This window comes from Gymnoscopelus microlampas (genome assembly GCF_963454915.1).
Source record: "Gymnoscopelus microlampas genome assembly, chromosome: 1".
NCBI classification, from domain to species: Eukaryota; Metazoa; Chordata; class Actinopteri; order Myctophiformes; family Myctophidae; genus Gymnoscopelus; species Gymnoscopelus microlampas.
Genome location: NC_139962.1, coordinates 3,908,794 through 4,052,972, shown reverse-complemented (window position 1 = coordinate 4,052,972; position 144,179 = coordinate 3,908,794). Strand labels below are relative to the sequence as shown.

The window sequence follows — 144,179 nt, the reverse complement described above, 5'->3', positions numbered from 1 at the left end:
AAATATAAACTGTTTACCTAAAAGCCACGGATGTAACAAGTTAAAGCGCCCAGGTCTAAGCTAAGTACCCGTATCTACCGTATTGTTCAATAAAAAGCGTTTTAATCCAATTAATGGCTATTTTTTGAATTTTCTCCGTAAGCTTTCATCAAAGCGCCCCTATCGGTTCGAAGGTATATTGCAATCAGATACATTATAAAAAATAAAATGAAAATAGCCGCCAATCAGATTAAAATGCTTTTTATTGAACAATACGGTAGATACGGGTACTTAGACCCAGACGCTTTAACTTGTTACATCCATGGCCGTGGGGTCAGGACTTTATATTTGAAATGTGAACGTTTATGTAGATGTACGGGTTGTAAATGTAAAATATTCTCAAACCAGGAACAAGTGGTTCCATGACGCTTGTGACAGACGAGCGTCATGTGAACCATGGTCACTTCAGAGAGAGAAATAAAACAATAAAATAAATATATTTTAAAATATGCAATTATTTAAAAAAAAAATACAGGCCTAAATTCAAGCCAAAAAAATAATAATAATAAAGAAGGAAAAGTAAGCCAAAGAAACAAACAAACAAAACAAACTGAAGCAGTTCTTATGAAACTGTCCTTTAGGCACAGTGTATACATAATGATCGGTGATCTGTTGTTCATGGCTGCTGGGAAAAGTTTGGCCAGAGGCTCCAGTGATCGGCCATTGATTTCACCCACACACACACACACACACACACACACACACACACACACACACACAGAGGACTCAGTCACTCATGTAAACAACACGATCAACTCTCTCTCTGTGTCTTCTCTCTGCTCAACCGGTCTGGGTGGGTGGGTGTGGGTCACAGACAGTGGGTGTGGGTGTGGGTCACAGTGGGTGGGTGGGGGTCCTCTGGGAGGGAGTGGTGGTCCCTGATCGTCCTCTTCAGCGACACATGACAGTGACAGCTGGGTGTTGGTGGCACACACACACACACACACACACACACACTCTGCTGTGTGCCGATAAGAGAGGCTGTCTAACTGATAAAACATGACAATAACGGTCACTAACGGTCCAGAAAACCCGACCATGTAGACAGAGATCGGGGGGACTCGAACCATTGAAGCTGTGGAGACAAGGACACACTGGAGACTCTGAGCTGATGGCGACATGTTTGGGACTTTATCTTGGCTTGTGAGTCGTGGTGGGTTTGGATCGGATATTATTCGGATTGGACTGTTTCGGCGAATGTAACAGTTTTTTGAGTTTCGAATAGTCGTTTGTTTGGTAGAAGAAGCAGCGAGAAGATGAGACTGTTGGTGTATCTGTCGAGCTGTAGGAGGATGGAGCTGTTTGGAGGACGTCTGCACAGGTAAGACTGTTAACCTGGAGATTATATCAGCGGTTATCGATTACTGTTCATTAAAGGTGCTGTAAGTGTCATTATTCGCTCTATATGTAACTGTCTGATAGTAATAGTTACTATGTTCATTCAGTAATAGGTCTCTCCTTACCTAGCCTTGGATCTAGCTAGCTGTAGAATACAACTCTCGTAGACGTATTTATGATTCTGACGTTTTCAATCTACGAGAGTTGTAGGTTCCCCCCCCCCCCCCCCATGGACACAGGGACTTTATACACTATACCCCGTATAGACACTCCAAACATGTACAAATTGAAAAAAAAACGGTGCTTACCGCCACGCCCCAAATGTTAACTCTCGCTACGGGGTAGTAGTTTAATGTAATAATCCATATCTTTCAATAAAGAAGTGTTTTAATGCCATTTGTGGCCGAACGCCATTTTTTCACCCTCGTTTACTTCCTGTTTACATTGAGTGTAATTCCGGGTTTCACCGGATGCGCCCCTTCACTACCTGTCAATACAGAATCGGCCACAGACGGCATTAAAACACTTCTTTATTGAAAGATATGGATTATTAAATTAAACTACTACCCCGTAGCGATAGTTAACATTTGGGCGTGGGGTTAAGCACCTTTATTTTCAATTTGTACATGTTTGGAGTGTCTACGGGGCATAGTGCGGAAAGTTCTTGTCTCCATGGGGGGTGGACCCTACAACTGTCGTGGTTCCATGACAAACGTCATGGAACCACTTGTTCCTGGTTTGCGATTTTTTTACATTCACAACTGCTACATCTACATAAACGTTCAGATTTCAAATTTAAAGTGCTGACCCCCATGGCCACGGATGTAACAAGTTCAGCCGCCCGCAAAAGGTCTATGTACTTGTATCTCCGTATTGTTCAATAAAAAGCTTTTTAATCTGATTGCCGGCCATTTTCTCCGAATTTTCTCCAATGCTTTCAACTACGCGACACTACCGGTATGGAGGTGTATTGCACTCTGATACATTACCAAAAAAATAATAGAATAATAGATAATGGCCGGTGATCGGATTAAAATGCTTTTTATTGAACATTACGGGAGATACGGGTACTTATCGTGGAACGGATCAACTTGTAACATCCGTGGCTCAGGGGACAGCACTTTATATTTGAAATCTGAACGTATATGTACATGTGACTGATGTGAGAGTTGTAAATATTTAAAAAAAAATCGAAAACCAGTCGTGTATGACAGTCGTGTTTCAGGGCTACCTTGGATCAAGACTATCTTTTATAAGACACTATTATAAAATGTCAAAATCGACAAAATACATCTATGATAGTCTTGATCCAAGGCTATAGGTCTGTCCTCATCTCTCCAGCTCTTTAATAGTATAACAGGAAATACATTTTCAGGTGTGTTGACAATTTCATCCAATCAGGAGAGAGAGAACCCATTTATCAGCTTGATTTTTTAAATAAGTATTCAGTTGTATCTTATTTATTTTTATGTTTCATCTCTTCTAATTTCACTTGTTTCTCTCCTGATTGGATGGAATTGGTAGCCCAACCTGAACATATATGTTCTGTTTACTAAAGAGAACAAACTCTCTAGTAGTCTGACATCAATGATTATTATCAGAATATAGAGCTATTTAAATGACAAGGGGTGTGTGTGTGTGTGTGTGTGTGTGTGTGTGTGTGTGTGTGTGTGTGTGTGTGTGTGTGTGTGTGTGTGTGTGTGTGTGTGTGTGTGTGTGTGTGTGTGTGTGTGTGTGTGTGTGTGTGTGTGTGCGCTGATCAGCAAGCTCTGTGTGCACCATGATGCCAAAAGGTTGTGAGCCTCTAGATTGGCTAGATCAAACCGGGGAAAGCGTGTTTTAGATTTTAGCGTTGGACGTTCAAAAATAGCAGATATACAAGTGAGCAGCTTTCAAAAATCTTGAAAGTAGTGTACGATTTAGAATGCATTTGTAGAATCGGCCTCACCTTAATGCGTTAAATCAGTGGTGATGTAACTTTGATGATGGAGAGGGCCACTATATTTCCACACTCACTCCAGAGGGCCACATTGCATGTACTGTCTCTCCGTATTTTACCTTTTTTCGCCATTCTATGTCCCACAAAAGTAGCAAAATTAGCCGTTCTACAAGCTCAAAACGCGTCGCAGTGCGACATGTTTTGAGCTTGTAGATCTGTTTTTTTTTGTATTTTTTTGTTGGAATTCAGAATTCGTTTTTGCTATTTTTGAATTGGAATCCTGAAAAGTAACTGTTTTATTTAATTTCAAATGCATTTTGTTATACTTATGTTAACTTTGAACTTAAATACAAATGCATTGGACATAAAACGGACAATAACATTTTAATACTAGTCATTAAGCTACTAATATAGACTGAAGTAATTAAAGCGGGTCATGTTTGCATGTTTGGAATTGTAAACAGCTGAAATCAATAATATATCACTTTTCTGATATTAACCTGCGGGCCGCATTAAGTGAAGGTGGGGGCCGCATGTGGCCCCCAGGCCGTCAGTTGCCCATGTATGTCGATAAGTCTGATTAACTAGCCCCCCCCCCCCCCCCTCTGCCCCCTTACTCGCAGGTTCTCCTCATGCTTTGAGAAGAACCACCAGAGGACTGACGATGGAGACGCTCCACAGGTGGCTAAACCCTCAGCCGCCGTCGTCCTCCTCCAGAACGCTGTGGTCCTGAGAAGCTGTCTGCTCCACACACACAACCATCATCATGTCTGGTCCAGGAGACATCACCACCACCCGCCGTCATGGAGGACCCTCACACACACACCTGTGTCCATGTACAGTTCTTCTTCTTCTCCTACCGCGGACTCTGAAGGAACGTCCGTGAAGAAGAAGACGCCGCCGCAGCAGGCCACGGCTCAGGTGGAGGACGGTGAACATCAGACCCCGAACTCCGTTCCGATCGGCGACGTCCGGCGGATTCTGCAACTCGCTCAGCCTGAGAGATGGAGACTAGCTGGTGTGTATTATCTATAGAAGTTGGTTCTCAAACATTTTCACGTCAAGGACCCCCCAAAATGATAAGTATTTGGCTGCGGACCCCCCTCTCAAAAATATTTTGTGCCGGGGATTTAAAAAAAAAATAGCAGATCTACAAGCTCATAGCGCGGCACTCGGTGCCGCGCTATGAGCTTGTATATCTGCTGTTTTTGAATAGCAAAAGTATAAAAGGTTAAAGTGGTTAAAATTATTGTTATAGAGTACATAAGTCCTGACGTCACTCGTTCATCCCCTGGTTCGTAAAGTCATTTCTCTATGGAGAATAACATTGGGTCATCTTAGAATCGTCTCATATAAGAATTGTGGTCCAAACATAAACAAACTGTCTCGGCGATATTGTCAAGGAGGAGGTTCTGTATCGTTTATGATAGTCAGTCACTTTACTTATATTTGATACAGTCTGTTTCTGGTGAAAATGTAACTAATTCGGCGGAAGTAACATTATCGTTTTCTCACCGTCAGTTGATGCTTCATATCCATAAGAGTCAAACCGCCGGGATATAAGATTTCTTATTTGACGTGATATTAAACACGTCTATGGGGATTCAGAACGGGGGTGGAAAACCGCAAACCAGGTAGGATGTGTAAATTACGTCAGACTTCGGTGCTCTATATATAGCATTTTGCTCTCCCCCCCCAAAGGACCCCTGGGGGTCCCCAGACCCCACTTTGAGAACCAATCTATCTATAGAGCTGGGGTAATAGGGACAAAATATCACGAATATCGAATATCACAATGTGTTTGACCAAATACCTCCATATCGACATTGTGACGATAATATCGTATATTGACACGTAAATAGAAAAACAACGTTTTTCAAAATTGGCCAAAAATATAGCATTGTGACCTTGTAGATCTGCTACGTTTTGACCATTTCTGAATTAGATTATTAAAAGTATTAAAAGCTTTGCAACAAAAAGAAACACGAAAAGTTGAACTATGGAGATAGGAGGTTTCTGGCTGCCCGACAGCAACGATAATATCATAAGCAGTTATTCTGAATGGTGTGGCCATGTCACCTCAGGTCACCTCGCTCAGGGCTGCTGTAATCATTACAGCGTAATGTAACAGAAGGCTGGCCCCTCCCCCTTCTCACTGACAGGAAGCAGTGGGGGAAACCGACTGACTGAACTACAGTACATATCGTTGTTGTTGTCGGGCAGAAACCTCTTGTCTTCATATTCAAACTCTTTGTTTTTTTTTCCGTCCTACTTGATCATACTACAGCGTCACACAAAAGCATCAAAAGTAGCAGATCTACAAGCTCCCAACGCGTCGCTATGCGACACGTTGTCATTTTCAAACATTTTAGTACTTTTACTTTTGGTATTTTAAGTACATCTTGATACCAATACTTTTTTGTACTTTGAAATTTCGAATTCCAGACTTTTACTTGTAACAGAGTACTTATTGATACTTTGTTTTACTAAAAAAAATTGAGTACTTTTTCCACCACTGGTCCTAGGTGTGAGGCCAAGTAGTAACCTGATCAGTTTGTTTTGAGAGATCTGAAGTTTTGCTTTTAATGCCTTTGAGGTTCTAGAGTACCATGAGGTGCATGTATAGTCAAAACGGCATTGGATGAGTACCTTTTAAATAATGGTACTTGTGGGGGCACGGTGGCGCAGTCGGTAGTGCTGTCACCTCACAGCTAGAAGGTCCTGGCTTCGATTGTGGGGACGCTGTGGGCACTGGGGGCGTGTCTTCTTCTCCGCGTCATCAGCGCCCATACCCTAGGTGGGGTTGGCGAAAGGGCCTTTCTATGTGGAGTTTGCATGTTCTACCTGTGTCTCCTAGGGTATTTAATACCCTCACAAAAACATGCAGTAATCCAGTGGTCTCTGTACTGCCTCCCCCTGGTCAGCCGGGGCGCCTGATGGAGGGGAAAGGAACTGGTTGGAATAACGTGTTCCTTCCACGCGCTACGTCCTACTGGGGAAACACCCCTCCGTCGGGTGATAAGAAGGCTTGTTAGCCCTCATGCATTGAAGGAGGCATGAGGTCAGCTCCGGGTTCTCCCTAGGTTGGCAGAGGGAGTGTAGTGCCCAGGATTACTTAGACAAATGGCACTGGGTGAAAAAATTGGGTTAGGGACAGGTAGATTTTTAAAGAAGGGTACCCCTGGAGAAAATGTATGTGCCCTGATCTAAAATGCCATGACCCTCCCTTTGACAAAAACAAAAATCAATGACCCTCCCCAAGTGATTACAAAAAAAAGATTAACCCTCCCCACCTATAGGAGTGTCACGATATATTGTCCCACGATATAGCCTATCATAGTATTGCATGTGGTCCCTGACCATGCATTTAGTAATGTAGGAAAGTGAAGATTTGTAATATATTTTATTTTATCGATGGTGGATACTGTTAATGTGCGTGACAACAGAAAGGAAATTCAACTCAAGGATGACAGTTTTACACACGCACACAGCATAGTGTGTATTTAAGGGAGGTTTTAGTACATCAAGGTAAATACAGGCTTTTATTTGATGTATGATGACGCATCAATGTTGTCAGTTACTTGGAAGTCGGACATCCGAGTCAGACATCCGACTTCCAAGTAACTGACAACATTGATGCGTCATCATACATCAAATAAAAGCCTGTATTTACTTTGATGTACTAAAACCTTCCTTAATACTTCCACAGAAATGGGAGTTAGAATTTCAAGGGAAACTGTACCGGTTTACCTGGTTGAGTCATCATTAGTAGGAAATTCGAAAATGGCCCCTGTCTAAGTCTTAACAATTAGGTTATCAATTATGGCCTGATGATTCTGGTTTTACTTGTGGAACTAGGCTGGCATCTATGCACAACTGTCCATATAGATCCAAATTAATCACATGCACAGAATTACTTCAAATGATTATGAATATCCAGTTATAAATTGGTTATTGTAACCTACCTGGTGTATGTCATTCTATGAGCAACAAAAACACACTTAAAAGAGGATATCTCTGTGTTGGAAATTGGGATAAAGCATCTCTCTAATATGCCTAACACCTGTTGAAGTGTTGCTTAATTGTTCAACCACCATCGTTAAGACGCTGAATAGATTTGACTGGGTCGTTCACACTTGCTGTGGTTGATGGCTTGTTAACGACCGTCATTGATTCTAAACAGACCAAGGTGTTACTGAATTTGAATCCTTTGTATCCTTTGAAATAGAGAGGGGTCATTGAACACTGTTCTGCTGTACTAAAAATGTATATAAAAATGGACTATTTTATCAATTCAAAATTGCATGACCCTCCCTTGGATTCAAAGTAAAATTAGCTGACCCTCCCTTGTACTAAAATTAGAAAGGCATGACCCTCCCCTATTTTCCTCCAGGGGCCCCCTTCTGTACATTTCGACTGGTCCCTTACAAAAATCACGGGATAAAAAAATGTAGAAAAATAAATGAATAACGGTACTTGTACCTAACCGTGGTGTGTGTGTGTGTGTGTGTGTGTGTGTGTGTGTGTGTGTGTGTGTGTGTGTCTCCTCATCTCAGCCGCGGTGGGTTTCCTGGTGGTGTCCAGCGGAGTGACCATGTCGGCGCCGTTCTTCCTGGGCAGAGTGATCGACACCATCTACACGGCGGGGGCCGACACGGAGAGCATGACCGCTTCACTCACGTCCCTCTGCATCATGCTGACCGGGGTCTTCCTGTGTGGAGGGGCCGCCAACGCCGCCAGGGTCTACCTCATGCAGACCTCAGGTGAGACACACACAGCGCCCAAAACCAGCGTGATTAGAATCAGAATACGTCTAGATGACATGTCATATGACAGATATAGAATCAGCTACAGATACAGAACGCGTCTAATAATGACTCGGCCTGGGAAAATCTGGATGGTCTTGAGTTTTTACAACTGCTTAAAACCCTATACTTAGTTGACCGGGGTCCCCCTGGGGCCTGCACTTGGTCCCCTCCTTTTTTAGCGGTGCCAACCGCTCTATATCTGACTTTGTCCGTGAGTCCGTGTGTCCGTCCGTATGCCCGTATGTCCGTATGTCCGTCCGTCCGTATGTATTCCCCTCTGTATTCTTATTGGCTGGGCTATAAACAAATATTGATGACAACACAAACTCCCCACCAGAAGTGCGTATGTATGTTTGAGCACGGGGCTCATCAAAGGCCACCGCTTCCTTCACACAGGGTGTGATTTTTTTAAAACAATTAGCATTTTACAATTTAACAATTGAGGCATTTAGTAGACTCTCTCACCCCATTAAGGCCTGAGGCCGATTCTACCAACGTCTTCTAAATCCTAACAGTTTTCTGAAAAACGTATGACGTTGCCTATGTCAGGGGTTCTCAAACTTTTTCATGTCAAGGACCCCCATAATTATATGTATTTGGCCGCGGACCCCCATCTCAAAATATCTTATATCATCTCTGTCGGGTGGAAACTGTAACTTTTCAGGATTTAAAAAAAAAATCAAATACAAGTAGCAGATCTACACGCTCAAAACGTGTTGCTTCATTTGGAGCTTTGCAGATCTGCTACTTTTGATATCTTTGTGTGACGCTGCTGTTGTAAGATCAAGTAGGACGTTCATTTAGGGGGGAATTTTTTTTTGCTGTCTGCCCGAGAGCAACCATATGTTTTGCTGCCGTGTCAGATGTACAAAAGAAGCAGAAGGCACACATACATACATTATATACACGTCTATGTTTGTGTTCTTTTGTTGTTGTTGTTATTTGACCATGTGTCCTTATTCAGGGCTCTCTCTCTGAGCCTTTATCCCCAGGCTGGGAGACACCTCCAGTGTTATTACAAACAGTGGGTTTCTAGGATGATGTTTGTCCTTCCGTAACCCATTAAGACCGGGAACGCATCTGTGTCATTGTAAGATTTCTTTGGGCTTTTCAAAAAATAACAGATCTACAAGCTCATAGCGCGGCACCGAGTGCCGCGCTATGAGCTTGTAGATCTGTTATTTTTTGAAAGATCGTGGATCGATTTTGTTAACCGCTTGTACAAATCTTTGAGGATATTCATTTTTAAAGCGAACATGTTACTCAAATCTTTGCGAACATTTTACAAATGTTCGCTTTACAAAATATGTATTCAGAGATTTGCAAAAGAAATCATGATATTTTGAAACTAGCAGATCTACAAGCTCATAGCGCGTTAGAGCTGTTATTTCTGAATAGCCAAAGAAATCTAAAATGACACAGATGCGTTCCCGGATTGATTGGGTTAATTATTTTTGCCCTGTTATAACACCTGCTGTTCGTATACATCAGTGTGTGTCCTGCAGGGACGAAAGAGAGCTCCCTGTGGTGACCTTAGCTACCCTCACCACCTCCCACAGTGTCTCATAGTCCTTTAGGAAGAGCAGGGGTGTTCAACAGGGGGTCCCGACGGGGACCCCTAGGGGGTCCTCAGAGATGCAACAGAGGGGCCATTAAAAAAAAAAATTACATTACGCATTTTATTTCTGGCTGTGTTTGCCCACTGCCAGCGATTTAGTGTTTTTTATAACTTTAAAAATAAAAAAATAAAAATTTCATTATGATCGCAAGTCCAATCGTTTCTAAACACACCCACGATACGTGCACGCCGCTCAGACAACAAACATTCCGATCGGGGAGGTTTCGCCATGTGAACGTCACGGCTCACTTACTTTTTCCACCTCGCCACAGACCTCGCTAAATCCCTTATGATGGCGTGTTCAGCTGTTTGTAGACACACAGGGTAGCTGTGTGAGTGGCCCAGAGAAGACATTTTCAATCGGCGACATTCCATTTTGCTGTAGTAGCGGTTTCTAAACAGCGTTTCTGATGCACCACGGCGGAGAAAAACAAAGCCGAGATAATGGCGATTTAGTGGAAGGTTTAGAGCAGCGGCAGGCGGAAACTGAAAGTGGTAGTGGCAGATTTCGTAATTGGGAAAAAAAATGTTTTTACGTCAGTGGCAGTGAATGAGTTAACCACTTATTCTGAGGGGAACATTAGCCGGAAATACTGTAGCAGATCTGCAAGCTCACAACGCCTCACGCTGTGAGTTTGGTGAAGAGGGGGGGAAAAGAGCAGACCAAGTACAGAGCTAAGCTAACGGTCAAGTATGCTAACTGTGATGAACGGTCTGAAAATACACATTAACAATGAATCCAACATATTAATAATAAAGATAAGTCAACAAACCAACATGGATTGACACAACACCGACTATAATGAAGCTATCTATGAAGTCTAGGAAAAAGTTTAATCTGCAACACAATAGAGTACAGAAGTCCTGACGTCACTCGTTCATCCCCAGGTTCGTAAAGTCATTTCTCTATGGAGAATAACATTGGGTCATCATAGAATCGTCTCATATAAGAATTGTGGTCCTAAAATAAACAAACTGTCTCAGCGATATTGTCAGGGAGGAGGTTCTGTGTCGTTTATGATAGTCAGTCACTCATATTTGATACAGGTGGAAAACCGCGAACCAGGTAGGATGCGTAAATTACGTCAGACTTCGGTGCTCTATGTTATACTGTAGTGGGGGGTAGTGCTGCACAATTAATCGAAAAAATATCGTGATCTCGATTCAGACACCTATGCAATCTCGATTTTTAATTATGGCGATATTTATTTATTTTTTGCTTAATATTTAGAGAATATAAAGAGAATCGTGTGAGAAATTTGATCTCAATTCTTATGGAGGAAAATCGTGATTCACATTTGAGCAAGAATCGTGCAGCACTAGGGGGGGTCCCTGCTTCATCTCTCTCTTAGCTAAGGGGTCCTTGGCCTGAAAAACACTGGTTAACTTAGCTGTATTTCTCTTGTCTCTCTCTCTCTCTCTCTCTCTCTCTCTGTCTCTGTCTCTGTCTCTGTCTCTGTCTCTGTCTCTGTCTCTGTCTCTCTCTCTCTCTCTCTCTCTCTCTCTCTCTCTCTCTCTCTCTCTCTCTCTCTCTCTCTCTCTGTCTCCCTCTCCCTCTCTCTCTCTCTCTCTGTCTCTCTCTCTCTCTCTCTCTCTCTCTCTCTCTCTCTCTCACTCTCTCACTCTCTCTCTCTCACTCTCTCTCTCTCTCTCTCTCTCTCTCTCTCTCTCTCTCTCTCTCTCTCTCTCTCTCTCTCTAACCGTGTGATGTCATGCTCCTCCTCAGGTCAGGAGATCATTAGGAACCTCCGGGTCAACCTCTTCTCCTCCATCCTGACGCAGGAGGTGGCGTTCTTCGACCGGACTCGAACCGGCGAGCTCATCAACCGCCTCTCCTCTGACACGGCGCTGGTCGGCCGCTCCATCACCGACAACCTGTCTGACGGCCTGAGGGCCGTCGCCCAGGCAACCGCCGGGGTCAGCATGATGGTAGGAACAACGGCTGCTATTGGTTCACAATGATCACATGACATTTTATCTTAACCCATTAAGACCTGGAACTCATCTGTGTGTCATTTTTTTATTTGAGCTAAAAAGCATTATTTTACACTTTGGCAATTCAAAAATAGCAGATCTAAAAGCTCACAGCGCGGTGCCGCGCTGTGAGCTTTTAGATCTGCTATTTTTGAAAAAACGTGAAAATGTGTGCAAATCTTTGAATATATATATATATATATATATATATATATATATATATATATATATATATATATTCCTTTTAAAGCAAACATTTTTTTACTCAAATCTTTGCTTCTGGGGGGGTCCCTGGAACAAAATATTTTGAGATGGGGGTCCACGGCCAAATAAATATCGGGGGACCTTGACATGAAAAAGTTAGAGCACCACTGATGTAGAAACATAGTTTTTTCAGAATACTGTTGGGATTAAGAAGACATTTGTAGAATCGGCTTCAAGTCTTAGTGTTAAAACGGTGATTCTCACATGTTTTCATTTCAAGGACCCCCATAATGTTTTTGTCTTTGAGACCCAAATCTACACTGTAAAATCCTACGTGTTACTTGAACTCTGAGAGTTTACAAATGGAACCGATGGGTCCATTTGAACGCTCTCCTTTCTCTGGCTATAGTTTCAGTCTGTGTTTGAATGTCTCTCACATGCAAACATAAAATGCAATTGAGATGATTTGTCGGTTATTGTAATTGAATGCGACTTCACGGCCCAAGTTATTACCGGCGTCTCCTCCAATATTCACCACAGGGTTAGAAGAAGAAGCAGAGCTCCATTGTTAGCCTGGTAAACCCTCCCTCCGGAAATCTCATTTCCATTTGTTTTCAGGAGTGAGTCTGGCCTGATCGCCCATTCTGCAATATTGGCTGTGTTGTACACCAAACGGACGAGCCTATCAGCGTCGTCGCACATCGTTCTGTGATTGACAGCGACAGTTGGCCAATCAGGTGGCGAGTTCGAGTGAGCCCGAATGGCACCGAGTGCAGCCTGAATGCAGCCGACAAAACACGAACGGCAGCCATCTTTTCTGTCCGCTATTTTCTCCACTGTTTTTTTTACTTCAAAAAGCTCTCAAACTTCTATTTTGAGGCACGGAATTTACTTTTAAGATATCGTTTGGATAGAATTTAGTTGTTTAACTTCATATATGTGGTCAATTAATCATGACGGAGCCTATTTAAAAATAAAAATTCAGAGAACCGGCCGGGGCGGGCAGTGACACATGTATCCGAATAAGGCAACCATTTTGGGCATGGCCGTCTCAAAAGTCCCGTTGCGTCACATTAGTCTGGTGAACTGCTGATTGGCTGAAGGGGAACAACGATCATTGGCTGAAGGGGTTGTCAGTCAACGGTATTACTCCCGCCCAACTCCAGCCCACAGCCAATATTGCAGAATGGGCGATCGTGCCAGACTCACTCCTGAAATCAAATGGAAATGAGATTTCCGGAGGGAGGGTTTACCAGGCTACTCCATTGTAGCCACTAAGACACAAAAGCAAATAAAAGAAGCTATGCTGTACAGAGAGATCACATTTGTGAGATCTAATTGAATTGATGCTAGTGTTTAGCCAGGGTTTCCGCTGTTAGGTATTTGTTTGGTTTGCCAACGTGGTCGATAAGATTCTTCATTTACTGGCCAAATGCTATCATTTCCGGCCATTATGTAATACAGTGCTTATCAAACCTTTTCATGAACCCCCAAATTGACACTTATTATCCCGCGGACCCCCATTTGAAAAGATATTCCAGGGACCCCCATAAGAGAAGATTTTTTTACGGCTCTATAGCAGTGATTCTCAACCATTTTGATTTCAAGGACCCCCAGTTTGACATGCATTAGGGCTACGGACCCCCATTTAATGGCATTTCTCGTGTCGCGAAGCGTTGTGAGCTTGTAGATCAGCTATTTTCAAGAATCTCTTTCTCATATTATTTGACAATTTGGCCAGTGTTTTTTTAGAATAGTTTGTTGATTACCTTTGATGCAGTAATGGTCTTTTTTCCCAACTTAAATTGTCACTTAACTGTCATCTGGGGACCCCCCCCCCCACCCAAGAAAAATCACCCACAGGTTGAGAACCACTGGATTAATGAGCAAGATTATGTCCGTTGTTGGTTCTAAAATGTCGGTTTCGATACATTTTCGGTTAATTGCACAGCCCTAGTATCTACCAGATTTCCAAATCCTTTAAGACATGTAAAACGTGCTGTAATCTGAGCGTCCAGTTCCAGTTAAGTGTGTAAAGGTCTTGTGTGGTGTGTGCTGTGGTTCTGTTATGAGGAAGTGTGGTTGCTTCCTTCTTATCTTATCTTGCTCTGGGTTCCTGCCAGTCAGTCACTATTCCTAGACTACAGGCTTTGTTGACCAACTGGTTCTAATCAACATTTCATTAAAGGACGACTCCACCCATTTTTCAACCTGTCTTCATATAGTTGGTCATGTTAATAAAACATCAACTGATGCAAATCTACCGCCTACCAGTGACATCATCGGTGGGCAGGGTTTTTCTTTCTTTTCTTTGTATTAACGCGAGAACAATGGCTTCCATTATAGCACGCTAACTTTCTAGGAATAGAAAACCTGCCGTTTCTATTAGCTTGGATTCCCCCATCAATGATGTCACAGCCCTCCTCTGACACACAGAGTGAGGAGACACTAGGGCTGTCAACTCAAGATATTCGAATATTGGTCTTAAATATTTACAGATATTCAAATATATTTGAATATTATTATTATTATTTAAAAAAAAAGTTTTTTCTTCAAAAAAAAATGTTTCGATTTTTTTGTTGTTGACAGAAACAGTACAAAAAACAATGTATCGAGTGCTCGGATCCATTAAACATATCTTTTGTTTGTTTTTATAACTTGATACATTGTTTTTTGTATTGTCCCTGTCAAATATTTTTTTTTTTTTTGTTTTAATCAAAAATGTATATATATATTTGAATATTAATTTTCATATTCGAATATACATATTTTCCCAATAGTTGAATAATATTCGAATATGGAATATTCGTTTGACAGCTCTAGTAGACACAATCACAAATGGTGCCATCTGATAATGAGCAATAGGTGTAACCTATTATACGCTAGCTTCTACCTAGCTTCTATCATCCAAAAGAAGTATCATTCACTTCTTTTGTTTATTTTGTATTATTCCCGAGGGGGGGTTGACCAACAGGTTTTCCTGTCACTACCAAACATTTCTACTTCCTCCTGGCTTATTATGTACAAGGAAGTACAGTCATTTCTCGGTTGCGTAAACGTGTAACAGAAATGACGTCATTTCTGCTATGCCGTCAGGTAAACGGCTACACTAACACATTATGTTGCTGTTATGGTAGGTTGCCGTGGTAGCGTTCCACGGTCGCTGAAACCATTTCATTTAAAACATGTTTGTTTGCATTGTGTAGTTCAGTTGATGATGGAGAGGGCCGCTATATTTCCACACTCACTCCAGGCGGGCAGAAACCTATTTTTTTTACTTTTTTTGTAAATTAACCTGTGGGCCGCATTAAGTGAAGGTGAGGGCCGCATGTGGCCCCCGGGCCGCCAGTTACCCATGTATGGTGTAGTTAGTTATCAGTGTTACTTGTGTTATTTTATGCTACAGTTTGTACATTTGCTACATTTAAAAAGGTAAATTTCTGGCTTCATGAATGCCAGAATGTGGGATGGGCTGATTTCTAGATGCAATGCATTGTGGGACTTGTAGTTGACTTAAGTCTATGCAAACCTTGTGTTTACTGTGAGCTTACTGCTCACAGTAAACACACTTATTATTACTTATTATTTATTCCTTCATCTTTTTTTGTTTTGTTTCATCTATTCTGAAATGTAATATTTGAAGTTTGTGTTAGTTCATTTTCTTTTGTTTGCGCTTACGTTTTCTTTAAGCTACTATGATAATTTATTTTAAAAGATAATAAGGTGGGCAAAATAAGCTTCGGCTTCAGCCCATACCTTTTCGGCCAAATAGTCATCATGTTGACTAAGATGTACTGTATGTTTCAAATGTTTTGTTGTAAAAAGAAATCATGACCGAAATAAATAAACTAACTAACTAACTACTGTAAATCACTCTGGATTTAGAGCGTCTGCTAAATGCCTAAATTGTAAGCTACACTTATAACTCACTCACCCATCCTCTCTCTGTCTCTCTTTCTTCCTCTCCTCCTCCTCCAGTTCTATGTCTCTCCCACGCTGGCGGGCTTCGTCTTGCTGGTGGTCCCTCCGGTAGCGCTGCTGGCCGTGTTCTACGGCCGTTTCCTGCGCTCCATCTCCAAACGCACGCAGGACGCGCTGGCACAGGCCACGCAGGTACTGACACATGTAGCAAACGTCTCACACAGCCTAACATACAGTACTAGAGCCTGAACAAAACTTTCAGAACGGTTTCAAAAACTGCACATCTACAAGATGTGATGAACCTTGTAGATTATTAGCTATTTTTAACTTTTCAATAGGGCTTAAGTGGTTAAATAAATCAAAAGTTCAGTTTATGTTTGTATTTTATATTTACTTGTATGTTCATTGTATTCAAGTTAAATGTTCTATTCATATATTGAAGTGTAAAATATTGTTGCTGTCCTCCTAACTCCACTTGAGCTGTATTTGGGTAAAGTGATGATAATATAAGGACACATTCAACTATCTGACCATGTATAAAGTCATCAAACCAACTTTGATGAGGCAGTATTGTGTTGTTCAAAAAACATGTTATTTTTTTACATTTCCTGAAAAGTATATATTGTGGACAGACAGTAGCTGGTTTCTGCCCGACAGCAGAGATTTACTGTAATTTCCGGGACTATAAGCCGCTACTTTCTTCCCATGCTTTGAACCCTGAGGCCTATACAACGGTGCGGCTAATCTATGGATTTTTACAGCTAACGGCCACTAGGGGACGTTCTAAATCTATGGATTTTACACCTGCGGCTTATAGTCCAGTGCGGCTTGTATATGTACACGTTTGTTTTTTTCCCTAAATGTAGTTGGTGCGGCTTTTATTCAGGTGCGCTTTATAGTCCGGGAATTACGGTATACTATAACTTAAATGTTCTTAAATAGAAATTTTAATCAAATCTTGAGATCTATCTGAAACACGGGTAATCAGTGTTCTATGGACTCCAAAATCAACTTCGGCAATGGGACGGGCTCTACCACATACACACCACACTACTGTGGTCTACTGTGCTAACGATATGACCTCTGTTAAAAATAAAAGCCATTGTGTGTGTGTTTTCCTTCCCAGCTGGCAGAGGAGCGTATCAGTAACATGCGGACGGTCAGGGCGTTCGGTAAGGAGCTGTCAGAGGTCAACACGTACACACAGAAGGCTGACCTGGTCCTCGGCCTGGCCAGGAAAGAAGCCTGGATGAGGGCCGGCTTCTTCGGAGCGGTAAGTGTGTGTAGTTTGTGTATGACAGTGGTTCTCAACCCCATGAAATAATCATATTTAAACTAGGGACCCCCCAAAATAATCATATTTAAACTGGGGACCCCCCAAAATAATCATATTTAAACTAGGGACCCCCCAAAATAATATTTAAACTGGGGACCCCCCAAAATAATCATATTTAAACTGGGGACCCCCGCAAAATAATTATATTTTAACTAGGGACCCCCCCACCCTGACAAGAACTTGGAGTTGAGGCATTACATTTAGTGTGACTCGGTTCCACAGATAAATATAATTTTTTTTTTGCTGTATTAAAAAGGTCTTAAAAGTCCTTAAATTGTAACTTTAGAAACGTGCAGATACCCTGTATACTTATTCTGTATGTTAGATCGTTTACTGTTGAGTGAGAAAACAATGTTGCACATTAAGGTTATCATCTGGGGACCCCCAAAATAATTTGGGGACCCCCACTTTGAGAACCAATGCATTAGGCCCATAGAGCTGTCAGCCCGGCTGATTTTCAGTCTTAAAAAAGATTTGTATACAATTATTATTCTATTTTGCTTAGAAAATGATCCCTAGGCTGGGTTACACATTGATAGATCTAGTTGAATGTTGTCAGAGATTAAATGGAGCCTGCCGGTACATTAATCCTGCAAGTGTTTTAACACATCGGGTGCCAGAGGTTTATTAAAATAGGGTACATCCAGTGCCAGTATATCTTCCATCCACTTACGCTGATACGTATGTTTCGTGCTGTAGAAGCCTTGACGAGGACGCGCATGTAAACAAAGCGTGCGTTCGAGACGGCGGAGGGTCCCGACTAATGCCTGGAACAATAATATTTCTAACGCGATCCTCCATTGCAGAGTGATCGGCGATCGAAAACGGCTCATTTCCACCACGTTAAAAAGAAATGGAGATATTAAGCTTTTAGTCAAGGAGTTAACATTGGAGCGGACGACCGGAAGCATTTTTTACATGGATCCACATCCGGCCTCTCTAAAAAAATGTAGATCTTCAAACTCATAGTGCGCTATATCTGCTGTTTTGGAATAGCCCAAAGTATAAGATAATGGTTATTATAGCTAAAAATCTAAAATTACACAGTTTGCGTTCTCGGATTGAATGGGTTAAATATGTGTGGGAACTCTGTGTATAACAAAAGCACCACACTCCAGCTAGCTCCCGTTTGAAGAGCTGTCAGTGCTGCAGTGACATTTTCAGATTTCGAAACGTCACCGCAACAATATAAGTCCTTCAAACGGGAGCTATAGTTGGTGCGTGGACCTTTTTGTTTGACTTTGTAAGTCAACAGGTGCTGGACTGACAGCACCTGTTGTTTGTTTTCTTACCTGTTTTCATAGGTGTGTTTCATTGTTGATAATGGGTGCGTTCGGAAATACAGCACTGAGCGCACTGGCCAATACAAACTAATAGGCGAGTGCGCTCCGGTGCGCAATTTTCCGAACGCACCCAATATCTACATGAGAGGATGTGCTTTTTACCGTGATTATTGGCACGACAGTGATGAGGTCGGGAAAGAGGCGGAGCTGAGTTCCGCGAGCGCTGCTTTAGGTTCTCAAAGTGGGTTTCCTGGGAAGCTATGAGCTTGTCAATTTTTTGTCATTGTCAAACTGAATAAAGCAGGAGTTCCCAGACTTTTTAGCTCAAGACCCAAAAAGGAAATTAGATGTTTGTCCGGGACCCAAACTAGTGAAAATAGCAGATCTACAAGCTCACAAGCTGTGCGAGCTTGTAGATCTGCAATTTTCACAGATATTTTGATTTTATTTATGCAATACTTTTGATTTATATATATGTGTGTGTGTGTGTGTGTGTGTGTGTGTGTGTGTGTGTGTGTGTGTGTGTGTGTGTGTGTGTGTGTGTGTGTGTGTGTGTGTGTGTGTGTGTGTGTGTGTGTGCCCGTGCCTGTGTGTGTGTGTGTGTGTGTGTGTGTGTGCCTCATCAGACGGGGCTCAGCGGTAACATCATGATCCTGGCAGTGCTGTATAAAGGAGGTCTCCTGATGGCCAATCAACACATGACCGTAGGAGAGCTGTCTGCCTTCCTCATGTACGCCTTCTGGGTGGGCGTCAGTGTGGCAGGTAACACACACACACACACACACACACACACACACACACACACACACACACACACACACACACACACACACACACACACACACACACACACACACACACACACACACGCTCACTGTTGTTGTTGTTTCAAATTCTATGATGCACTCTGCAATCACCAAGCAACGTCAGGCAAGTTACAACGACTGCATGAATAAAGTTCTCAGTCACCAACAGTGGTGGAAAGTAACACATGTTTTATTTCAATTTTTCTATAACATTTATATAGCGCTTTTATGCAAAGCGCTTTACATAGATTGTGCATTACATTCACACACACACACACACATACACACACACACACATTCACACACACATTCACACACACATTCATACACCGATGGAGGAGGAAACCATACAAGGCACCAACCTGCTCATCAGGAGCATTTAGGGGTTCAGTGTCTTGCTCGAGGACACTTTGACACTAACTCTCTGGGGGAGCCCGGGATCGAACTGGGAACCTTGCGGTTGCCCTTCGGCCACTCTACCGCTGAGCCACTGCCGCCCCCTGAATTATTTTGCCGATTTATATATATATCTAAAATTCAAATAACCTAAAACACAAATCATGAGTCATAAATCACAAATCATAATGGCTGATGTATCTGCCAGACCGATACAGTACGTATATGGTAGTGGTTCTCAAACGTTTTTCATATCAAGGACCCCTCAATTGATATGTATTTGGCCACAGACCCCCATCTGAAAAGGTTTTGTGCCAGGGACCTCCAGAACAGAAGTTTATTGTTAAAAAATGGCAAATATGTCAAAAAATATATATTATTATTATCATATTTTTTTCAAAAATAGCAGTTGTACATGGTAAAATGGATAAAGTGGTTAAAATGATTTTGGTGCTGTATTAACACATTTTGCTGGGGACCCCACTTTGAGCTCCACTGGTACATGAGTCTGTCTCTGTTGACCGTCTCTGTGTTTGATGTGTCAGGTATGAGTTCCTTCTACTCTGAGCTGATGAAGGGCTTTGGAGCAGGAATCAGGCTGTGGCAACTACTGGACCGAAAACCTCAGTTTCCTTTGAATGGTAAACACACACACACACACACACACACACACACACACACACACACACACACACACACACACGCACGCACGCACACACACACTCTCTCACACAAACACACAAACACACAAACACACAAACACACACACAAACACTCACACTCACACTCACACTGTACTCGCACTCGCACACACACACACACACACACACACACACACACACACACACACACACACACACACACACACACACACACACACACACACACACACACACACACACACACAGACACACACACACACACACACACTGTCGTTACCTCACACACTGTTACTACACCTTTTTAACCTCACACTGACTTCCTGTTGCTTCTTGTCCACTTCCTGAAAACACATTCATGGTGTAACTGCATTTCATACGTTCACTACATCAGTTGTTCACAAACAACTGATTTTTATGGACCCCCACATTTGTATCTATTTTGCCACGGATCCTCATCTAAAAAGATGTTGTGCCAGGGACCCCCATAAGAGAACATTACATTTTGTGCAAAAAAAAAAAGTACTCAAATTGTTGAGTCCTCAAAATGTTGCGAAAATAGCCGATCTACAAGCACACAACGCTGTTTTTGAATAGCTGACATAATAAAATAGGGTTGCAATTCGTTAATCCGATTTTTATGCTATATTGAACCCTTTAACACCTGGAGAAGCATCTGTGTCATTTTAGATTTCTTTGGCTATTCAAAAATAGCAGATATACAAGCTCATAGCGCGGCACCGAGTGCCACGCTATGAGCTGAGCAAATGGAACCAAATGGACCCGTTAGGGTTCATTTGGTTCCATTTGTACACCGTCTGAGTTACAGAACCATAAGGGTTCATTTGGTTCCTAACCATCTATCATTTAGCTGTGGACCCCCTGGAACTCCCTCAAGGACCCCTGGGGGTCCCCGGACCCCACTTTGAGACCCCACTGCTGTGAATAACTGAAAATGTCTGTCTCTCTGTCCCTCCGTCCGTCTCCTCTCTCTCTCGCTCTCCAGAGGGACTGGTCCTTCCTGAGGAGCAGATGAAGGGCAGGCTGGAGTTCTGTGACGTGTCCTTCTCCTACCCGGCCCGCTCCGAGGCGCCCATCTTCCAGAACCTCAGCCTGCTGGTGCCGGCCGGCTCCGTCATGGCCGTGGTGGGCTCCAGCGGCTCCGGGAAGTCCACCCTGGTGTCCCTGCTGCTCCGGCTCTACGACCCCGATGCTGGTGAGTTAGTGGTGGGAAGTAGCTGAGTACATTTACTCAAAGAATTGAGGTATTTTTACTTTACTGGAGTGTTCAAATTGTCGATACTTTTACTTCTACTCCACTACATCTCGGAGGCAAATATTGTACTTTTACTCCACTACAATTATTTGAAAACTTTAGTTACTTGTTACTTTTCAGATATAAATGATTACATTATAAAACATACATTAACCACTTTAGCCCTATTTTATACCTAGGCTATTTGAAAATAGCAGATCTACAAGCTCACAACGCTTCCCCCCCCCCTCTCCCCCACTGCAGGTGTCATCACTATAGATGGGAGGGACGTGCGAGATCTAAATCCTTATTGGCTGAGAAGTCACATTGGAACCGTCAGTCAGGTAAAAAAAAATAGATGCTGTTTGCTTATAATGTGTCTATTGGTAAAATACCGTATAACAGGATTTAATTCTTCTGGGTTTAAAGGAGTAGTTCACCAAAAAAAATAGTTTTTTTTCTAGCAATTACACGATTCCCCATGAAGCCTTGAACTCATGGAGATTTTTTAGTTCTTGTCGCCAATAATTTGATGACCGGCGGAGTTTTCGGTACTCAAAGAGTCTCCATTGGGTGAACTACTCCTTTAAAACTGTACGAAATACAGTATTGCTACAGAAACAAACGGAACCATTCTGGCTTATTCTCTCCCATGTTCATGGTCCATAACTTTTTTGTGTGTGAATAAAAGTTTTTTTTTATCATTCTGTACGGTAGAATATGTTTAATACTATAACTAACACAACTGTAGTGGTTGTATTACTACAGTCTACTGTGGGGTTTATGTGAAGCTGTTTGAGTTGGCTGGTTGTTGAAATGCACTGCTATGCAAATACTGTACACTTGCCTAAAGTAGGTCTTGTGGTGTGGTAGGACATCTACTGGTTGAAAAGAGGTACTGCATGAAGCTCAAAGCACAACTTTCCTCTGTCTGGCCAAACAGGTCTTTCTGTTCTGGATGTCATCTCCATGTCCAAAACTGTTACTTTTCAAGATTCAGATTAGATCTGCTACTTTTTAAACATGTGTGTGACGCTGTTCACTGTAGTATGATCAAGTAGGGCGTTAATTTACAAAAGCAAACACAAAAAGTTAGAATTTGGAGAGAGATTTCTGCCCGACAGCAACAATATATATTGTAAACAAAGTATCTAGGGCTTAAATCTGCAGTGTCCTACATGGGATAGGACATTGCAGGTTTAAGCCCTAAATACTTGGCTGTACAACAAATTGCAAAAATAGTCGCTCTACAAGCTCACAATGCGACGCGACGCGACACGTTGTGAGCTTGTTGATTATTATACACTATTTTCCACAATGTTTTAATTAAATTGTGTTTTGGACAGTTTTGGAAAACTTTTTTTAATCACCGAAAAGTACCCCAAATACCCCAACTAACTTTCGGGTAGTTTTGGTTTACTTTAGTTCTGGAATATTTGGGATTTGGGCGCTTGTTTTAACAGGTTACATATGACGCTGTTAACCCATTGAAACCGGGAAAGCATGTTATTTTAGATTATATATATATATATATATATATATATATATATATAATAGAGAACAGTGGTTCTCAAAAATAACAGATGTACAAGCTCACAGCGCGTCACTTTGTGCCACGCTGCAAGCTTTGTGCATCTGCTATTTTTGAAAAATCATCTTCTGGGGGTCCCTGGCAAAAAAAAAACATTTTCAGATGAGGGTCCGCGGACAAATACAGTATATATCATTTTGGGAGTCCTTGGCACAGAAAAAGTACTGATTTAGAATGAGCCTCAGGTAGAAATCCATTCTAGTCCTGCATTAACCAACCAGGACTAGACACCCACCATTCCTTCATTCTGGTCTCTCTCCTCCTCCTCCTGTATGAGCCTGTGTTGTTCTCCTGCTCCATCAGAGAGAACATCATTCTAACACTCTGGTCTCTCCTCCTCCTCCTCCTGTAGGAGCCTGTGTTGTTCTCCTGCTCCATCAGAGAGAACATCATTCTAACACTCTGGTCTCTCTCCTCCTCCTCCTCCTCCTCTAGGAGCCTGTGTTGTTCTCCTGCTCCATCAGAGAGAACATCATTCTAACACTCTGGTCTCTCCTCCTCCTCCTCCTCCAGGAGCCTGTGTTGTTCTCCTGCTCCATCAGAGAGAACATAGCGTACGGAGCGGTGGATCCGGACAGCGTCCGCTCAGAGGACGTGTACCGGGCGGCCCGGGACGCCAACGCCTACGACTTCATCCAGGCCTTCCCCCACGGCTTTGATACGGTGGTGGGAGAGAAGGGAGTTCTGCTGTCAGGTACCAGAGGGTTCATTTTGTAAACTAAAACTAAAACTATGACCAAAAATGTTTTGTCGACTACCTTTTTTCACTGACAAAAAATAAGCTATGATGACTAAAACTAAGAGGGATCTAGTGGAGAAGAGATCCAGTAGAACTAAAAGACAAGTCATTTTATGTTTGTTTGCTTTCGGGTGTTGCGCTCTGAAAATAGCAGATCTACAAGCTCACAACACGTCCTCTACCTTTTTTCAGTCATTTGATGTTTGGTTGCGCTCGGCAGTGCTATGCGTTGTGAGCTTGTAGATCGGCTATTTTCAGCATGCAACCAAGTGTGAAATCAGCTAATATGACGCCATCAAGGCACCGCCAACATACATTTTAGTCGACTAAGTCAACTTTAGATTTTAAAACTTTTCAGATGACTAATATTATATGACTAAAACTAAGTGACATTTTATATGACTGTATGACTAAACTAAATCAAAATTTACTGTCAAAATGAACACTGGTCAGATGAGGGATCGTGGTGAAGCACCGGGCCTCTTCATCACATCTATAGCAGTGGTTCTCGACCTTATTCAGGTCAAGGACCACCCAAAATAATATGTATTTGGCTTAATTCATGAAACAATATGGAGATACTAAGAGGTTTCTGCCCGACAGCAAACGGTATAATATGTTCTTGTTGTGTGGTTGCAGGTGGTCAGAAACAGAGAATAGCCATCGCCAGAGCGCTGCTCAAGGTAACCATGACAACTCATTGTTTACTAACCATGACCTCCTTTGACCTCTGTGACCCTGTCAGTGGTGGACAGTAACAAAGTACATTTACTTGAGTACATTTTCAACCCATTAAGACCTGAGACCCATTCTACACATGCCTTCTAAACCAGTAGTTCTCAAACCTTTTCATGTCAAGGACCCCCAAATTGATATGTTTTTTGTATTTGTCCCGCAAAAGAGAAGATTTTTGTTTAAAAAAAAACACTTTCAAGATTTTTGTACAAGCTTGCAACATGGCACAACGTGACACAAGTGATGCAAGCTTGTACATCTGCTATTTTTGAATAGCCAACATTTAACATATGCTTAAAGTGTTTAAAATGATTGTGACACTATATTAACTCATTTTGCTCGGGACCCCTCAAGGACCCCTGGGTGTCCCCGGACCCCATTTTGAGAGCCAATGCTTTAATTGAGTATTTCTTTTTTGAAAATTCTTACTTTCACTCCACTACATTTGAAAGACAATTATTGTACTTTTAACTATCTAGGAAAGGGACCCAAACGTACAAAAATGCATTATGAATTAACCACTTAAGCCCTATTTCAAAAATAGTGAAAATAGCCAATCTACAAGTACTTTAATTCAAGTAAAAATGTGACTGAGCAACTCTCACTTGTAGTTGAGTAATATTTGACAAGTCACAAACATTATCTCACCTGCGTTTCTCAGAGTAGAGGTTCCAGTTGTGAGCAAAAACATGCATTACTGTAAAATACATGCATGCTCAGTCAACCTACCCTGTATAAATAAAGCTAAATAATATATTATTAAATAATAAAAGCAGTTCCAGCGTTCCCTGTTTTCCCACTGATGAGGCATGACGAGCTCTGTCAATCATTTATTTTTATGATAAACATGTTCTGATTACATCTGTTCAGTTCCAAACACAGACGTCTCATTCTAGGGTTTATAAACAGTGAATAATGTGTCTCTCTCTTCTCAGAATCCTAAGATCTTGCTGTTGGATGAGGCTACCAGGTGAGAAACTGGAGACTTTTTTTTTGATTGATTGAATACTTTATTAGTCAGTAATGTAAACAGCACGAGGTACAGTCAGACGTTAAAGCTAAAAGGATAACACATAAAAACGTCCTGGGGACAGTATAGGTCAGTAGGTCTGGGGACAGAATAGGTCAGTTGGTCTGGGGACAGTATAGGTCAGTAGGTCTGGGGACAGTATAGGTCAGTAGGTCTGGGGACAGTATAGGTCAGTAGGTCTGGGGACAGTATAGGTCAGTAGGTCTGGGGACAGTATAGGTCAGTTGGTCCAGTTGTTGATGACCGTTCTAATCCTGTGTCCTCAGTGCCTTGGATGCAGAGAATGAGTTCCTGGTTCAGGAGGCCTTGGAACGCCTGATGGAAGGTTTGATACTCTCTCTCTCTCTCTCTCTCTCTCTTAAGCTTATATTTAACCAAGAAGTGAATGGAGCAGCAAATCTTCGGATCACGATATCTTGGGTTCTGTGAGAAAAACGTGGGGGGAAAAAAAAATCGTTTTTTACGTCAGTGGCAATGAATGAGTTAAGATATGAAGATAAGAGGTTTCTGACCGACGGCGTGGATACGATATGACACTAACACTGCTCCTCTTCTGTCCTCCGAAAGGCAGGACAGTCGTGATCATCGCCCACCGCCTCTCCACCATCCAGAACGCCGACGCCGTGGCCGTCCTGGACCAGCGGCGCGTGGCCGAGGTGGGCCGGCACGCCGAGCTGCTGGCCGACCAACACGGACTGTTCCACAAGCTGATGGAGAGACAGGCCTTTCTGCAGCAGGGACACCAGCAGGCTCTGAGCTGAGAGAGGAGACGGAGACGCCAGAGAGAGACTAGAGGGGAGACGGAGACACCAGAGAGAGACTAGCGGAGAGAGAGAGAGGGACGCAAAGCATGACGCCAACCAGGACTGAAAGGGAGACGGCAGGGAGACAGGGGAAGGGGGTGGAGAGGTGGGGGTTTGGGAGGGACTCGGTGGTGGAGAAAGTACTGGTGGTAAAAGTATCAAGACTGCAATGTACTCTGCTACTCAAGTAAAAGTCTGGTAATCAAAATTTACTTGAGTAAAAGTGCAAAAGTATTGGCATCAAAATATACTTATAAAGTACCAAAAGTAAAAGTGCTCGTTATGCAGAATGTCCCGTTTCACAAGTTATCATGTCTAAAATGTATTGAAAATAGCAGATCTACAAGCTCACAACGCATCGCGTTGTGAGCTTGTAGCTCTGCTATTTTCAAATGGCCAAATTTTAAATAGGGCTGAAGTTGTAAATGTATGTTTTGTAATGATAATCGAAATCTACAAAGTAACTAGTAACTAAAGTTCTCAAATAATTGTAGTGGAGTAAAAGTACAATATTTGCCTCTGAGATGTAGTGGAGTAAAAGTATTGAAATTTGGAAATACTCCAGAAAAGTAAAAGTACTTAAATGTTTTACTTAAGTACAGTACTTGAGTAAATGTACTTAGCTACTTTAAACCACTGGAGAATACACAGCCTTGTTGTGAAGTCATGTCAAAAGTCATGTATTTGTTATTTAAAATAATTCCCCTTTATTTCAATACATTGAAACGTTATGCTAGCTAAGTAACACTAGCTAGCTGCATCATGTCAAAAGAGACAGAGCGCGCCTGCCTTCTTGTAGCGTGCACCGCTACGTCCTGATAAACCACACCCATCCAGGTGAAACACCTGGTTTTTAGGGAGTCCCAGGTGGGGTTGAAAAGAGGAGAGAAGGGTGAAGCGACGACAAAGTAACAAAAACAGACGTTGGACAATGTTGTTGTTGTTGCACGCTGAAAATAGCGCCCACGACCCATCGCGGTGCGACGCACTGTGGGCTTGTAGATCGGCTATTTTGGACACGCGGCGACGGCATACGACATCGTATAATACATCAGGCTGTACACTACGAGGTGGAGCTGATGGAGAAACATTCTATTCTCTCCACAAGCAGTTTCTTTTTTGCTATTTATGACTTGAACCATGGATCAGTGAAGTCACATGATGTGGAAATTGCTAAATCATGCACTGAAGGAGTGAAAAAGGAGACGGAATGAATGAAAGAGGAGTCTTTCTTTAGGCTAGAATCACGCAATGATAAAACAATGTGTGTTTTTTTAAAGGGCAGTTTATCCAAAATACAATCTGAAAACCCTTTCAGTTAAAAACAAATATATGTTTAACCTCTGGGGGCAAGCTTGTTGCAATTACTGAATAACTGGATATAAATCAGGCCTGGCTACACCCGTTTATGCTAATTTTCAACTTGCTTCCTAGGTTCTGCCCCCATGAGCTTCTATCCATCCAGCTAGCTAGCGCAGTGGTTCTCACCCTCAGTGGTTCTCACCCCTGGGGGTCCGGGGACCCCCAGGGGTCCTTGTGGGTGTTCCAGGGGGTCCCCAGCAAAATGTGGCTGTTCAAAAATAGCAGATATACAAGCTCACAGCGCGTCTCTTTGTGCCGCCCTGCGAGCTTGTACATCTGCTATTTTTGAATATCATCTTTTTGTATCTTGAAAGTATCGGACAATGTTGCAGTACAATTGAACATTTTAACACAAATCTTCTCTTCTGGGAGTCCCTGGCACAAAACATTTTCAGATGGGGGGGGGGGGGGGTCCACAGCCAAATATATATCAATCTAGCGATCATGCTGACAGATTTTCATTGCAAATAAAAAATTTGCCTTGAGAGATTTACCCAAACTTCAAAGGAAGTGAATACTGGCTGCCTATTCTTAGCTTTGTATTCCTTTGTAGAGAGTTGGTTGGTGGTCGCACTTCAGTGAACTGTTGATCACAACCAGATCTGTGGATTATCATGAAGAACCGTGTCATGATGTCTGGAATCATATGAGATGCTGTTTAGTTGTTTTTTTTTTTCTTCTTCAAATGTAATTTTCATGTGTCTCTGTGTGTTATCTTTGTGTGTCCAAGAGTTAATCTCACAAACTGCTGGACTGATCAGCGCCATACATTTATTTGACACATTATGTTATGTATTTTGGTTTTGAAATATTTAATAATGGGAGTCACTGGGGCTCTGACTGGGCTTAAACCGTGCCCAAATATGGAGTCATACGTATGTCATAGATCAGTGGTTCTCAACCTGTGGGAGGTGACCCCCAGGGGGAGGGGGGGGGTCCCCACATGATTTTTGGGGGTCCCCAGATGACAGTGAAATGACAATTTAAGGACTTTAAACAAAATGTAATGCCTACATTCCAAGTGCTTGTCAGGGTAGGGGGTCCACAGTTCAAATATGATTATTGGGGGGGGGGGGGGGGGTTGCGCCTTGAAAAGGTTGAGGACCACTGAGTTAGATGACTGATGTCACAGACTGGACATATGAAGTCTGAGATCCACTTTGGAGCCACGCTGTTCCAATATGGATCCTGAGATCCACGCGATTCCACTTTTTTTCTTTTTCTTTGGTGCTCTAAGTGCCACAAACCAAATGCCATTAAGAAATCAATAACAGCAGCAATCTGCAAATGAATCTCTGCAAATCACACCGACACTTTCTGGACGAATACAGGGGAGGGGAAATTATTTATTTTGGGTGAACTGTCTCTGTTTTCACTGACGAATCTATAGCCTCATGCCTAATTTATACTTCATAATACTTAAGATAACAAATACAAGCGACGTGTTGTGAACTTGTCGATCTGCTATTCTGTGACACCGTCGTACCGCAAAGTATAAATTTGACCTTTAGCTCCATTACCTGGGTAATTGGGTCAGCTGACACATTTGACTTCCTGTACTCCAGTCTCACGTTGTGTTTAAGTAATGAAACCAAAAACTGTCCATTATGGCATATAGTACGTAACACTGCTGAATATATTTCTTTATATATCTCTATATATATATTTGTTTGATTTAAAAAAACGTGTATATTTGTTGGATTTTAAAACTTGAAGCTTACATGTTAAGCCTTTTATGATGATTTATACGTGTAAAACATGGGGTTTAATTATTGCTCAATGATAAAGAAAATGAATGGAAACATGTTTGTTGACCTTTCTTCAAAGTCAGCAGAGATGAGCCTTTGCTGTTTATTTTCTGAACGCCTTTGTCATGCGAGGGGCGAACCCTATACCAGGAGTCTACAACGCTTTTCAGCTCAAGGTTAGCTTAGAGCAATCTGGGAACCCATCGCCAAATGAAAAAGGAAAAACAGCGCCCTCTGCTGTTTTTTACTCTTTCACTTAGCTTTGGGGGGAGCTAAATGGAGCACCCGTGCGCAAGGAAACCGGGGTTTTGGTCTGCCTTCAGCCTTTCACTTCCGGTGGTGCGACTATGTTTTCATTCCCACTAACAATATTTCTACACGGAACACTAACACCACTTCTCCCAGAGAATATGGATCGTTTTGGTTATAAGCCCACTTGTTTCTATGATGAAAGAGCAAGTTAAAATGTGAATATCTTTCTGTGGTTTTGTCTGCTCCGAGGACGCTATTGTTAAATGAGTTTCGGTTTGTTTCTAGTGGGGAAGGATCGGCACACACGTAAGGTCAGTGCAACACTTGTAGGTCAGTGCGTACGCGATATGACGAACCCCCCCGACAGCTTCAAGCGGAGAGCAGAATCTGTTCTTGAGAGATTAGCTTAGAGAGAGAGAGGAGAAGCACGGACCCGCCACTACATATTGTTTTAAAATTGTGTTGCAGATTAGACTTTTTCTTAGATTTCATAGATAGCTTCATAGACCTGTTTGACAGACACTATCATCAGTGTTGTGTCAATTCATGTTTTTCTTTATTTTACACGCCATCTTTTCTATTAATTATGTTGGATTCATGTTAATGTGTATTTTCATCTTCATGTAACCACTTAAACCCTCAATACTTACCTTTGGCTCTGTGCTCTTTTTCTTTCCACACCAAACCTCTTTAGCCGAAAACAGCTGATCTACAAGCTCGGGGTAGGATTAGGGATGCTACAGGGTTGAAGTAGTTCATGTAAAAAATAAAAAAAAAGTTCCCATCACACAAAGATTTGGCGACCCCCCCTGTAGTAACTTGTGAGGACCCCCTAGTGGTCCCGGACCCCCTGTTGAGGACCCCCTGCCCTATACTGTAAGTGCACATACAGTAAATGTATCTGTACCCATTCAGTATATTGAAATGTCTAAACCGGCCCACTGGTGGGCCCCAAATAATTGCCAAAAAAAACGTATATTAACCCATTAAGACCTGAGGCCGATTCTATAAATGCCTTCTAAATCAGTTAGATCTCAAACTCTGTCGTGGCAAGGACCCCCAAAATGATATGCCAGGGACCCCCAGAAGAGAAGATTTGTGTTAAAAAAAAGTAAAAGATTTCAAACACTTTGAAGATTTTTCAAAAAATAGTAGATGTACAAGCTCACAGCGTGGCACGAAGTGACACGCTGTGAGCTTGAACATCTGCTATTTTTGAGAACCACTGTTCTAAAGTATTCTGAGAATGTTATGTTGTATGGTTAAAATCTAAAATGAACACATGCTTTCCCAGTTTTAATGGGTTACAGGGATATTTCACTTTCAAACATGTTTGAGGTCATTTTAACGTCTATTCAGACTTTTGTGAACACTCCAGACAGTTTTAACCCATTAAGACCGGGAACGCATCTGTGTCATTTTTTGAGTGGTGCCAACCACTCCTATATCTGACTTTGTCTGTGTGTCTGTCCAATAAACAAACATTGATGACAACATCAATACGGGGCTCATCAAAGGCACCACTCTCTTCACACAGGGTGTGATTTTTTTTTTCTTTGGCTATTCAAAAAAAATCAGATATACAAGCTTGAGTGCCACGCTACGAGCTTCTAATCTAGATCTGCAATTTTTTTGATACATTTTGATTTGTGCAAATCTTTGAATATATATATTTATTTTTTTTAAGCGAACATTTTTAACTCAAATTGAACTACTGATTTAGAAACATATGTTAAAAGAAAAATACATATATAGGATTTAGAAGACATTTGTAGAATCTTCCAGAAGCAAAGATTTGAGTTACACATGTTCGCTTTAAAAGATATAAATATTCAAAGATTTGCACACATTTTCACAATTGTTAAAAAATAGCCAAAGTATTAAATATTGGTTAAAGTGGTTAAAATCTAAAATGACAGATGATTTTCCCGGTCTTAATGGATTAAGTTGATTCAGTATTTAGATATTTGATATTCATTTTAACAGACACGCCCCCTTTCTATACCCATTGTAACTTCAAACTCCATTTGAACCCTGTTAGATTCATTGCAAACACCCGTCCTTGGGTCTGGTGACTGATGCTGTCCTTCTAATCTCACCTCATTTCCTTCTTGAGGAAACCACATTTATGTGTTTGTTATTTTCTGTCATTTATACGGTGCACTGACCAGGGCTTGGTACTTTTTTTCCCCTTCCAGCATGCCAGCCCGCCCTACACTGACTACCAGTGTGGTAGGTCACAGCACTGCGAGGCGCTGCGAGCTTGTAGATCGGCTATTTTCACAATATTTCATATTTAAACACTCCATGTATTGTCAATAACATCATAGATAGATACTGTAGACATTTATTTCCACTTGCGAACAGCAGTACAGGAGTAAGTACAGACAACAGGAGATACGGACGGGTATAGAGGGGGTAAGAACTGGGTAGAAATGCAAAAGGTACACAAAGGGTCAGCAGGTAGGGTAGCAACATACACCAGGTTACGACAGAACAAAAACTAGCCTGGCCCTCCACACATGGACTATATATGCATGTACAGTAGAACAGACTAGTATCAATACGGTATCAGTACAATATAAATAATCAAAAATCACAAGAATAAAACAGAGATCCAGCATCAGTACAATATCGTCATAAAAATGGACATTAGGACCAACTAATACAAGGGCAAAGACAGTATCAATACAGTATCAGCACAATAAACAGTATCGGTACAATATTGTCATAATCATCAATCCATCCCCATCATCACCATCGTGATGTTACTCCAGAGTTACATTGAACTTCATTGGTAGTATCTTCTTCAGTGTAAAAGCAGGGAAGGAGTGTGCCAGTGTCAGTGAAAGTAGTAATAACTAGAAAAAGTGCTCCTCGGAGCACAAGTCTCCGCCAGCAGACTTGTGTTGGGAATGTTGGGAATGTTCTAATTCTTATGTTCTAATTCTTACAAAAAAATAGAACATGTTACTGTGTCATAGTAACATGACACAAGCATAGGCGGCGGGTAATGAAGGCTAGGGTAGGCTAAGCCTTCCCAAATGTTATCCTGGAAATGTTTTGAAATTGAGCAAATTATATATAATAAATGTGCGCAGCATTATTTAGGCTACTATATATTGTGTGTGCTGTCGCTGGTCAATATCTAACCCTAACCCTAACCCTAAAACCGAAATAAAGTAACCAAAAAGTAACTTGATCCGCGCTAAACCCGGAAAAAATCGCGCGCGCACGGGAGGGGGACACATGCACGCGCGCTGCGCGCGCGTGCATGTGTCCCGTATCAGCCTTCTCAAATGTCGGGCTCACCCGCCGCCTATGGACACAAGTGTCCTATCCGTCTGTATAACTGTCCTATCCATCCTGTCTGTATAAGTGTCCTATCCGTGTCCTATCCGTATAAGTGTCCTATCCGTCCTGTCTGTATAAGTGTCCTATCCGTCCTGTCTGTATAAGTGTCCTATCCGTCCTGTCTATGTAAGTGTCCTATCCGTCCTGTCTGTGTAAGTGTCCTATCTGTCCTGTCTGTGTAAGTGTCCTATCCAATTGTTACAGTATCCGCCATTTCTCAGCCATTTAGTGATTATTCCTGTCTTACCTCACTTTGAAAGAGGCAAAGACTCTTTCAAAGTGACACATGTATTTATAGCCCGTTATATGTCACTAGCCAATCAGATCACACTATTTCACCGTATTGTCAAGTGTCACGTGAGGCTCGACCAATGTTTGCTTGGCTGACGGAAAGTGAAAACAAACTCTCCTGGCGGAGACAATAAAAATGCAAATGGTAAAAAAATAAAACATCACACCCAGTGTGAAGTGGGCGGTGTGGTCATAGTGGTCATCACAGTGATGGAAGTTGACTTGATTCACTTAAAAAAAACATAAATGTGTTTTTTTTAAGCGCATAGTCCTATTTATAGGGCTATGCACATGTGTCATGTGTTTCACTATAGCCAATCACAGTCCTGAATAGAGTCAACCAGTGTACAATGGTGGCCAATCACGGTGCAGGGTTAGGGGGGTACAATGGTGGCCAATCACAGCGCAAGAGAGAGAGAGAGAGAGAGAGAGAGAGAGAGAGAGAGAGAGAGAGAGAGAGAGAGAGAGAGAGAGAGAGAGAGAGAGAGAGAGAGAGAGAGAGAGAGAGAGAGAGAGAGAGAGAGAGAGAGAGAGAGAGAGAGAGAGAGAGAGAGAGAGAGAGAGAGAGACACATTTAGTGGGTGTTTTTTGTTTTGCCATAACGCACCTCAACCAAAATGGTAAAGATGGCCCAATCACGTTGAGTTAAGTTCAGCATTGCTTTCAATAATTTCAATAATAATAAATAAGAAATCGTGACTTAAAATGTGCTCTACCGATTGGTCGACCAGACAGTTAAAGGGTAGACTGTCATCAGTGGATGTAGGTTGAATTTAGTCCAAATTGAGTGTCTTAACAAAAAGTCAGTAAATATTAATTTCAATATTCCCCAGAGTGGATCCACTCCACTGTACAGACTCAGAACGACCAGGTCATCAGCGTACATTAGGTGATTGTTACCTATTAGACAGCCTGTGTTGCTTATATAATTCACTAGATAGGTCATCCATCTTGTAAATGTTGAATGAAATAAGAGACAGGATCCCACCTTTCCTAACACCATTGCTAACTGAAAAATGGACAGATGTAACATTACCCCATTTAACATGCATTTTCTGATTTGCGTACCAACAACAGCATATGCACATTGTCCTTAGGTATGCCTCTATCAAGCAGCTTCTGAAACAGTTTGGAATGGTTAATCCTGTCAAAAGCTCTCATCAATAAACATAGGAAGACAGTGGAATTACGGCTATGTAGCTGGAAATCATTTCTTTAAGTGCAAAGGCCATGACCCCCCAAAATAATCATATTTGAACTGGGGACCCCCCAAAATAATCATATTTGATCTGGAGACCCTCAACCCTGACAAGCACTTGGAATTGTAGGAGTTGAGGCAACTCTGAGGCGGTTCCACAGATAAATATTGTGAAAATAGCCGATCCACAAGCTCACAGCGCCTCGCAATGCGACTATTTTCACAATATTTGCCTCTTTCCCATAGGTAATATTTGACCATTTGGCCAATGTTTGACAATTGTTTATATAGTTTGTTGGTTACTTTTGACATAGTAATGGTCTATTGTTTTATTTTATTTCAAATGTATTAAAAATGTCTTAAAAGTCTTAAAATTGTCACTTTATAAATGTGCAGATACCCTGTATACACTTATACTGTATGTTGGTTTGTTTACTGTTGAGTGACAAAACTATATTGCACATTAAGCTAATCATCTGGAGTCAGTTGCATCACCTCACACTAAGTTCAAACTTAGCCTAGTTATAGCTTAACCCATTCAATCCGGGGACGCATCTCTGTCATTTTAGATTTATTTGGCTATTCAAAAATAGCAGATCTACAAGCTCATAGCGCGGCACCGAGTGCCGCGCTATGAGCTTGTAGATCTGCTATTTTTGAAAAATCGTGAAAATGTGTGCAAATCTTATATATACTGTATATAACTCTTTGCTTCTGGGGGTCATCCCTGGAACAAAAATATGTTACAAATGTACACATTTTCACGATTTTCTAAAAATAGCAGATCTACAAGCTCATATAGCGTGGCACTCGAAAGAAATCTAAAAATGACACAGATACTTTCCTGGTCTAAATGTTTTTTTTTAAAGCCATTTAAGCTATAACTAGGCTAAGTTTGAACTTAGTCTGAGGTGGTGCAACTGGCCCCTGGGGACCCCCCCCCCCCCCCCCCAAATCGTTTGGGGCCCCCCCCTGTAGGTCGATCCCGACCCCCGGTTTGGGAACCATTGCTGTGCACACTGTGTGTGAATGGATGTGACTGTAGAATACAGTGTGTTTTGCTCCATTTGATTGAGACTCTGGTAGGTGGAGTCTAACTCTAAGCCAGCTGGAGGCCATCTGAGGAGGTAAACAATGGTGGAAAGTAACTAAGTACATGTACTCAAGTACTGTACTTAAGTAAAATGTTCAGGCATTTTTACTTGAGTATTTCCTTTTTTTTTGAGCGGTGTAGCCGCTCCTATAAGTGGGTTTGGGAAAGTTTTCATACCTTGAATTTTGTACAGCGAAAGACAAATTCCTTTCGCTGTACAAAATTCAAGGTATGAAAACTTTCCCAAAGTTTACTGTGATTGGCTAGCGAGACGCATGATGAAATGAATAACTATAAATAGCAATGCAATGTAATCCAATACAAGTAGACCACTGGCCTTTAGTGGCAGCGGTGGCCTAGTGGTTAGAGGGGCGGCCTTGATACCGGAAGGTCCCTAGTTCGATTCCCCAATTCATCACATCAATCATGAATCACCGCTGAATAGCCCTTGAGCAAGGCTTCCATGCAGGGTCCGGCTGGAAACAAGTTTCGTACTTAGTCCGACACCCTGGGTAAACAACAAACTTTGCTTTGCTTTGCTTTGCCTACAGAGCCTTGGTACTGCTGGTACCAGTTCACTCCCTTAGGTTTTAATTCAACCTGCAATAATATAGCCTTTGCCTGTGCTAAACTCAAACTGAACAGTGCAGCAAATACAAATGTTACTTGAATAATAATAATAATAATAATAATAATAATAATAATAATAATAATAATAATAATAATAATAATAATAATAATAATAATAATAATAAAATAAAATGAAACATTTGCTTGCGTTTGTGTCAAAAGTGCCAGTATTTGCCCTCAAAGGATGTAACTACTATAGGTAGCTGCCGTCAAATATTTTTTGTTGGGGTGTTTGCAAAGTGCACACACCTGGAATTCATCAAATGCATTTAACCCACTTTGACAATAATCCAGGAGGAGCTTGTAGATCGGCTATTTTCGTTGAATACATTTTTGCCAAACGTTCACATGTTAACCCATGGCCAAAATAGGGACACTAACTATAGGGTTTAAGTGGCTAAAGGTCTTCTGTGTGGACTAGGTCTAGGTGAGACATGACCTTTGACACCATCTAAATGTCTCAATAGAAGAGCAGGGAGACAAAATACAACCACCCCAATTGTATAAGTTATATTGTATTAACATGTAATAACCATACAGATTGGACACAATTACATTTTATTCATTAAAAAAGCTGCTTTAAACAAAACATATTATGTGCATTAAGGTAACTCACCTCCAGACGCTCTCCTTGTCTTTCGTCTGTACATGAGCAGTACACACACCAACAACACAACTACAGACACACTCACACACACAACAACTACCACCACAACAAGGACAGGGACCTTCTGGACTTCTTCTGAGAGAGAGAATGATGATGGGATACAGAAACACTTTATTTATAAGAATGGTTTACAAACTTTATGGGAATGAGGGTACAAAGTTCTGCCAGAATGTTCAAATGGACAAGAAACTAAGATGACAAGAGCTGAGCCCAAGTCGCAGCAATGAATTATTGGGTGAGTACACGACCACACAGCGCTACAAGTTAGAATGCCAGCCGACATGGCTCCCTAACCAGGAGGGCATGGGTTCTATGGCTGTATACAGTACTGTATATACATGAAATGTATGTAATAATATCACAACCATTCTAGGGTTAATGCAGTGGTGTGTTCTACCGTCAGATGCTGTGTACGGCGTATACCTTGAGATTTTTTTTCGTCGCTACCGTATACCTTCAAAAACTGTTTCATCCATTGAAAACGCGAGAGCGTATACCCACGACCACGCGTATCGTATCGAAGCGTATACCTTCCGAAAAAAACTAGAACACAACACTGGGTTAATGGTATCCTACCTAGAACAGTGAGGCTGGTGGTTCCTTCCAGAGTACCATAGGGATAGGTTGTTAAAGTGCATGTGAACTCCCCTTCATCATCCATTGTCACAGCCTTTACAATCAAGGAGAAATCATCTTTGGATGAGTTTGCAAGTAACACTCTCTCCTTCAGAGGACTGTCAGGAATACTTGAAAAACAATAATGATTTCTTCTCTCTCTTCTCCGATTGGCGTCCGTGTCCACTGCATCTGAGTGACAACATGGCTGGAGCTTTCACTGATGAACCAGCATGGCAGTGTAACATCCTGGCCCAGGTATCCTGTCACTTCTTTCTGGACTCTGAGTCCCTGTGCCTCAACGACTGCAAATACGAGGCACGGTGGAGTTTCAGGATCAAACAGACAATTGGAAAGAGAACATAAAATCAGCAGGGATCATCAAATGGCACATTTTTTATTTTGGTTAAAATGTGTCTAAGTATCTAAGTCCATGACTACACCAAGGTTTTTGACTTGGCTAGAGGTGTTTAACATAACCGATTGGTCGACTGGAGCTGGGCACTGACTTTCAATCTATCTTCCTTGGCTACATAAACTATTATTTCAGTTTTGCCTTTGTTTAATTGAAGAACAAATCAACAATTGGATGTGCCTTGACAAGGCACATCCAATTGTTGATTTGTTCAATGTATTTACTCAGTGTTTGTATTGGACCATAGTCCTCTAGTGATAATAGTTATGTAGATTTGTGTATCGTTTGCAGACACTTTCTGACAAACCACAAATTATTTGACTAGAGCTTTCCAGCAGACAGAGAACTGAGAAAAATAAATAAGGAACTGAAATCTAAGCCACATGTATTGGTGTACCATACATATGTCTATGTCCATGACTACTCAAAGGCTTTTGACTTGGCTTGAGGTGTTTAACATTACCGATTGGAGTTGGGCGCTGACTTTTAATCTATCTTCCTTGGTTGCATAAGCTATTATTTCAGTCTTGCGTTTGTTTAATTGAAGAAAATTATGGCACCTCCAATTGTTGATTTGTTCAATGTATTTACTCAGTGTTTGTTTTGGACCATATCCTCTAGTGATAATAGTTATGCATATTTGTGTATCGTCTGCATAACTATGGTAGCTTATTTTGTTGTTTTCCATAATCTGAGCAACCGGATGGTGAAGAAAGGGAACTTGAAAAAAAAAAAGACACTTGCGGACAAACCATTTGACTAAACATTTCCAGCAGACAGGGAACTGAGAAAAATAAACAAACTTAGGAACTGAAATTAAAAATTTTAAAATCTATACAAAAAGATCAAGTCAAGCTGCAATCATCAGGATTTTAAATATTTTTTTAATTATTGTTACACTTTTTTCATAATTTATCTTTTTTCATTCATATTAAACTATTGACTTATTCTCTTTGCATTATTTGAATTAGTGATCTATATATATATGTATATATATAAATATAGATCTCATGCCCAAAATTAGACTACCGGTATAGACACTAAGGCACATTAGGAGTAATATTGATAAAAATGTCCATCACCAGTTAGTTGGCATGGTGATGACCACTGAAAATCAGTAAAAGTATGGTATTTAAAATTTACTTGAGTAAAAGTACAAAATTATTTGCATCAAAATACCAAAAGTAAAAGTACTCATTATGCCGAATGTCCCATTTCAGGTTCAATATGTATACAAATATTTTTGGCATCACAAGGCATCGCAACGCGTGTATATATAAGGCTAAAGTTAATGTATGTTTTGTAATGATCCCCAAAATTCATGGATTTCAAATAATTGTAGTGGAGTAAAAGCACAATATTTGCCTCTGAGATGTAGTGGAGTAGAAGTAAAAGTATTGAAAATTGGAAATACTCCAGCATAGTACAAAATACTTAAAAAATGACAGTACTTGGTACTTCTCACCACTGCATAGAATACATAATGGATGTCATGTCACGTACACATGTATGTGCTTGTGCATTTATGTCACAAGTTCACAACTAAAGTATAAAACACAATTTTTTGTAAAGTGCAATCACAACAGAGATTAAAACATAAAAGCAAGTTGAAATTGCTTGCAATTAATATTATGATAGGCGACAAAACAAAATACACATTATTGAGAGCAAGCTGCACAAAAAGGTAGTTTCCACAAATTCCAGTGGAAAGACAGATTAGTTGTCCCAGAAAAAACCTATAGAATTAATAATCAGTGAATAAGCATCAGCAATAAATTATGTTTGTCTTACCTGTGACTGAACCAATGTAAATAAACATCAACAGTATGGGAGGCAACTGACAGCAAGTCACCATTTTGAAAACAGAGCAGCTATCCTCACTGTCTAAAAAACAAGACTGTTTCCTGGAACAAGTGGTGAGCTGGAAGGACAGTGATCTTTTATGACATACTGTATGTGTGCATAGAGTAGACTTTGGTCTGGAGTTATAAACACAACATGAAACATTATGTTATTGTGTTATTGCAGAAGGAGAAGAATGAAGTGAATATAAAACATAACTTTCTGTAACTTTGATCATCAACATCAAGTGAGATGTGTGCATGTCTGACTGTACATAGAGCTAGAGTTTTCGGTTTGGCTGACCAGTTATTGCTTGTAGAGGTGTGTGTGTGTGTGTGTGTACAGCTAGACATAAAACCAGAGGTGACCGAGCCTTTACGACAGCTGTCCACAGGCTCTGGAACGGCTGACCCACAATATATTTATTCTGCCCAGTTCCCTAGAGGTTTTTACATCTTTATTAAAGACTTACTTTTTTTCTCCCTGTGCTTTCAATCCTAGTTGCTGTGGTACTAGTAGGGGTCATTCCACAGCTTGGGAGCCAGGACTTCAAGAGTCTAGGACGCTTGGAGCTTTCGCCTGTGTTTAGCTGATCTAAGTGAGAGGTAATGGCAGTAGGGGTGGATCATGTCCTGAAGGTATGGATATGTAGTCACGGTACTTGATTTGCTGGCATACAGAAAGACGACTGCAACATGAAAAGTGAAAAGCTGGCAAGGCCAATTTCTTGTCCTCGTGGCTTCTCACGATCATGACGCTACTCTTTTTTTGCATTGTAAATTACTGGTATGTCATGATCATTGCCATAATTTGAGCACACTTTGAATAGCTGCTGTAACCCTCCACTGTATGGACCAGGTCATCCACGTACATAAGGTGATTGATGATAGAGTTACCTATTAGACAGATGGTGCATTTTCTGATTTGCGTACCAAAACACCAGTATATGCACATTGTGCTTCGGTATGCCTCTATCAAGCAGCTTCTGAAACAGTTTAGAATGGCTAATCCTGTCAAAATCTCTAGTTTGATTGATTGATTGATGTACTTTATTTAGTAAGACATGAGAACAACAGTATATGGAAGTACAAATTCACAATACAGGGTGGATCTACTAAACTGGAAGACTCATAAAGCACTAAGCTTGTTTAAAATGAAATTCCCATGCACACAAATCATGATGACATATGAGACAGACAGATATACACACTACTATACAGAACGTCATACAATCAGCTTACAGGTTACTGGTATGAAGAGTGAAAAAGGGCAGTGTTTCGAATTGCAGCCTCCTGAAGGTGATTCTTTAGGGCAGTTTTGAAAGTGAGTAGGGTTTTACACTCCTTTACTCCTTTGGGTAGGGCATTCCACATTTGTGTTGAATAGCATGAGAACGAGTTCATTCCCTTTGTTGAGCCAAATCTGGGTTGAACATGATTCGTGGAGCTTCCTCTGGTGTTATGATCGTGGACTTGACCCATTGTAAGTTGCTGTGCTCTGTCCTCAACCCTAAGCCATCCAATCCTAGCAAAATGAGCAGGGGTTAGATGGGTTTTGTGATTGAGGCCAAGAAGTAGCCTTACTAGTTTGTTTTGGGATGTTTGGAGCCTTGTTTTTAAGGCCTTGGTGGTGTTGTGATACCATGAGGGGGATGCATAATCGTAATAACCTTGTATGAGGGCCCCTGCAAAAATCTTCAGAGTATTCTTACTGACTAGACGGCCAATCCTATACAAAAAGCATGTTCTTTGGTTGAGCTTTTTGATCAATCTTTCGGCCATTTTGTCACTGAGAAAAATCTAATTTACAAATTCCAATCTGATTTCAGAAAAAAACACTCCACTGACACATGCCTTCTCTATTTGAAAGACTCTATCAAACAAGATGTCGACAATGGCAAATATTGCGGCATGGTTATTCTGGACCTTCAGAAGGCCTTTGACACCGTTAATTACCCAATTATGATCGATAAGCTTATAACGATAAGCAATATAATATTGTGAAAATAGCCGATCTACAAGCTCACAGCGCCTCGCAATGCGACTATTTTCACAATATTTGCCTCTTTCCCATAGGTAATATTTGACCATTTGGCCAATGTTTGACAATTGTTTATATAATTTGTTGGTTACTTTTGACGTAGTACTGGTCTTATTGTTTTATTTTATTTCAAAGGTATTAAAAATGTCTTAAAAGTCTTAAAATTGTCACTTTATAAATGTGCAGATACCCTGTATACACTTATACTGTATGTTGGTTTGTTTACTGTTGAGTGACAAAACTATATTGCACATTAAGCTAATCATCTGGAGTCAGTTGCATCACCTCACACTAAGTTCAAACTTAGCCTAGTTATAGCTTAACCCATTCAATCCGGGGACGCATCTCTGTCATTTTAGATTTATTTGGCTATTTTTGAAAAAACGTGAAAATGTGTGCAAATCTTTGGATATATACTGTATATAACTCTTTGCTTCTGGGGGTCCCTGGAACAAAAAAATGTAAATATATAAAGATTTGCACAAATGTTCACAATTTTCTAAAAATAGCAGATCTACAAGCTCCTATAGCGTGGCACTCGGTGCCGCGCTATGAGCTTGTAGATCTGCTATTTTTGAATAGCCAAATAAATCTAAAAATGACACAGATACTTTCCTGGTCTAAATGCTTTTTTTAAAAGCCATTTAAGCTATAACTAGGCTAAGTTTGAACTTAGTGTGAGGTGGTGCAACTGGCTCCTGGGGACCCCCCAAAATCGTTTTGGGGGGTCCCCAGGACCCCGGTTTGGGAACCATTGCTGTGCACACTGTGAATGGGTGTGACTGTAGAATACAGTGTATTTCACACTATGTGTGAATGGGTGTGACTGTAGAATACAGTGCGTTTTGGTCCATGGTGGCTGGATTGAGAGTCTGGTAGGTGGAATCTAACTCTGATCTGGAGCCAGCTGGAGGACAGTTCTCATAGGTGGCCATCTGAGGAGGTAAACAACAGTGGTGGAAAGTAACTAAGTACATGTACTCAAAGTACTGTACTTAAGTAGAATATTCAGGTATTTTTTACTTTAGTATTTCCAATTGTCAATGATTTTTACTTCTACTCCACTACATCACAAAAGGCATATTGTACTTTTACTCCACTACAACTATTTGAAAACTGTAGTTACAAGTTACTTTGTAGATTTTGATTATTATTACAAAACCACTTCAGACCTATATATAATTTAGCATTTGAAAATAGCAGATCCACAAGCTCACAAGTTGTTGTGAGCTTGTGGATCTGCTATTTTCAATCATCGCCTCTTCGGGATTAATGGACTATGACGTCAAAGTAGAAGAAAGAGATAAATGTTTGACCTGCACGGAATCTAATGTCTTCTTCTCTTCTGGTGCTGGAACCTGTGGAACACACACATAAACATATAAAGTCATTCTTGCCAAAGTTAAACTGCATTTGATATTTGTTATAGCTCAAACCTTTTGTAGTAACTACTCTACCAATTACTCTTTTGTTATAAACCACTGTACTAAATCCTAACAGTTGTCTGAAAAAAACGTACGTCAGTTTTACACATCTGGAGCCAGTTGCACCACCTCAGTTCAAACTTAGCCTAGTTATAGCTTAAATGGCTTTTAAAAAGCCATTTAAGTCATTTAGCCGGGAAAGTATCTGTGTCATTTTTAGATTTCTTTGGCTATTCAAAAATAGCAGATCTACAAGCTCATAGCGAGGCACCGAGTGCCACGCTATGAGCTTGTAGATCTGCTATTTTTTTTTAAATGTGAAAATGTGTGCAAATCTTTAAATATATATATTTAAAAAATATATATATATATTTAAAGATTTGCACACTTTTTATTTTTATTTTATAGCAGATATACAAGCTCATAGTGTGGCACTCGGTGCCGCGCTATGAGCTTGTAGATCTGCTATTTTTGAATAGCCAAATAAATCTAAAATGACAGAGATGCGTCCCCGGATTGAATGGGTTAAGCTATAACTAGGCTAAGTTTGAACTTAGTGTGAGGTGGTGCAACTGACTCCTGGCCCGGATCCGGTCAGTCAAATGGTAGCCTGAAAGAGCGAGCCCTATCGATGGTCTTGAAGGGCGGATCCAAACCCAGGCGGTTGGATTCCAGCACCGCTTTCTATTGTAACAAAAAAAAAAGGCATGGGTTTCCGAAGCTAGTCAAATGATGCTATCTGGGTATTTACAGTATGTATAACATCTAAAATGATACAGATGCTTTCCCGGTTTTAGCTCACCTCCAGACGCTCTCCTTGTCTTCCGTCTGTACATGAGCAGTACACACACCAACAACACAACTACAGACACACTCACACACACAACTACCACTACAACAAGGACTGTTGTCGTGTTGTTGTTGTTGTTGTTGTTGTTGTTGTTGTCAACAAGGACTGTTGTCGTGTTGTTGTTGTTGTCAACAAGGACTGTTGTCGTGGGAGGACTGGTCTGGACAACTTCTGAGAGACAGACAGAGAGAGAGAGACAGAGAGAGACAGAGAGAAAGACAGAGAGAGAGAGACAGAGAGAGACAGAGAGAGAGATTCTATGGCTGTACAGTACTGTATAATACATGAAATGTATGTAATAATATCACAACCATTCTAGGGTTAATGATATCCTACCTAGAACAGTGAGGCTGACGGTTCTTTCCAGAATACCACTGGGATAGGTTATTAAAGTGCACGTGAACTCCCCTTCATCATCCATTGTCACAGCCTTTACAATCAAGGAGAAATCATCTTTGGGTGAGTTTGAAAGTAACACTCTCTCCTTCAGAGGAGTGTCACGAATACTTGGTTCAAACTGGGGATTCAAAACAATAATTTCTTCTCGCTCTCCTCCGATTGGCGTCCGTGTCCACGTCACCTGAGTGACAACGCTGTAGCTTTCACTGATGATGACCCGGCATGGCAGTGTAACATCCTGACCCAGGTATCCTGTCACTTCTTGGACTCTGACTCCCTGTGCCTCAACGACTGCAAATTCGAGGCAAGGTGAAGTTTCAGGATCAAACAGACAATTGGAAAGAGAACATAAAAAATCAGTGGTGGAAAAAGTACTCTCATGTTTTAATAAGTAAAAGTATCAATACCACAATCTAGAAATGCTCAGTTACAAGTGAAAGTCCGGTATTTCAAATTTACTTGAGTAAAAATACAAAATTATTGGCATCAAAATATAGGCCTACTTAAAGTACCAAAAGTAAAAGTAATCATTATGCAGAATGTCCCATTTCACAGGTTCAATATGTATACAATTCTTTTGAAAATAGATCTACAAGCTTGACACATTGTGAGCTTCTATTTATAAAGCTAAAGTTAATGTATGTTTTGTAATGATAATCAAAATCTTCAAAGTAACTAGTAACTAAAGTTTCCAAATAATTGTAGTGGAGTAAAAGTATCATATTTGCCTGAGTAAAAGTATTGAAAATTGGAAATACTCCAGCAAAGTAAATAATACCTCAGAATTGTACTTGAGTATATAGTACTTGGTACTTAGTTACTTTCCACCACTGCGTAAAATACATAATGGATATGCGCTTATGTATGCTTGTGCATTTATGTCACAACTAAAGTATAAAACACATATTTTTGTAAAGTGCAATCATAAGAGATTAAAACATAAACGCAAGTTGAAATTGCTTGCAATTAATATTATGATAGATTAGAAGACAAAACAAAATACACATTATTGAGAGCAAGCTGCACTAAAATGTAGTTTCCACAAATTCAAGTAGAAAGATAGATAAGTTGTCCCTGAAAAGACCTATAGAATTAATAATCAGTGAATAAGCAACAGCAATAAATGACGTTTGTCTTACCTGTGACTGAACCAATGTAAATAAACACCAACAGTAGGCCAATGGGAGGCAACGTACAGCAAGACACCATTTTGAACATCTTTCCCTTCTCAAACTGTTACAATTCTCCTAAATGTATGATCAATGTATCTCTTTGACTTTTATCTGACGCTTAGAGGCTTTTCCGTCTGGACCACAGATCACGAGATCAGCTGCAATACTGCTCTTGCTTCCTCTATTTGTCTCATCCTGCCAAAGCATGGGGCCAACGCCAACCACAAAGTTCCTCTAACTCCAGCTAAGAAAATGACAAAATGCAATGTCCCCTCCCTTCGACATTTGAAGTGAAAATGTGATTAAAATAAACGTTTTCTTTTTAGACAAAAACACTTACTGAAAGTGGGAACATGGAGAGTGACAACATGTTTCAGAGCTTTCTAAAGAGGTGGGTCATTGCTTTCCTCTCTCATTCTGCTATCTTCCATCACTATGAATACATCTAGTATCCCAGGCCAGCAGGGAGTTTTCATTGTTTTAACACCTACTGGTTTTGGTGTGAACAAGCATCTTGTTGAGTTTAACATAATGCAGGTATATGTGACATGTTTATGTAAATATATGTGTGTATGCAAGCATGTGTACATCTGGATATGTATAGACTATGGACCAGTGGTTGGCTTAACGGTAATGTGTTTATTGACTTACACTACCCCTTTTTTTGGTTTGAATCTAGATTGATACTTATCACAGACTGCACCCTTCCCACACCTGCCTGAACTCAAGTGATCATGACCTTTCCCTATATTGTATATTGACATGATTTCACACGCTTACCGTTGCTGCCAGAGGAAGAGTTATTCTACTCCAAACATGTTGCTGAGCCGTTGAGGTCTTGAATCAATCATTATGCATAATTTTGCATTATACAGTGGTCCCCCTCCTCTATTGCTGCCTTCTTTGGGAACACTAGGACTCGCCAATTTGATGATATAAATATGATTTCCGTATGTGGGCCTGGGTAATCTCTTGACACATACCCAGGTGGGCCTTGAGTTAAAAAAAGAACCCCTGAGAACCCCTAATATACAGTTCATGACCCGGTTCATCACGACTGAGCCATTCCAAAACATTACAAAGCGTTTCAGGTGTGGTCAAGTTTAGCATTGATAAACTACACTTCATATGCATACTGTATGTGGGGCCCTTGATATGTTTATTAAGGCCCCTTGATGTTAATAGGCCTCTCTGTGGGTCACTGCTCATGTTGGATCTGTTCACCTCAGTCCAGCTTATTAAAGATAAATGTATTGATATCCAAAGGATTGGACAAATCTCTGTGAATTTAATAGAGATCATACTTCTTATCTAATCCTCATATAATAGAGATTGTGTGTTAAGCGTGCAGTGCACAGCACCTTGGTTTCATAAAACATCTGCAAACATCATACACAATGTCATACTGTAAGATGGGAAGCGTAGTCTCGGACGTCACAGACGCCGGTGTCTCGCGTCTACACGAAACTACTACTACTTCCCAGCTAATTCGATCTATAATTTAAAAAAAAAGACAGATCACAGGGAATAGTTTAAACTACATACGGCACATTTGTGGCATTAATTAACGGAATGGCTGCACGCATCTGGTGAGCGGAGATGACAATCATGTAGGCCTCCTGGTGTTGTCATTGACATTAACCAGTAGAATACTCTATGAGTCTGAGAGCATGATTCTATTATGCATATTATGAAATGAGAAACAGATCAAGCTTGTTCAATATTGAAGTTCTTTATTTGTCTTTCAGAAGGTTACAGTACAGCATGTCACATACAATTAAACGTCGCCTGGCTGCTTGCCAAATGAGGTGAAATTGTGAACAATCAGACTCGGTTAGTCCAATCTCTTCTCTTACGGAGAATGTCGTTAATTTTGGTAACAATGGACTGCCGGTCAGCAGCGGTCATTTCGTTGCCATCGGAATAGAACCTTTCCTGGCAACAGCTTAAAATGTAGTCTTTCAGGTTCTGTGGGAGGATGGACTTTGGCCCAGTACCGTACCAATTGACCCTCTTCACCCAAGAATGATACATGTGCAGAGGCGTCGCGTAACTGAACAGCAGTGCAGCATAGCGTTCTGGGCGGTTAGCGTCCAGTTGTGTCAAGCGACTGATTTCGGCCTGTTGATAATGCGATATTACACACAGCTGTATGTCTGCCAGTTGTTTTGGTAACGCTGTTGTCGCTGGTGTCGCCTCTCTCTGCTCGATCTGTCTCTCTCTCCCCTCGACTGCGGTCTCTCTCTGCTCGACCTGTCTCTCTCTCCCCTCGACTGCGGTCTCTCTCTGCTCAACCTGTCTCTCTTTCTCCTCCAGCTGTCTCTCTTTCTCCTCCAGCAGTCTCCCTCTCTGTTCCGTCTGTTTCTCCAACTGCCTCTCCTTCTCACTGAAACGTATTTCCAACTGCCCCTCCTTGTCCTTGAATCTGAGTTCGGAGAGTTCCAATCGAGCTTCTAGACATATGAGCTTCCAATATCCTTGGCTATGCGCTGCCTGCGTCGGTGACGGCGCTGCGGCAGCAATAGCGGTCTCTCTCCACCTCAACGCCTCCTCTCTCTCCTTCAAATGTCTCTCTCTGTGTTCAAGGTCATCAGCAGCTTGTTGATCTGCCATACGCATGTTCACGATGCTTTGCCTCAGTGAACGCAAGTCTCCCCGTAAACCTGAGACCTCCACCGCGTGAGCTGCTTTCAACTCTGCAATCTCCGCCTGGTGTGCCTGTGTGTTCAGGTCATGTGACTCCACCATTTCACCATCACCGAGCTCCAAGGTATAAGCCTGTAAATGAGAAAAATGAGAAAATGGCGTGAGATTTAAACGGTACAGTGCAGGTTGGCTGTTTTTATTATCTTTTGACACTTTGGCAGTGTAAATGTATGTTTTCTCATGCCAATAGAGCTCATTTGAATTGAATTGCATCTGGCTAGTCTATGCAAATGCCTCGGTCAGTAGGCTACAATGAATAACAATGTTATTATTATCATTATAGGATATGCCCAATTGGACCACTACTACAGGAGGTTAAAATAAAAGTTTTTTTTCACATAACGTTTCTCCAAACGTGGTTCACAGCAGTTTTAGTAAACTAGCTTATTGCATTTCATGCAATAAGCTAGTTTCATGCTAGTTTCATAAGCTAGTTTCATGCAATGTGTTCTGCTGCTATTGCATTTCATGCAATAAGACTATAGACCAGAGTCGTTTCTCCTTTTGTAGAAACTGATTTTTCTTTTACAGTTTCTTAATCTGCGTCTCTGTGTTCTGGGGCTGGACGTTAATGTGTTCTGCTGCTATGTCACATGTAAGTTTTAACTTTATAAAATACCTTCAGTTGCTCCAGTGATTTCTGGACTTCCTCCTTGTGGTCCAGTGCAGCTTCATCGATGGGTCTGAAACTGTGGTTGGTGTGTTTTGGTGACACACAACACACAACTCGACACACAACACACACTGGCCGTTGACATTCCAGACAAAAGAGCTTGAGTTTCTCAGCGTGCAGACTGCAGAGATCCTCAGGCCCAGATGAAGTTCTCTGACGTTTTGAAGGTCTCTGATGCCTCTCCTGTATGAAGGCCTCACACACGTTCTTCAGAGCCAGGTTACAGGGTGGGGATTTTCTTTGGTTTATTTTCTTACAAACTGGACATTCCTTTGTTCCCTTGTGTGTCCACCATTCCTGCAGACAGGCTTTGCAGAAGCTGTGGCTACATGCCAGGACAACAGGATCTTTAAAGATGTCACGACAAACAGAGCAGGAAAAATCCTCTTCTGAAAAAGACGCTGTGGAAGCCATTTAGTCTCTGAATGAAGCTCTGAGAACACTCCTTCTAGTAGAATGTTCACTGAAGTTTACTTTCACTGTGAAACTTGGTTCTTGTTGAAGTCCTTTCAGCAGCAGATTCCAATGGTCTCGTCTGGGTCAGTGTTCTCTCCTGTAGCTGTAGAGAGACGTCTGTCCTCCTCACTGCAAGTCAGTTGTGTGTGTTTGGTCTGAAGGTGAATCTTTTATATTCATGAGCCTGGTGGGGGGCGGAGCTTGAGAGATGCAAATTGCACACACACACACACACACACACACACACACACACACACACACACACACACACACACACACACACACACACACACACACACACACACACACACACACACACACACACACACACACACACACACACACACACACACACACACACACACACACACACATATACACACACACACACACATACACACACACACACACACACACACACACACACACATACACACACACACACACACACACACACACACACACACACACACACACACACACACACACACACACACACACACACACACACACACACACATATACACACATACACACACATATACCAGCTACATATATGGTATATACACCACAATATAATACAATAGTATGTTATATAATATAATATAATGTAATATAATTCAATATTACAATAGTAATAGTATAATAATAATATAATAGTATGTATTATAATTGCAAATATATAACACAACACAGCAGTGATGAAAGGCATGTTGATCTTAAAACACAGTGAATACCAGCAGGGCCATCGTTCTCTAGGTGTAGGAGGCCATCAACCAGCAGCCTGTCTCAGTCTGTACAAACACCACCATGAGGAAACAGTCTAGGACTGTAACAGTCATAAACATGACCTGAGCCATTCACAAACACTACAAAGCCCAACGTGTTTCAGGTGTGATCAAGTTTAGCATATTGAACCTGTAAGTATGTGTGTGTGGGGCCCTTCATATGTATAGCAAGGGCCCCTTGTGCTAATGAGCCTCTAATTATCTATGTATGTGTGTGGGGCCCTTCATATGTATAGCAAGGGCCCCTTGTGCTAATGAGCCTCTAATTATCTATGTATGTGTGTGGGGCCCTTAATATGTATAGCAAGGGCCCCTTGTGCTAATGAGCCTCTAATGGGCCTCTCTGTGGGTCACTCCTCATTTTGGGTCTGCTTGTTCACCTCAGTCCAGTTGACTAAAGACACATGTATTGGATTAGACAAATTAGACAAATCTCACATTTTTGTTGTTGTTGATAGTCTACGATTATACTGATGATAGGTTCTTGGTTGACTTATGTATTAGTTTATTAGTAGATTACTATTTCTATGCATTTGATGCCCGAACTGCAAAAGCCTGGTCGCCCTTTATTGTGACAAGGCGAGACTTTGGTACCGTCAATAAGACCCAGCTGGATGATTTCAGGCAGCGGCCTGGCCTGGCTTATAAGGAGTTAAAAGATCACTAATACCCAAAACTCACAGGTAACCAATGTTTTTTCTGTTAGTTTAGCTCACACCTTGTGGTTTCATAAAATGTCTGTTACATTTTAAACATATTTTTTTTAATCGTTCAATAGAACCTTCAGAAGTTCATGCAACATGGTAAAGTGGTTCTATATTTTACAGTATGAGGAAGCTGTGTAGAACTATTGATTGATTGATTGAATACTTTATTTAGAAAGAAACACTCAGAAAACTGACACAAGTCTACCTATATGGCCAAACCTTATGGGTTGAAATGTACAGCATGGGGCCCAGCAACCTTTTTGACATGAAGTGCCATGTTTTTATTGTCTTGTTAGTCAGTGTGCCATATCAACACGATTACATATTTAATATTTACAACATATTTTGATTGGTCATTTACATAACCTTTATTTGTTTCTTCATCTTTAGAAATATTTTCTTTCACATCAGGACATTAATGATCATTAGACTCAGAGCAATAACCCACCTATCCCCCAGACTCTCTCCCCAGTCAGAGTTAGGAGTTTGAATGAATGTAGAATTATGTGCAGGATGTCATTTGCATACAGATGTGAGGGAACTTACTTTAACGACAACATTAAAAAGAATATATTCCAATGGTGGCACCCGTGCCCACGGTTTGCCTGTTTTCTATGTGTTTTCTTAATTTCAGAACAGTCATTTAAGCAGAGTGATGCCCCTTTATTTGTTTTATATAAGTATGATATTTATTTCAGAATGTGGGCCTGGGAAATCTTGACACATACCCAGGTGGGCCTTAATTGAGTTACAAAAGATTGAGAACCCCTGATATACAGTTCATGAGCCGATTCATCACGACTGAGCCATTCCAAAACATTACAAAGCGTTTCAGGTGTGGTCAAGTTTAGCATAGTGAAACTGCACTTATCATATGCATACTGTATGTGGGGCCCTTCATATGTTTATTAAGGCCCCTTTGTGTTAATGGGCCTCTCTGTGGGTCACTGCTAATTTTGGGTCTGTTCACCTTAGTCCAGCTTATTAAAGATAAATGTATTGATATCCAAAGGATTGGACAAATCTCTGTGAATGTAATAGAGATCATACTTCATATATTTAATCATCATATCTAATATAGATTGTGTATTAACTGTGTAGCTCACACCTTGTTTCATAAAACATCTGCAAACATCATACAAAAGGTCATACTGTAAGATGTTACAAAATACGGAACAGATATTTGTTATTTGATGCAAATTAACTCAAAACAAATGATGTGTGGTATATATGTTTATTTGAATTAAGCATTATTACATCACATACAGTTTTCTTTACATTTATATTCTAAACACAACTCAGGCCAAAATGAACCAATCAATCCTATTTTAGATACTTTTGTAGCTTGCTAGGATATGTCAACAGTTAATGCATTCAATTGTTCAGTAAAACCTTCTGAAATCCATGCAAAATGGTAGAGTGATTATGCTGCATCTTATACGTAGGCTATATTCTATAAAACTGAGTAAAAACTGTAGACTGATTAAAAAACTCAATGTCAATAACATAATAGATGGATATTGGCTGTACAGCAGTAAGAGATACCAGGTTGATACAGAAAAGGAAGATACAGCTAGCAACAACAATACTAGTAGTAATAAAATGCAAAAAGCCAAAAAAAAAAAAGGAAAATAAAAAAGGTCAGCAGGTAGCAACATACTGGGACTATAGAGTACCAGACACCATGTTACTACAGAAAAAAAAACACCTGCCTGCCCCTTCACACATGGACTATATGTATGTACAGTAGAAGTGTCAATGCGGTAAAATATACAGTATCACAACAAAACAAAAAAAGAATATAGCATCAGCCCAGTATTGTCATGAAAATGGACGTTAGGGCGGCAACAAATGCCAATTAGATCAAGGACAAAAACAGTATCCACACAATATACAGCAAGAAAAAAATACAGTATCAGATCAGTAGGCCTACAGTATTGTCATAATCAATCAACGTCATTATCATCATCATCAATCATGATGTTACTCCAGAGTTACACTGACCTTCCTTGGTAAGATCTTCAGAGGGAGAGTTTCAGTGGCAAAGTATGGTAAGAGTGCCTTAGTGAACGTGTGTGTGAAGGTGTGTATGTGTGTGTTAGTATCAGGATCAGAGAAGGACAGCTTTCCTTTATTCCAGTCCAGCTGCACTCTGATCTTCTGGGGGTTCTGCTTCAATTCAAGAATGAAGCTGACACCCCTGTCGTGTTCACTGTATGTACCATTCTGTAACTTTATAACCCAATGCATTTTGGCAGATTTTTCCATCACTCCTATGTGCCAGTGTGTATTGTCTCCAACCTCAACATCCCAGCTGTGAGTCCCTGAGTTAAAGCCCTCAGAACCCAAGATACAGGCAACAGAGCCTTGGTTGTCAGTAAGCTGCAGTTCTTCTGTCTTTCTGACCATCCTGGTCATATCATCAGACAGGATTAATCTTGAGGCATGAATGGGGTTCAAAAAGACAGGAGTGTAAGAGACAATGTCCTTCATTTTGTTCCAGACTCTGAAGGTCACGTTTCCCAGGTGTTTGGGCACATTTAGCAGTGTTCCTGAGACCAACTGTGGGGTGTGTGGGATGTCTAGGTCCTGCAGTGTGAGCTGGGCTCTTTCCACTGTGGTCTTGTAGTTCTGCAGGAAGGAGACATCTTCAGCTTTCAGATCCTCCTCTATGGCTCTGATTGTGTGTGAAAGGGTTGATATCTCTCTGTTCAGAGCATCAATCTTCTCCTTCATCACCTGACTCTTCTGCTGCTCTTCCTCTGTCAGTGCAATGATCTCTGCCTCCTCTTCCTCTTGTAGAAACTGATGGAGCTTTGGAGCTGAACTGTTCCTTGATCTTATTCTCTGTACACTGGAGCTGGTCCTTGATGAATGTTGCTCTTATCTCTAATGAAGTTTTATCTTTATTAAATACCTTCAGTTTCTCCTGTAAAGGCTTCAGCGATTTCTGGACTTCCTCCTTGTGGTCCAGTGCAGCTTCATCGATGGGTCTGAAACTGTGTTTGGTGTGTTTTTTAGAATCTCGACACACAACACACGCTGGCTGTTGACATTTCAGACAGAAGAGCTTGAGTTTCTCAGCGTGCAGACTGCAGAGATCCTCAGGCCTCGAGGAAGTTCTCTGACGTTTTGAAGGTCTCTGATGTCTCTCCTGTATGAAGGCCTCACACAAGTTCTTCAGAGCCAGGTTACAGGGTGGAGATTGGTTTTGGTTTATTTTCTTACAAACTGGACATTCATTTGTTCCCTTGTGTGTCCACCATTCCTGCAGACAGGCTTTGCAGAAGCTGTGGCTACATGCCAGGACAACAGGATCTTTAAAGATGTCATGACAAACAGAGCAGGAAAAATCCTCTTCTGAAAGAGACGACGTGAAAGCCATTTAGTGTCTGAATGAAGCTCTGAGAACACTCCTTCTAATCTAGTAGAATGTTCACTGAAGTTTACTTTCCCTGTGGAACCTGGTTCTTGTTGAAGTCCTTTCAGCAGCAGATTTCAGTGGTCTCGTCTGGGTCAGTATTCCCTCCTGTGGATGTAGAAAGACGTCTGTCCTCCTCACTGCAAGAAGTTAGTGTGACTGTGTGTTTGGTCTGAAGGTGAATCTTTTATATTCATGAGCCTGGTGGGGGGCGGAGCTTGAGAGATGCAAATTGCACGCGCACACACACACACACACACACACACACACACACACACACACACACACACACACACACACACACACACACACACACACACACACACACACACACACACACACACACACACACAGCTTTTATTATTAGCAGAGGTCATATCGTTATTGTTTTTTCTCTACTAATGCTCATCGTGGAGTCTCATGATACTCAAACATGTGCTGAATGTCGCGCACGAGCATAGACATAGACATTTTGTCTACACTTTGTCAACATCAAAGTCAATCCCCATAAAGACTACCATACACAATAAGTGTACTGACTCCCATCAGTATATATTGAAACTTAATTCATACTTCACTGAATTGTCCTTCAGACACATTTTACTGCACACAAATATACAGAGACCCCCAACCCCCACCTCCACATTGAGCACACAGCAGTGATGATGGACATTGTTCTCTAGGTGTAGGAGGCCATCAGTCTGTACAAACACCACCATAAGGAAACATTCTGGGACTATAACAGTCATATACATGACCTGAGCCATTCACAAACATTACAAAGCACAACGCGTTTCAGGTGTGATCAAGTTTAGCATACTGAACCTGTAATTATCTATGTATGTGTGTGTGTGTGTGTGTGTGTGTGTGTGTGTGTGTGTGTGTGTGTGTGTGGGGCCCTTAATATGTATAGCAAGGGCCCCTTGTGCTAATGAGCCTCTAATGGGCCTCTCTGTGGGTCACTCCTCATTTTGGGTCTGCTTGTTCACCTCAGTCCAGTTGACTAAAGACACATGTATTGGATTAGACAAATTAGACAAATCTCACATTTCGTTGTTGTTGATAGTCTACGATTATACTGATGATAGGTTCTTGGTTGACTTATGTATTAGTTTATTTGTAGATTACTATTTCTATGCATTTGATGCCCGAACTGCAAAAGCCCGGTTGCCCTTTATTGTGACATGGCAAGACTTTGGTACCGCCAATAAGACCCTGCTGGATGACCTCAGGCAGCGGCCTGGCTTATAAGGAGTTAAAAGATCACAGATATACCCAAAACTCACAGGTAACCAATGTTTTTTCTGTTAGTTTAGCTCACACCTTGTGGTTTCATAAAATGTCTGTTATATTTTAAATATTGATCTCTGTTAACATCATAAAATGTCACAAGATATTTAACAGATATTTATTTGATGCAACTGAACTCAAACCTAAACAGAAATGTGTGCTAGAGACGTTCATTTGAATCTCTTATCTTTACATACAGTTTTATTCACAGGTCTACAATTTCACCAGAACGCAGAACAACATAAATCTATCATATTGCTCAATTATTTTGTAGCATGAGAGGGTCATATAAAAAAATGTATTAATTAAATCGTTCAATAGAACCTTCAGAAGTTCATGCAAAATGGTACAGTGATTCTATATTTTACAGTATGAGGAAGCTGTGTAGAACTATTGATTGAATACTTTATTTAGAAAGAAACACTCAGAAAACTGACACAAGTCTACCTATATGGCCAAACCTTATGGGTTGAAATGTACAGCATGGGGCCCAGCAACCTTTTTGACATGAAGTGCCATGTTTTTATTGTCTTGTTAGTCAGTGTGCCATATCAACACGATTACATATTTAATATTTACAACATATTTTGAGTGGTCATTTACATAACCTTTATTTGTTTCTTCATCTTTAGAAATATTTTCTTTCACATCAGGACATTGTAATGATCATTAGACTCAGAGCAATAACCCACCTATCTCCCAGACTCTCTCCCCAGTCAGAGTTAGGAGTTTGAATGAATGTAGAATTATGTGCAGGATGTCATTTGCATACAGATGTGAGGGGACTTACTTTAACGACAACATAAAAAAAATGCCATTGGTGGCACCCGTGCCTACGGTTTGCCTGTTTTCTATGTGTTTTCTTAATTTCAGACTAGTCATTTAAGCAGAGTGATGTCCCTTTATTTGTTTTATATAAGTATGATATTTATTTCAGAATGTGGGCCTGGGCAATCTTGACACATACCCAGGTGGGCCTTAATTGAGTTACAAAAGATAGAGAACCCCTGATATACAGTTCATGACCCAATTCATCACGACTGAGCCATTCCAAAACAGGATTGAAAGAGGATTGATCGTCTAGTCAGTAAGAATACTCTGAAGATTCTTGCAGGGGCCCTCATACAAGGTCATTATGATCATGCATGCACTTCATGGTATCACAACACCTCCAAGGCCTTAAAAACAAGGCTCCAAACATCCCAAAACAAACTTGTAAGGCTACTTCTTGGCCTCAATCACAGAACCCATCTAACCCCTGCTCATTTTGCTAGGCTTGGATGGCTTAGGGTTGAGGACAGAGTACAGCAACTTGCTATGGGACTGGTCTTCAAGATACACCACAACATTGGGATCCCCCTGTATTTGTCAAAATACTTCCAAAATGTTAATCAAGTCCATGATCATAACACCAGAGGCAGCTCCACAAATCATGTTCAACCCAGATTTGGCTCAACAAAGGGAATGAACTCGCTCTCATGCTATTCGTCAAAAATGTGGAATGCTCTACCAAAAGGAGTAAAGGAGTGTAAAACCCTACTCACTTTCAAAAATGCCCTAAAGATACACCTTCAGGAGGCTGCAATTGAAACATGGCCCCTGTCCAAGTCCTAACCTACCCCATGTCCTAACCCAACCTAACCCCTCTCTCTTTCTTCTTTTGTACATATTTTTCACTCTTCATAACAGTATTGTTGTGTATAGTAGTGTGTATATCTGTCTGTCTCTTATATGTCATCATGATTTGTGTGCATGGGGATCTCATTTTAAACAAGCTTAGTGCTTTATGAGTTGTCCAGTTTAGTAGACCTTGTATTGTGAATTTGTTCTTCCATGTACTGTTATGTGCTGTCATGTACTGTTCTCATGTCTTACTAAATAAAGTACATCAATCAATCAGAGTGATTATGCTGCATCTTATACATATGCTATTTGACCTCTGTGTGGGTCACTCCTCATTTTGAGTGCTGCTTTAGGAGACACTTAATAATGTTGATTGTCCTTCCTAGACCACTCAAATCATCTCCATTCTATAAAACATTCTAAAAAATGTGAAAAACTCAATGTCAATAACATGTCATATTTAGACATTTATTTCACTTGCCAACGGATGTACAGCAGTAAGAGATACAAAGCTGATACAGAAAATGGAGATACAGCTATGGCTAGCAACAACAATACTAGTAGTAATAAAATGCAAAAATGTAAAAAAAATAATGATAAAAAAGAAGGTCAGCAGATAGCAACATACTTGGACTATAGAGTACCAGACACCATGTTACTACAGAACAAAAAAACACCTGCCTGGCCCTTCAAACATGGACTATATGTATGTACAGTAGAAGTGTCGATGCGGTAAAATATACAGTATCACAACAAAACAAAAAAAGAATATAGCATCAGCCCAGTATTGTCATGAAAATGGACGTTAGGACGGAAACAAATGCCAATTAGATCAAGGACAAAGTATCAATACAGTATCCACACAATATACAGCAAGAAAAAATACAGTATCAGATCAGTACAGTATTGTCATAATCATCAATCAACGTCATTATCATCATCATCATCAATCATGTTGTTACTCCAGGGTTACACTGACCTTCCTTGGTAAGATCTTCAGAGGGAGAGTGTCAGTGCCAAAGTATGGTAAGAGTGCCTCAGTGAAAGTGTGTGTGAATGTGTATGTATGTATGTGTGTGTTAGTATCAGGATCAGAGAAGGACAGCTTTCCTTTATTCCAGTCCAGCTGCACTCTGATCCTCTGGGGTTTCTGCTCCAAATCAAGACCCAAGCTGCATGTACCATTCCCTGCAGTGTATGTACCATTATCTAACCATGTATCTAACTTCATAACCCAATAGGTTTTGGAAGACATTTCCATCACTCCCATGTGCCAGCGTGTATTGTCTCCAACCTCAACATCCCAGCTGTGAGTCCCTGAGTTAAAGCCCTCAGAACCCCAGGCAGAGGCAAGCTGCAGTTCTTCTGTCTTTCTGACCATCCTGGTGAGATCATCAGACATGATTAATCTTGAGCTACGATTGGGGTCCAGAATGACAGGAGTGTAAGAGACAATGTCCTTAATTTTGTCCCAGACTCTGAAGGTCAGGTTTCCAATGTGTTTGGTCACATCGATCAGTGTTCCTGAGACCAACTGTGGGATGTGTGGGTCCTGCAGTGTGAGCTGGGCTCTTTCCACTGTGGTCTTGTAGTTCTGCAGGAATGAGACGTCTTCAGCTCTCAGCTCCACCTCTATGGCTCTGATTGTGTGTGAAAGGGTTGATATCTCTCTGTTCAGAGCATCAATTTTCTCCTTCATCACCTGACTCTTCTGCTGCTCTTCCTCTCTCAGTGCAGTTATCCTGGCCTCCTCTTCCTTTTGTAGAAACTGATGGAGCTTTTTAAACTTTATCTTGATCGTATTCTCTGTAAACTGGAGCTGGGCCTTGATGTGTTTTGCTGTTAGCTCTAATGAAGTTTTATCTTCATTAAATACCTTCAGTTTCTCCTGTAAAGGCTTCAGTGATTTCTGGACTTCCTCCTTGTGGTCCAGTGCAGCTTCATCGACGGGTCTGAAACTGTGGTTGGTGTGTTTTTTAGAATCTCGACACACAACACACGCTGGCCGTTGACATTCCAGACAGAAGAGCTTGTGTTTCTCAGCGTGCAGACTGCAGAGATTCTCAGGCCCAGATGAAGTTCTCTGACGCTTTGAAGGTCTCTGATGTCTCTCCTGTATGAAGGCCTCACACACGTTCTTCAGAGCCAGGTTACAGGGTGGAGATTTGTTTTGGTTTATTTTCTTACAAACTGGACATTCATTTGTTCCCTTATGTGTCCACCATTCCTGCAGACAGGCTTTGCAGAAGCTGTGGCTACATGCCAGGACAACAGGATCTTTAAAGATGTCACGACACACAGAGCAGGAAAAATCCTCTTCTGAAAGAGACGACGTGGAAGCCATTTAGTCTCTGAATGAAGCTCTGAGAACACTCCTTCTAGTAGAATATTCACTGAAGTTTACTTTCACTGTGAAACCTGGTTCTTGTTGAAGTCCTTTCAGCAGCAGATTCCAGAGGTCTCGTCTGGGTCAGTATTCTCTCCTGTGGATGTAGAAAGACAGTCTGTCCTCCTCACTGCAAGAAGTTAGTGTGTGTGTTACTGTTTGGTCTGTCTGAAGGTGAATCTTTTATATTCATGAGTCTGGCAGGGGGCGGAGCTTGACAGACCAAAGACCTGATGCAAATTTCACACACACACACACACACACACACACACACACACACACACACACACACACACACACACACACACACACACACACGCACGCACGCACGCACGCACACACACACACACACACACACACACACACACACACACACACACACATTCGTCGAATGAGATGTATCAAAGTGAGCACAGTCTTTTATTTATTATAGCAGCATAGCAACAACACTAGGTAGGTAGGTTGAATTTAGTCTAGAGTGTATTAACAAAACCTACAGGGCAGACATGTTAAAGGTTCCCAAGTGTTCGTCCACATTACAAAACTGACACATATGAACTCAATCACTATGGCAACAAAGGTGGCACAATAGATCCTTAAATATTTTTCACATATATTTAACATTTGTTTGACAATATTATTGCTGAATACATTCACTTGTATGAGTGAGAAATGACCAACTCAAATTAATCATAAAATCTGAACATGACTGGAAAGAGAATCAAATCTCCACTTTGACAGACTAACTCTAATTTGTATGAAAGCTTTCAATGAAATATTTCTGTGTCATAAATGGATAAATTGATGCTGTGTAGTGCATAGGACTCCCCTAACCCCTGCTCATTATGCTAAGGTGGGATGGCTCAGGGTAGAGGACAGAATACAACTTGCAATGGGCCTGGTCCCATATTCAATTCAATCTTTATTTCAGACCCAGGGAGATCCATATCACAATTATACAACACAATACAATAAAATAACAGAAATAAAAAAGCCCACATTCGGTTTCTGACATACAATCATCTGCACCAATGGTTCCACAGTACCATTGGCGCATTAATCTAGAGGAGAACCGGACAGAACTGTGTGTAGGGTCCGTTATGACAGCAAATATGTCATTTACTGACTCAGGTGCCCTATAAACATAAACCTGTATATAAGGTTACGTAGCACAGCAGAGCCGTGGGTATACCCGACACTAACAAACATCTGGCTTGCACTGGAGCTTCTTGGAGCTCTCAGCAGCAACCTCATGCAGTCATTATAGGCCAGTTAGGCCACTGTGAGTCTTCTCTCGAGATGCTGCCTTGTCTGTAGCGACACCAAAGGTGGGCAGTATACAGTGGTGTACAAAAGGATCTAAAGAGAGAGATCTTCACAGGTACCGTACACGACACACCAGTGGTTTTCAACATTTATTTGCATCAAGGACCCCCCCAAATTGACACATATTAGCCCAGGGACCCCCATCTGAAAAGATATGCCAGGGACTCAATTTTGATTTCTCGGTGGTCCCAATCTACACTGTAGTATCATTATCAGTGTTCTTTTAACTCTGAGAGTGTACAAATGGAACCAAATGGACTCTCAGAGTTACAGACACACAAGGGTCAATTTGGTTTCTAACTATTCATTTGTCTGGGGACCCCCTGGAACCCCCTCAAGGACCACTGGTTGAGAACCACTGCAATACATGATACGCAATTCTACAGAGACACCTATGTACCTGTCAAACTACTTAAATAACGTTAAAGACGCACACAAGCACAACACCAGAGGGAGCTCCACTATTTTCGCTCAACCCAGGACCGGCTCAAACAAGGGTCAAGGGGTCTAATTTGTTCTACTGCTATGCCACCAAAATGTGGAATGCCCTACCAACATAAAAAGTGTGACTTACTCTCCTCCAAAACCGCCACAAAGGAGCATCTACAGGTATCTGCAATGTGTAGCTTATCACCAGAAATGACCCCACCCAACTGTTTAGTGTTTACTGTCCATATTTTTCTTTTTTTATTGCTACTAGTATAGATGATGTTTTGCATGTTATTGTATATTATTGTTTGTCTTTAAATGTCTCAATGAATTGAATACACCGTACCACAATGGAAATGGCTTTTTTTTGTGTTTTAGGACCTTTTGTATGAATTCGTACCACTGTACCTTTTTTGTGGGTTGGTAGACTAGATACTTTCAGTGAATGATCTCTAGGTGTAGGAGGCCATCAACCAGTCTGTACAAACAACACCATGAGGAAACAGTCTGGGATTGTAACAGTCATATACATGACCTGAGCCATTCAGAAACATTACAAAGCACAGCGTGTTTCAGGTGTGATCAAGTTTAGCATACTGAACCTGTAAGTATCTATGTATGTGTGTGTGTGTGGGGGCCTTAATATGTATAGCAAGGGACCCTTGTGCTAATGAGCCTCTAATGGCCCTCTCTGCGGGTCACTCCTCATTTTGGGTCTGCTTGTTCACCTCAGTCCAGTTGACTAAAGACACATGTATTGGATTAGACAAATCTCACTTGTTTTTGTTGATATTCAACGGTTAGACTGATGATATAGGTTCTTGGTTTACTTATGTATTAGCTCACTTAATTCAATAGAGATCATATATTAGTTTAGCTCACGCCTTGTGGTTTCATAAAATGTATGTTGTATGTGTCAGAGAGTGAATAATGCCATTTAGTTTGTGTCATAGAATGCAGAGGGTCACACTGGTCAGATCATTAGCATGATATAGTCATGGAAGTCAGGACTCTCTGGCTTGTCACATCATGTGGTCAATCTGGTCATATCATCAGACAGAGACAGGAATGCATTTTAAGCAAGTGTTGGGGTCCAGGATGACAGTGTGAATGAGAGTGTGAAGGCCAAACCACACACATGCGAATAGCCGCAACTTCTTGCAACACAACAGGATAATGATTGCAAATACTTGTTGCAAGGAGTTGCATATTGGTGTGGTCTGGCCTTTGTGAATGTGTTCTGCTGCTTTGTCACGTGTAGTCTTTAACTTTATTAAACACCTCCAGTTTCTCCTGTAACCTCGGCACACAGGGCAGGAGAAATCATCCTCTGAAAGACATGACTTGGTGGAAGCCACTTTGTCTCTGAGAGTGAAGCTCAAGCTACAAACACTCAGTCAGTCCCTCCTGGCTGTAGAATGTTCCCTGGCGTTCACTTTCACTGTTGAATCCTAACCAGTGTTGCCAGAATGTGTGAGAGAAACAAGCAACCACGTCTAGAAAAACGAGCCCAAAAGAAGCCAATGCCTGCCCTGCCACATGACATGAGTACTTCCAACCTAATGCATCGGCTAATTGAAAATATAGCCGACCTACAAGTTCACAACGCGTCGCATGTTGTAAGCATGTAGATCTGCTATTTTCAAAAAAAAAGAAGAGATAACATGTGAAACATTTTCAGATGGGGGTTACTGGGTTAGGGTCCCTAACCCAGTAAGGGACAAATACATTAATTTGGGGGTCCATCCATGACATGAACATATTTGAGAACCACTGGTTTCAATTAAATTATAATTTAAAATAACAGCTCAAGCCCAAAATAGGCAACTACACTTTAGAAACAAGCCCCCAAAACCGGTCCCGCAACTACCAATATTTTCCAAGCAACTTTACAAGGAAAAACAAGGCCAAAGTCGCTTATAATAAGCGGACATGGCAAGACTGCTCCTAACGTCCACCAACAGTTCTTGACTGACTCGACTTGAAGTTGTTTGGTCACGTGACTCGGCATCAACCCTTGACGGGAAGCGTAGTCTCGGAACGTCACAGCCGCCGGTGTCTACGCGAAACACGAAACTACACTTCCCAGCTTGCACCGCGCGCGGCCAGCCAGAGCGTCGGCGTTGCAGTGTTTTTGTTGTTAATAGAACAAGTTAAAGCCGAGGACATGCTGCAATAACACGGCTTTCTGACGTCATAGCATCAAAGTAAAGGGTAAGATAGTTTAATAGGGTTGTTTGTTTATATTGATATGAGACGATAGAAACCATGGTTACATCATATCCAGTGTGTTTACGTTCAAAACACCCGGAAAGAAGCTACAATTATGTCATGACGCTATTTATAACGCTGCTTTGGTGACGTCTACGGTCTGCAAGCTGTAAAGTTGTCAGGTAGCGACTGTTGTCAATGTAAGTTAACGTTAACATGATGAGGTTATTATTATTATTAGACATAATAATAATAGGCCGCCGCATCTTCCCATTATGTTGCGGCCAGGTTATGCCCCCTGCCAACCACCAGGGGGCGCTATGATACTTGATTGATTGAATATTGATTGAATTATTTATAAGGCAAAACATGTAAACATCACAATTACATTTATAATACTTTGTCTAAAAGGTCCGTCCAAAAAAGTCCTTGCGGTCTAGTTGCCATATAGGGTCCTTGGTATTCAATTCATACTTAGACATATATAGTAGCAACCAAACAGTTAAAAAACTTGTTAAGTAAAAGTATCAATACCACAATCTAGAAATACTCTGTTACAAGTATAAGTCCGGAATTCAAAATGTACTTGAGTAAACGTACACAAGTATTGGTATCAAAATGTACTTAAAGTGCCAAAAGTAGAAAGTACTCATCATGCAGAATATTATATCCCATTTCACAAGTTGGAAAAAAAACATGTTTTGAAAATAGCCGATCTACAAGCTCACTGCCAGGCGTTGTGAGCTTGATCTGCTATTTTCTCTTTCTTACGTAATATTTGGCCAATTAATAAAAGTTGGCCAATTTGGTGTTAAAAAGCTCTTAAAAGTCCTTAAATTGTCACTTTATAAATGTGCAGATATACCCTGTATACACTTATACTGTATGTTGGTTTGTTTACTGTTCAGTGAGAAATTCAATGTTGCACATTAAGCTAATCATCTGGGGACCCCCCAACATAATTTAGGGACCCCACCCCGGCTCCCAGTTTGGGAACCACTGGTCTAAAGAACCTACTTAATTTTGTTTCAATTTGACCAGATTTCACCACGTCTTAGATTTGACCAAATTGCTAAAATAGCAGATCTACAAGATTGTAGATAGGATATTTTTACTATTCTTTTAGAAAACCAGGAAAACACACCTATGCCATATTACAATATCAAACTCCTAGATAACATCTAATTTCATATCACAATATTGATATAACATACATATTGCCCAGCCCCAGGGCTTAACATAGATAGAAATACAAAATGATTTAGCCTTTCCTGGCCACCAACAACTGACATTATTTGACTAATCACTATTTGATATAGAGCACCGAAGTCTGACGTAATTTACACATCCTACCTGGGTCGCGTTTTTCCCCCCCCGCTCTCAATTCCCATAGACGTGTTTAATATCACGTCAAATAAGAACTGTGTTCCAAAAATAAACAAATGATCCCGGCGGTTTGACTCTTATGGATATGAAGCATCAACTGACGGTGAGAAAACCATAATGTTACTTCCGACGAATTATACATTTTCGCCAGAAACAGACTGTATCAAATATAAGTGACTGACTATCATAAACGATACAGAACCTCCTCCCTGACAATATCACAGAGACAGTTTGTTTATTTTTGGACCACAATTCTTATATGAGACGATTCTATGATGACCCAATGTTATTCTCCATAGAGACATTACTTTACGAACCAGGGGATGAACGAGTGACGTCAGAACTTAATTCTGTACTCTATACCCCCAGCTGTCCAATAATAATATTCAAATGTTATGCAAATGATGCCATTATCCATTCATTGTGTCTCACTGTAGTTCCTCGCTGCCTGAACTGACAGGACAATGTCAGAGTCGTCCAGTGACACGGAGTCGTCCTGTGGGTGGACCATCATAAGTAACGAGGTTAGAATCATTATTCTGTCCATTAACCCTTTAAGACCGGGAATGTCATTTTTAGATTTCGTTGGGCTATTCAAAAATAGCAGATATACGAAAAAAATAAGAAAAATCCAATATTTGCACAACTTTTCATGATTTAAAAAAAAATAGCAGATCTACAAGCTCATAGCGCGGCGAGTGCGCTATGAGCTTGTAGATCTGCTTGTAGATCTGCTATTTTTGAATCCAAATGACAGAGATTTCCAGTGATTTCCTCATGTCCTCCTCACTATAGAATGATGGGATTCATGCTGTTAAATATCAGCAAATAGTTCCCTCCTTGAACTGTTTTTAAAATGTGGACGACTGTGTTGTTTACAAAGGGGTCGGATATTGAGACTCTGGGGTCAGAGAATCCACTGGAGTATAATGGGACCGCCGCCCGAGAGAGAGCTCCAGTGATAGAGCCAGATCTACAGGACTTAGCCACCTCCTTATCTGGTATGGTTATCTACTAATATATTATATTATAATATAATATAATATTGTTGTTGTCGGGCAGAAACCTCATATATCCATATTTTAACTTTCTGTGATTTTTTTTTTGTTGAAGACCTGGGACGCATTTGTGTCATTTTTAGATTTGAGCTAAAGAGCATTATTTTACACTTTGGGCTATTCAAAAATAGCAGATCTACAAGCTCATAGCGCGGCACCGAGTGCCGTGCTATGAGCTTGTAGATCTGCTATTTTTTTTAAATCGAGAAAATGTGTGCAAATCTTTGAATATATATATTTTTAAAGCGAACATTTGTAACTCAAATCCTTGCTTCTGGGGGGTCCCTGGAACAAAATATTTTGAGATGGAGGTCCACGGCCAAATACATATACATTTTGCGGGTCCTTGACATGAAAAAGTTTGAAAACCGCTGACATAGCAACATATGTTTATTCAAAAAAACTGTTAGGATTTAGAAGACATTTTGTAGAATCGGAACCTCAGGCCTTAATGGGTTAAATTAACACCCTACTTGATCACACTACAGCGTCAAACAAAAGCATCAAAAGTACCAGATATGCTACTTTTGATGCTTTTGAATCTTAAAACGTAACATTTATTTGTAGTGCACTAATTGAAACACATTTCTGATATACCAGTGCATCTAACACAAATGTCTTTTTCCTGCATGTTAATATATTACGATTTTTTGTTTGCGTAACATAATAATTATACTCAATTCATTTTTTGTTGAATAACCTGACAAGTGTACGTGTGTGGTTATATCTACAATGCTTTGTTTTCATTAATTATTACACAAGCTTTTATTATATTTGATATTTATCACAATGTGTTTCAGCTGGGTGTGTGGAGGACGGGGGTGATACACATGATGACAGCTTGAAGGAGGAAACCTTAGATGAGACGTTCACTGCCTCTGAGGTGAGAAAACCATCACAATAATATACACATTATAGGGTTAGTGTCTGCTTTTCAGGCTTATTTCCATTTCCTCTTCCACCCCGAATATTTGAACCCGGTTTTCTGCGCAAGTGACATTTTTTTTTACCATTGAGCTATCCCCTGCTGGCTCAGGGGATACATTTAATCTTTCTTGACCATCAGGTCAAAATGCGTGTCAGATCCTGTGTCTAGGTGAGACATGACCTTCTTTGACACGATCTAAATGTCTCAATAGAAGAGCAGGTTCCAGTTCCAAACCAACTTTTAGGATTCTGAACCCATTTTTCTTCTTCATCGATTTCTTGCCTTTCAACATTCTTTAGCGACCATGTCAATACATTTCCTTCATCATTTGTTAGTTTTTACATAGTTTTTAGGGCTATTTTAATAGGGCTCGGCGGAGCTTGTGATTCACGCGTCTGTCTTGGCCATGACGTCACCGGAACCTCCCTGAACCCATTTTTCAGTGGAAACGCTCTGAACTGGTTCAAAATTAGGCGGGAAAAAAAGAACGGAACCCGTTCAACCCCGGTGGAAAACCACAACTCCCATTACTATGTACAGTGTAATACAGTGGTTTTCAACCCTTTTCATATGAAGGTCCATTATTTATTCAGCATTTGAGCGACGGAAGCACCATTTGAGATTTAGCCTCTCAGACCCAAAACTTTGAATATTTTTCTCTAATTGTGTTAGACCTCTTGTGAATTAAGTAATGCAGATGTTTAACAATAATGTAACTCTTGAGAGAGTAAAATGAAACCAAATGGACCCGCAAGGGTCCATTTGGTTTCATTTTACACTCTCAAGAGTTAAAGATCTATAAGGGTCCATTTGGTTACCAACTCTCCATCATTTAGCTGGGGACCACCTGGAACCCCCTCAATGACCACTGGCATAATACATTTTAACATCATGTGCACAGTCACACCAAATCAGATTTTTGGCCTTTCCAGATCAGAATCAGATCAGTTTAGCTTAATCATCAAGTCTGATCAGAAAACTGGCAACTGATTTTTTTATAATTAGTTTTGAGGCACATTCCTAGCTGGTTTTAAATGTGATTCAAATCTCATTCTGGACTCTAAAGTACTTTGTACTATGGTGTGGCTCACCCAAGAAAATAGATGATCTACAAGCTCAGAAGGTGTCGCATCACAACATATAAAAGCATTAGTTTTATAAGGTTGATGATGTCTAGGTTCATCGTTTACCTGGTATCCTATAGTTTCAATGTACAGATTATTGTTTCGCTAGTATATAGTTTTTAGGCTGATGCTAGGTTCTTGGTTTACCCGGGATCCTAGTTGAGCCACTACACTGTCTCTCTGCCTTCTATGTATGCAATTATTTACCTTTACCGTGCTTATTGTAAAGGCAGTAAGTCTGGCTTCTGCTAAATTCCTAAATTGTAAATAGTCTGAAGAATACCAGTGTTGACACTAACACATTAGAAAGTAATGCGTTACTGTGAAACACAACTACTCTTTGCGGCACAAATCTGATCTGATCACTTGTAAATAACAGTATGGACGGTCAGTCCTGAAGATCAGGCTGGAGAAACGAGTCCGATTCGCCTTCAAGTCTGAACAAAGCTTTATTGCTTCCACTGTTTGGAACGTGGGGGGAGGTCCCTGGCTGACACAAAACATGTTCAGATGGGGGTCTGTGGCAGCCAAATACAAATCAATTTGGGTGGTCCTTGACATGAAAAAGTGTGAGAGCTAAGTGCTTTACGCCATTGGTTCTCAAAGTGGGGTCTGGGGTCCGGTCCCCCAGGGGTCCTTGAGGGGGTTCCAGGGGGTCCCCAGCAAAATGTGTTAGTAGAGCATCAAAATAATTGTAACCACTTTAACCTTTTATACTTTGGCTATTCAAAAATAGCAGATCTACAAGCTCATAGCGCGGCACCGAGTGAGCTTGTAGATCGGCTACTAAAAAAGAAAATTGGTGCAAATCTTTGAATAAAATATTTTTTAAAGCTAACTTTTTTTTTACTAAAATCTTTGCTTCTGGGGGGGGGGGGTCCCTGGAGCAATACATTTTGACATGGGGGTCCGCTGCCAAATACATATCATTTTGGGTGGTCCATGACATGAAAAGGTTTGAGAACTATAAGTGCTTTATGCCAGCCACGTTGTCAACATGTCCTCCTCCTGCAGGCGGGGGGGACAGAGCAGGTGACCCTCTTCTCGTCCAGTGACCACTCGGACATCGTGACCTTAGGGGACGCCCGGGAGGACGAACGCGCCGCGGTGGAGGCGGAGCCAGAGGAGAGGGCGGCGGCCAGCGAGGAGGACTTCTACCTGGGAACGTCCTCCAGCAGCCAGTACACCTTCAATGCAGTAGAGACTGGTAGGTGTCTGTTTATTGACTCCGCCAGGCCGAAAGGCATCATGGTGAGAGAGATGTTTTGCCCCCTGTCCGTCCGTCTGTCCGTCCTGTCCGTGTGTTAGCAGCTAATCTCCGGCACCGTTGGCCCGGTCGCTGTGAAACTGTGCACACACTCTCCCTGGATGCCAATTCAGAACCTCTGCCCCAATGTTTTCACATGGGCCTGTTATAGCGCCACCAGGAGGCCGATTTTTGCAAAACCCATTTTTTCCCATTAGTCCTACAGATTTTATCCAAACGTCATGCAAATCGGTACACAGTATCTCTATAGTCATGTGATCAACCCGGATATTTCCGATTTCCCATATTCCATCCTCATTGGCTAAGGTTGGCTTCCAAAGTTTGCAGGATTGGTCCGTTTTGAACAAAATGCCTCAAATCATGGAACGCAGCGTGCGATTTCTGTGAAATTTCACACGCACATTCTCACTAGGCCGAGGAATAAATGCCACCCTTTTCACATTGGCCTGTTATAGCGCCACCAGCAGGTCTAATTTAGCAAAACACATTTTTGGAACAAAATGCTTCAAATCGTGAATCCAGTGTCCGATTGAAAGGTCTAAGAACAAATGGCAACCTTTTGACATATTTCCCTATGATAGCGCCACCTGGCGGAGACCTGTGCTCCGAGGAGCACTTTTTCTAGTTTATTTTATTCTCAACTAGAATTTCTACCTTTTTAGTTTCTTGGGGTTGTTGTGGTACTTGTGACAAGTACCACAACCAGTGGTGTTAAGTAACTAAGTACATTTACTCAAGTGCTGTACTTAACACATCGGGTGCCAGCATTTTTTCATAACAACTTACCGTGGGTGCCAGCATTCTCCCCATTGACTGCGCTTTGCTGTTTACAATGTCCGCGTGCGTTACAAGCACATCCACGCAAAAAAAAGCCTCGATTCATGTTCTGCCATGAGCCTGGCTACAGGCTGGAACCATAACATTCCACTCGCGGGTTACAACGGGGGGGGGGGATCGCGCATCGCGCATGACCGTTTTTCCCCACAGGAAACAGATTTGGAGATATAGGCGTTTCAAAGTAGGAAATAGACAGGAAGCGGATGGGGGAAAAAAAAGTGTTTCCGGTGAGCGATCTGGCACTTCCTTCGCAGGATTACAATGGGTGCTCCCAGAGCTGCTCTAGCCCCGCCCGCGCGGAGAAAAACGAAAAAAACAAAAAGACTGAAATCACGGTTCAGACCGTGTTCGGCACCGAAGCTTCGGAACCGCCACTAAGTAAACACACGGTTCAGACCGTGTTTGGCACCCGATGTGTTAAGTACCCTTTTGAGGATTTTTTTTTACTTTACTGAAGTATTTCCCATTTTCAATACTTTTACTTCTACTCCACTACTTCTCAGAGGCAGATATTGTACTTTTACTCCACTACAATGATTTGACAGGTTTAGTTACTAGTTACTTTGCAGATTTAGATCATTATAACAAAACACACATTAACCACTTCAGTTCTATGTATATTTCCCTCACAATGCGTCGCATCACGACGCATTGTGAGGGTTTTTCAAAAACTGCCAGCAGTTTAACTTTACATGGTAAAACATAGGACAAATGTTATTTATTTCTCTGTTAATGTTTTAACATTGAAGTGACTGGAGCAGCAACTTTTTGGAAAATGTTATATCCTGGTTCTTTGTGACGAACGGACGGAAAAACGGAAAAAACAAAAAATTAAAGAATCATTTTAGATTTTTTTTTATTTTGTTTTTGATAAAAAAAAGACGTTTATAAATGTTTTTTGGAAGGCAGAGAGTTAAGTAAAAGGTGCAAGTACTTTTTCCATCACTGACCACAACCCCAGGTTTCTAAATAGAAATCCAAATCCATAGAAGTATCATACTGTATGATAATAAAAAAAACTAAAGGTTACACCGCATGCAAATATTGGTGTGTAGGACCCGATTCAAAATGGTGAATCGGCATCAGAACCCAAAAACCTGGGGCTCTAATAGCATGGGTCCTCCTGTGTGTCCCCTCATGAAAGCAGGTTTGATGAGTCAGTGGAGAGCTGTTCCACACAGTCTGTGGGACCTAGGTCACCATCTGAAAAGACACTTTGCTGGACGTGGCTGTTTCCCAGGCAGGTGTTCTGAAACCGCTTTGGAGTGAATACATGATAATGATGATAATGCTGCTGGTCTTGTTGTCTGCAGTGCACGACTCCTTCTGATATCATAGCTGTGGAGCAGAAACCTCTCATCTCCATATTTGAACTTTCTGTGTTTTTTCGAGGCCCTACTACTACGATCTAGGGCTGTCAACTTTCCTCAGAAATTATATTTGAACATTGGTCTTAAAAATTGGCAGATATTCGAATATATTTGAATATTATTATTATAAAAAAATATATGACTTTTTCAAAACATTTTTTTTGACAAACAATACAAAAACAATGCATCGAGTGCTCGGATCCAATAAAACATATTTTTTGTTTGTTTTTATAACTGCATACATAATAGCAGATATACAAGCTCATAGCACGGCACCGAGTGTTTTATGTATTGTCCCTGTAAAATAAAAGTAAAAAAATAAATGTTATATTGAAATATTAATTTTCATATTCGAATATACATATTTTCCCCATATTCGAGGAATATTCGAAATTTGAATATTAATTCACCAGCCCTATTGGACATAATGAGGTTTCCACCCGACAGAGACGTCTGAAGATGTCAACCAGTTTGTATTCCTCTGAAGCATCTTGCAAGCAACTCCCATAATGAATATACTGTAACTAAACGTGTGTGGTGGTGACGGTATGTTTGGGTCCTTTTGTGGTCCACAGGATTAAAAGAGAAGCTAACATCTTAACTCATTGACTGCCAGAGTATATTCATAATATACTCGCCCAGCGCCAGCGATCTTCATTGTTTTATAACCTTTTCATCCGGTCACACAAATGTTATATCCATTATAATCCATGGTCGTGGTCGTGTTTATAAACAAACACGATCGATGTACCAGCCCCCACAGGGTTACATTTTCAGTAATCTCTCAAGAACAGATTCTGCTCTGCGTTTGAATTGTAGATCTGCTTGTAGATCTGCTATTTTTGAAAAATCGTGAAAATGTGTGCAAATCTTTGAATATATATATATATTTTTAAAGCGAACATTTTAACTCAAATCTTTGCTTCTGGGAGGTCCCTGGAACAAAATATTTTGAGATGGGCGTCCGCCACCAAATACATATCATTTTGGGGGTCCTTGAAGTATGAGAACCATTGATTATAGCATCATACGTTTTTTTAAAAACTTAGAAGACATTTGTAGAATCCTAGAAGGAAAGATTTGAGTTAAAATGTTCGCTTAAAAAAAAAATATATTCAAAGATTTGCAAAAATGTTCATGATATCTCAAAAATAGCAGATCTACAAGCTCATAGCACGGCCCTCGGTGCTGCGCTATGAACTTGTAGATCTGCTATTTTTGAATAGCTAAAGAAATAAAAATAAAATCACACCCAGTGTGAAGTGGGCGGTGTGTGGTCATCACAACATGACTCACTTAAAAAAAACATAAATGTGTTTTTTTTAAGTCCATACTGCTATTCATAGGGCTTCACATGTGTCCTGTGTTTCGCTAGCCAATCACAGTCCTGAATTTGCAAAGTCAGCCAATCACATTACAGCTGGTGGTGATGACACTAGCTGTAATGTGATTGGCTGACTTTGCAAAAGTATAGATTTGCATTGACTGTGGAAGGGTTAGGGTTGTAGACTGCGTTGTAGACTATTGGCCAATCACGGCGCAGGATTGGTCAGTGTCCAAACCTCACTTATAGGGGGCGGTTACACCGCCCCAAAAACACGGATGCATTCCCGGTCTTAATAGGTTAAAGTGATTAAAGTACAGTATAATAAAGGGTAAATCACAGATGTTGTGTTATTGTGTGTGTGTGTGTGTGGTAGTGTTTCCGGTGCAGCAGCAGCAGGCGGTGCTAAACCACTCCAGCAGCAGCAGTGAGGACGACACGGCGGGCAGCTCCTCCACCCCGGTGGCGGCGCCGGCCCTACGGAGACGGCGGTTAAGGAAGAACACCGTCAGCAGCGTGACCGAGCCCGAGGAGGAGGAGGACGAGGAGGAGGAGGAAGACGAGGAGGAGCTGCTGCCGCCGCCGGAGCCCGAGGAGCGCCGTGCCTTCTTCCAGTCCCAGGAACAGATGGAGGAGGAGGAGGAGGAGGAGGAGGAGGAGGAGGAGGAGGAGGAGGAGGAACCGCCCTCCTCCCGGCGGCCGGCCCAGGGCCACCGTGTCAGCAGCAGCACCCTCAACAGGTGCATCCTCCTGGCTCTGGTTGTAGCCACCAGCATGGGATTTGGACACTTCTATGGTAAATGCCTGTGGGTTTATGTACTCTACACACCAGGGGGGTCTCTGGTTTATATACTCTACACACCAGGGGGTCCCCAGATAAATGAGTTGATATAGCGTCACAATCATTTTGAACCCCTTAAACCATATTTTACTTTGGCTATTCAAAAATAGCAGATATACAAGCTACGCTATGAGCTTGTAGATCTTTTATTTTTTTTAAATCTTGAAAATGTGTGCACATTTTCTTTTCTGAACACATTTAGTGCCAGAGGTTTTTTTTAAAACAGGGGAAATCCAGTGCCAGCGTTCTTACCATTTACACTGATCGTTTTAGAGGGTAGAAGGCCTCCACGAGGACGCGGATGTAAACAAAGGCTGCGTGCACGATGGTCGAGGCCGACTAACGCCTGGAACAATAATATTTCTAACGCGATCCTCCATTGCAGAGTGATCGCCCGTCGAAAATGGCTCGTTTCCACCACGGTAAAAATATATGGAGATATGGAGCTTTTTCTCAAGATCCTATTTGGACTCGATTCACATCCGTTCATTCCATTTTACAGGGTCCGTGGATCATTCCAAAGTTGCGTTCGAGCGCCCCATGTGGAAAAAAAAAATCTCCTCACGTAGATCTACGGTTATGGCACTCAATGTGTTAAGTTAAATGTTTTAGCTCAAATCTTTGCTTCTGGCACAAAATATTCTTGAGATGGGGGTTCGGCGGTTCGCACACCGCAGCCAAATACATATCATTTTGGGGGGTTCTTGACATGAACAAGTGTGATGCTTGCTATGAATGAATGATAAGTAACGCACCTTTTGAATATACCTTTGACTATAACATGACAATTTATTTGAACTAGTACAGTTGTGGCCGTAACATTTCATTAAGTCGAGTTTTGATGTCAATATGTTCAAATAATATGAAAACAATTATTGTTTTCTATTCAATAACAGTTGTGCAAGTCACGTTTTTTATTTTAGTTTTTTTTGGTTTGGTTTAACCTTTTACAGATCAAGTTTGTCAAAGGTTTATCGTCATAACAGTAGAACAATGTTTTCCGTTTTCTACTTCCCCTGTAGTAGCTCCACACTCCCCTTGGGCATTGGTTCTCAAAGTGTGGTCCTTGTGGGGGTTCCAGGGGGTCCCCAGCAAAAGTAGTTAACGACGTAGCATCACAATTATTTTAACCACTTTATCTATTTATATGTTGGCTATTCAAAAATAGCTGATCTACAAGCCCACAGCGCGTCACTTCATGCTGCGCTGCGAGCTTGTACATCAGCTATTTTTGAAAATATTTGAAAAATATCGAATTCTTTGAATAATTTAGATTAATGTTTTTACATTAATCTTTTCTGGGGGTCCCTGGCACGAAACATTTTCAGATGAGGGTCCGCTGCCAAATAAATATATAAATTTGGGGGTCCTTGACATGAACACGTTTGGGACACATGTACCCCCCTTTGAGAAACACGGCTCTACACATAATCTCTTCGCGCAAAACAATTTATGCCGTATTTTCGCCCCAAGAAAAGGTGTGCTATATATAGGTTTCAAGCGGTCAATAGCTCTTGTTTTGTAGAAACCTAGACATTTTCTACACCTCCGTCTCTCACAGCCACCTTCCAGATTCAAGAAAGGCATAAGATAGTGGAGCAGATCAGAGAGAACGAACGTGAAGATGTCAGGGACGTGCTGCTGAGCAGTTTTCAGAGACGCTTCATTGGCAAGGTGAGTGAGATGCTCATAAGTCAATATCCTGGGGTTTTAAATGGTCTCTCTCTATAAATGTAATTAGTATCTCTGTCAGGCCCAAAAGTGTGTGTGTGTGTGTGTGTGTGTGTGTGTCTTGTTGTAAGGTTGGGTGATTGGATGAATATATCGGCAGTCGGCGATTGGATGAGTCCAATCGTCGAATGTTGGACATTTTATATTGGACATTTTATGTAGCAAAATAAATGCATCCTGATGGTCTGCCTCCTCGAGAATTACACTCTTCAAATATAGCCAAATTAAATGTAAAGCGCAATACAAAGCGTGCACGAAATGTTAATCAATTTGGGCCATTCTAATAATGATTGATGATGATGATGAAGGCACGCTGTTGTCGCTCTTATTTCTGACGAGTCTAGGCTACAAAACTCAGTCCCCTCCCCAGTAGGCAGGCTACTGAATGGAGTGGAGGAGAGCAGAGGAAAGAGGGAATAGCGTTTGCTTTCCTAGTTGTCTGTTTATCAGCTACTGTACGTTTGATGATATCTGTATATACATTTTAATAAACTAAAGCTCCAGTTTCTGCAAATCCTTGCTGTGCATTTGCAAGCTTGATGACGCAGTAACGCATGCCCCCCCCCCGGTCTCACAAGATCAAGCATTTGATTCTTAACTTTTGCTGTCAAGTCTGGATATTAAAACTGGTGTCAGCTTATGTTTATACCACCAGTCAATCAATTTGATTTGAAATGTGAACGTGCACTCTGCGAGTCCCTTTAGTTACAGGGGAGGTTGGCCCGAACGGGTGATTTATCCCGCAGCACCACGATGTATTATTTGTCCGAATATAAAAAAGTTAACTTGGATGGGTGTGTTTCACCACATCGTTTCTGCAAACTCAGCTACGCTTCTCTGCTTCAACTACACTTCATCTCCTAACCTGTTATCTTAGCTTAGTCCTAAAAGAATATCCAATGGAAGTGATTTACAATTCTTTGTTGTTTAAACAAGTTTGGTCAGTGAGAGAGTGAGCTTGGTGCATCATGGCAGCAGAGATAGGCATGCCCATGCCGTCTCATCTTGTTTTTTTCTTTGACCCGACACTGCACGTGTTACAGCCCAATGTATACTCCGTCGTACGACGGGGTCGTGCGCCAAAAATAGCAGATCTACAAGCTCACAATATGTCATGTCCGCGACGCGCTGTGAGGATGTGGATCGGCTATTTTTGACACGCGACCCGCTGTACGGCGAAGGAATATTTTGGCATATCGCCCAACCTTACCTTGATGTACAGCTAAACTCAGACACCGCTGGACTAATCGGCAGTGATGGAAGAAGTACTATTGTAGTATTCTTTTTTACTTAAGTAAAAATATCAATACCACAATGTAAAAATATTCTGTTACAAAATGTATACACATCTTTTGAAAATAGCCGATCTACAAGCTCACAACGCGCTGCGATGCAATGCGTTGGAGGTGGTTGATGATGTTTTTTCACACACATACATGTTACAGGAGGTGGTTGAGGACCTGAAAGAGGACGAGGATGAGCTGGACATGGTGCACACCCTGTCTGGACTGGTTGAGTCCATCACCACAGAGAACCAGGAGCTCAGCGTCAAACACTCCCTCTTAAAGGTACAGTACAATGTCTATTTTCCCCCGCAGAGGATTCAACTAAAAAAGCATGTTGTTGGTGTCAGGCAGAAACCTCTTATCTCCATATTTTAACTTGTGTTTTTTTCGTAAATGAATGCCCTCCTACTTGATCACACAAAAGCATCAAAAGTAGCAGATCTCAAGCTCAAGCTTGTAGATCTGATACTTTTACTATTTTTTAAATTGAATCCTGAAAAGTAACGGTTTTGGGCAGATGAGGTTTCTACCCGACAGAGACGATATCAAGTAATATATCATTATGGTCTCTGTGGGGTAGAAACCTTATACCCAAAACTGTTACTTTTCGGAAAAAAAGAGTGTTCTAATGAATCATGAATGCAGTTATGATTTAGTCATAAGCTCTTGTTAATACTTTTAATTGGTTTAATATTTATAAAACCCCACAGACACAATTAAGGACTTTCACTATCAATTTCAATTATTTTCCCCAAATAGCCGATCTACAAGCTCACAAGCTTTTGTGACACCCCTGTACGATGAATTTAGCCATTAAATTGACAAAATGAATCTGGCTCGCGCCGCGTTTCGAGCTTGTAGATGTGCTACTTTTGATGCTTTTCTGTGACTCTGTAGTAGAGCCCGACCGATACATCGGTGAGCCCGATGTATCGGTCATTTTGGACCAAAATGTCAATATCGGACATCGGTCATTTTTCCCCCCGATGTTCCGATGTTTTTGTCATTAATATTTTCACTGATTGTGCAATTGCTGCGCAGCTGCGGTAAAGGTGTTTATATTTATTTATGAGAAATCCACAAAGATTGCTTGTTTTTCTCAAAAATCTCTCAATAATACTGAGTGAGATTAAAGTTATCTACCCCTACAATGCCTTCCAGAGAGACCTATAAGCTCAATTAATTAATAAATGATATGAATGACTCGACGCGAGGCTCGTTGTTAATTTATGGATCATGATGTAACGGTTAGGTATATATTTTTATGGGCAATTGGGCAAAGGCTACTACAATCTTCTAAGCTACTTGTATATCGCTAAATAAATATATATGAACGTCTGTCTGAGACGTTAATTTAACATCTCCGCGCTGTTTCTGAGCGGAGGAGTGCTGCCTGTCAGTCGCATGGAGAATACCAAAACTCTCGCCCCAAAACACAGTCGCACTAAAACACAGTCGCCCCGGAGCAAATCCGGCGGTATTCACAAACGTAACTTCAGTAAACTATGCCTAAACCTACCTAACCTTATTTCTAAACGTAACCTCATTAAAACTATGTTCTAACCTTATCATCAAACAAATGCAAGAACCGTGGGTCCGCGAAAAAGAATGGGGGTGAGTGAGATTTGGGGCGAGTTTCATTAACTTTCACTTTTCATCAGACGCGGACAAGGTGGTCAGTCAGATGAAGGGATTCCTCTTACAACTTTGTAAAGCATTACCCTTACCTTGGGCCGTTCATTTTGCTCTCAGCAAGACTTTGTTCATAACTAAAATACAAGGACACAGTTTTGTTGTGCTCAAAGCTTGAGTGACTCGACGCTCAAGTTTTAGAATCAAGTCCATGATCATAACACCAGAGGCAGCTCCACAAACCATGTTCAACCCAGATTTGGCACAACAAAGGGAATGAACTCTTTCTCATGCTATTCATCTAAAATGTGGAATGCCCTACCAAAAGGAGTAAAGGAGTGTAAAACCCTACTCACTTTCAAAAATGCCCTAAAGATACACCTTCAGGAGGCTGCAATTCAAAAATGGCCCCTGTCCAAGTCCTAACCTACCCCATGTCCTAACCTAACCTACCCCCCCCCCCCCTCTCTTTCTTTTTTGTACATATTTTTCACCCTTCATACTTCATACCAGTAACCTGTAAACTGATTGTATGACATTCTGTATAGTAGTGTGTATATCTGTCTGTCTCTTATATGTCAACATGATTTGTGTGCATGGGGATCTCATCTTAAACAAGCTACGTGCTTAACTGAGCTATCCAGTTTAGTAGACCTTGTATTGCGAATTTGTACTTCCATGTACTGTTATGTACTGCCATGTACTGTTCTCATGTCTTACTAAATAAAGTACATCAATCAATCAATCAATCAATCCCATAGTTTAGAATAGATCCTATAGTCCGAAGGGACAGTTGTGGGTTTTATTGGTTGTTGTTGGTTGTCAGGGCGATTTCACAACCAATCGATGGCCGGGCTCTGCGTGGGCACGTCGGGCATGCGGTGTATGTAATATGAAAACAAACTAAATCAATTGACCAAAACCTAAATCCTAAATTTAGAAGTGGACTACACCCCTTATCATTATGTATGAAAATGTCTTGAACATAGCAGATCTACAAGCTCACAACGCACTGCATAGCAACATGTTGTGAGCTTGTAGATCTGCTATTTTCAAATAGCCAGTGGTGGAAAAAGTACTAAAATGTTTTACTTAAGTAAAAGTATCAATTCTGCAATATAGAAATACTCTGTAACGAGTAAAAGTCTGGAATTCAAAATGTACTTGAGTAAAAGTACAAAAGTATTGGCATCAAATTTCAATCAATTTCAAGTTCTCAAATGTATAAAAATATTTTGAAAATAGCAGATCTACAAGCTTGTAGATCGGCTATTTTCAAATGGCCCTATACAGGGCTGAAGTGATCAATGTATGTTTTGTAATAATAATCAAAATATTCAAAGTAACTTAGTAACTAATGTTTTCAAATAATTGTAGTGGAGTAAAAGTATAATATTTGCCTCTGAGATGTAGTGGAGTAGAAGTAAAAGTATTGGACATTGGAAATACTCAAGTGAAGTACAAATACCTCAAAATTGTACTAAGTACAGTAATTTAGTAAATGTACTATAGTTACTTTCCACCACTGCAAATAGCCAAAGTTTAAAAAGGGCTGAAGACTTGTGGTTAATGTATGTTTAGTAATAATATTAATAATTCAAAACTACAAAGTGACTAGTAACTAAAGTTTTCAAATAATTGTATTCATGTTTATTTGTAATAATGTGATTGCATTTTATTTAAATGTTCTCAATCTTGTATTCTTAACTTTAATGAAAAAACTAAGTTTATACGTTTTTGAAAATTATTTTTTATTATTTTATTTAATTACAAAATATCGGTCAAAAACATCGGCAATCGGTGGTCCAGGATTCTCAAAATCGGCATCGGCATCGGACCCAAAAATCTGGCATCGGTCGGGCTCTACTCTGTAGTATGATCAAGTACGGCGTTAATTTATGAAAAAACACAAACAGTGAAAATATGGAGATACAAGGGTTTTTGCCCGACAGCAACGATGTCCAAATGTATTACCATAGTAGGAGCACAGTACTAATATTGTAATATGTCATAGTAATGAGATGAATTGATTGTGAGTGATCATTGTGACCAAACAATAATAGTTAGTGTAGTTATTGGTCTAAGTCATACATGGGCAACTGGCGGCCCGGGTGCCATATGCGGCCCCCACCTACACTTAATGTGGCCCACAGGTTAATATCAGAATACTGATATATTATTGATTTCAGCTGTTACAATTCCAAACATGCAAACATGACTCGCTTTAATCACTTCAGTCTATATTAGTAGCTTAATGACTAGTATTACAATGTATTTGTATCTAAGTTCATAAAGTTAACATAAGTATAACTAAATGCATTCGAAATTAAATTAAAATGGGAATTTTCAGGATTCCAATACAAAAATAGCAAAAAATAAAACTGGATTCCTATCTAAAAATAGCAAAAAATGCAGATCTACAAGCTCAAAACGGGTCACACTGCGACAGGTTTTGAGCTTGTAGATCGGCTATTTTTGCTACTTTTGTGTGACATAGAATGGCATTTTAAAAAGTTAAAATACGGAGATAAGAGGTGTCTGCCCGACAGACAGTATATGCAATGTGTCCCTCTGGAGTGAGTGTGGAAATATAGTGGCCCTCTCCATCATCAAAGCTGTCCACCTCCTGGTCTAAGTCTTGTCTTGTCTGTATTTCCACAACAACAACAAAAAAAAAGGCCCAGAGAGACGATTTGCTCTCGCAGCTGAAACGGAGCTCAGAGAAGACGGCCGTCATGGAGTACGAGCGTCGGAAGCTGACGGTGGAGAACGGGCTGTTGAAGAGTTCTCTGGGGCGCGAGCAGACCTCTCTGTCCGGCCTCCAGGACGAGCTGAGGACCCTGCGCTCTCACGTCGCCCACCTGGAGGCCCGCGGCACCACCGACGCCATTCTGCTGGAGAACCAGAGACTGAAAGGTAGGGGCGTCGCCACACATCGTCCCACCATCTACTGCGATGTTAACCCATTGAGACCTGAATGTCTCCTAAATCTCAACAGTTTTCTGAAAAACGTGTGTTTCTATATCAGTGATGCTCAATCTTTTTCATGTCAAGGACCCCCAAAATGATATGTATTTGGCCGCGGACCCCCATCAAAATATATTGTTCCAGGGACCCCCCCAGAAGCAAAGATTTGAGTTAAAAAATGTTTGCTTTAGAAATATATGTATTCAAAGATTTGCACACATTTTCACGATTTTTCAAAAATAGCAGATATCCAAGCTCATAGCGCGGCACTCGGTGCCGCGCTATGAGCTTGTATATTTGCTATTTTTGAATAGCCCAAAGTGTAAAATAATGCTTTTTTAGCTCAAATCTAAAAATGACACAGTTCCAGGTCTTAATGTGTTAAGACTCGAGGCCGATTCTAAAAACTACTTCTAAATCAGTAATTTTTCTAAAATGTTCAAAAATAGCAGATCTACAAGCTCACTGTGAGCTTGTAGATCTGCTATTTTTGAATAGCCAACGCTAAAATCCAAAATGACACGGGACGCTTTCCCGGTTTTAATGGGTTAAAAGGTGTTTTTACGTTATTATTAAAATGTCTTAGCTGGTGAAAGTTACAGGAGTTCTTACTGTATTGTGTGTGATATGAAGTGTGAGAATACCATAATCACAGTAATCGTTAATCATGGTGAAACCCAATCGTACCAAAACACAGAAGTTGACTGGGCAGTCAATGTCTGGCTGCTATTTATCTATCATTATATCACTACATAATGTTATATCGTTGACCTAAATGACTTATATCAACAAGGATGGGATAATAATGTTTTTGCACTGTCAAATAGACCTACGTAATCTAAGATGGCATCAAAGCCAAAGCGAATCTCTCTGGTATCATACTGTAGATATTTTGTTTGAGCTGTTGTTAATAACTGGGCTACACTTGGTTGGTAAGAACCAGAGATTACAACAATATGACTATGAGTTTATGAGGTTAATATGAGGTTATGTCCCTTAACCCTTTAAGACCTGAGGCCGATTCTACAAAATGTCTTCTAAATCCTAACAGTTTTCTGAAAAACGTATGTTTCTATATCAGTGGTGCTCAAAAGGTTTTCACGTCAAGGACCCCCAAAATTATATTTATTTGGCCGCCGACCCCCATCTCAAAACATTTAGTTCCAGGGACCCCCCAGAAGCAAAGATTTGAGTTTAAAATGTTCACTTTAAAAATATATATATATTCAAAGATTTGCACACATTTTCAAGATTTTTCAAAAAATAGCAGATCTATTAAAATAGCAATCACTTTGTGCCGTGCTATGAGCTTGTAGATCTGCTATTTTTAAATCAAAAACAAAATAAAAATAAAATGATTCTTTATTTTTTTGTTTTTTCCGTTCTTCACAAAGAACCAGGAGATAACATTTTCCAAAAAGTTGGAAATTCACTTCAATGTTAAAAAATAAACGGAGAAATAAATATTTTTTTTCCTATGTTTTACCATGTAAACTGCTGGCAGTTTCTGAGTACTATTTTTGAAAAACCCTGGCAGTTTAAGAATTGAATGATAATTGTAATAAAAAAAAAAAAAAATAGAATAAAAAAAGAGTATGGTGAAATGTGTGTATGGTGACTCCTCTACTGAAAGGTGAACTGGAGGAGGAGAGGATGGTATGGTATGGTGTAATGTGTGTATGATGACTCCTCTACTGAAAGGTGAACTGGAGGAGGAGAGGATGGTATGGTATGGTGTAATGTGTGTGTATGGTGACTCCTCTACTGAAAGGTGAACTGGAGGAGGAGAGGATGGTATGGTATGGTGTAATGTGTGTGTATGGTGACTCCTCTACTGAAAGGTGAACTGGAGGAGGAGAGGATGGTATGGTATGGTGTAATGTGTGTATGGTGACTCCTCTACTGAAAGGTGAACTGGAGGAGGAGAGGATGGTATTGTATGGTGTAATGTGTGTGTATGGTGACTCCTCTACTGAAAGGTGAACTGGAGGAGGAGAGGAGGGTATGGTATGGTGTAATGTGTGTATGGTGACTCCTCTACTGAAAGGTGAACTGGAGGAGGAGAGGATGGTATTGTATGGTGTAATGTGTGTGTATGGTGACTCCTCTACTGAAAGGTGAACTGGAGGAGGAGAGGATGGCGTTCACCAGCGTGAGGAGCCAGAGGGAGGCCATGGCGGCAGAGTCCCTCACACTGAGGACGGAGCTGGACCAAGAGAGGAGGACCGCCGGGCAGCTGAGGACGGAGCTGGACGACCTGAGTCACAGCAGGTCATTATGGTTTAATGACCTGGCTTTTTTTTTTAAATGTGGGTTTGGCTGTTTCTTTTTTTTCTCAATTTTTTTTTTCAAAGGCTTAAGGTCCTTACACACCGGGCGACACCGGCGAAAATAGCGAATATACGCAAAAATTCGGACTCGTTCCGAATAATTAAAAGACGCTTTTTCGCTTCGCTTTTTCGCTCCATGTACGGAGCCATTGACTTTATAAGGTTTAAAAAAAAAACGCATTATTCGCACGAAAAAATCGCCCCGGTGTGTAACAACCTTTAGTCTTAGTTTTTTTAGATCACCCCAAAATACTAGGCTTATGCAAAGACTGACACTATGGATATTTTGTCTATGATTGATTGCAGTATATTTTAATACATTTTGTAAAAAAAAACACAATACACTTTCAGTTCAGTCTGATCTCTTTTTTCTTCTTTCCCCTTTCAGTTAACAAAAAATATTTATACAATTCTCGTGTTCATTTGGATAGTTTTATTTAGAGTGTTTGTTCAGTAACAGGAGTCTCCCTGTCTCTCCAGCTCTTTAATAAACAGAACATACATTTTCAGGTAGGTGACAGAAATTCAGTTCAAATGTTGTCATTTCTTTCTCTCATCACTTCTAATTTCACTTGTTTAAGCTGTATCCTGACTGAGTTCTCTTTCCTTTTTGGATCAAATTGATATCCTGACTTGAAAATACATTTTCTGTTTGTTAAAGTGCTGGAAAGACATGGAGACTCCTGTTACTGAACAACTCTATAGCAATGAGTACTATCAGCATTATAGATCTATTGAACACTTATTTTAACCAAAGAAAATCACTCCTTACCCTACCTTTTAACTACATATATATATTATATATCTTATCTTAATGTATCTCTAATATATGCATTATGGATGTCCTTCGTATGAATTTTATGAATTTTGACAGGTGACTATGGACTGAACTGACTGACCTATCGAACAGACTAAGGGTTTTTATTGCTCGAGCAGTGTTTTATATTTTATATATATTTATTCTTTTTTCACTTTGTTGCTGATGCTGTTGTTGTTATGGATGCACTAAACGACATTTCGCTGTATGTTGATCATGCAATGACAAATAAACATCTTATCTTATCTTATCTTACATGAATTAAAGTTCTCAGTCGCCACGACTGATTTTGGATTCCATAGAAGCCAGCATGTCTTCCATGAAAGCATGTTGCGCAGCGAAAATAGCCGATCTACAAGCTCTCAATGCGTCTGCGACGCATTGAGAGCTTGTAGATCGTCTATTTTCGGTTAACAAGCTTAGATCGGCTATTTTTGGTTAATATTTTCAAAGATTGGAGCATTTGAAGTTGTCAAACTAGCAAACTGTTTAGAAGCGTTTTCCATGAAACCCTAATGGTCTCGGATATATAAAAAGCAAAGGTTAAAGCCTCAATCTGTGATTTCTTCACCTGGTTGGCAGTATGTAGAACAGCAGGAACAATATTACTAAAAGATTCATTTTACATATTGTGTTAATTGTTTAGGAAAACGGCACTAGTGTGGGGAGGGCTCCTTTCACACTGTTTCACAAATCGCATAATAAGACTTGGCCATACACGTTCTTTCAGTCGGGACATTTTATTTTGCTTTAATCCATGTAACTCTGATAACTCTTACAAACAGGGTCGAGGAGGAAGAGGCGGACTCGGAGGCGGTGGGGGAGCTGCAGTCTCGCCTGTCGGAGGCAGAGAGGAAGCTGGGCTTTGAGCGGCAGCGCTCGGACCTGTGGGAGCGTCTGTACGTGGAGACCAAAGAGGAGCGAGCCAAAGGAGACACGCAGCCCAAAGTCAAGAAGGCACGGATTCAAGTACCACTGATTTCACTCATTTGGGATTCCATATGAAGCCAGCATGTCTTCTAATGGAAGCATGTCGCGCACCGAAAATAGCCAGATTATTTGTTATTTTAACACATTCCTTGCCAGGTATTAATTCATTCATTCGTCTGCCACTGCCAGCGGTTTTGCCTTATTTTGAGTCTTTTTGACGATCCAGCAATCTTCTTTTTTTCAACCCGGATGTAAACAAACAATGTCTCCGTGGAAGGATGAGTCTCTCTTCTTTCCACCAAAACAAAAACATTGTAACCGCGGTCGTCCGTTCTGTTGTTATCGGCAGTTTGAATATGGCTCGTTCTCACCAAAAAACGCAGTCTGGCAGAATAAATCCGAGCTAGATGTGTTTTTCTAAATGTGTTAACATTGTTGTGGACGGAGTGATTTTTTTGGGGGGGATTACGTCATTTCCGCTTCTATCCTTCTCTTGCAGTCAAGGCATCATTCATAGGTTGGCGAAGAGCGCCCTCTTGCGTAATCTCTAAAAACATGTTTTTGCCTGCCAAGGACGCAATATTGCGTCCTTGGCAGTCAATGTATTCACATTAAAGAGTATTAAAGTGGTCAAACTAGCGATAGAATAAAGAGCGTTTAAAGAGCGTTTGAGTTGGTCAAAGTAGCAGAATAGAATACATGTTCAGAAGCTTCTTCCATAAATAAACCCTAGTGGTCTCTTGATATTTTATAAAAGCAAAGGGCTCAATCTAGTGGTTTCCTCGACTGTTTATGCTGTATGTAGAACATTGCTTTAGAACAGTGAACCCTTGTCACATCAAGGTCCATTATTTATTCGGCATTTGAGCCAGGGACCACCATTTGATGAGATTTAGACTCTCAGACCCCCAAAACTTATGTTTATACTTTAAATTTAAAATGTTGTCATTGTTGGATACAATTGTGTCCACAATTCCATGCTGTATTGATGTTTGTACCAATAAGAGAGATAACAGGCAATCAAAAATAACAATGATCTAATTAAGTAATGCAATAATTTAACTCTTGAGAGCGTAAAATGAATGCTGGTTTCATTTTACGCTCTCAAGAGTTAAAGATCTATAAGGGTCCATTTGGTTACCAACTCTCCATCACATTTAGCTGGGGGACCACCTGGAACCACCTCAAGGACCACTGGAGGTCCCCGGACCACCTGTTGAAAACCACTGCTTTAGAATGATAATACCGTAACTTTAATTCTATCAAAAACGTTTCATTCATGATGTTTCATTTTGCTTTTGGTTCCCATGAAAAGGCCAAAGAGGGCATGATCGGGAAGGTGAAGGAGACCTTCGACGCGGTGAAGAACTCCACCAAGGAGTTTGTGCACCACCACAAGGAGCAGATCAAGAAGGCCAAGGACGCCGTCAAGGAGAACCTCAGGAAGTTCTCCGACTCCGTCAAGTCCACGTTCCGCCACTTCAAGGACTCGGCCTCGACCTTCATGAACAAGGCCAGAGCGTCAGACAACAGGTAGGTAGGCCTGACGCAATTATGACATAACGTTGCTGTCGGGAAGAAACCTTTTATCTCCGTATTTTTTTTTTTTTTTTTCATAAATTAACGCCCTACTTGATCATACTACAGCGAGCGTCACACAAAAGCATCAAAAGTAGCAGATCTACAGCTTGTAGATCTGCTACTTTTGATGCTTTTGAATCCTGAAAAGTAACAGTGTTGGACATATGTTTCCACCAGACAGAGACGATAAAGTAATACTATTATTATTTGAGCTAATAATAATCCTTAGAATGGTGTGCATTCATCTGTATAAAAACACTTGGAAGAAATGAAAAGAAATATTTCCATCATTATTTCCACGTCATTGTCCATGCTCTTTTGACTGCTTTCAACCTGGTGTCCATCATTTTGACATTTAGGGCAAAAAATTGTTTTCAACATTTTCAGAAATGTTGAAAAGTTCATATATTTCCATAAATAGTCAAGTAGTGAAAATTGCCGATCTACAAGCTCACAGCACGTGGCGCTGCGACGCGTTGTGATCTTGGAGATTTGCAATTTTAGCTATTTTTGAAACATTTATAAAGTATAAATATATGGCCTGTTTTGGCCATGGCACATTATTAATTTTGAGTATTGTTACTGGTCATTGTCAGTCCTTTCTTGGTATATTTCAGTAATTTGTCATATCCACCCTGTGGAATTTAGTAGCAGGTTTACAAAGCCTAAAATGTAGTAGTTAGTTTACAACGCCTAAAAGTATTCATAGGTCTAGTTTAGTATAGTTTATTTGAAAAAACACATTGAAAAAAATAGAAATTATACATATCAACGAAAACTAGTTAAACTAAGGAAGAAGCCGGCAGGCTTATTTAGAATCCTTTCAAAAGTTCCAAAGTCAAATGCCAAAAAAAAACAGCAATAAAAATATGAATCACAATCAATTTTGCGTGACAACCCCCACAGGAGGTTTAACCAGAAAGACGCTGGGGGGGAGTCGTGGCAGCACAAGCCCCACAAGCCTCACCACAAACACCCGCCCCACAAACCCAGCAGCGACGGTTCCTCCCGCCACGGCGGCCCCCACAACACCCGCAAGTCGGGGGCCAAAGTCCACGACGACAGAGGAGGAGGAGAGACGGACCACCGGAGGGCAGGAGCGGGAGCGGGAGCGGACCCCAAGAGCTGCTCGGGAGTTTTCGACTGCGCCTACCAGGAGTCCATGAGTCTCTTCAACAAGGCCATGGGGCCCGTGAGAGCCGACGAGTTCCACCAGCTCCTGCAGAGCTACCTGCAGCAAGAGGTATGTTTTTTTTGCCGATGACGTTTTGATTATGCTCGCACCTCTTGGTTCTCCGCAGTGGTGGAAGAAGTACTCGGATATTTTACTTAAATAAAAGTAGCAATACCACAACATAAAAATACTCTGTTACAAGTAAAAGGCCTGGGTTCAAAACAGGCCTGTGTTCAAAATGTTATTTGAGTAAAAGTACAAAAGTATTGGCATCAAAATATACTTGGAAGTACCAAAAGTAAAAGTACTAAATGTTTGAAAATATCTTAGGTATAAAATGGGGCTAAAGTGGTTAATGTATGTTTCATAATGTAATAATGTATATCTGCAAAGTAACTAGCAACTAAAGTTTTCAAATAATTGTAGTGGAGTAAAAGTACAATCTATAACTGAGATGTAGTGGAGTAGAAGTAAAAGTACTGAAAATTGGAAATACTCCAGTAGTAAGTAAAGTAGGCTACAGTACTTGAGTAAATGTACTTAGTTACTTTACACCACTGGTTCTCCGACATCTCAATGTCACAAAAAAAACGGAGCTTCAGACCTCCCAAAACAAACTGATAGGACTGCTTCTCTGCCTTAAGCCCATGAGCCACCTGATTCTAGCACACTTTGCTGGTCTGGGATGGCTCAGGGTAGAAGACAGGGTTAAGCAAATATCACTGGGATTGGTATTTAAGATAGTTTAAGAGATATTGCCCTCAATACCCTCATACCTGTTGAACTATTTTTCCAAAGTGAGTGCACATCCACAGCCACAACACTAGAGGGAGCCACCATGATCTGGTATCACCCACATTTAGAACAAACATGGGAGTTCTACTGCTCTGACATCAACATGTGGAATGCCCTGACACCACTATCCATTAAAGGAGGTGTAACACTGGTTTCTTTCTAAACTGGCCTTATAAAATCATCTATCAGGAAACCCCAAGCGGAGGTAGATGTCATTTTCCCTACAATTTTGTACATAGTGTTTGTATTTGTCGATGACATCATTTTTGTATTATTATTGTGTTAATTTTGTATGCTTTGTTGATGAATTGAATTCATACCTCATAGGACCACAATGGATACAAGTCCCCAGGACTTTTTTAATGTTATCCTTTTAGCTTTAATGTCTGACTGTACCACGCACCGTTTACATTTCTGACTAATAAGGTATTCAATCCATGAATCAAGGTGGACCACTTCCGCCACTGGAGCGAGCTGGAGAAGTTCGTCAACGGCTTCTTCCGCAACGGCGTGTTCATCCACGACCAGATGCTGTTCACCGACTTTGTGAGCGGCGTGGAGGACTACCTGGAGGACATGCACGAGTACCACGGCCTGGGCGACGACCTGTTCGAGGACCTGGACGATTACGTCTACAAGCACTTCTTCGGAGACGGTAGCTCCGAACAGTACGGGCCAAGGTAACAGTATGTTACAGGTAGATTGGCATTCCAGGTAGATTGGAAAAGAAGCGCTTGTTTTCACCGCTCGTCCGCCCCCCAGGCAATTCTGTAGAACCAACGCTAGAGGGCAATGCAAGCCAGACATGAGTCCCACACCACACACGCACGCATGCACACGCGCACAAACGAGCACGCACACACGCATGTGCGCACATGCACGCGCACGCACACACACACCCGCGAACAGCCTTATTCCATGTAGTTGAAGCACAAGGGGGCGAGCCTGAGGAGGCGGGGCTGGCGGGCTATGTTAGTGCAGCGAGTGGCAGTTGGGGCAAACCATAGAGGGGCAAACGCAGTCCCCACAACATGATTTACGATTCTGTGCCTATCGGTACATAACTCGGACGGCGCTTAGTCGACTAGCAGACCATCGGCCGGTCGGCGCGGGCACTCGCCGGGCCTGGAGGCGCTCGGGCGCGCCTCCTTGGCCTCAAGGTCTGCTGAGTCGGCGCGCCTCCGTCATGGTCCAAAACTATACTTTATCCGCGAAAAAAAGTAGTCCGCGGTTGTTTGAAAAAGTAATGTCCCAAGCGGCAGTCAAAATATGTATATTCATGTTGTCGTAGTCGTCGTCCTCGCATCGCAGCCCCGCCCGAGCCTAAAAACAAGTGCTCCACTTCCAATCTACCTGTGACATATACACTCTCATTCAAATCGTTGCTGTTGGCCAGAATGCTCTAATCTCCATATTTTAACTGGAGAAAAAAAAAAAAGTTTTTGTAAATCAACGCCCTTCTTGATCATACTACAGCGTCACACAAAGCCACCCGGTTGAAAACAAAAAGAAGATGGAGGCACTGAGGCCAACAATAGTAATACTATGCCAAACAATGTTATACGATGTATTAGGGGGTCCCTGCTTCATCTCTCTTATCAGTTAAGGGGTAGCTTTGGGCAAGTGAAAACTCCTGAATGTCTATTCATATATGAAGGACTTCAGCATTGGAGACAACAGTGTTCCGTGTGAAAGCCATGGAACCTCAGTGTGTTCTTCACAGCTTCATGACAGCTTTCATGACACAGTCCATAACATCTGACAATGCAGCACTAACGTTCTGTTGTGAGATTACACTTCTTTTTCTTTGTTACTTTAACCCATTAAGACCGGGAAAGCATCTGTGTCATTTTAGATGTTAGCTCACGAAAGCGTTATTTTATACTTTGGCTATTCAAAAATAGCAGATCTACAAGCTCGTGACGCGCTACGAGCTTGTAGATCTGCTATTTTTGAATGTCAAGGACCCGCAAAATGATATGTATTTGGCCACCGACCCTCATCTCAAAATATTTAGTTCCAGGGACTCCCCAGAAGCAAAGAATTGAGTTAAAAATGTTCGCTTTAAAATAATTTGTTTGTGCAAATCTTTGAATTTATATAGGGTGGTCCTTGACGTGGATTTTTTTTTAGCACCACTGATATATCAAACATACGTTTTTCAGAAAACTGACATTTGTAGAATCGGCCTCAGGTCTTAATAATCCTTGCATTTCCTTTGTGTCCGTCCTCACACACAGCAGGCCGTTTGAGGGCCCGGACCCGGGCGGTAAAGAGGAGGCGGTGAGGAAGCAGCAAGGGTGCAAGCGACAGCGCGCCGCCAGGACCAGACCGCACAGAGACAACAGGAAGTGGAGCCGGTCGGGGAGGAACACAGACAGACAAATGGCCGACGTCAAAATAGAGTTAGGCCCCATGCCCTTTGATCCAAAATATTAAAACAGAGTTAGGCCCCATGCCCTTTGATCCAAAATATTAACCACTTCAAAACGTTCCATGTTTTAGTAAATCCTCGTTGTCGGGCAGGAACCTCTCATGTCCTTGTTTAACTGTTTGTGAATTATTTTTGTAAATTAACGCCATACTTGATCATACTACACAGTTAACTCTTAAACTGCCAGGGTTTTTCAAAAATAGTTTGCCACCTCTGCGCATGTTTCCAGGTAAAACATAGGAAACATGTTATCTTTTTCTCTGTTTATTTTTTAACATTGAAGTGAATGGAGCAGCAACTTTCTGGATAATGTTATCTCCTGGTTCTTTGTGAAGAACAGAAAAACGAAAAAAATAAAATAAAAATAAAGAATAATTTTAGATTTTTTTTAATTTTGTTTTTGATTAAAAAAACGTTTATAAACGTTTTTTTGGCAGTTTAAGAGTTAAGCGTCAAAAGTAGCAGATCTGCATGCTCGAAACGCGGCACGAAGCGACGCGTTTCGAGCTTGTAGATCTGCTACTTTTTTATTTTAATCCTGAAAAGTAACAGTTGTGGACATATGAGGTTTCCACCCGACAAGAGACGAAATACTGACTTGACTGGGGTTCGGCTCTGTACTTGGTCCGCCCCTCCCCCCCCCCCTCTCTACACCAAATCTCTTTGCCCGAAAATAGCCGATCTACAAGCTCACAACGTGTTGCGTCGCAGCGTGTTGTGGTGGAGCTTGAAGATCACCCATTTTTCAGCTAATGTCCCCCCCCTCCCCTCCCCTCCCCCCCAGAATAGGGAAGCTAGGGTTCAAGTGGTTAACACATTTGTACAGTGATTTAACCTTATATCATAGTTCTACATTCCGTCTTGAATCGTTTAAAGTTAACTTCTTTCCGTTATTGTTATTTTGCACAACGTTGACTCTTCCAAATGCTACTGAATGTCCTCTAGCCTTTTAGTTTTCAGCTGAAATTGTGGCGTTTATGTTCATCTTCTTCCACCTGCACAAAGAATAGCCGCCATCGTTAAGTTATCGTCTTAAAGTATGAAGCTAGAGGTTCTTACAGTATATATAAAAACATGTTACGGTAGTTGCCTAGTTGGCAGCCGATTTGACTGTAGATTTCTTTCTATGTGATGATGCAATGGATGCATTGTTACTGTCTAGTGGAAACCTGCATCCAAAATGGTTTCTTTTCAGTAAATGGGGAAAAAAATGGATCCAATGTTAGTTATTATTTAGTCACAAGCATCTTGTTGATAGTTTTCATTATTTGGTTTCATATTTATAAAACCCCACAGACACACTTAACCACTTTCAACCTGGTGTACCTGTTTGGGCGTGTCAGTACAGGACAAAATTGGCAAAAATCTAGATTTTACAAAAAGCTCTGTTATTTTTGTAGTATAAAATAGGCCATTCATTTGTGAAAAATCATAAAAAAGATTATATGATTTAGATAAAAAAGTTTCTGCCCAACAGACGTGTAGGAAATGTAGATGACCAAAACAATAAGGGCTTGCATAAGGTTCCAATGCTGAAGCACTTATTACATTAAAAAATGACGGATTAAAAAACAAAGTTTTACTGTTGTGGCCCCAAATAACCTTTCACAATTAGACAAACCACTGAAGTTCATCATGTTTGGGTGTTTAACATTGTTGTTGCTACAACAACAATGTTCCATATTGTTGTAGTTGCAAGTTTTGGGCATGTCACAAGAAGAGAATATTTTCAAAGAATAGCTAAAATAGTCAATCTACAAGCTCACGTGTTGAGCTTGTAGATTGGCTATTTTCGCAATTTCTTTTAAATGAGGCTTAAGTGGTTAAATGCTGTTTTCAACATTCCAACATTGACTTTTTAGTTTTTTTTAATAGAACATTATTTCATTTTGTTCAGATGTGTTGTTGAGAAAGAGTTTCTGCTTCCCAATAAAGATTCATCTTAACGGAATGAAAACATGAAAAACAGACTCCTTCAACTTTTCTGACTTGACATGTGCATTCCATAGAAGCCAGCATCTATGTCTTCTATGGAAGCATGTCATGCAACGAAAATAGCGTATCTACAAGCTTACAACACGTCGCAGAGCGACGTGTTGTAAGCCTGTAGATATTTATTTTGGGTTATTCGTTATTTTAAGTGGAGCCTGCAGAACCACCACAGCCCAAGGAACCATCACGCCAGAAGGAAATGTTTGGATCGGGGTCCTGGACCTGGTGAGACGAAGGAGGAGCCCGGCTAGGAGACAACCCACAGAGCCTCAGCCTAGTCCCTCCACGTGCCAGAGCCTCCCCGAGTCCTGGCAGAGTAGTTCCGGAGAAGTGGACTGAGGGGCCCTGTGTCTCCCTAAGAGGACTGACCGTTGGTAGCTACTGGGACGTAAGTCAACCCCGGCTGGGTCACCTGGGCGAGGGTGTACGTTGTTGCGAGACCCGAAACACCCGATGACCCCAGGCTACAACACTGATGATACGTCCCAGGTGCATTATTGTGATGTTTTCTTTATAGTAAGATTAAAGAGTATTTGAAGTGGTCAAACTAGCAATGTAATTCATAGTTCAATCTTCCAGAAAATACTAATTATCTCGGATATTCATATAAGCAAAGGTTAACCCTCTGGTGTCTGGCATTGTGCTTTAAAATACAAAATGACTATCCTTTATTTGTCAATTATACATATTGTGCTAATTGTTTATGAAACACAGCGCTGGTGTGTGAGGGTTCCTTTCACACTGTTTCATAAATCACATATTAGGACTTAGGCCAAACAAACAGAAAAATCTGTTGTGAGATTTTACTTTGCTTTAATCCATGCATGTGGCATTTTTAAAGAACCATAAACATCTCGGCATTAAAAAATAAAATAATTTATTACAGAGTAAAATGCTAATCAGACATAATAGTCAAACAGTGAATAAAGGAGTATTTTTGGTCAGTGTCTTTCGTAGATAAATATTTCTCCTCCAACTCTTCCTTCAGGAACGTGGCTGTGGAATATCTCCGCTGTTCTCCTGTATCTGTTCCCGTCCAGGAAGGCAGAGATCTCCTGGAATGTTAACAAGAACAAATATTTTAAATATAAAAGTATGTGTTGCATTTATGATGCATACACACAGTGGTGAAAGAAGTACCGATTCTTCAACCAATTAAAACATATACGTTTTTCAGAAAACTCTTAGGATTTAGAACAGTGGTTCTCAAAAATAGAAGATAGACAAGCTCACTGCGCATCACTTGTACATCTGCTATTTTTGAACATTTTTGAAAAATCTTGAAAGTGTTTGAATTTCATTTGAATAATTTTGCATTTTTTGGCTGGTCCTGATTTCGGCCAAACCAGGACGTCTGTAACCAGACTCCGTCCCAGATGGGGGCGGTATTGACTTCACAGGTTCACAATACAGCTTCTTCCGCCTGGCGGAGTCAGGTTAGGACGTCTGGTCACCCTATAGCTATACATAATAACATGTATAAAGTGTATAAATTACCTTTTCCAGGACATCAAACAGGACCAGGTGTGTTGGCAGTGAAGTCTTGTATGGGAAGGCGTTCCTCAGCCAGTTCAGAGGCTCTTCATAGAAGCGGTCTGCTTCGTCACTGTAGGCCTCTGACCCCAGGTCAGGAGGGCATTCCAGGAACCTCATCCTCACTGGACAGTGCATGTGGCTGAAATGACAGTGAGTGAATGAATGAATGAATGAATGAATGGTTTTTATTTCGGTCTTAAACCATGTACAGGCCGGGAAGGAAACGCATCCATGTCATTTTAAGATGTCTTTGGCTATTCAAAAAATAGCAGATCTACAAGCTCATAGTGCGGCACTATGAGCTTGTAGATCTGCTATTTATAATGTTTTTAATAGTGAAAATGTGTGCAAATCTTTGAATATACACATACATTTTTAACTTTGCTTCTGGGGGAACATGGAACGTCATATTTTGAGATGGGCGGGTCCGTGGCCAAATACATATCATTTTGGGGGTCCTTGACATGAAAAAGTTTGAGAATCACTATCAGAGTACAGAAGTCCTGACGTCACTCGTCCATCCCCTGGTTCGTAAAGTAATTTTGCTATGGAGAATAACCAAAAATAAACAAACTGTCTCTGCGATATTGTCAGGGAGGTGGCTCTGTATCGTTTATGATAGTCAGTCACTTATATTTGAAACAGTCTGTTCGTCGGAAGTAACATTAGCGTTTTCTCACCGTCAGTTGATGCTTCATATCCATAAGAGTCAAACCGCCGGGATCATTCGTTTATTTTTGGAACACAGTTCTTATTTGACGTGATATTAAACACGTCAATGGGGATTCAGAACGGGGGGAAAAAAACACGACCCAGGTAGGATGTCTAAATTACGTCAGACTTCGGTGCTCTATAGAAACATATGTTTTAAAAAAAATAACTGTTAGGATTTAGAAGACATTAACAAATTAACAATCCCCAGAAGCAATCGCTTTAAATGATGATATTCAAAAGATTTGCACAAACTTTCACGATTAAAAAAAAATAGCAGATCTACAAGCTCATAGCGCGGCACTCGGTGCTGTGCTATGAGCTTGTAGATCTGCTATTTTTGAAAATAAATCTTAAAATGACACACAGATGATGCTTTCCCGGCCTTAAAGGGTTTGAGCTGTAGGATGTGGGCAGTGTGTACCTGTAGAAGGGTGTGGAGTGACAGGGCATGAGGAACAGCACATCAGGCTGTGTGGTGGAGGAGGTGGTGTCACACAGCTGGTGGAGGTGACCCATGACGTCCAGCGTGCCGCGCTGGTGGACCAGACCCGTGTACAGGGCGGGCAGGAGGTTGGACAGAACCAGGCCATACGCAGCCGTCTGCCTCCACGTTTTGAGGTGTGCCAAAGATATCCCTGCAAAAATTAACCACATTAAACCCATTTAGACCGCGAAAGAATGTCATTTTTTATATTTCTTTGGGCTATTAAAAAATAGCAGATCTACAAGCTCATAGCGCGGCACTGAGTGCCGCGATACAAGCTTGTAGATCTGCTATTTTTTTTAAATCGTGAACGTTTGTTAAAAATCTTTGAATATGTATATTTTTTTAAGCGAACATTTTTAACTCTGTTACAACTTCTGGGGGGTCCCTGGAACAAAGTATTTTGAAATGGGGGTCCATGGCCCAAATATGTATCATTTTGGGGGGTCCATGACATTTCTTTTCAAAAAACTGTTAGGATTTAGAAGATATTTGTAGAATCCCCCAGAGGCAAAGATTTGGGTTAAAAATGTTCGCTTTAAAAAATATATATATATATATTTTCAAAGATTTGCACAAAAATTCCAATATTTTTCCAAAAAATATTAAATATTTTTGAATAGCCAAAGAAATCTAAAATGACAGAGATGCGTTCACAGCTTTAATGGGTTAAAGCTGCAATCCATCACCTTATTAATGTAATGAATAAAGCATTATTTAACCCATTAAGACCTGTGCCAGTGTGCCAGGGACCCCCCGGAAGAGAAGATGTGTGTTAAAAAATGCAAAATTATTAAAAAGGAATTCAAATACTTTCGAGATTTTTCAAAAAATCTTCAACAGCTTGTACATCTGCTAAAAAGTAAAACGTTGACCTACCACAATACACCATGCAGAAGGGCAGCACAGGGTAGATGAAACGGAATTCCTTGTGAGCGAGCAAACTGGAATAAGAACAGAAACACCTTTTCATCTCTTTGTTGCACAGTTACGACAAAACATAAATGACTGATTTATTATCGTCGCTATGGAACAGAAACCTTGTATCTCCATAAATTAATTCCATATTTCATTGTACGAGTGTCATGAACAACGTGTGAGCTTGCAGATTGACTATTTTATTTGCAACATTTTGAAAGTGAAATCCAGAACCCAAAGAATTAAGGAAAAAACTTGATGAATGGAATTAATCCTAGACGAATTAAGACGATTAATAGGAATTAATCCTTGACGAAACGATATCAACATTAATGGAATGTTTTACAAACTAAAACTCTGCATGAGTCAAAGACGGTAAACCATAGAAAATGTTCTTTCTTTTCATTTCTCGGGTGAACTATTCCTTTAACTTTTGGTCATATAAGGTTTCCAACCAACAACATTTACTCAGGTACTGTACGATTTTACTTAATAATAGTAAAATAAAAGTAATACTTTTACTTTTACTTTACCTCTACATCTCGGAGACACATATTGTACTTTTACTCCACTACAATTATTTGGAAACTTTAGTTACTTTGTAGATTTTGACTATTACTACAAAACATGCATTAACCACTTCAGCCCTATTTAAACTACAAGCCAATCTACAAGCTCACAATGCGTTGCGTCACGGCACATTGTGAGTTGCTTGTAGATCTGCTATTTTCAAAAGATTTGTATACATTTCGTGAAACAGGACATTCTGCATAATGAGTACTTTTTCTTTTGTATATATATATTTCTTTTCCCTAAATTTCTATCCCATGATTTTGTAACCTTTTTTTGCCACCCGGTGCCAATTTTCTAAGTGATCCTGGGCACTACACTCCCCCCACCAGCCTAGGGAGCCCAGGGCTGAGCTCATGCCTCCTTCAATGCATGAGAGCCAACTGACCTTCTTATCATCTGACAGGGGAGAGTTTCCCTGGTAGGACGTAGCGTGTGGAAGGAACACGTTATTCCAACCAGTTCCTTTCCCCTCCATCAGGCGCCCCAGCTGACCAGGGGGAGGCAGTATAGTGACCAGGATTACTACATGTTTTTTGTGAGGGTATTAACTACCCTAGGAGACACGGGGAGAACATGCAAACTCCACACAGAGTAGCCCTTTTGTATATTTTGATGCCAATACTTTTTGTACTTTTACTCAATTAAAATGTGATTACCGGACTTTTACTTGTAACATTGTGTTTCTACATTGCAGTATTGATACTTTTACTTAAGTAAAACATTTTTTTTCACTTTTTCCACCACTGCCAACAACAACAACAACAACAACGTACCTGTAAACCGCTACAGTCCAGCCCACCGCCACCAACAGTATCCGGTATCTCTTAGCAGCCAGAGTGCATCCATGGAGGAAGAAGGGCAGGTGGGGGCCGACGACCACGGCGAAGCCCTGCGTCAGGTACCAGTGCCACGGGTGAGAGCCGTAGAACTCTGACACGCCGTGGAAGATGTTCAACTTGATGAAGTTGAACTGAACCAGAGTCCACTATGAGATGAGAGAGAGAACAGAGTTACTATGAGATGAGAGAGAGAACAGAGTTACTATGAGATGAGAGAGAGAACAGAGTTACTATGAGATGAGAGAGAGAACAGAGTCACTATGAGATGAGAGAGAGAGAACAGAGTTACTATGAGATGAGAGAGAGAGAACAGAGTCACTATGAGATGAGAGAGAGAACAGAGTCCACTATGAGATGAGAGAGAGAACAGAGTCACTATGAGATGAGAGAGAGAGAACAGAGTCACTATGAGATGAGAGAGAGAGAACAGAGTCACTATGAGATGAGAGAAAAAAAAACATGCATATCGTTTGCTTTCGGGGCAGAAAAACCTCTTATCTTTAGATTCTGACTCTGTGTTTTTTCGTAAATTAATGAAAACTAATCTAAAACTGTGAGACTAAAATGCATAAGTGCAACAAACTAAAACTACACTAAAATCAAACACCAAACTAATGAATAGTTCAAAACTATAACAACTATATTACAGACATCAATTTGCACAATTTTAACATTTCCAGAATTATTGTTTTTTTTTTACCTTCCCATAAAACGCACAGTCAATGATGGTTGAAATCACCAGAGTCAAAGCCCTGCAAGAGAGGAGAATTATATATTAGGCAATAACTGCAATTAAGCAAATTACTGTTAGTAGTGATGTAGTACAGTGTTTTTTAAAGTGGGGTCCGGGTACCCCCAGGGGTCCTTGATAGGGTTCCAGGGGGTCCCAAGCTAAATGGATGATAGTTAGGAACCAACAGGACTTTTTTACAGATCTGTTATGTAGTAAATAGTCTTGCGCAGCCAGACAAATATTCCACAAACTCCGAATGCTATATATATAGTCTGGAGCTACACCTCCCGAAATCCGAGGCAGGAAAAATATTAATAAAATATCTTTACATTTTATTATAGAATTTCAATTTCTGCAAAGCAGCAAGCTATATTGATTATCTTAATTTATATACAAATTTGCGCGACTCTAAAGACAAAACGGGGAGGAGTCACATCCGCTTTCTCCTCCTCCTTTGCTCCAGACCATATATGGGCAACTGGCACCCCGGGGGCCACATGGCGCTCTCACCTTCACCTTCAATGCGGCCCGCAGGTTAATATCAGAATACTGATATGTTGATTTCAACTAAACATGCTAAACATCGTGGGAGGCAACAGTCTGGCTCGCGAGACTCTGTCGTAAAAACAACACAAAGACGTCACTAACCCTATGGGAACGCAGCGATGACTTATGAGTCTTAGTTTGTCCTCTTCCCGCCAGAAGTGGCTGACCAGTAGAGGGAGCCACACAATCAAGGCTGTCGGGCGAACGATGACTGCCAAGGCGACCAAGGACAGGTATTTTGTACTGTAAAAACAACAACAACAACAACAACAACAACAACAGTGTTTTTGCTGTTCAGATAGAAGAGGACATGGAGGGTTAGGGAGGGAACATGTATATGTCTTCTCTCAATCTAACCCGAGACACTACTGGGGTTTTGTAGTCTACAGCAGTGGTTCTCAACCTGTGGTTCGGGGGGACTTTTAAGACCTTTTTAATACCTAAAAAAATATAAAAACTGGTCAAACATTAGTATAAGAAATAAGCAATTTAAAAAAGAAATGCCGATCTACAAGTTCACAACGCCTCAAAACGTGAGGCGTTGTGAGCTTGTAGATCGGCTATTTTCACATTGTTTATCTGTGAAGCCGAGTCAAACTAAATTGAATGTCTCAACTCCTACAATTCCAAGTGCTTGTCAGGGTCCATAATGAGTACTTTTACTTGTGGTACTTTTAGTACATTTTGATACCAGTACTTTTTACTCAAGTCAATTTTGAATTCCGGACTTTTACTTGTAACAGAGTATATCTACATTGCGGTATCAATACATCACACACACACACATAGCTCTGACCTGCTGTGTGTCCTGGATCCAGGCAGAGGGTAGTAGCACAGAGCCAGTGTGGTCAGAGTGGTCTCCAGGCTGTTGGTCAGCGTTCTGGTGCAGCAGTACCATGTGAACCAGGAGCACAGCTGGCAGAACAGCTGGGGGGGGGGGGGGGCAAGGCAAAGTCAAACATCTCTTATCGCATTGGTTCTCAAAGTGGCCCCCAGGGGTCCTTGGGGGGTACCAGGGGGTCCCCAGCAAAATGAGTTAATAAAGCGTCTATTATTTTAACCCCTTTATCCATATTTTGTACTTTGGCTATTCAAAAATAGCAGATATACAAGATTGTAGATCTGCTATTTTTGAAAAATCATAGAAATTGGTGCAAATCTTTGAATATATACATTTTTAAAGCGAACATTTGTAAAAAGAAAATTTGCTTCTGGGGTTCCCTGGAAGAAAATATTTTGAGATGGGGGTCCGCAGCCAAATACATATCATTTTGGGGGGTCCTTGAGATGAAAAAGTTTGAGAACCATTGTCCTATCGTAGCTGGCAGGTGCATCGAAACATGACAAGAAATATCATAAACCACATCATGAACACTACGGGTTCCTATTCTGGGGGGGGGCATTCGGCAAAAATAGCAGACCTATAAGCAGCTTGTAGATCGGCCGTTTTCGGCGAGGTGATTTGGTGTAGAGGGAGAAAAGAGGTGGACCTCGTATAGTAGCCTGGGACACACCAGTCAACTAAGTATACAGGGTTTAAGTGGTTAAATCCTGTTTTTTTTCCAACCTCGGTCTATAAAATATAAAGACAAATTAGCTTTCCCCCCCCCCCCCCCCACTTTTCATGGATTAATAGTATTTCTCCTTCATATGTTTTTTTCAAATTCTGTGACTTGTTTTTATTATGGGTTTTGTTCTTGTTATGGGAATAAAACACTTACGTATGAACAAAATTAGAACAAAAAAAGTCAATCCACAAGCTCACAATGTGTGTAGATCGGTGGTCTTCAACAGGGGGTCCTCAGTCTTTGTGAGTCTCAAATCTTTGTGGGATATGATTCTTTAATTTTTCTTTACATTAACCACTTGAACCCTAGCATCCCTATTCAGAGGAGAACTTTAGCCAAAAATAGCAGATCTACAAGCTCACAACGCCTTGCAGAGCGAGGCGTTGTGAGCTTGTAGATCGGCTATTTTTGGCAAAGAGGTACTGTATAGGTGCAGAGGGAAAAAAGAGCAGACCAAGTAAGTTTTAATCTGAAACACAATTTTATACAATATGTAGTGGGGGTCCCTGCTTCATCTCTCTCTCAGCTAGGTGGTCCTTGGCCTGAAAATGTTAATAACTACATTGGCACTGCAAACAGACGAGCTGAATCTACCGTCCATTTGGCAACATCAGGACGTTCCAACGTGTGGATGAGGGTGTAAAGTTTGACGTCCGCCAGCGCAGCAAGGAGTGCTTGAGCGATTCGGGGAAGCCATATCTGTAAAAACCCACCGGATCCAGTTTTAGAAAAACAACAGCAGCTCAAGAAAGAAGATCATACTAAAATACAGTTTCACATCGCCGTGTCCTGGGACCACCACGGCTCCAAAATGGACACTTTTGGGTCTGTAACTCTGAGAGTGTACAATCACAGTTACAATTTATCAGACGCTCTTAATCCAGAGAGATTTACAGTAAACAAGGTAAACACAAGGTAATACAACACATACATAGAGGCTCTAGTGCCTCAGTAATATAGGATCACAGATAAACCCAGAACCTATCATCAGTCTAAACATTATAATATCAATAAATAATAGAGCACCGAAGTCTGACGTAATTTACACATCCTACCTGGGTCGCGGTTCCCCCCCCCACCTTCTGAATCCCCATAGACGTGTTTAATATCGCGTCAAATAAGAACTGTGTTCCAAAAATAAACAAATGATCCAGGCGGTTTGACTCTTATGGATATGAAGCATCAACTGACGGTGAGAAAACGATAATGTTACTTCCGCCGAATTAGTTACATTTTTGCCAGAAACAGACTGTATCAAATATGAGTGACTGACTATCATAAACGATACAGAGCCTCCTCCCAGACAATATCGCCGAGACAGTTTGTTCATTTTTTGACCATAATTCTGAGAGACGATTCTAAGATGACCCAATGTTATTCTCCATAGAGACATTACTTTACGAACCTGGGGATGGACGAGTGACGTCAGGATTTTTGTACTCTGTATGTACATTGAAACTATACAAACTATAGATCTGAGTGAGCGGGAGCGGCTGTAGGGTTGGATCAGGCTTTGAAGATACGGGGGTACCATACCTTAGGTTTCTTTGTAGGCCAACATCAGTGTTTTATACTCTGTGAGGGCAGTAACTGGGAGCCAATGGAGGGAGCGGAGAAGGGGGGGAGAGGTGTGGACATTTTGTCTGGTTGAGGACCAAGCGTGCTGCGACATTCTGGATCATTTGGAGGGGCTTAAGTGCACATGCTGGGAGGCCAGTGAGGAGCGAGTTACAGTAGTCAAGTTTTGATATGACTGAGGTCTGGATAAGGAGCTGGGCTGACTCCTGGGTGAGGAGGGGTCTGATCCTTCCAATGTTATAGATAGAGTGTAAACCTATAGGATCGAGTGAAAGCTGCAACGTGTGCCTTGAACGAGAGCTTACTGACAGAGTAAAATGAACACTAAGGTTTTCACACTGTAGATTGGGGTCCCAGAGAGATTAAAAATGATATCAAATGGGAGTCTGTGGCCTTATGCATATCAAACTGGAGGAATTTTAAATAAATAAAAAAGGTTGAGAATCACTGAACTAAAACATGCATCGACTTACCAAGAGAAACACTGTGTCGTAACGAATGAAGTGTAATATCTTGTATATAAATGCAAAGAAGAATGGGAAGGTGAATCCTCGTATGCCTGCACTCCACTCCCATGTCAGGTGACCATAGGTGGAAACTGTCAAGGTTACAACTGAGTACACACATGTCATTATGATCAATTTAACAGAATATCAGTAATACTGTTAACCACCTTAAACATGGCATCCCTATTTTGGTCATGTCATTTTAGGCAAAAACCTTCCCACGTGTTCTTTTTTGTTTTTCCTTCTTAAAATAGAAGGTCTGCATGTTCACAATGCATTGTGACATGTTGTAAGCTAGCTCCATTAAGAACCTCTCACTCCGCTATACAGCTCCGAGATGAGGTTCTATGTGGATCGTCCGCCAAGGCTCCGCTGTTTACCCTTTTGTATACATTGTGTCCAGAATCTAATGGTAGATTCCAAACCGCACGGATGTTTAAGGTTTGGTTGGGTGGGAAATATTTTAGGTTGGGGCACGAAAATAACCGTTTAAATGACTTATTTAGTCAGCCTGTGGTCATGTTTCCCATTCAACCCGGAAAACCCCCCTACGTCCGCTGCCAGTACTGCTCCCGGTTTGGCTACAATGGGAAACTTGGCCACAGGCTGACTAAATAAGTAATTTAAACGGTTATTTGGCGGACGTTCTACCGATTCTGGGTGACATCCACATAGAACCTCATCTCGGAGCTGTATAGCGGAGTGAGAGGTTCTTAATGGAGCTAGTTGTAAGCATGTCTACATAGCCTAAGATAACTATATGACTATGTGTATAGCACGTGCGCGCGCATACACACACACACACACACACACACACACACACACACACACACACACACGCAGTAATGTTGTTTATTTTGTAAAAGGATATTTGAAAACCATGTAATGGGACACTTCCAGGGACTGCCAGTATTCATCAGGCACAAAGCTGGTTTGGACCAGGAAACAGTTGACTAGACGGAACAGCACGCAGAACACCGTCACGTTAACTCCATACACACCTGTGGAATTCAACACAATATCACACATTAACATCGTCTCCACAGTGAAAAAGGACACACTGTTATGTTATTGTTACATAGTTACATGTATTCAAGTACTGTACTTAACCCTTTAAGACCTGGGACGCATCTGTGTCACTTTTTGATTTGGGCTAAAAAAAAGCATTATTTTACACTTTGGCTATTCAAAAATAGCAGATCTACAAGCTCGAGCTTGAAGATCTGCTATTTTTGAAAAAACATGAAAATGTGTGCAAATCTTGTAATATATAATTGCTTTAAAGCGGACATTTTTAACTCAAATCTTTGCATCTGGGGGGTCCCTGGAACAACATATTTTGAGATGGGGTTCTGCGGCCAAATACATATTTTGGGGGTCCTTGACAAAAGTTTGAGCACCACTGATATAGAAACATAGTTTTTTTTTTACTTTCTTAAGTATTTACAGGATAAACACTATCATATGTGTATTTAATACATTGTTACATTTGCATATCATATCAGATACGAAAGTCAAAGTCAGACTCGATAAAATACATCGATGATAAGTCTTGATCCAAGGCTATAACAATTGTCAATACCTTTACTTCTACCCCACTGCATCTCAGAGGAAAATATTGTACTTTTACACTGCAATTACATGAAAACTTTAGACCTATATGTATTTCGGCCATTTGAAAATAGCAGATCTACAAGCTCACAATGCATCGGCTATAGCTGTAGAATACAACCTCGTAGACGTATTTATGATTCTGACGTTTTCAATCTAGTAGAGTTGTAGGGTTCACCCCCCATGGACACAGGGACTTTCTGCACTATACCCCGTAGACACTCCAAACATGTACACATTGAAAATAAAGGTGCTTACCCCCACGCCCCAAATGTTAACTCTCTCTACGGGGTAGTGGTTTAATGTAATAAGACATATCTTTCAATAAAGAAGTGTTTTAATGCGGTCTGTGGCCGATTCTGTCGGATGTTCCCAATGGGCGGTAGTGAAGGGGCGCATCCGGTGACACCCGGAATTACACTCAATGTAAATAGTAAGTACACGAGGGTGAAAAAATGGCGTTCGGCCACAGACGGCATTAAAACACTTCTTTATTGAAGGATATGGATTATTACATTAAACTACTACCCCGTATAGACAGTTAACATTTGGGGCGTGGGGGTAAGCACCTTTATTTTCAATGTGTACATGTTTGGAGTGTCTACGGGGTAGACAGAAAGTCCCTGTGTCCATGGGGGGTGAACCCTACAACTCTCGTAGATTGAAAACGTCAGAATCATAAATACGTCTACGAGAGTTGTATTCTACAGATTGATGTACTTTATTTAGTAAGACATTAGAACATCAGTACATGGAAGTACAACAAAATTACAATACAGCTACTTATACAGCACAATACTGTATACTTATACAGCAATACAGCTACTTCCTTACCAGTGTTTAGGGACGACGCTTCCTCGTTGATGTAAAGTTGTGATCTTCGTTTCCTCAGCTTCACCGGTTCAACTTTGTGGCCAAAGTTCAGCCGAGCACGAAGCTTCTCCATGTGTGTGGAGATCTATGGATCTGTGGATCAGATCAGAAGATCATAGCCTTGGATCAAAGGCTAGTAGTTTATCCTCTGCGTTCCATCCATCCAAACCCATTGAGCTGTATTATTATATGATATAATGAAGCATCCTCTGATCTGAATGAATGAGATTAAAGTCACTAATAAAACATGTAAATGTCTCTCTAAAGCGGCTGATCTCTCTCTAACTCTCCACAGATAAGAGGACCAACAGTATGTTCATATTGTAGTTATATTTAGTATCATATTATTCATATTTTTTCCACCCTGCCCAGACCAACTATTTCGCAGAGACACAACAAACTGCAGCAACCAATGACATGACGACGCTCTTCTTCTTCTTCTGTTGGTTTCCGGGCCCAGGCTGTACGCTGAAGGGTAATGCTGCCCTCCACAGGCCGACGATGACGCTCGTCTGTCACAAGCGTCATGGAAGCACTTGTTCCTGGTTTGAGAATATTTTGCATTTACAACCCGTACATCTACATAAACGTTCATTTTTCAAATATAAAGTGCTGACCCCCATGGCCACGGATGTAACACGTTCAGCCGCTAAAGGTCTAAGTACCTGTATACTCCGTATTGTTCAATAAAAAGCTTTTTAATCCGATCGCCAGGCATTTCTCCGATGCTTTCAACTATGCGACACTACCGGCTGGAAGGAGTATTGCACTCTGATACATTACCCAAAAAATAATAATATATGGCCGCCAATCGGATTAAAATGCTTTTTATTGAACAATACGGAAGATACAGGTACTTATCGCGGTCCGGATCAACTTTTTACATCCGTGGCTCATGGGTAAGCACTTTATATTTGAAATCAGAACGTTTATGTACATGTGAGAGTTGTAAATGTAAAAACAAATCTAAAACCAGGAACAAGAGTGTCCATGACTGTCATGGTATGACAGTCATGTTTCAGGGCTAATATATAGTCCAATAAAGTGAAGATATTTCAGCCCTGCTGCTTTACCTACAAGTTCTGTTTTGTTCTGTTCTGTCCTAAATATTGACTGGAAAGGAGAGCTTATAAAGCCCAGATCGGACAACTCTAGGCTATAAAGTAAACAGCTGTTGCTGTTTTCTTGTATATTTATTTACTTTAAGATAGGATGACATGTATGACGACGATGTTCTTCTTCTTTCATTTACTAGCTGGAGGCAACCAGCGTTGTCATGGCGCATTATCGCCACCTACTGGAATGGAGTGTGGAACAGGAGCACAATATAATCATATAATGTAATGTAACATCATACAATATAATATAATATAATATAATATAATATAATATAATATAATATAATATAATATAATAACATAAGAAATAAAATAAATAGAATATCTTGAATAAATATGGTTCTCTTATAAACAAACAGTGGTGGAAAAAGTACTCAAATGTTTACTTAAGTAAACATATCAATACTGCATTATAGAAATACTTTGTTACAAGTAAAAGTCCAGAATTCAAAATGTACTTGAGTAAAAGTACAAATTATTGGCATCAAAATGTACTTAAAGTACCAAAAGCAAAAGTACAAAAATATTTGAAAATAGCAGATCTACAAGCTCACAACGCGTCGCATTGCGACGTGTTGTGAGCTTGTAGATCTGCTATTTTCAAATAGCCCAGGTATAAAATAGGGTTAAAGTGGTTAATGTATGTCTCATTATATAATAATTTATATCTGAAAAGTAACTAGTAAAGTTCTCAAATAATTGTAGTGGAGTAAAAAGTACAATATTTGCCCCTGAGATGTAGTGGAGTAGAAATAAAAGTATTGGAAATTGGAAATACTCAAGTAAAGTACAAATACCTCAAAATTGTACTTAAGTACAGTACTTAAGCAAATGTACTTAGTTACTTTCCACCACTGTATATACTATATATCGGTATGGGTTGAGCAATGACATACAAACATGTTTACAATCAATATAACTGGCTTAAACCATAGATATATATCTATGGCTTTGCTTAAACCCTATCATCTCTGCGCATGCGCTGTAACGCATTACCGGATATGCTTCTCTGCGCATGTGCCACACCCCACCGACGCTACCAGATATGACGTATGTGACGTCTCCCATCGTCACACCGTGGCTGGTGGATGTCCTCTGTTGTTCCACATGTTTGTTATGTTTATATAAATCACTTGTGAGAAATACTTTATGTTATTGGGTCATAAAAGGCGGTTTGGATGAAAAGGTGAGTGTGTTTGTGATGCATGAATTCCACAATAGCCATGGTTCACATGACGCTTGTATACAAGCGTCACTCATGGAACCGAGAGTTCCTGCTTTAGAGTGGTGTTCGATTTTTTTTTACTTTTACAACTCTCACATGTACATAAACTTTCACATTTCAAATATAAAGTGTTTACCCATGAGCCACGGATGTTACAAGTTGATCCGTTCCGCGATAAATACCCGTATCTCCCGTATTGTTCAATAAAAAGCATTTTAATCCGATCGCCGGCCATTTTCTCCAAATTTTCTCCGACGCTTTCAACCATGCGACACTAATGGTTGGGAGGTGTATTACACTCTGATGATCGGATTAAAATGCTTTTTATTGAACAATACGGGAGATACGGGTACTTATCACGGAACGGATCAACTTGTAACATCGTGGCTCAGGGGTTTACAGCACTTCTGAACGTTTATGTACATGTGAGAGTTGTAAATGTAAACAAATAGAACACCACTCTAAACCAGGAACTCTCGGTTCCATGACTGTCATGTTTCAGGGCTACATATTTTAGATGAACGGATCACTTCTTGTTTATTGATTTGTCTTTATTAACGCATCATTGAAGTTGGAACATAAATCCAATTACTTTAATAGCTGTTAGGTTGTTATAAGGTGATCATAAACACAAACAATAGCTCCAGACCATAGCAGCAGCATTAATACATGTATGGTTTTGTTAGCCTGGGACCAGACGAATATGCGAGTGCAAAAAAAATATTGCACTCTGATATAGTCGGCTACTTCAGGCTATGGTTATGTTGTTGTTGACGTCACTATTGTCACTGTAACCCTATAGTTCAGTGGTTCTCAACCTGTGGGTCGGGACCCCCAGGGGGGTCCCCACATGATTTTGGGGGTCCCATGCAGGTGACAGTGAACTGAGTGAAGTGACAATTTTAGGACTTTTAAGACCTTTTTAATACCTCGAAAATAATAATCAAAAGTAATCAACAAAGTACTATAAAAAACTGGTCAAACATTGGCCAAATTGTCAAATATTATAAGAAATAGGCAAATGTTTTGAAAATAGCCGAGCTACAAGCTCGTGAGGCGTTGTCAGCTTATAGATCTGCTATTTTCACAATAGCAGATCCTCAACTCCTACCCTTATCAGGGTGGGGGGTCCTCAGTTCAAATATGATTATCTTGGGGGGTCACGGCCTGTAAACCACCAGTAGTATCTTTACTCTGTCAGACAGAGTCTGTCTGTAATGTTAATGTGATTGTCAAGTGAAGTTAGAGCTCCATGTCTTCATGCACCTTGAATCCTTATACCAACTAAACATCTGTCATGCTGTATTGTGTCAGACCTAGAATGACCATCCAGGTAATGCATGGAATTGGAAATGATCTCCCTGTCTTGTTCATGGGCTGCAAATTGACAGTTTAGCTCCAAACTCACCTGTCTGCTGTTATTATAATTAACAAATTGAACTGGTGGGTTTTGTCCATATAAAAATATCATTTTAACACCATTTTTGGAAGAACATTCTTCCTCATATATTATCCCATTTTGGGCGGGGACCCGTTTTTGTAACTATACCTTTCAGGACGGGAACCCCTTTTAGGGTTCTTGTTGTTATGTACAGTATATAGCAACATACTGTACATTGTTTGTTATTTTGGAATAAATATTTGAAGTTTTTCAGAAAACTTAAAAAAGGTCAGGATTTAGAAGGCGTTTTTAGAATGGGCCTCAGGTCTAAATGGGTTAATAATACCCAATGATCACCGTTTTAGGGGAAGTAGAACCATGGAACCCTAAAGTCCTTATTCAATTCCTTCATTTCAGACAAGTGTGTGGAGTCCAGACTAAAGGTGAAGATGAACTCTCCAGACTCAGCCAGTGCCATTTCTATTAAACAGGAACCTGAAGACCATCCACACCTCAGTACGTTTAATGTTCTCTCTCTTTCTTAAATATTTTTCTGTTCTGTTGTAGAGCTGTCGCAATATGAACATTTTACTATGCAATAGTCATGACAAAATATATGATAATATCCTGATGATTAAAGATGATTAAACAAATTGGCCATGTTGCCTTGTGGTGCACACACCATAGGCACCGGAAGGGGGGTCAGAAGGGCCTAGCAATCGGCTTGTCGATCTCGCCAACCGCTGGTCTATTTATTAAAAAAAAAAAATCCCGACCAGCGCTGGTCTAGCACACCACTGTTCCCATCGTGTTGCACAATGGTTGTTGTGTATTGGCTGCATGCTCGCCTCTCACCGCAATGACCGTTTTGTTACTGGCTACATGTGCAGTTGCTCTCTCAACTCGATAAACTAGGAGCCAGACAAGCTAATACTCAACAAATCTCTGTTCTTTACGTATTCTGCCTGTGGGTGTGAAAGAAGCAGAAGCCCGTGGGGCTCGGGCTGCAAGAATCAAGTGCTGCTATGATAGACTGACTGACCAGTGATCAGATTACTGCAGTGCAAATCTACATAAACGTTCAGATTTCAAATATAAAGTGCTGACCCCCGAGCCACGGATGTAACAAGTTGAGGCGCAAAAGGTCTAAGTACCCGTATCTTCCGTATTGTTCAATAAAAAGCTTTTTAATCCGATCGTCGGCCATTGTCTCTGTGCAATAGTATTGCACTCTGATACATTACAAAAAAACAATATTGAAAATGGCCACCGAACAATACGGAAGATACAGGTACTTAGACCTTTTGTGGCTCAACTTGTTACATCCGTGGCTCGGGGGTCAGCACTTTAAATTTGAAATCTGAACGTTTATGTAGATGTGACAGTTATAAATGTAAAACAAATCGCAAACCAGGAACAAGTGGGCCCATGACTGTCATGGTATGACAGTCATGTTTCAGGGCTACAGCTAGGCTAGATTTCATATTTCATATGGAGTATAGCTCATATGAAAACTAATAGAATGCGCACATCACTTCATTGAGGTGCTGGGTTGGAAGATAATATGAAGAAAGAGAATAAACCTGCACACTCATCTGCTCCAATGTAATCTCTCAAGAACAGATTCTGCTCTGCGTTGGAATTAGGGATGTGATTTTCGATTTTCGACTCATGCTTATCTCGACTCAAAAAATAGAAATCGAAAAATCTAAAAAAAAAATAATAATAATAATAATATATATATATTTTTTTTTTATTATTATTTTTTTTAAACGTTACCGTTTTCCATAATAGCCAGTTCAAAATGTAAAAAATGATGAAATGAAATGTTTTCCAATTGGGAGGTCGGGTGTGTGTGTGTGTGTGTGTGTGTGTGTGTGTGTGTGTGTGTGTGTGTGTGGTGTGTGTGTGTGTGTGTGTGTGCTGCTTAGTGCATGTGTCGTGCACGCGGTTACCGGCTACTAGTTTGTTTACTTCCTGCTTGCGCACAGTGAAAGCCCACGTGAAAATGGCAGCTGCAAATAAGAGTAGGAGTGCGGTGTGGGATCACTTCATTAAGATTGACGAGAAAACAGTGAAGTGTAAATTGTGCAGCAAAAGATATGCTTATCACTCGTCTACAACTGTGATGACAAATCACATTGCATCGAAACACCCACAGCCTTCATCGAAGCAAAGCACCATGGAAGACTTCACAGTAAAACCTCGGCACTGTGATGACCTGCGGGCTGCTAAGATCACCGAGTTGACTGTCAAGATGGTAGCGGAGGATATCATGCCAATTTGCGTTGTCGAGGGGAAAGGCTTCCTTGAGCTTATGGTATTTCTCGAACCAGAGTACACCGTACCATGTCGCCAAACAATAACAAAGCGACTGGAGGGACGTTATAAAGAGATGGCCGCCTCACTCCGTAAGATTCTGTCAAAAGCTCAAAAAGTGGCTCTTACCACTGACGCTTGGACAGGGTTGACGACAGAGTCCTACGTGACAATAACCGCTCACTATTTTGAAGGCTGGACTGTGAAGAGTGCCATCTTGCAGACACGAGCCATGCCTGAGCGACATACTGCAGAAAATATGGCCAACGTTCTGCAGGCCGCAGCTGAGAGTTGGGGCATAGCGGACAAAGTGGATGTCTGCGTCCACGACAACGCAACGAATATTGTGTTGGCAAACTCTCGGTACACGGAGTGGGAGTCGCATCGATGCTTTGCACACACGCTTCAGCTCGCCATCAATGACGGCTTCAAAGAGAGAGCAATCACAAGTGCTGTTGGGGCTGCAGCGCGTCTTGTCTCACACTTTCATCATAGCACCGTGGCGACGCAGGCGCTGAAGGTGAAGCAGCGAGACCAAGCTCTCAAGGGTGACCATCGTCTCATCCAACACGTGAAGACTAGATGGAATTCCATATATGACATGTTCGAGCGCTTACTGGAGCAGCGATGGGCCGTAGCTGCAGTACTGTCGGACCGTGATGTCACTAAACTCTCAGATGCTCGTACCCTGGATCTCGTTGATACAAACTGGCACATCATGGAGGAGATGTTGCCTGTTCTACGTTCCTTGAAGACTGCCACAACAGCAGTGTGCGGAGAAAAAGAAGTGTCGATCTCAATGGTGTATCCTATGACAGCCACTCTACTCTCCAGGTAAAACAAAAAAGAAGTCAAACTAAAGGCAGCTTATCATTAGAATTGACCCCCCCCCCCCAAACTGTTTAGTGCCTTTCTTTCTTAATTTACTACTTACTTACTACTCGTGTATGATGTTTTTTTTTTGCATATGATTGTATATTATTGTCTTAAATGTGTCGATGAATTGAAATAACTAAAACTATGCATTATTTTGTATATATCTGTGCCACGCCACCGTGCTTTTTTTTTTCAAACTGTTAATAAAGTATTCACTATTCAATCAACCAGGTATCTTAAACCCGCAGATGAGGAATCTGCGAAAGTGTCGGGATTCAAGAGAAAAGTGTCAGAGTCCCTCAACTCTCGCATGGAGCTGGACCAGCTCGGGGTTGTAGAGAAAGCGGCCATGATCGCATCGTTTTTGGATCCACGACACAAGCATCTCAGGTTCACTACCGACGCGATCAGAGAAGCTGTCCACGAAAAGGTTACTACTCTGCTGTCAAATCTCCCGGCCTTGGATGCTAATGTGACTGAGGAGGACGAGGACACGCCTGGGGTCGCTCAGCCAGCTGCGCAGCCCGAAAAAAGAGCGAAACATGCGGATGCAATGATTGACTTCTTCGGGGATGAATATTTCGCCGAGGAGGCGCCTTTATCTATTGAGTTGGAAATGGAGCGTTACCTGGGGGAAGACGCCATCTCTCCCTCACAAGACCCAGGTGTGTGGTGGGAACTACACGAGAACAGGTACAAGAAACTGTCACGCTTGGCTAAACATTACTTGTGCATTCCCGCGACCTCCGTGCCAGCAGAGAGGGTTTTCTCTGCTGCGGGATTGATATTAAATAGGCTTCGTACTCTGCTGACCCCTGATCACGTGGACATGCTTTTGTTTTTGAACAAGAACAAGTCGTTGGTTTAAGTCTAGAATGGTAGGATGTACTAGGATCAAGGTCAAGGATGTTATTTTGACACTATAAGCTGCTATTTGTTTTCATTTGTTAAAAATGTCCAGGACACAGTGTAGGCCTGTTTAACTGTGTAACTGTTTTGCAACACGGCTTGCTGACTGAATCGAGTTAATTTAATTTTGTGCAGTGTTACTGTTTTATTATTTAATTATGTTATAATTATTTTTTGAAGGCTATTTGTTTTGTTAAAATGTCCCGATATAGGGCGAATGTCCACGTTGTTGTTTTGGCCTCGCAACGCGGCTTGGGAACGATAATTGCAAGTGTTACTTGGTTTATTGCACAGACTTTGCACTGTTAGCTAAGCCTTAAGTTCTGGCTGATGTTTTGCTGATACTAATAATTTATTTAGTATTTTCGCCTATTTTAGGCGTATTTTGGACGCCACGTGTCCATTTATTTTGGAACAGCTGCAATTGTTTTTGTACTTACAGTTACATTACTTTGTAATCCATGTTTATTTTATATATCCAGGCCATATATTGTTTTACAATGTGTGTGTTACTGACAGTTATTATTTGGTATCGGGAAGGAGAGCTGAGTCTGATATATATTATAATTGGTCAAATGTCGGCCTTGTTTGTTAGGCTGCTGTATATAGCCTACGGATTAAAAAAGTGTTCCGTGTTTAATAAACACTCGTTTACAAAATAAAGTCTAATTTTTATCATCATGATGGGTGCAGCTGCAGCTTGTGCGCAGTTTTGGTGCTTATTCTGCTTAAGGAGCAATATGCGCGCTCCTCAACTGCTGCGCAGCATGAAAAAAAAGGGGAGAAAAAAAAAAAGAGAAAAGTCGATCGACACGTCGATTTTTGGCCCCGACACGTCGACTCGCAAAATATGAGTCGTTTAACATCCCTAGTTGGAATCTGTCGTTAAGGTTCGTCAGAACGTGTACACACTGGCCTACAAGTGGGCGTGCCTTCAGATCAGGAAGCAGGCCGCACTTTACCCAATCAAATGTAGTGGGTGTGATTTACGTGTCCGCCGATCCTTCCCCACTCGAAACAAACCGAAACTAATTTAACAATAGCGTCCGCGGAGCAGACAAAACCACGGAAAGATATTCACATTTTATCTTGCTCTTTCATCATAGAAACAAGTGGGTTTATAACCAAAACGACCCATGTTCTCTGGGAGAAGTGGTGTTAGTGTTCCGTGCAGAAAATTGTTAGTGGGAATGAAAACATAGTCGCACCGTCCGGAAGTGAAAGGCTGAAGGCAGAACAAAACCCCGGTTTCCTTGCGCACGGGTGCTCCGTCGTCTTTGTCCCAGAGCCAACTGAGAGGGCGCTGTTTTTCCTTCTCAATTGGCTCTGGGTTCCCAGATTGGCTCCAATGTAAATTTATTGACAACGTTTCGAGCCAAGGCTCTTCTTCATTGGGTTAAACTGGAGAAGTGTGTACCTCACCTACTTAAATAGACACCCACAGGTCATGTTATCTATCAGTGGGTGGGACAACACCACAGGGTAATCAGATAGAGAAAAACATCTAATAGATACAGTGTTCAACATTTACATATCCACAGAACTACACAGAGGATGTTGTTGTCATCAACAACAACATGGACAAAGGAAGAATAGAGTTACATTTTAGAAATCCATTGTTCAATATCATGTTATTGTTCTGCTCCTAGACATCCTGCACCTTGTTGTGTGTAAAGAGGAGGATTCTTCTGAACAGGAGAGGAGCCCCAGTCTGCTCCACGAGAAACCAGAGCCTTCACACATTAAAGAGGAACAGGAGGAGCTACTTCAAAGACCAGAGGAGCCTGATGGATCAATGTTGACATTACTAGCAGTGAAAAGTGAAATTGATGAAGACATCTCTTCACACTGCTCTGAAGTTGAAGTTGAGCTTGAATCTGACACTGAAGTCACTGAAGACAGTGATGATTGGAGTGAGACAAGTGGAGGTGTCCACACTGGAGAAAAAACATTCCAGTGTGAAGATTGTAACAAGAGTTTCAGTGGGTCAGGTTACCTGAAGATACACCAGCGTGTCCACACTGGAGAAAAAACATTCCAGTCTAAACTGTGTAACAAGAGTTTCAGTCAGTCAGGTCAGCTGAAGACACACAAGCGTGTCCACACTGAAGAAAAAACATTCCAGTGTGAACATTGTGACAAGGGTTTCAGTGGGTCATATGACCTGAAGATACACCAGCGTGTCCACACTGGAGAAAAACCATTCCAGTGTAAACTGTGTAACAAGAGTTTCAGTCAGTCAGGTTACCTGAAGATACACCAGCGTGTCCACACTGGAGAAAAACCATTCCAGTGTAAACTGTGTAACAAGAGTTTCAGTCAGTCAGGTCAGCTGAAGACACACCAGCGTGTCCACACTGGAGAAAAAACATTCCAGTGTGAACATTGTGACAAGAGTTTCAGTGGGTCATATGACCTGAAGAAACACCAGCGTGTCCACACTGGAGAAAAACCATTCCAGTGTAAACTGTGTAACAAGAGTTTCAGAGAGTCAAGTAACCTGAAGAAACACCAGCGTATCCACACTGGAGAAAAAACATTCCAGTGTAAACTGTGTAACAAGAGTTTCAGTGAGTCAAGTAACCTGAAGACACACCAGCGTGTCCACACTGGAGAAAAAACATTCCAGTGTGAACATTGTGACAAGAGTTTTGGTGGGTCATATGACCTGAAGAGACACCAGCGTGTCCACACTGGAAAAAAAACATTCCAGTGTGAACATTGTGACAAGAGTTTCAGTGGGTCAGGTAGTCTGAAGACACACCAGTGTACAGGGGCGTGCTTAATGATCAGGAGGCCCTAGGCAAAAATTTAGATTAGATTGTGCTGATTCAAAGAGAGAGAGAGAGAGTGTGTGTGTGAATTTAGATTAGATTGTGCTGATTCAAATGTAAATGCAGCGCTCAAGAGTTGTCTCCTCTGGTTTGAGGGAGGCCCTAGTGTTGAGATCTCATGGGGTCCTCTGCCTGTGTGGTGACCCAGGTGGCCGAAAAAACGTTTGAGAACCCCTGCTTTAGAGACATTCTCCAGCTCTTTTGTTTTCTTCTTTTAAATCCTCATATTCATTTGTTTTAAGGGGATATGTTGCTTTAAAAAAAAACGTTAACATTATAACTTCAAACTCCATTTTGAATCAACTGACTCTGAGGAAGGTCGAAAGACCGAAACGTCAGTCTATACTTCCACCTAAATAAATAAAAGGCTTAACAAGTCTGTGTTCCTCCAGCGTTGATTTCTTCTCCATTTTTAATAAAACATTTTTGTTGTATTTAATTCTTTTCATTTTCCAAAGAACACATTACTTCAAAAAAATCTTAATAAAAAGATTAGACCCGCACACAACTGCTCACTTTGTTCAGAGTTATTTAATAAAAGAGCAACGTTTCGGTCCCTTCGGACCTTTCTCAAGCTAGGGTATAGACAGGTTGACAAACATTTTATACTTTCTGAGGCTATGACAGCCAATCAAAAGAGGTCAATGTGATCATTCATTCAGACATCTGCGTCTTAAAGTAGTCATGTGACTTTTGTTAAAGTGCACAGTGCCTTAGAAAATCCTATACATGCATTATTGAAAATAACTCATGACAATAATACACAGGAAAAAAGTCATACCAAAATAAAAAGAGGGAAATCAACAATAGTAATCATATCATAAGGGCCTACTCGAAATAAGAGTGGAAAATAATAATAATAATAAAACAACTACACAGAAACAGGCAAAGAAGTTACAACATTACATTCAATAAGAATTCATCATTAAGCCCTTTCGGGTGAAGTGTTTGAAGTGTGAATATCCAGTATGCTTCCCTCTGTTTAAGTAGATGATCATGGTCACCACCTCTCCTTGGTAGGGGGACTTGTTCTATGCCAATGAAACGGAGAGTAGAGATGTCATGTATACAATCATTGAAATGGACAGAAACAGGATAATCTCTGTCATTCCTACGTATGGAACTTTTATGTTCACTCATTCTCTGTTTTAACTGTCTTTTAGTTTTACCAACATATGCCAGACCACACGGGCATCTGATTAAATATACCACATGGGTTGACACACAAGTGATAATGCTGTTGATTTTGAACTTCTTGCCTGTATGAGGATGATTAAAAAATGTGGTCTTGTGCGTATTGCCACACTGGGCACAATTGCCACAGGGATAGTTCCCCATAGGAAGAGGACACAAACGTGTTTGTCTTAAGACAACCTTAGGAGACTGGTAGTCTGAATGTACGAGCCGGTCTCTCAGGTTTTTTCCCCTCCAAAGAACATATTAAGAATAAATGAAAAACAGTCTCCTCACGTATTAGAAGGACAATATCAGTCACCAGAACCAAGGACGGGTGTTTCTGATGAATCTAACATGGTTAAAATAGAGTTTGAAGTTATAATGGGTTTTTATAGGAAGGGGGCGTGTCTGATAAAATGAATATCAAATATCTAAATACTGAATCAAGCAACTTAAAAACTGTCCGGGGTGTTCCCAAAAGCCTGAGTAAGACGATAAAATGACCCAACGTTTTTTTTAACGTGAAATATCCCTTCAAATGTTAACGGTAACAATTATATATTAGGCTGTCCGGCAGAAACCAGTAAACTCCATTTTGACGCTTTTGCATGTTTTTCCATAAATCAGGGCCATTGAACACCCTTTACGTCTGTGTGTTGGTAAAAAAACAGGACCAGGTCATGGCTGCCAACTAAAAATGTTTTTAAAAAAAGAGATCAAGCAAGACTATAACCAGGGGTCATCAACATGTCCGTACACAGACAAATGTGTCCGTGGCAAAGACTTGGTCTTGTCCGTGGCAATTTGTTTGATTTACACACCATTATAATGTTCTTATTTAGTTTTCTTCAGAATATGTATGACTCTGATTTACTATGACACTATGTATGGAACATTAGGAGTCCTACTAATACTAGTGGTTCACAAATGTTTTATTTGCAAGGACCATCGTAACTCCGAGAGTGTACAAATGGAACCAAATGGACCCGTAAGGGTCCATTTGGTTCCATTTGTACACGCTCAGAGTTACAGACCTGTTATATGGTCATTCAGGGCTATAGCTCTTTATGTGTTTCTGGTAATATTATTGTCAACTCATTTTGTATGTCTGTGGCAAAAATTGAATTTTGACCAAAATGTCCACCACAAGAAAGCATGGTGATGACCCCTGCTATAACTGAAGAGAGATACCTCCTCCACCAACCAACCCCAGACCCCATCCATCCTGAAAACTTGACCTCATAGCTTTTTAGATGTTGAGATGCTGAATTTCAATTAATAAACATGTCAAAACCTCTTTAAAAGTAGTAGTTTTTGTTGTGGTTGTGTATTAATAACATGTCCAAAATAGGACTGCTGGACACGACCATCCACAGGTTGAACTTCAATGTTAATGTTAATGCCATTTTAATACATTGTCAATGTGCTCCTGTGTGCTAGCCCACAGCTTGATAAACCTGGTTTAATGACTGGTTTGAAATTGAAATGAGTTAACATAGCGTCACAATCATTTTAACCACTTAGCTTTGGCTATTCAAAAATAGCAGATATACAAGCTCATTGCACGGCACCGAGTGCAGCGCTATGAGCTTGTAGATCTGCTACTTTTGAAAAATCTTGAACATTTGTGCATATCTTTGAATATTTATATTTGTAAGCAAACATTTTTAACTCAAATCATTGCTTCTGGGGGGTCCCTGGCACAAAACATTTTCAGATGGGGGTCCACGGCCAAATGTATATCAATTTAGGGCTCCTTGGTATGAAAAAGGTTGAAACCCACTTTTGTTCAGTAACAGGTGTCTCTCCAGCTCTCTATTAAACAGAAGATACATGTTCAGGTTGGGATACTAATTGTATGTAATGCTAACTAAATGCCTCAACTCCTACAATGCCAAGTGCTTAAGTTGTCAGGGTGAGGGGTCAAATGTCATTATCTTGGGGGGTCACGTCTGAAAAGTTTGGGAATCTGTAGTGCCACATTTTCTCATTCTTCTCCTGCCCAGTAGGCGGCGCGCCTGCTCATTGGAGTCAGACGCAACTTCCTTGAAATGCCAGACAAGAAGAAGAACAACAAAGCAGGGTTGCCATGTCTGCTTATTATAAGTAAAGTTTCTTGTAAATATTGAAAGTTGCGGTGAGTTACGTTTTTTGTGCCAGGGACCCCCGCACCAGATTTGTGCTGTTAAAATGTTTCAAAGATAACAGCAGATCTAGCAGATCTACAAGTTCACAGTCACAACGTGTTTTGAGCTTGGCTCTTTTCAAATTGTTTTCCTAGACCTGGTTGCTTATTTCTCTCACAAAACCTGGCAACACTGCTCTAGTGCCACAATGCAGTAGTGTAAACAGCATGGTGTGTTGACTGACTGTTGTTGACACTTTAAAATACCATAGATTTATATCAAAGTAAAATGCAAAGAAAAGTCAAACGTGTCGTTTCTAAACAGTGTCGTCGTTAAGCAGCAGGAGGACGTTTGTTAGCAGCTCAACCACTGAAACACAGCAGGTATAAAGATCAACTCATTCAGGTTGTTTTGCATCTATGTTAGCCATGGTTCACATCATGTGAACCGAGAGTTCCTGCTTTAGAGTGGTGTTTCATTTGTTTTACATTTACAACTCTCACATGTACATAAACGTTCACATTTCAAATATAAAGTGTTTACCCATGAGCCACGGATGTTACAAGTTGATCCGTTCTGCGATAAGTACCCGTATCTCCCGTATTGTTCAATAAAAAGCATTTTAATCTGATCGCCGGCCATTTTCTCCACATTTTCTCCGACGCTTTCAACCATGCGACACTAATGGTTGGGAGGTGTATTGCACTCTCATGATCGGATTAAAATGCTTTTTATTGAACAATACGGGAGATACGGGTACTTATCGCGGAACGGATCAACTTGTAACATCGTGGCTCAGGGGTATAAAGCACTTCTGAACGTTTATGTACATGTGAGAATTGTAAATGTAAACAAATAGAACACCACTCTAAACCAGGAACTCTCGGTTCCATGACTGTATGTTTCAGGGCTACATCTATGTATCATTTTAGATGAACGGACGTCTTGTTTAATCTATTTGTCTTTATTAACGCATCATTTAAGTTGGAACATAAATCCAATGACTTATGGTTTTGTTGTTGTTGACGTCACTATTGTCACTGTAACCCTATAGTTCAGTGGTTCTCAACCTGTGGGTCGGGACCCCCAGCTGGGTCCCCACATGATTTTGGGGGGGTCCCCAGGTGACGGTGAAGTGACAATTTTAGGACTTTTAAGACCTTTTTAACACCTCGAAAATAATTTACTGCATCAAAAGTAATCAACAAAGTACTATAAAAAACTGGTCAAACATTGGCCAAATTGTCAAATAATATAAAAAATAGGCAAACGTTTTCAGCTTATAGATCTGCTATTTTCACAATAGCAGATCCGCAACTCCTACCCTTATCAGGGTGGGGGGTCCTCAGTTCAAATATGATTATCTTGGGGGGGTCACGGCATGTAAACCACCAGTAGTATCTTTACTCTGTCAGACAGAGTCTGTCTGTAATGTTAATGTGATTGTCAAGTGAAGTTAGAGCTCCATGTCTTCATGCACCTTGAATCCTTATACCAACTAAACATCTGTCATGCTGTATTGTGTCAGACCTAGAATGACCATCCAGGTAATGCATGGCATTGGAAATGATCTCCCTGTCTTGTTCATGGGCTGCAAATTGACAGTTTTAGCTCCAAACTCACCTGTCTGCTGTTATTATAATTGACAAAGGATTTCTCCTTATTTTTCAAATTATAAAGTGTGTACATTTTATTGTTACATCACAATTTTACGAAAACGGCAAACACGCAGTGGGAATATTAATTCAGCTCTAAATGCTGAAAAAAAAGAAATCGGTTGAATTTGCATCATGTCTATAATATGCATACAAGCAGTAGATGGTTTGACATAGGGCCATAGGCCTATATCTTTTGAACTGGTGGGTTTTGTCCACATAAAAATATTATTTTAACACAATTTTTGGAAGAACATTCTTCCTCATATATTAATAATACCCAATGATCACCGTTTTAGTGGAAATAGAACCATGGAACCCTAAAGTCCTTCCTTCATTTCAGACAAGTGTGTGGAGTCCAGACTAAAGGTGAAGATGAACTCTCCAGACTCAGCCAGTGCCATTTCTATTAAACAGGAACCTGAAGACCATCCACACCTCAGTACGTTTAATGTTCTCTCTCTTTCTTAAATATTTTTCTGTTCTGTTCTTTTTCTGTCGCAATATGAACATTTTACTATGCAATAGTCATGACAAAATATATGATAATATCCCGATGATTAAAGATGATTAAACAAATTGGCCATGTTGCCTTGTGGTGCACACACCATAGGCAACGGAAGGGCGGTCAGAAGGGCCAAGTAATCGGCTTGTCGATCTCGGTCTCTGGTCTATTTTTTTCTTTTTTTAAATCCCCAAGCAGCGCTGGTCTAGCACCCCACTGTTCCCATCGTGTTGCACAATGGTTGTTGTGTAATGGCTGCATGCTTGCCTCTCGCCGCAATGACCGTTCTGTTACTGGCTACGTGTACAGTTGCTCTCTCAACTCGATAAACTAGGAGCCAGACAACCTAATACTCAACAAATCGCTGTTCTTTACGTATTCTGCCTGTGGGTGTGAAAGAAGCAGATGCCCGTGGGGCTCGGGCTGCAAGAATCAAGTGCTGCTATGATAGACTGACTGACCAGTGATTACTGCAGCGCAAATCTACATAAACGTTCAGATATCAAATATAAAGTGCTGACCCCCATGCCACGGATGTTACAAGTTGAGGCGCAAAAGCTCTAAGTACCTATATATGCCGTATTGTTCAATAAAAAGCTTTGTAATCCGATCGCCGGCCATTGTCTCCGAATTATCTTTGATGCTTTCAACTATGAAACACTACTGGTTGGGAGGTGTATTGCACTCTGATACATTACCAAAAAAAAAAAAAAAGGGGCCGCCGATCGGATTAAAATGCTTTTTATTGAACAATACGGAAGGTACAGATACAGGTACTTAGACCTTTTGCGCCTCAACTTGTTACATCCGTGGCTCGGGGGTCAGCACTTTTTATATATATATCTTTTTCTTTTTTTTCTTTTTTTACTATTTTTTCAAAAACACATGATTGGCACGTTGCACCATAGTGGGAAAACACGTGAAACACGTGCATGGCACTCAATGAGTTAAGACCATTATTTGCATCGTAGGAAACCATCTTTTGACACATTCTTCCTTGTGTAATCCTAAATTACGTAGGATTTCTTCCCTAATATATGAATCCTATAATCTTTGCTCCCAAGATTCATATGTTGGAGAGTTGGGCTTTGCCATTTTGCCTTCTGCAAATATTATTGTTATTTTGAGAACATTAAGGTCTTCAGTTAACAAAGTTATTTTTCAATTGCTTCATTTCAGACCAGTATGTGGAGTCCAGACTGCAGGTGAAGATGAACTCTCCAGACTCAGCCAGGGACATTTCTATTAAACAGGAGGAGCCTGAAGACCACCCACACCTCAGTAAGTTTCATATGCTCTCTCTTTTTTTCATATTTTCTTTCTTGTTGTAGAGCTGTTAGAATAATAACACTGATCGCTAGCATCCCTATTTATTTTATTTTTTTTGGGGGGGGGGCATTTGCTGAAATTAACTGATCTACAAGATCTCTGGCTTGTAGATCAGCTATTTTAGGTAAAGAGATTTGGTGTAGAGGGTACATAGCAAATTGTCTGGGAATTAAGTGGGTTATTGATCTGAGTCTAATGATCATTACATCCCGATAAAGAAGAAGAAAAAACAGTTATGTACAGTATATGGACAATCAAAATCAGTTGGAAATATAACTTTTTGATGTGGTGTCATAATTAAACTTAATGTTGACATGGCACACTGACTATCAAGAACATTAAAACATGGCACTCATGTCAAAAAGGTTGCCGTCCCCTGGGCTATAGACCAATTATTTGACCAATTACAACAGGTTGGGACCTGTTGTTTCGCGGTGCGCTGGTTTCAGCACACCCCAACCCCCTCTTGTTTGTTGGCTAGTGAGGCGCGTCCTAGCGAGACCTGACAGAATGGGTTTCATTGCGCGCATACTGGTAGCACGCATACTGGTTCTTATCAGTGTGACGTCGTCTGTTAAGGGGTCTATACATTCAACCGCAACTTTAAGTGGCAAGTTTCAAGTAGGCAAGTATAGAGAAAACATTGGTATAGCGTGAAGTTGAGCGGAGATGGCCAACAGTGTAGTGTGGAGTTGGAACGCTGGCATTGGTCTGCAGGGTAGCTTGGGTTTGAGCGATGGCAGCCAGCAGAGTAACGTAGAGTTGAACGGTGATGTGGGCCTCAGGAGTAGAGCGGGAAGGACTGGCGGTTGGTGCCGACTCCTGTGGGGAAGGTGGTGCTGGTCTGTTGGCTACAACAATGCTCCCTGGTCAGCTGGAAGGCAAGCCTACGAAACCGATGACATCAAAGGGCCACAATGAATTATTACACAATAGGGGTAAGCACCCTTACGTACCAGTGCTCATTGGCACCAGCAGGGTGATCATTGGCACACTGACATAAGTGTGAGAGAGAGTTTTTTCCTTTTAAAATCAAATATTCAGAAAAGGTTTAGTCAGTTAAATTAAGTCTCCTCAAATCTATATACAAATTACATCCTGCACATCATTCTACATTCATTCAAACTGATAACTCTGACTGGGGAGGCAGTCTGGGAGATAGGTGGGTCATTGAGTTACTTAAACTTAAGGCACACTGACTATCAAGAAGATAAAAACATGGCACTTCATGTCGAAAAGGTTGCCGACCCCTGTTCTACATGGACAAAGGAAAAATAGTGTTACATTTTAGAAATCCATTGTTCAATATCATATTATTGTTCTGCTCCTAGACATCCTGCACCTTGTTGTGTGTAAAGAGGAGGATTCTTCTGAACAGGAGAGGAGCCCCAGTCTGCTCCACGAGAAACCAGAGCCTTCACACATTAAAGAGGAACAGGAGGAGCTACTTCAAAGACCAGAGGAGCCTGATGGATCAATGTTGACATTACTAGCAGTGAAAAGTGAAATTGATGAAGACATCTCTTCACACTGCTCTGAAGTTGAAGTTGAGCTTGAATCTGACACTGAAGTCACTGAAGACAGTGATGATTGGGGTGAGACAAGTGGAGCTGTCCACACTGGAGAAAAAACATTCCAGTGTAAACTCTGTAACAAGAGTTTCAGTGAGTCAGGTCAGCTGAAAAGACACCAGCGTGTCCACACTGGAGAAAAAACATTCCAGTGTAAACTGTGTAATAAGAGTTTCAGTGAGTCATATAAACTGAAGAGACATCAGCGTGTCCACACTGGAGAAAAAACATTCCAGTGCAAACTGTGTAACAAGAGTTTCAGTGAGTCATATAAATTGAAGACACACCAGCGTGTTCACACTGGAGAAAAACCTTTCCAGTGTAAACTGTGTAAAAAGAGTTTCAGTCAGTCAGGTGAACTGAAGACACACCAGCGTGTCCACACTGGAGAAAAACCATTCCAGTGTAAACTGTGTAACAAGAGTTTCAGAGAGTCAGGTAGTCTGAACAAACACCAGCGTGTCCACACTGGAGAAAAACCTTTCCAGTGTAAACAATGTGACAAGAGTTTCAAAGAGTCACGTAACCTGAAGAGACACCGGCGTGTCCACACTGGAGAAAAAACATTCCAGTGTAAACTGTGTAACAAGAGTTTCAGTCAGTCAGGTCAGCTTAGGACACACCAGCGTGTCCACACTGGTGAACAACCATTCCAGTGTGAACATTGTGACAAGAGTTTCAGTGAGTCATATGACCTGAAGAGACACCAGCGTGTCCACACTGGAGAGTTCCAGTGTAAACTGTGTAACAAGAGTTTCAGAGATTCAGGTAACCTGAAGACACACCAGCGTGTCCACACTGGAGAAAAAACATTCCAGTGTGAACTGTGTAACAAGAGTTTCAGTGAGTCAGGTAGTCTGAACAGACACCAGCGTGTCCACACTGGAGAAAACCCTTTCCAGTGTAAACATTGTGACAAGAGTTTCAGTCAGTCAGGTCACCTGAAGTCACACAATCGTACCCACACTGGAGAAAAACCTTTCAAGTGTAAACATTGTGACAAGAGTTTCAGTGGGGCATGTAACCTGAAGACACACCAGCGTATCAACACTGGAGAAAAACCATTCCAGTGTAAACTTTGTAACAAGAGTTTCACTCAGTCAGGTAACCTGAAGACACACCAGCGTGTCCACACTGGAGAAAAAACATTCCAGTGTGAACAATGTGACAAGATTTTCACTCAGTCATGTGACCTGAAGACACACCAGCGTACAGGGGCGTGCTTAAGGAGGCCCTAGGCAAACCCCAGTATGAGGCCCCTAGGTCGGGACCCATATGTGGGTTGCGGACCAATTGTTCAGGGTCTCGAGTAAATAACCTGTTATTTTTTGTTTCCTACATGTAGTTTTTAAATATTTCAAAAGACGTTTTACAAAAAAAAATTAAATGAAATATATACATTATTTAAAGGAGTGAAAATAGCAGATCGAGCTATAACGTTTTTTTCCTAAATATACACATGTGTGTGTGTGTGTGTGTGTGTGTGTGTGTGTGTGTGTGTGTGTGTGTGTGTTTTTGTGTGTGTGTGTGTGTGTGTGTGTGTGTGTGTGTGTGTGTGTGTGTGTGTGTGTGTGTGTGTGTGTGTGTGTGTGTGTGTGTCCACAGACAGACAGACTGTCTGATAACTATTCCAATCTCACTACATTACAAGTTATATTCATAATGAATTGTTATGAAATTAAATAATATCACTCTTTCTTTCTCTCCAATGGTGGCATTCGGTTATAAAGCATTGTTTTTCAGTCTGTTATCTCAGTCACTGCTATAACTACAGTATAGCACTTAAAAAATGTTATTATGAAGAAGAATAGCTAGTTTCATTATTGACATCAAAAGAGAGAGAGAGAGATCCAGAGAGAGAAGTTACAATGGGTTTGTATAGGAAGGGGGCGTGTCTGATAAAATGACTATCAAATATCTAAATACTGAATCAAGCAACTTAAAAACTGTCCGGGGTGCTCCCAAAAGCCTGAGTAAGACGATAAAATGACCCAACGTTTTTTTTTACGTGAAATATCCCTTCAAGTGTTAACGGTAACAATTATATATTATGCTGTCCGGCAGAAACCAGTTTACGCCATTTTGACGCTTTTGCATGTTTTTCCATAAATCAGGGCCATTGAACACCCTTTACGTCTGTGTGTTGGTAAAAAAACAGGACCAGGTCATGGCTGCCAACTAAAAATGTTTTTAAAAAAAGAGATCAAGCAAGACTATAACCAGGGGTCATCAACATGTCCGTACACAGACAAATGTGTCAAAGACTTGGTCTTGTCCGTGGCAATTTTTTATTTATTTACACACCATTATAATGTTCTTATTTAGTTTTCTTCAGAATATGTATGACTCTGATTTACTGTGACACTATGTATGGAACATTAGGAGTCCTACTAGTACTAGTGGTTCACAAATGTTTTATTTGCAAAGACCATCGTAACTCTGAGAGTGTACAAATGGAACCAAATGGACCCGTAAGGGTCCATTTGGTTCCATTTGTCCAGAGTTACAAATGGAACCAAAGAGTTACAGACCTGTAACTCCATTTGTCCAGAGTTACAGACCTGTTATAAGGTCATTCAGGGCTAGCTCTTTATGTGTTTCTGGTAATATTATTGTCAACTCATTTTTTATGTCCGTGGCAAAAATGGAAATTTGACCAAAATGTCCACCACAAGAAAGCATGGTGATGAGCCCTGCTATAACTGAAGAGAGATACCTCCTCCACCAACCAACCCCAGACCCCATCCATCCTGAAAACTTGACCTGTAGCTTTTTAGATGTTGAGATGCTGAATTTCAATTAATAAACATGTCAAAACCTCTTTAAAAGTAGTTGTTTTTGTTGTGGTTGTGTATTAATAACATGTCCAAAATAGGACTGCTGGACACGACCATCCACAGGTTGAACTTGAATGTTAATGTTAATGCCATTTTAATACATTCTCAATGTGCTCCTGTGTGCTAGCCCACAGCTTGATAAACCTGGTTTAATGACTGGTTCTCACTGATAACGACCCCCCCCCCCCCCTCCAGGGACCTTGGGGGGTAGCCTACCAGGGGGGGGCCCCCCGGCAAAATTAGTTAACATAGCGTCACAATCATTTTAACCACTTAGCTTTGGCTTTTCAAAAATAGCAGATCTACAAGCTCATAGCGTGGCACCGAGTGCCTCACTATGAGCTTGTAGATCTGCTATTTCTGAAAGATCTTGAAAAGTTGAGCATATCTTTGAATATTTATATTTTTAAAGCAAACATATTTAACTCAAATCATTGCTTCTGGGGGTCCCTGACACAAAACATTTTCAGATGGGGGTCCGCGGCCAAATGTATATCAATTTAGGGGTCCTTGGCTTGGCATGAAAAAGGTTGAAACCCACTTTTGTTCAGTAACAGGTGTCTCTCCAGCTCTCTATTAAACAGAAGATAGCTACATTTTCAGGTTGGGATACTAATTGTATGTAATGCTAACTAAATGCCTCAACTCCTACAATGCCAAGTGCTTAAGTTGTCAGGGTGAGGGGTCCCCATTTCAAATGTCATTATCTTGGGGGTCACGTCTGAAAAGTTTGGGAATCTGTAGTGCCACATTTTCTTATTCCTCTCCTAACCAATAGATGGCGCACCTGCTCATTGGAGTCGGACGCAACTTCCTTGAAATGCCAGACACGAAGAACAACAAATCAGGGTTGCCATGTCTACTTATTATAAGTAAAGTTTCTCGTAAATATTGACCCCCGCACCAGATTTATGTTGTTAAAATGTTTCAAAGATAATAGCAGATCTAGCAGATCTACAAGCTCACAGTCACAACGTGTTGTGAGCTTGTAGATTGGCTCTTTTCAAATAGGCTAGATAGATCATAGGCCTATAGGTTTAAAGTGCTCATGTGGCCTGCTTTTGGGCTTGTTTTCCTAGACCTGGTTGCTTATTTCTCTCACAAAACCTGGCAACACTGCTCTAGTGCCACAATGCAGTAGTGTAAACAGCATGGTGTGTTGACTGACTGTTGTTGACACTTTAAAATACCATAGATTTATATCAAAGTAAAATGCAAAGAAAAGTAAAACGTGTCGTTTCTAAACAGTGTCGTCGTTAAGCAGCAGGAGGACGTTTGTTAGCAGCTCAACCACTGAAACACAGCAGGTATAAAGATCAACTCATTCAGGTTGTTTTGCATCTATGTTAGCCATGTGTAGTGGGTTGAGCTCCTCGGGTTGCCCCTGGCAACGCAACGCAAAGCAACGCCCCCATAATCACCAGGCTGATTAATAGGCAGCTCTACGCAGCCGCTAGTTAGTTGGCGTTTGTCCGTCTGCCTGGTCGTGGGTTGTGTGCGGGAGCGTCGCGGTTCAGCGTCTCGTTTAAGGTACCGAATGTAACTATATGTGTTAACTGCATAGTGATGTGTGAGCCTAGCAAAACTTAATGCTGTTCTATTCTGCAGGTGCTCACTGCTCCCCCCTTCCCGACCTGTTCTCTCCGTGAGCGAGAGGTGTGCGTGGCGTGCTGTCTGTCTGTTTGTCCAGTCTGTGCTGCTCTAACTGTTTATAGAGGTAAGGCAGTCGCGCTGCGCACATTGGAGCTTGTTTTATGTTGATCAGGTTATTAATTATGTCATGTTTGTTTTGTTAGGTGAAGCTCCGTTTGCCGCTGCTGTTTTTGTCCTTATTATTTTGGTTATTTGATTTAGGTTTATTTTTGGTTATTTGATTTGGTTATTTGATTTTGTTTACTTTGATTTATTGTGTTTGTGCAAACCAGCTGCTTGATAAAAGATATATATATATAACAGTATAAACTGAGGTATCTTTGGCTCCGGCCGTACCAGTACTAGGGGGCTATAGTTGTAGTCCCGACAGGTGGGTGGTCACTGGTGATAGGCTGTATTGGAGTTTGTGTTAGTTTTAGTGCATGATTTACTGTTTTGGCCGCATGCTGATTTAGTCTTTTAAGATTTCAGTGTTGTGTTGTTTTTAACATGTTTTCTCTTGTCTTTTAGTGCGTGTGCCGTTTTGTGCGCTTTTGGTGGCGGTGAAACCCCTCTCTCCTCACTCCCTCACTCCCTGCCTCCCAGCTGTGTGTAAGGACACCTATGCCCCCGGGTTACTGGTACTCTAGGCTATTGCCCCATTTTTATCCCTTTTGATACTGTTTGATTGAAATGGTGAATAACCTTTTACTTAGTCTTTGTAATTGATAATAAATATAACTTACAGTTCATGAACTTGACCCCTTCCAGTTTGACGTATTGATTGTTGCTTATTTTGCTCTTAGTTATAAATAAAACGAATGTACTCTTTTCAACTGGAAACGCACGTCTCTGCTCCTCCTTATTATAACCACCTGTGGGCTAGTATTCAATGTGTATTGTGCATTATAGAATATTCTCTGGGTGAAACTCCCAGAGTGGCGTAGTCTGGTATCCTGTTTCCGGGCCTAAGTGCCCTGGTCTCACATGGTTCACATCATGTGAACCGAGAGTTCCTGCTTTAGAGTGGTGTTCCATTTGTTTTACATTTACAACTCTCACATGTACATAAACGTTCACATTTCAAATATAAAGTGTTTACCCATGAGCCACGGATGTTACAAGTTGATCCGTTCGGCGATAAGTACCCGTATCTCCCGTATTGTTCAATAAAAAGCATTTTAATCCGATCGCCGGCCATTTTCTCCACATTTTCTCCGACGCTTTCAACCATGCGACACTAATGGTTGGGAGGTTTATTGCACTCTGATGATCGGATTAAAATGCTTTTTATTGAACAATACAGGAGATACGGGTACTTATCACGGAACGGATCAACTTGTAACATCGTGGCTCAGGGGTATAAAGCACTTCTGAACGTTTATGTACATGTGAGAGTTGGCAATGTAAACAAATCGAACACCACTCTAAAGCAGGAACTCTCGGTTCCATGACTGTCATGTTTCAGGGCTACCCCCATAGCAGCAGCAACACATGTATGGTTTTGTTGTTGTTGACGTCACTATTGTCATGGTAACCCTATAGTTACATCAATGCTACATCATTACAGTGGATAATCTCCTTAATAAGCAATGAGGTGCAAACTTATCCTGTAAACCAGTGGTTCTCAAACTTTTTCATGTCAAGGACCCCCAAATTGACAGACACTCATTACCCCGTGGACCCCCATTTGAAAAGATAAGCCAGGGACCCCAATAAGAGAAGATTTTTACGGCTCTCTAGCAGTGATTCTCAACCATTTTAATTTCAAGGACCCCCAGTTTGACATGCATTAGGCTCCGGACCCCCCTTTAATGGCATTTATACCTCTGGGACCCCAATTGTAAAATCAATGTTAATTTAACCAAATGGACCCTAACGGGTCCATTTGGTTACATTTGTACCCTCTCAGAGTTACAGACCATTAAGGGTCCATTTGGTTCCTGTCCATCATTTAGCTGGGGACCCCCTGGAACACCCTCAAGTACCCCTGGGGGTTCCCGGACCCCACTGTAAGAACCACTGCTGTAAACCACCAGTAGTATCTTTACTCTGTCAGACAGAGTCTGTCTGTAATGTTAATGTGATTGTCAAGTGAAGTTAGAGCTCCATGACTTCATGCACCTTGAATCCTTATACCAACTAAACATCTGTCATGCTGTATTGTGTCAGACCTAGAATGACCATCCAGGTAATGCATGGAATTGGAAATGATCTCCCTGTCTTGTTCATGGGCTGCAAATTGACAGTTTTAGCTCCAAACTCACCTGTCTGCTGTTATTATAATTGACAATGGTTTTCTCCTTAATTTTCAAATTATATAGTGTGTAAACTATATTGTTACATAATACACAATTTTACGAAAACGGCAAACGCGCAGTGGTAATATTAATTCCTCTCTAAATGCTGAAAAGGAAAAAAAAATCGGTTGAATTTGCATCATGTCTATAATATGCATACAAGCAATAGATGGTTTGACATAGGGCCATAGGCCTATATCTTTTTAACTGGTGTTTTTTTTCTCCACATAAAAATATCATTATAACACTTACTGTACAATTTTTGGAAAAACATTCTTCCTCATATATTAATAATACCCAATGATCAAATTTTTAGGGGAAGTAGAACCACGGAACCCTAAAGTCCTTATTGAATTCCTTCATTTCAGACAAGTGTGTGGAGTCCAGACTAAAGGTGAAGATGAACTCTCCAGACTCAGCCAGTGCCATTTCTATTAAACAGGAACCTGAAGACCATCCACACCTCAGTACGTTTAATGTTCTCTCTCTTTCTTAAATATTTTTCCTGTTCTGTTGTAGAGCTGTCGCAATATGAACATTTTACTATGCAATAGTCCTGACAAAATATACGATAATATCCTGATGATTAAAGATGATTAAACAAATTGGCCATGTTGCCTTGTGGTGCATACACCATAGGCACCGGAAGGGGGGTCAGAAGGGCCTAGCAATCGGCTTGTCGATCTCGCCGACCGCTGGTCTATTTATAAAAAAAAAAATCCCCGACCAGCGCTGGTCTAGCACCCCACTGTTCCCATTGTGTTGCACAATGGTTGTTGTGTATTGGCTGCATGCTTGCCTCTCGCCGCAATGACCGTTCTGTTACTGGCTACGTGTGCAGTTGCTCTCTCAACTCGATAAACTGGGAGCCAGACAAGCTAGTACTCAACAAATCGCTGTTCTTTACGTATTCTGCTTGTGGGTGTGAAAGAAGCAGATGCCCGTGGGGCTCGGGCTGCAAGAATGAAGTGCTGCTATGATAGACTGACTGACCAGGGATCAGATTACTGCAGCGCAAATCTACATAAATGTTCAGATTGCAATTGTATTGCACTCTGATACATTACAAAAAACAATATTGAAAATGGCCTTCTTCTTCTTCAATCTACGAGAGTTGTAGGGTTGATGCCCCATGGAGGGGAGCACTTTCTGCACTTTACCCCGTAGACACTCCAAACTTGTACAAATTGAAAATAAAAGGTGCTTACCGCAAAGCCCCAAATGTTAACGACCTCTGCAGGTGTCGTGCAGATCTCATAGTGCGGCACCAAGTGCCGTGCTATGAGCTTGTAGATCTGCTATCTTTTTGAAAAATCGTTAAAGTTTGTGCAAATCTTTTAATATATAGTTTCTTTTTCAAAGCGATCATTTGCAACTCAAATCTCTGCTTCTGTGGGTCCCTGACTAAAATAGCAGATTAGCTCATAGCCGCGCTATGAGCTTGTAGATCTGCTATATTTTTATAGCCAAAGAAATTAAAATGACACAGATGCGTTCGCAGTCTTAATGGTTTACTTTAAACAATGTTGTAAGACATTTTATCCCACACCAGAGGACAATCTGGCAGCAGAAATGTATTCTATACACAGCTTAAACATATAACACAAATGTCTTTGACATGTTTATTTTGGTGTCTATTTTCTATATATTCTCTCTATTTTGAATGATATTTCTTAGTTTTATGGAAAGTACAGCATTATGTTCTGTCTCCTTTCATCATCAAGTATTCTCATTCCTGTCCGATGCACACCCTGAGACCGTACAATATTTATGGTCATTTAGTAATAACATTTGCTTTGCTATGATGAGAACTCATGCCTTGATAATTACTTAACGTTAATTTATCTGCAATATCTAATCTAAAATCATCATTTCATACACATAACCTAAAGCTACATTATCAATACATGTATTTATTATATCATTATTTCATAGAAATGTATTCTACAAGATGAATCACCTCACGATCAAACGTTTGGTAATGACCATTGTTTAACAAACATAATTGTCTATAAGTCATAATAAATAAATAAAACATTTTTATGGCTCTATTAGCTTATTACATGGACACATAATATTTGATTGTGATATTTACTGTCTCTATAGTGATCTGTTCTACAGGAATACAAGTATTTGTAAAAACATAGAAAACTAGAAAAAGTGCTCCTCGGAGCACAAGTCTCCGCCAGATAGATTATTGTGGCCTCCTGGTGGCGCTATAATAGGCCAATGTGAAAAGGGTGCAATTTCTTCTTAGACCTTGCACAACAAGGATTCATGATGTGAGGCATTTTGTTCCACAAATGTGGTTTGCTAAATTAGACCTGCTGGTGGCGCTATAACAGGCCAATGTGAAAAGGGTGGCATTTCTTCCTCGGCCTAGTGGGAATGTGCGTGTGAAATTTCACGGCAATCGCACACTGCGTTCATGATTTGAGGAATGTTGTTCAAAAGGGACCTAACCTGCAAACTTTGGAAGCCAATGTTAGCCAAGTAGGATGGAATATGAAATATCGGACACATCTGTCTTGATCACATGAGAGATACTGTGTACCGATTTGCGTATTTTTGGACAGAATCTGAAGGAGTAAGTGCAAAAAATGAGTTTTACAAAACTCAGCCTCCTGGTGGCGCTCTAAAAGGCATATGTGAAAAATGCAGGGCAAAGGTTTTTCCTTGGCCTCTAGGGAGTGTGCATGCAAAGTTTCACACAGATCGGTGCAGTTATTGCTAAAAACGTGAATCGGCTTGTTATAGCGCCACCATGAGGCTGATGTGAACGTTTTCAAGTGGCATTTCTTCCTGAGCCAAGTGGGAATCTCTGTGGAAATTTTCACGGAAATAGCATGCTGCGTTCATGATTTGAGGCATTTTGTTCAAAATGAACCAATCCTGCAAACTTTGGAAGCCAATTTTAGCCAGTCATGATGGAATATGGAAAATCTGACAGATCCGTGTTGATCTGATCACATGGCTATAGATAGAGATACTGTGTACCGATTTGCGTGTGTTTTCGACAAAATCTGTAGGAGTAATAATAAAAAAAATAGTTTTGCAAAAGTCGGCCTCATGGTGGCGCTATGACAGGCTGATCTGAAAAATGTAGTGCAGAGGTTCTGCCGTGGCATCCAGGGAGTGTGTGTGCGCAGTTTCACAGTGACCCAGCCAACGGTGGCGGAGATTAGCTGGTCACAGACAGAAGGACAGACACACGGACGGACGGACGGACGGACGGACGGAGGGTAAAACATACTCTCTCGCCATGCCTTTCGGCCTGGCGGAGACAATAATTGCCCTCGGCAGATCTGGTCTGGCCCCGCTCGGTTGTGATTGGATTTTGCTGCCCCCTAGGTTGTGGGTTACCAATCAGGGCCCAATATGCAAATGTGTGGCTGGTTTATCTTCAGAGGCATTTTTTTTGTAAGATCAGCCCCTTGGAAATGCAGGTTCCAAACAGAGATTCCAGACTAATATCTAGTGTGCAAATGATGGAGCTAGTGTGCTCCATTATTTGTAGTTTTTTTTTGTCATTTGTGCGTCCTGGGAATTGTAGGAGTTGAGGCATTACATTTTGTTTGACTCTGTTCCAAATGTGAAAATAGCTGATCTACATGCTCACAATGCCTCGTGTTTTGAGCATGCAGATCTGCTATTTTCAAAATGTCTGTCTCTTTCTCATAGGTCATATTTAACAATTTGGCAATTTTCTGACATTTATTTATAGTAGGATATAGTTTGTTGATTACTTTTGATGCAATGACAAATTCATTTTGGAGGTGTTAGAAAGGTCTTAAAAAGTCCTTAAAATCTCACTTTAGAAATGTGTAGATACCCTTTATACACTTGTACTGTATGCTGGTTTGCTTACTATTGAGTGAGAAAACAATGTTGCATATTCAGCTAATCATCTGGGGACCCCTCCCAAAATCATATGGGGACCCCGTGGTCCAAGCCCACAGTTTGAAAAACCAGTGCTCCGCTCTGCTCCACAGTCTATAGGGTGTACTGACATTTAACAGAACCAGTACTCCATACTACAATGTTTATTGTGTACTGACATCTAATAGGGAAGGTGGTACAGTAAGAACCCAATGTCCATCACGGCTTCACCCAGTGAGATTATCCTCATAATCACAATCAACTTTATTGACATGTCACACATTTACAGGTGTATAAAGAAGTGGGTAACCCTTTCTTTCTTTTCATGTTTTCGTTTACACTCCCCATTTGTAGTTTTTTTTATCATGTGTGCTCCATCATTTGTATTTTTTCTTGTCAGTTGTGCTCCATATTTTTTTTTTTTTTTTGTCATATGTGCTCCTAGCCTGGAACTCAGACAAATCTGACAATAGTAATAATTACCCTCGGCAGATTTGGTCTGGCCCCTAAGTTGTGGGCACCAATCAGGGACCAGTATGCAAATGTTGGGCTGGTTTATCACCAGAGGCATTCCTCTGTTTTTTTTTTAAATCAGCCCCTTGGAAATACAGGTTCCAAATAGAGATTCCAGACTAATATATGTGTGAAAATGATTTTTTTTGTTGTTGTTTGTCCTCCCCATTACTAGTCATTTTGTCATGTGTGCTCCATCATGTGTAGTTTTCTTTTTTTACCAGGTGCACGAAGTGCGCCGGGTCTACAAACGGCCTCAGTAGACTTTCGCCACCTGAGCACTCAGGGGTCGACTCCTAAGCACTCAGGAGTCGACACCTAAGTCTCATTGGCTGTCCTGGCTGTCCTTCACACTTCCCCCCCGTTTAAGCCAATGGGGAGTAAGTGTCCTACAGCACCCGCCTCTCCTCCTTTGCTTTGCAGCAGAGAGGGAGAGAGCCCTCCCACACACACACACACACACCCACACACACACACACACACACACACACACACACACACACACACACACACACACACACACACACACACACACACACACACACACACACACACACACACACGCCCAAAAGAAGCAACTACAGGCCATAGTAGCACTTCAACCTCTACAGCGGATATAAAAGGGGGCCTGGGGACCCCCGTAAAGCAATCACTCGTGGTCCGAGGACCCCCACTGGAAGTCTGCGACTTCCCCATACGATGAACGGCTATGTTGCGCGTGAGAGACCGAGACAGGACGCTAATGATTGGCATTAAAACCAAATACATGATGTTGCTCACATGTTGCAAACACAGCAGCTATAGGTGAGGGCGGCCCCAGCTAAACAACATGCCGCTCGATGTTCGTTTGTATGGAAGAATTTCACTGAAGATGTGGACAAATACAACGGTGGGGTGACGACGCTAGTTGACGAGCTTTGCATTGTTAAGCGTCGTGGTTGAACTTGCGTCATGGTTGAACTTACACCTGGTGTTTGCATTTCTCCATTTACAACTCGTACATCGACATAAACGTTCAGATTTCAAATATAAAGTGCTTATCTCATGGCTACGGGTGTTATAATTACATACGGGCCCTCATAAGTACCCGTATCTTCCGTATCGTTCAATACAAAGCTTTTTGATCCGATTGGTGGCCATTGTCTCCGTCTTTTTCCAACGCGACTGTAGCGGTTGGGGGGTGTATGCACTCTGATACATTATACCTCTATGAGGAAATGGCCGCCGATTGCATTCAAATGCTTTGTATTGAACAATACGGAATATACGGGTACTGAGACCCACCCGCAATGAAGTGTAACATCCGTGGCCATGGGGTAAGCACTTCATATTTTAAATCTGAACGTTTATGTAGATGTAGGCTTATACAGGCTGTAAATTAACAAAGTGTAAACGCCATGTTGCAGTTCAACAAAGACGTCACAACGTCGTGTCGCTGTTTATTTGCAGTGCTGGAAAGTAACTGAGTACATTTACTCAAGTACTGTACTGAGCTTGTAGATCTGCTATTTTCAAAGATTTAGTACTTTCACTTTTGGTACTTTACGTACATTTTAATACCAATACTTTTTTACTCAAGTTAATTTTGAATTCTGGCCTTTTGCTTGTAACAGAGTATTTTAATATTGCAGTATTGGTACTTTTACTTAAGTAGAGAATTTGAGTACTTTTTCCACCACTGCTTATTTGGGCTTGCTTTCAAGATTCTTTTTGAAAATAGCTGATGTAATTGGCCTCAAGTGGTCGCGTTGTGAGCTTGTAGATCTGCTATTTTCACAGATTTAGTACTTTTACTTTTGGTACTTTCAGTACATTTTGATGCCCATACTTTTGTACTATTAAGTTATTATTTGGCCATGTTCACACTGACCTCACTCTTCGCCATTGTTGGGAAGACCCGTGTGGTGTCAAAAAATGTTGCCACCACTTACATAAAAAACATTATAGCGTTTATTGTCGCAGATTCACTGTTCCTTTCTTGTTTACTTGTCTGCTCCATCATTTGTAGTCCATCAAGGGAGGAAGAGAAGAGGAAGAGCAAGGAGAAAAAGTGCAGTATTGAAACCGGTTGACAATAAATAAATAAGTAAATATAAATATAATCAAAGCTACATATATACACATCCTGCAATACTTTTCTTTTCATAAGAGTAAGGAGCGGACCTAGTATAAAGCCCTGGGGGACTCATGTGGGACAGATGTCTGTCCCACAACACACCACATGGGTGATCACCCTAGCTTTGATGGCTTCATAGATAGATTTGTTTGACACTATCAGTGTTGTGTAATTTACATGTGTTTTTTTTTTTTTTACTTTACAAATTAGATTTGCTAATTATCCTATCTATCTATCTATCTATCTATCTATCTATCTATCTATCTATCTATCTATCTATCTATCTATCTATCTATCATTAGTATTAGTATTAGTATTATTATTATTATTATTATTATTAGTAGTAGTAGTAGTATTAGTATTACTACTATTATAGACAAAGGCTCCGAAAGTTTGTCCGGGATTTGCAAGCACAGGATCACTCCACATGCCTCCAAGACCCACCACAGACTGTTGATCAGAGCTATGGCTTCATTGATTTTCTGATTTGCCTATCAGACCCTCAGCCTGATCTGGCAGGTTGCCATAGCAACCAGATACATGAAGTCTGACCTCTTTATCACATGAACGAGGTTGGGAGGTTGGGACCAGAGGTTAGGACCGCAAAGCAAAGCGGGGAGGGAGGAGAGGAGAGGAGCCGAGAGGAGAGGAGAGGAGAGGCCAGACTGCCAAGACTTATTTCTGGCTGCGTTTGCCCACTGCCAGCCATTTTTCAGATTTTCTTACGTTTTCAAGGAGTCACAGAATATGTATCTCCAGTATGATTGATCCCCTGATGGTTGCTAATCATGGAGGTATCACTGTGCTTCCGGGAAAAAAAAGAATGTCATCGCGACCTCCCGTTCGTTTTATTTAAAAATAACATATTTCGGCAAAAACACATACATTACATTACATTACAGTCATTTAGCAGAAGCGACTTACAATAAGTGCATTCAACATAGGTAGGGAACGAAACTACTAATCACCAGAAGTCTTAAGTGCATTTCCTGCAAAAACAAGAAACCAAGAGTATACCTAGCGCTAGGTAAAAGTGCACATAGTAAAAAAAAAATCACACCCTGTGTGAAGGTAGCGGCGCCTTTGAATACATTATGTCATCGATATGTGTTTATAATGTGTTTATAGCCATGTGTCATGTGAAGCTTGACCAATCACTTTGTTGACGGGTCTGACCAATCAGAGCGTCGACGACAGATAAAGTTAAATTGAGGATCTAACTTTAAATAACTTACCTAGAAGGAGACTTTAGCCAAATAAAAATATATAAAAAAAAAAACATGAGGAAATAAAAAATAAACCTTGACATCATAGTGATGTCATGAATAGTCCCCTTGCCTGACAAATCACAACCTTGACGGGCCTGACCAATCAGAACCTTAACGGACTCTTGGATTCTCGATCGTCTCTATCAAACCATTCTGTCATAACGGATGACTGGGTCCCGAACTCAGACTTTCTATACATTCACCCTTCATCTGTTCTTGTATCTTTCTCTTTCTATTCGTCATATTAACTTTAAATAACTTACCTAGACGGAGACTTTAGCCAAATGAATAATAAGATGAAGTCATTGTCATCGTTTATATAGACATCGAATTCTATATTCATGACATCATAGTGATGTCATGAATAGTGACCAATCACAACTTTGGCGCACCTGACCAATCAGAACGTTGACGCACCTGACCAATCAGAACGTTGACGCACCTGACCAATCAGAACGTTGGCGCACCTGACCAATCAGAACGTTGACGCAAAAGCCAGGCATAGAGGGCTAATATCCGCTCTATACCTAAAGGTATAGAGCGGCTAGCGCCGCTAAAAAGAGCCGAGATACAGGATTTTTGGGCGGTGTAGCCGCCCCTATAAGTGGGGTTGGGACACCTCAATAGTACATCCTTTGCTGCACTGTGATTGGCCCATAATAGTACACCCCCTCTACATTAGTACACCCCTAGCCTACCCTATTCAGCACTGTGATTGGCTAGCGAGACACATGAAATAGGACCATGCACTTAAAAAAAAACACTTTTTTTTTAAAGTGAGCTTCCATCACTGTGATGACCACTGTGATGACCACACCGCCCACTTCACACTGGGTGTGATTTTTAAGTAATAAGTTAACCAGGAAGTGGATGGGAGCCTAAATCTTCAAACAAATATATCTCCTGGTTCTGTGGGCCAAATTGAAAAAAAATTAAAAAAAACGTCCAAAAAGTCGTTTTAGTCGTTCTTGGCAGTCTGGGCTTATGGGAAAAACGTTGTTTTTGGCAGTAAATGAGTTAAAGCATATGTATTCAAATATACATAACACATACTAATTGGTAGTTGTAGTACCTCTGAGGACCCCTGTTGAAGACCAATGCTTTATAGAATCCTCCCCATGAACAAAATACATATTTTAAAAAATATATATTTTATGCCGAGTCCAACAATTTTCCATCAGTCATGGCTGCCAGTTGGCATTTCCTTTTTTCTTTTTCTTTTTTTTGTGGACAGATTTCAAGGCTGCCAGTTCCCACCTGATGTCGTGTGGGAGTTCTGACTGCTCCAGACCGTACGGAATAACTGCTAGCTTGCATAGCGTCTTAAGACTAGGACTCAAGTCGAAGATGTACAGGTCATCGTTGAGTATGTCGTCTCCTTTATATCCTCCAAAGATGAAGACACGATCTCCCACCATGCAACAGCAGCTGTCTGTAATCCAAAACGAGTCATTCGCCTTGGGCTTAACTTCCTTCCAGGAAAGGGTCTCTGGACTGAATCTCGACATGGTGTACTCACCACCAACTATATACAACTCTCCATTGTAGGCAAAAACTGAATGCGACTCATGTGCTTCTGGAGGATGCTGTGCTGAAGGTGTGCTCAACCAATAGTTGGTCTCTGTGTCAAACACACTGACATTGTTGTTGCATTCGTGCTCGGTGTCTGAGCCCCCAAATACAAACATCTTTGTCCCGATGATGGTGGCAGAGTGACCTGATAAAGCAGGTGGCAGACTGCCTCTGGTGTTAATTAAGGACCAGACCATTGTGGTGATGTCCAGCTTGTAGATGTCATTAGTGAGTCGAGGCAGCCGAGTCCATCCTCCATAGACATACATGACCTTCCCCAAGACACAGGCTGAATGGCCCATCCTCGCCTCTGGAAGGGTCCCAGAGACATCATAATTGAGCCATCTGTGGGTGTCAACATCAAACGCATAAAGCATGCTGTTATAAAGTTCATGCCTATTCTCTCCTCCCCAGATGTAGACGATATCTTCAATGAGCACAGCTGTGTGGGAGGAGAAATTACAGGGAACCTCAGGGGGAAGTTCTTCTCTTCTAGTTTTCACTAGGGGCAACTTCAACCATCTCAGAGACACTGTGTTGAAGACGTACACATTGATCTGATTTCCTTGCATTTTCATAGCGTTCATATCGTAACCTCCAAAATTGTACACTTTGGGTCCAACTGCTACAGCAACATAATCAATGAAATAATTTGGGGCTCCTCGCAGCTTCACTGTACAGTGCAACATTTTAACACACCAACACCAAACTGCATACATTCAGATTTGCATCGTTTTGTTCTGTAAAGCAGTCTTGCTGCACACGCTTAACACTTATATTGTAGGCCAGTCTATGACGTCAGTACTATGATGTCAGTAGGGTGGCGTCATAGAATCTCCATATTTAGGAACGGTTTCAGCCCAGAAATTGACCATGACGGGTCCATTTTTGTACACTCTCAGAGTTAAATAAGCATTCTAAAGTTTAGATTGGGCAGTTTAGTTAAGTGATTCTCAAACTGAAGGATCCTCAGTTTAACATGCATTAATCCATGGACCTCCATTTCATACCATTTCTATTTTCCATCTCTGGGACCACAATCTACACTGACAAATGGAACCCAGACCTGGTGTTGCGAAACCAAATATATGCGAAACAAGGCCATAGACTATGTATTGTCTAGTATTGCTGTAATGTTTGTTCAGTCACAGGGGTCTCCCCCTCTCTCCAGCTCTTTAATGAACAGCAAATACATTTTCAAGTGGGTTCAAGATCTGTTATTTTGGGCACATAGAGGCACGACGGAGACAGCAGAGCAACATGAACCTGATGTTTACAAAATGTACTATCACGGATGATCCGATCATCTTATATAAAAAATATGAAACATATGCAAAGTTAACTAAAGTTAGATGATGCTGAGCTAAACATGTTTGTTTAATTTTGAAGTTCCCCACACACTTGCCATGTTTACACACACATATGAAAACACTAAATGTCCCCATTTGTTATTGTGGCCAATCCTGAAAATTTTGGAAGCGAACCTTAGCCAATGAGGATGGAATATGGGAAATCGGACAGATGCCTGTTGATCACATGACTATAGAGATACTGTGTACCGATTTGCATGACGTTTGGATGACATCTGTAGGAGTAATGTAAAAAAAAATGGTTTTGCTATAACAGGCCCATGTGAAAAATTTGAGGCAGAGGTTCTGAATTGGCATCCAGAGAGTGTGTGTCCAAAATTATATGTATTTGGCCGCCGACCCCCATCTCAAAATGTGTTGTTCCAGGGACCCCCAGAAGCAAATATTTTAGTTAAAAATGTTTGCTTTAAAACAATATATATATTCAAAGATTCGCACACATTTTCATAATTTTTCAAAAATAGCAGAGCTACAAGCTTGTGCTGCGCTATGAGCTTGTATATCTGCTATTTTTGAATAGCCAAAGTGTAAAATAATGCTTTTTAGCTCAAATCAAAAAGTGACACAGATGCGCTCCAGGTTTCTATGGGTTAAACTCCATGACTTCCTCTATCTATATCGTGTAGGTTATAATATGAAGAATGACAGTGGTGTACTCTGGATGTTTTAACTAGTGGGGCGCAACACCAGGTGCACAAGGACACGTTCGTGCATACACATGCACATAAGAAATCGCCAATTGAAAACAACTATTTAAAATGTGGAGCAATTTATTAACCCACAATCACATGTTATTGTCTCAGCAGGGCGAAAGGCATGACGAGAGAGTATGTTTTACCCCCTGTCCGTCTGTCCGTATGTCCGTCTGTGGACAGCTAATCTCCCGCACCGTTGGCTTGATCGCAGCGAAACTGTGCACACACACTCCCTGAATGCCAGTTCAGAACCTCTGCCCCATTTTTTTCACATGGCCCTGTTTGGGGGGGGGGGGGGGGGGGGGTCGAGTGAGTGAGCGAGTGATCAAGAGGTTGATCTGCTGCAACCGAACATAAAATTACTTTTAGTTCTACTGGATCTCTTCTCCACTAGTCCCTCACTAACATTTTCGTCTAGTTTTTATTTGTTGACGAAATTGACAATATATCTAGTCTACGTTTTAGTCATCATAGCTTAGTTTAGTTTGTGATAGTTTTAGTTGACGAAATTAACACTGTTACAAAGCGTATAGGGTGTACTGACATTTAATAGAACATTTACAGGTGTATAAAGAATTAGGTGACCCTTTTGTCTGTTCTTGTTTCCGTTTATGCTCCCCATTTGTAATTTTTTTGTCATGTGTCCATCATTTGTAGTTTCTTTTGTCATGTGTCCATCATTTGTAGTTTTTTTTTGTCATGTGTCCATCATTTGTAGTTTTTTGTCAGATTATTGTGGCCTCCTGGTGGCGCTATAATAGGCCAATGTGAAAAGGGTGCAATTTCTTCTTAGGCCTTGCACAACAATTGGACACTGCATTCATGATGTGAGGCATTTTGTTCCACAA

General features: G+C 41.0%; 6 protein-coding genes across 10 annotated transcripts; 4 read left to right on the top strand and 2 right to left on the bottom strand.

Annotated features, from left to right (window-relative positions):
- Positions 1-913: 913 nt before the first annotated feature.
- abcb10 (ATP-binding cassette, sub-family B (MDR/TAP), member 10) lies at positions 914-26,526 on the top strand. Of its 2 annotated transcripts, XM_084058046.1 has the most exons (16): positions 914-1,182; positions 1,265-1,360; positions 3,940-4,334; positions 7,873-8,079; positions 11,469-11,671; positions 15,899-16,033; positions 16,968-17,114; positions 19,087-19,222; positions 20,208-20,303; positions 21,328-21,537; positions 21,841-21,920; positions 23,681-23,861; positions 24,546-24,589; positions 25,577-25,611; positions 25,938-25,996; positions 26,239-26,526. In XM_084058046.1, exons 1-16 carry the CDS (start codon positions 1,151-1,153, stop codon positions 26,430-26,432), a joined length of 2,250 nt encoding a protein of 749 aa, XP_083914172.1. In that variant the 5' UTR covers positions 914-1,150; the 3' UTR covers positions 26,433-26,526. The 2 variants fall into 2 exon arrangements, with proteins under 2 accessions (XP_083914172.1, XP_083914173.1); XM_084058047.1 differs by having other exon boundaries at positions 914-1,360.
- Positions 26,527-55,536: 29,010 nt separating this feature from the next.
- Positions 55,537-59,834, bottom strand: LOC311049536 (E3 ubiquitin-protein ligase TRIM35-like; the record flags this gene model as incomplete). The annotated part of the gene is made up of 3 exons (XM_084063161.1): positions 55,537-55,580; positions 58,910-59,084; positions 59,193-59,834. 3 exons carry the CDS (start codon positions 59,832-59,834, stop codon positions 55,537-55,539), a joined length of 861 nt encoding a protein of 286 aa, XP_083919287.1.
- Positions 59,835-63,726: 3,892 nt separating this feature from the next.
- Positions 63,727-93,605, top strand: ccpg1 (cell cycle progression 1). Of its 4 annotated transcripts, none has more exons than XM_084066952.1 (15): positions 63,727-63,845; positions 65,666-65,752; positions 66,112-66,229; positions 67,087-67,169; positions 69,353-69,551; positions 73,513-73,932; positions 75,539-75,651; positions 77,154-77,276; positions 81,305-81,542; positions 83,711-83,864; positions 85,526-85,697; positions 86,986-87,203; positions 88,158-88,494; positions 89,668-89,900; positions 91,461-93,605. In XM_084066952.1, exons 2-15 carry the CDS (start codon positions 65,693-65,695, stop codon positions 91,657-91,659), a joined length of 2,667 nt encoding a protein of 888 aa, XP_083923078.1. In that variant the 5' UTR covers positions 63,727-63,845; positions 65,666-65,692; the 3' UTR covers positions 91,660-93,605. The 4 variants fall into 4 exon arrangements, with proteins under 4 accessions (XP_083923078.1, XP_083923077.1, XP_083923076.1 ...); XM_084066951.1 differs by having other exon boundaries at positions 69,323-69,545; XM_084066950.1 differs by having other exon boundaries at positions 69,323-69,551; positions 91,464-93,605.
- A 901-nt stretch (positions 93,606-94,506) lies between these two features.
- Positions 94,507-106,507, bottom strand: pigb (phosphatidylinositol glycan anchor biosynthesis, class B). The gene is made up of 12 exons (XM_084056630.1): positions 106,087-106,507; positions 104,513-104,642; positions 103,609-103,726; positions 102,152-102,256; positions 100,786-100,916; positions 100,092-100,232; positions 99,411-99,462; positions 98,645-98,856; positions 97,260-97,324; positions 96,318-96,531; positions 95,144-95,321; positions 94,507-94,701 (listed from the first exon to the last, which is right to left on the bottom strand). The coding sequence occupies exons 1-12, from the start codon at positions 106,196-106,198 to the stop codon at positions 94,588-94,590; spliced, it is 1,572 nt and encodes a 523-aa protein (XP_083912756.1). The 5' UTR covers positions 106,199-106,507; the 3' UTR covers positions 94,507-94,587.
- Positions 106,508-112,031: 5,524 nt separating this feature from the next.
- Positions 112,032-113,912, top strand: LOC311049463 (E3 SUMO-protein ligase ZBED1-like; the record flags this gene model as incomplete). The annotated part of the gene is made up of 2 exons (XM_084063038.1): positions 112,032-113,002; positions 113,276-113,912. The coding sequence occupies 2 exons, from the start codon at positions 112,032-112,034 to the stop codon at positions 113,910-113,912; spliced, it is 1,608 nt and encodes a 535-aa protein (XP_083919164.1).
- A 6,440-nt stretch (positions 113,913-120,352) lies between these two features.
- On the top strand, positions 120,353-128,139 carry LOC311049367 (uncharacterized protein; the record flags this gene model as incomplete). Its single annotated transcript, XM_084062924.1, has 5 exons — positions 120,353-120,472; positions 122,088-122,186; positions 123,429-123,530; positions 124,910-125,251; positions 128,114-128,139. Exons 2-5 carry the CDS (start codon positions 122,120-122,122, stop codon positions 128,137-128,139), a joined length of 537 nt encoding a protein of 178 aa, XP_083919050.1. The 5' UTR covers positions 120,353-120,472; positions 122,088-122,119.
- Positions 128,140-144,179: the final 16,040 nt, after the last annotated feature.

Excerpts from the sequence above, each read along its gene's own strand:
- abcb10 (XM_084058046.1), top strand. The coding sequence starts at position 1,151 with ATGGCGACATGTTTGGGACTTTATCTTGGCTT. Across the intron at positions 1,183-1,264 it reads TTGGGACTTTATCTTGGCTT|TCGTTTGTTTGGTAGAAGAA; the intron begins GTGAGTCGTGGT and ends AGTTTCGAATAG. Across the intron at positions 17,115-19,086 it reads GGGCCGGCTTCTTCGGAGCG|ACGGGGCTCAGCGGTAACAT; the intron begins GTAAGTGTGTGT and ends GTGCCTCATCAG.
- ccpg1 (XM_084066949.1), top strand. The coding sequence starts at position 65,693 with ATGTCAGAGTCGTCCAGTGACACGGAGTCGTCCTGTGGGTGGACCATC. Across the intron at positions 73,933-75,538 it reads GGGATTTGGACACTTCTATG|CCACCTTCCAGATTCAAGAA; the intron begins GTAAATGCCTGT and ends CGTCTCTCACAG. Across the intron at positions 83,865-85,525 it reads GACGACCTGAGTCACAGCAG|GGTCGAGGAGGAAGAGGCGG; the intron begins GTCATTATGGTT and ends TCTTACAAACAG.
- pigb (XM_084056630.1), bottom strand. The coding sequence starts at position 106,198 with ATGGAGAAGCTTCGTGCTCGGCTGAACTTTGGCCACAAAGTTGAACCG. Across the intron at positions 104,643-106,086 it reads AGCGTCGTCCCTAAACACTG|GTGTGTATGGAGTTAACGTG; the intron begins GTAAGGAAGTAG and ends TGAATTCCACAG. Across the intron at positions 103,727-104,512 it reads TCCCATTACATGGTTTTCAA|CTATGGTCACCTGACATGGG; the intron begins ATATCCTTTTAC and ends GACAGTTTCCAC.